At 40.6% G+C, this 132,974-nt stretch overlaps 1 protein-coding gene across 2 annotated transcripts; it reads left to right on the top strand.

The window, feature by feature from the left end:
- The first annotated feature begins 15,998 nt into the window (after positions 1-15,998).
- Positions 15,999-128,014, top strand: LOC137284152 (dual 3',5'-cyclic-AMP and -GMP phosphodiesterase 11-like). Of its 2 annotated transcripts, XM_067815841.1 has the most exons (20): positions 15,999-17,335; positions 75,601-75,762; positions 78,370-78,459; positions 79,546-79,683; positions 80,903-80,938; positions 88,833-88,903; positions 89,602-89,665; positions 94,097-94,144; positions 95,085-95,228; positions 95,740-95,883; positions 96,213-96,359; positions 96,911-97,018; positions 97,124-97,233; positions 98,035-98,122; positions 109,302-109,402; positions 110,140-110,217; positions 112,222-112,285; positions 112,751-112,825; positions 126,750-126,833; positions 127,800-128,014. In XM_067815841.1, exons 1-20 carry the CDS (start codon positions 16,613-16,615, stop codon positions 127,965-127,967), a joined length of 2,643 nt encoding a protein of 880 aa, XP_067671942.1. In that variant the 5' UTR covers positions 15,999-16,612; the 3' UTR covers positions 127,968-128,014. The 2 variants fall into 2 exon arrangements, with proteins under 2 accessions (XP_067671942.1, XP_067671944.1); XM_067815843.1 differs by lacking the exon at positions 80,903-80,938 and having other exon boundaries at positions 16,053-17,335.
- Positions 128,015-132,974: the final 4,960 nt, after the last annotated feature.

The following is a 132,974-nucleotide window of genomic DNA, read 5'->3' as shown; positions in this document are numbered from 1 at the left end:
ATGTAATATGTGCATGTAAGTGATGCCGGAGGGTTTATCAGCTGAGTTACAAAAAAAAAACATTGATCAAAGGATTAACCGATAACTGATTGATTAATTACTTTTATCTTCTACAGCGGATTTGTCAAAAGGCAGAGTGTGTAGATGTACTAATCTATACTGACTACACCCTGTCGTACAGTGTGAGTGTAAAAAACAACATCCTCCCTTCAAAGAATTAACCACGTTGATTGATTGCTCATTATTGCTTAACTAAATTACTTAGAATGGTGGACATTCAGGTTTGCTATCTTGGGTGACCAGTGAGAGGTTTATCAGGTTTTCACCTTTGTGAAAGACCTGAAACGATGTGTTTCTTTATCGCAAATTAGACTGTTGTAAGATGCACGCCACAGAGCAGGATTATTTACCAGCTGCAGATGAATGGAATATTGTTCTTTTATATGGATATTGACGGATACAATCCTGAACAAGGTAGTAGCCTGGCATTGTTGCTATAACATTAGTCTGTTTTAAATTCATTATTTGCATTTTGTTTTAATTTATTTGTTGTAGCATTCAGCAGAATCTATATGACAGAAAACACACACTAGATCGTGCATAGGGCGTTACAGTTACAGTCATGTTAGAAATTTACAGTAAGTATAAGCAGACTGTGTGTTCTTTTATTAATTTTCAAAAACATACAAATATTACTATCAACTTATTAGGGTTATGAGACAAAACATAAAGACATACATTGGCTTCGTTATTTTTCCATCCTAATAGTTTTTCACCATTTCTACCACAGGCAGATGATTAACCTTCAAAGTGTTTCATTTGTTTTCATAGTACATTTGTAATGAAGTAAAAATAACTTCACCTTAGTTGATCTGTATATAATTAAACTCTCAATTGTGCATACAGACTGCACAGCAGAGGTCACGAACCAGTCACAAATTCTGGGATATCATCGCATCAGTGCCCCTTTAACAACTTCATCCATAACATGTGACTGGAACCATTCTGTTTTATTATGAATCAGTAACATGTTTGCATTCAAGTTTCATGAAAACAATACCTCTATTACATCAGTGCCAGAGATCTTATAACACATTACATGTTAAAATCTAAAACAAAAACAACTATGAGACTGGACAAAGGAGATGTAAGGACACTGTGTGGGACTGGTGGTGGGAGGAGAGATATGAGGACATTGTGTGGGACTGGTGGTGGGAGGAAAGATGTCAGGACACTGTGTGGGACTGGTGGTGGGAGGAGAGATGTCAGGACACTGTGTGGGACTGGTGGCGAGAGGAGAGATGTGAGGACATTGTCGGGGACTGGTGGTGAGAGGAGAGATGAAAGGGCATTGTGGGGGACTGGTGGTGGGAGGAGAGATGTCAGGACACTGTGTGGGACTGGTGGCGAGAGGAGAGATGTGAGGACATTGTCGGGGACTGGTGGTGAGAGGAGAGATGTGAGGACGTTGTGGGGGACTGGTGGTGGGAGGAGAGATGTGAGGACACTGTGTGGGACTGGTGGTGGGAGGAGAGATGTAAGGACACTGTGTAGGACTGGTGGTGAGAGGAGAGATGTGAGGACACTGTGTGGGACTGGTGGTGGGAGGAGAGATGTAAGGACACTGTGTGGGACTGGTGGTGAGAGGAAAGATATGAGGACATTGTGTGGGACTGGTGGTGGGAGGAGAGATGTCAGGACACTGTGTGGGACTGGTGGTGGGAGGAAAGATGTCAGGACACTGTGTGGGACTGGTGGTGGGAGGAGAGATGTCAGGACACTGTGTGGGACTGGTGGCGAGAGGAGAGATGTGAGGACATTGTCGGGGACTGGTGGTGAGAGGAGAGATGAAAGGGCATTGTGGGGGACTGGTGGTGGGAGGAGAGATGTGAGGACACTGTGTGGGACTGGTGGCGAGAGGAGAGATGTGAGGACACTGTGTGGGACTGGTGGTGGGAGGAGAGATGTAAGGACACTGTGTGGGACTGGTGGTGAGAGGAAAGATATGAGGACATTGTGTGGGACTGGTGGTGGGAGGAGAGATGTCAGGACACTGTGTGGGACTGGTGGTGGGAGGAAAGATGTCAGGACACTGTGTGGGACTGGTGGCGAGAGGAGAGATGTCAGGACACTGTGTGGGACTGGTGGTGGGAGGAGAGATGTCAGGACACTGTGTGGGACTGGTGGCGAGAGGAGAGATGTGAGGACATTGTCGGGGACTGGTGGTGAGAGGAGAGATGAAAGGGCATTGTGGGGGACTGGTGGTGGGAGGAGAGATGTGAGGACACTGTGTGGGACTGGTGGCGAGAGGAGAGATGTGAGGACACTGTGTGGGACTGGTGGTGGGAGGAGAGATGTAAGGACACTGTGTGGGACTGGTGGTGAGAGGAAAGATATGAGGACATTGTGTGGGACTGGTGGTGGGAGGAGAGATGTCAGGACACTGTGTGGGACTGGTGGTGAGAGGAGAGATGTGAGGACATTGTCGGGGACTGGTGGTGAGAGGAAAGATGAAAAGGCATTGTGTGGGACTGGTGGTGGGAGGAGAGATGTGAGGACATTGTGGGGGACTGGTGGTGGGAGGAGAGATGTCAGGACACTGTGTGGGACTGGTGGCGAGAGGAGAGATGTGAGGACATTGTCAGGGACTGGTGGTGAGAGGAGAGATGTGAGGACATTGTCGGGGACTGGTGGTGAGAGGAGAGATGAAAGGGCATTGTGGGGGACTGGTGGTGGGAGGAGAGATGTCAGGACACTGTGTGGGACTGGTGGCGAGAGGAGAGATGTGAGGACATTGTCGGGGACTGGTGGTGAGAGGAGAGATGTGAGGACGTTGTGGGGGACTGGTGGTGGGAGGAGAGATGTGAGGACACTGTGTGGGACTGGTGGTGGGAGGAGAGATGTAAGGACACTGTGTAGGACTGGTGGTGAGAGGAGAGATGTGAGGACATTGTGTGGGACTGGTGGTGGGAGGAGAGATGTCAGGACACTGTGTGGGACTGGTGGTGGGAGGAAAGATGTCAGGACACTGTGTGGGACTGGTGGTGGGAGGAGAGATGTCAGGACACTGTGTGGGACTGGTGGCGAGAGGAGAGATGTGAGGACACTGTGTGGGACTGGTGGTGGGAGGAGAGATGTAAGGACACTGTGTGGGACTGGTGGTGAGAGGAAAGATATGAGGACATTGTGTGGGACTGGTGGTGGGAGGAGAGATGTCAGGACACTGTGTGGGACTGGTGGTGAGAGGAGAGATGTGAGGACATTGTCGGGGACTGGTGGTGAGAGGAAAGATGAAAGGGCATTGTGTGGGACTGGTGGTGGGAGGAGAGATGTGAGGACATTGTGGGGGACTGGTGGTGGGAGGAGAGATGTCAGGACACTGTGTGGGACTGGTGGTGGGAGGAGAGATGTCAGGACACTGTGTGGGACTGGTGGCGAGAGGAGAGATGTGAGGACATTGTTGGGGACTGGTGGTGGGAGGAGAGATGTCAGGACACTGTGGGACTGGTGGTGGGAGGAGAGATGTCAGGACACTGTGTGGGACTGGTGGTGGGAGGAGAGATGTCAGGACACTGTGTGGGACTGGTGGCGAGAGGAGAGATGTGAGGACATTGTTGGGGACTGGTGGTGGGAGGAGAGATGTCAGGACACTGTGTGGGACTGGTGGTGGGAGAAGAGATGTCAGGACAATGTGTGGGACTGGTGGTGGGAGGAGAGATGTGAGGACACTGTGTGGGACTGGTGGTGGGAGGAGAGATGTCAGGACATTGTGTGGGACTGGTGGTGGGAGGAGAGATGTCAGGACAATGTGTGGGACTGGTGGTGGGAGGAGAGATGTGAGGACATTGTGTGGGACTGGTGGTGGGAGGAGAGATGTGAGGACATTGTGTGGGACTGGTGGTGGGAGGAGAGATGTCAGGACAATGTGTGAGACTGGTGGTGGAAGGAGAGATGTCAGGACATTGTGGGGGACTGGTGGTGGGAGGAGAGATGTCAGGACACTGTGTGGGACTGGTGGTGGGAGGAGAGATGTCAGGACACTGTGTGGGACTGGTGGTGGGAGGAGAGATGTCAGGACACTGTGTGGGACTGGTGGCGAGAGGAGAGATGTGAGGACATTGTCGGGGACTGGTGGTGAGAGGAGAGATGAAAGGGCATTGTGGGGGACTGGTGGTGGGAGGAGAGATGTCAGGACACTGTGTGGGACTGGTGGCGAGAGGAGAGATGTGAGGACATTGTCGGGGACTGGTGGTGAGAGGAGAGATGTGAGGACGTTGTGGGGGACTGGTGGTGGGAGGAGAGATGTGAGGACACTGTGTGGGACTGGTGGTGGGAGGAGAGATGTAAGGACACTGTGTAGGACTGGTGGTGAGAGGAGAGATGTGAGGACACTGTGTGGGACTGGTGGTGGGAGGAGAGATGTAAGGACACTGTGTGGGACTGGTGGTGAGAGGAAAGATATGAGGACATTGTGTGGGACTGGTGGTGGGAGGAGAGATGTCAGGACACTGTGTGGGACTGGTGGTGGGAGGAAAGATGTCAGGACACTGTGTGGGACTGGTGGTGGGAGGAGAGATGTCAGGACACTGTGTGGGACTGGTGGCGAGAGGAGAGATGTGAGGACATTGTCGGGGACTGGTGGTGAGAGGAGAGATGAAAGGGCATTGTGGGGGACTGGTGGTGGGAGGAGAGATGTGAGGACACTGTGTGGGACTGGTGGCGAGAGGAGAGATGTGAGGACACTGTGTGGGACTGGTGGTGGGAGGAGAGATGTAAGGACACTGTGTGGGACTGGTGGTGAGAGGAAAGATATGAGGACATTGTGTGGGACTGGTGGTGGGAGGAGAGATGTCAGGACACTGTGTGGGACTGGTGGTGGGAGGAAAGATGTCAGGACACTGTGTGGGACTGGTGGCGAGAGGAGAGATGTCAGGACACTGTGTGGGACTGGTGGTGGGAGGAGAGATGTCAGGACACTGTGTGGGACTGGTGGCGAGAGGAGAGATGTGAGGACATTGTCGGGGACTGGTGGTGAGAGGAGAGATGAAAGGGCATTGTGGGGGACTGGTGGTGGGAGGAGAGATGTGAGGACACTGTGTGGGACTGGTGGCGAGAGGAGAGATGTGAGGACACTGTGTGGGACTGGTGGTGGGAGGAGAGATGTAAGGACACTGTGTGGGACTGGTGGTGAGAGGAAAGATATGAGGACATTGTGTGGGACTGGTGGTGGGAGGAGAGATGTCAGGACACTGTGTGGGACTGGTGGTGAGAGGAGAGATGTGAGGACATTGTCGGGGACTGGTGGTGAGAGGAAAGATGAAAAGGCATTGTGTGGGACTGGTGGTGGGAGGAGAGATGTGAGGACATTGTGGGGGACTGGTGGTGGGAGGAGAGATGTCAGGACACTGTGTGGGACTGGTGGCGAGAGGAGAGATGTGAGGACATTGTCAGGGACTGGTGGTGAGAGGAGAGATGTGAGGACATTGTCGGGGACTGGTGGTGAGAGGAGAGATGAAAGGGCATTGTGGGGGACTGGTGGTGGGAGGAGAGATGTCAGGACACTGTGTGGGACTGGTGGCGAGAGGAGAGATGTGAGGACATTGTCGGGGACTGGTGGTGAGAGGAGAGATGTGAGGACGTTGTGGGGGACTGGTGGTGGGAGGAGAGATGTGAGGACACTGTGTGGGACTGGTGGTGGGAGGAGAGATGTAAGGACACTGTGTAGGACTGGTGGTGAGAGGAGAGATGTGAGGACATTGTGTGGGACTGGTGGTGGGAGGAGAGATGTCAGGACACTGTGTGGGACTGGTGGTGGGAGGAAAGATGTCAGGACACTGTGTGGGACTGGTGGTGGGAGGAGAGATGTCAGGACACTGTGTGGGACTGGTGGCGAGAGGAGAGATGTGAGGACACTGTGTGGGACTGGTGGTGGGAGGAGAGATGTAAGGACACTGTGTGGGACTGGTGGTGAGAGGAAAGATATGAGGACATTGTGTGGGACTGGTGGTGGGAGGAGAGATGTCAGGACACTGTGTGGGACTGGTGGTGAGAGGAGAGATGTGAGGACATTGTCGGGGACTGGTGGTGAGAGGAAAGATGAAAGGGCATTGTGTGGGACTGGTGGTGGGAGGAGAGATGTGAGGACATTGTGGGGGACTGGTGGTGGGAGGAGAGATGTCAGGACACTGTGTGGGACTGGTGGTGGGAGGAGAGATGTCAGGACACTGTGTGGGACTGGTGGCGAGAGGAGAGATGTGAGGACATTGTTGGGGACTGGTGGTGGGAGGAGAGATGTCAGGACACTGTGGGACTGGTGGTGGGAGGAGAGATGTCAGGACACTGTGTGGGACTGGTGGTGGGAGGAGAGATGTCAGGACACTGTGTGGGACTGGTGGCGAGAGGAGAGATGTGAGGACATTGTTGGGGACTGGTGGTGGGAGGAGAGATGTCAGGACACTGTGTGGGACTGGTGGTGGGAGAAGAGATGTCAGGACAATGTGTGGGACTGGTGGTGGGAGGAGAGATGTGAGGACACTGTGTGGGACTGGTGGTGGGAGGAGAGATGTCAGGACATTGTGTGGGACTGGTGGTGGGAGGAGAGATGTCAGGACAATGTGTGGGACTGGTGGTGGGAGGAGAGATGTGAGGACATTGTGTGGGACTGGTGGTGGGAGGAGAGATGTGAGGACATTGTGTGGGACTGGTGGTGGGAGGAGAGATGTCAGGACAATGTGTGAGACTGGTGGTGGAAGGAGAGATGTCAGGACATTGTGGGGGACTGGTGGTGGGAGGAGAGATGTCAGGACACTGTGTGGGACTGGTGGTGGGAGGAGAGATGTCAGGACACTGTGTGGGACTGGTGGTGGGAGGAGAGATGTCAGGACAATGTGTGGGACTGGTGGTGGGAGGAGAGATGTCAGGACATTGTGTGGGACTGGTGGTGGGAGGAGAGATGTAAGGACACTGTGTGGGACTGGTGGTCGGAGGAGAGATGTAAGGACACTGTATGGGACTGGTGGTGGGAGGAGAGATGTCAGGACACTGTGTGGGACTGGTGGTGGAAGTAGAGATATGAGGACACTGTGTGGGACTGGTGGTGGGAGGAGAGATGTGAGGACACTGTGTGGGACTGGTGGTGGGAGGAGAGATGTCAGGACAATGTGTGGGACTGGTGGTGGGAGGAGAGATGTCAGGACACTGTGTGGGACTGGTGGTGGGAGGAGAGATGTCAGGACACTGTGTGGGACTGGTGGTTGAAGGGGGATGTGAGGATACTGTATGTGACTGGTGGTAGAAGTATATAAGTGACTTGTGATTTCAGCAACCCTCTCCAATTTGGCAGCGGTCATCAATCCACTTTCATCCATCCGCTTGTAGTCGAGAATGGTCTTTTTTGTGACCTCCTTAGTCCCTTGTCTCGTTCATCAGACTGATCTTAGTACTAGGGTGATCGTCACACCCATAAGTAAATACATGTTTAGGATGGTAGCAGTGCAAAGATCCCTCATTATGGATCTGGTGTCTATGGTTACTGCTGGTTACACTGGCCAATATTGAAGTATTCATGATTGTTTTATCGTTCAAGTTGACAAGGAGACTTCATCCTGCCTTGGGTGGCACCCCATTATTTCACTAAAATGTATTGTCTCTGTCTGCAAGCAAAATTCTCTCTCTTACTTTCTCCCGAAGCCATTACCAGACAATAACACCCATTCATTTAGTGTGATTTAAAAATTGATTGTAAAACTTTCAGGCCATGCATCACTGTCGTATCTCAATCACTTAAGCACGGTTGGGACAGGAAATGCGGAATCGATAATGCCCATCTCCTGAATATAATACTGTTATTGCCTTCTTGACGCGATGTGTGTATATCATAAACTAGATACGTATTTTCTTAAATGTACAGACGGTAAGCGTATGTGGAAATATCCGTCGATTGCATGCATGGCTTTGACTGGTTGGCTAATGTGGCCTATGATTTAATTACATGAAGCAGTCGGGGGGAACACCAAACAAGACGTGCCTGAAGCCAGTTTAGCAAGAAAAGTGAGGGTATTAGTAACATAACATCTATTTTTACCTGTTCTTATTGTCTACGCTTTTATTTTTGTTTCCATATGAACATTTATTTCTTCATTCATTCGTGTGCAGAGCTATACGGGTATTCTGGTGCCTTAGTGTCTTAATCCAAACAGTTAGGATAGATCGTTTCACGTACCGTGACAGCAGAAATTCCCTTTATTGGAGGCAGCGATAATGACATCGCCTCATCTAGCATATTGTCCGCGAGCTCAACCCGGGAATTCATAATGGTATTAGCAGCAATCAATCACTCATCAATTACAATAGCCACTGTGCCTTATACAGACATGCCCCTATCGAGCAGCCAAAGCTGGTTTTCACCTCAGAGGTTTGTCCCTGTCCACGTTGTATACTACGTTGACCGCAAAATATTGTTGTGAATTCTTATATTTCTGTTGTTTGCCATAGACCAAACGTAAATGACGGAGACAAGAGCTAAAAGTTGAACATGGTGATCTATCACTTCCGTCACAACATTGTCTAATCCACTTCACCCTCGACCAATCATCTGAACAGTGTCTATTTTTTATTAATACACGTACACCACAGACAAAACATAACGCTGTGCGGGCGAATCCAGGAGGAGTGGGGGTGTTTAGGACACCCCTTTTGAAATAAACTTAAGACCACATTGGAGAATTGTTTGGGGCGTTAGCGGGGCCACGCGCCCCCTTTTAAGAAATTCTGGATTCGCTCATGACAACAGATACACGTGCATTACGTGCATCAGGGAATGATGAAATGCTGATGACGATATAATGACGGCAAAAGACTCCATCTGTTGGTCGTCTGTCTACCATGTTGGATGATACATGCACGGCACCTTCAAACAGTTTGTAAGTTAACGTAGAACTCGGTATATCCTGCCATGCTACCTGAATAACTGGGTCACGTTCAAGGGTGATAGGTCTCCGGTGAAAACTGCGCCATGGAAACGTCTCCCTGGAAACATCCCACAGACATTCTTCACGTCGGAGATAATCAGTGACGACCCGAACAGAACTGCTGCTAATTCGCTTGTTTCTTCCTTCCTCTGATCGGTGGGAAGCTTGATATCCCTGGTGCCAAGGCCACCCCAGTCTTTTGTGAGGTGTTATGTCATACCCTTTACAGAACATCGTGCACTCATTATGCCGTTATTTTAACGCTATGCCTATGATGTTTCGTTAATAGATCAAAGGTACCGAGCACTTGTAGAATCCCCTGCATAATTTAGTAACATGGTTTGCGTGACACACCAATACACTGTTAAAAACGACACTCCTAAAAGTAACTTGTTGCTTCACATCACTCATGAGTATCAGAATTCATTTATTTCTGAGCGAGAGCAAGTTTTGTGAAGTCCGTATGATACACATACGGGTATAATGTTTCCTTATAGTAGCCCCATAGGGAAGTGCATCAATAGTCACACGTGCAACGTGGTGGGGCCTTGTACTGCAGGAAAAAGATGAGGTTGGGGAATTTCATCTCGGTTACGTAATGTTTGTGAGTGGAATTGCAAATGCTCCATACTGATTTTGCGGAAGTTGGATATGACCGCCTTCGTCACGACTCTTCAACAACCGATTCGATTTCGATGGAAGTACGATCATCATGGAGTAGTCAGTCAGGCATGGAAATCACGCATATGTTTGATGCCCATTTTCTCGCATGGGTTTCCCAACCACGGCTGTGTAAGAAAATGCTTACGATCGCCGTATAAGAAATGACGTCAATAATCTTCAGCGTTCATGCAGTACGTTGTCTGACGTAAGTCCGATCTTACTTCGACCAGGCGCTACTTCCGGTACTAACCTGGCCCCCGGCTACCTTTGCACGCGCCAACTTGCGATATGCGAGACGGGGCCCAGTTCCAAGGTTGCTACTCCCGAAACGTTCGCAGTCATACGAACTTCTTAAGCCCATTTTTAACGCAATGACTACAAATTCTTCGAGCTACGAACGTTTCGAGAATAAGGGCCCAGGTGTGCAACCATGTATGGCTGTCACAGCTGACATTCGTAATAGTTGGCTTTTGGGGTGGTTAGAAAACTAACAACCATGAGACGATTTGGAAAGGTATGAATCGTTGTTTGTCACCGGATGTACTGGGGTCTTGCGAAGTGCTTTGACGTACTTACGGGTCCTATACACGAGTGCCCATGAATATTAGTAGGCACTGTAGTCGGGGCTACATACATACAATGTACAATACTGTACCAGTGTATGTGATCCCACGCCTCATGGCTCTACCAGTATAAATGACCCCATGCCTGATGGCTCTACCAGTGCATCTGATAACATGCCTGACGGCTCTACCAGTGTATATGATCCCATGCCTGATGGCTCTACCAGTGTATATGATCCCATGCCTGATGGCTCTACCAGTGTATATGATCCCACGCCTCATGGCTCTACCAGTGCATATGATCCCACGCCTCATGGCTCTACCAGTGTATATGACCCCATGCTCGTAGCTCTACCAGTGCATCTGATCCCATACAACAGTACTGCAATACCGCCTTTGGACTCGCAGTTCCAATTTAGGAAGACGACTGTGCATGATAATCATTCATTCTCCATTCTCCTCTACTCTAACAGGCTTCAATCCACTTTTGTTAACTTTCAAAAACGAACTTACGTTTTCCTTTCATGCAATGTATTACATTACAATTGGGTAGTGGCCACGTATGATGTTAATTCGGCTTTCCGTCAGCATTCGTATATATCTGAAACATAGACCAAAGAATTTGTCAGATTTTGACAGACGTTAGATTGCCAGTTTGGGGTCATGTGTTTAGGTTATTTCAGTTGTGAATGTATTCATTTTAAAGCTTGCGTGTCAATGTTCTTAGGAAAAGAAACGTGCATTAACTGTATGTTTTGGGTTTTTTTCCACTTTAGCATTACAAAATATCCCATTTACACATTTCCTTATATTAGTATATTAAATGCCTTTCCATCCAAACGCATATGAGCTAGATTTTAAGTGTATTTGTTATTCTAGAGAAAGCTGAATTCTACATTCTCAAACTTTATGAGGCACAATTATGAAAATGTGCTGCCAGTGAGGCAAGAATTGTGTTTCTTTGATCTTTGCAGAAAGTATCGCATCTGTCAAATTTTCAAAGCACGATAAAAACAGTCTGTATTTTTAAGAAAACAAAGTAATATTTTCCACGATGTGTCAAGAAATGTTCTCAGTTGATACAGCAGTCAATGGTTCTTGACATAACACACCAAAATCTCACCAGGTTCACCAGGCCATTTGAATTGTGTCTGACCTTTCGTTGGTGGACTGACAATGAAGGAATCTAACCCTAAATCCCCTTCACTTCTCCAGCGTAACACTAGTCATTAACACTAGGCACTACAGTAATAAATGACTTTACATCTGATACCTGTCTGGGATTTCAAAGAACTGCCACACCCAGTCATGGCTGTAGGAGCTGGAGGATTCTCATTTACAGAGAATGATCAGAGAACATTTGTTCATTTCTGTTTAATCTGTAAACACCCATGCTTAATTACAAGTGGAAAAGCAGCCAGTGAGCCAGAAAGGAACCGTGAAGACCATCCTATGTTGTGATTTACCTATTTCATCAGAGTTCACAAACTAATATCTTGATAAGCTTTTAAGAGGATGGAAACCGTAATGTGTCCGCATACCGCACATAATAAACACAATTTACTTTTAAGAGAAAAGTTTTTGACATACTGGTATTACTTTTTACAGACGGTCCAACAAGGGGGCGCCACTTGTCAAACACAAACCGTGGTGACTTGATGTTTTTATTACATAATGAACACATGTTTTCTACAAAATGATACGAAATTTAATAGTTTCTTGACATTTTTCATATTCTGTATCCAACCTCGTTAAAAATCTTCTTGCTGTGTACTTTTAGCTGGTAACCGACTGTGCAAATAACGTGTGATTTAACTATAATTTCTCCGGTAAATTTAAAATTTGTACATACGTAGATAATGAGCAATACACCCGATGGTAACTTATTCGTTTGGCAAAAGCCCTTCTGGGTTTGTTTTAGACATGTGTAAACTATAATCAGCAGTTTTCTGACTTTACAAACGAAGTAAGGTGAGGGTATTACGTGTGTGTATGTTATACGGCAGTGACGAAGCTACGTTTCAGTTAACTCTTGGTTCCCAGGAAACATATCTGTTCGAAATCTTGTGTACTTGTCGCATTTCAACTTAAAATATAAAACTTATTTTGGGCTGTTACGTTTTACACAGAGGTAGTCGGCAGCATGTAAGACAATAAACTGGCTCATGTGGATACTGATGCGATTTTAGAGCGACTATATCTACCAACGGGGTGCTCTGGCGACAACTTTATTTGATACATATGGCCTACTGTAGACAACTACAAAATAGAAAAACCGTGGAAAAACTGACGTTTTATTAGCAGATGTGATACAATGAAACAGTCACACTGAAGGTGGTGTCTGGCGCTGTAACATCCCGATGACGGAAGACATGTTTGAACCTCTTCTGAATAGCAATTGTGATTCTTGTCTGCCAGAGCTCGTGGAACCATATCATGGTTGCCTATACCAAACGTGAAATTGTAATGTGGCGGATGTTGAAAACGTACAAACAAATACCGAGACAATACAGCATCCATATGGACGACGGCGCTGTATCGGGTTGCACGGCCTAGTCGCGGCAAATCAGAACTCGTTTCGACACTTGCTTTCGCTCGAACGATAGGTTTCAAAACAGAGTTTGATATGCCCCGACCAGACTATCCGCCACTGAATAGAGAAGTCATATGTCATAGACAGTTATATTGATTAGGATCTCGTCAACAACGGGGAACAGCGCACGTGTAATGAATATCTATATGACAGAAAACACAGTACACACGCATGATCGCACGCACACACACCATAAAAGTAAGATATTCAATATACAATTTTTTCATCAGTACAAGTTCACCAACGTCTTCTTTTGATCATGTGTCAACATTCCCGTGATGTAACTATTCTGGAATCTAGTTTCACTAGTGGCGAAATAGTGGTACACAAAGAAAACCAGGTAGAAGAAAGCATAAGGGTATATCTTAGATACTTTGGTGCTCTGCTTTTGCGACTCGTTTTTTTTCAACATATCTGCTTTATGTGGATGTTCCTAACAACGCGGTGTCGTTGAACCAAAATTGACAGGATAGAACAACATATAGATCGTCGTTTATGGCGTCCGGTCTCGCAGGACCCGTGAAGGTCCCGGGGTAGATTAGGCCTTCAGGAACCCATGCTTGCCATAAAAGGTGACTCAGCTTGTCGTAAGAGGCGACTAACGGGATCGGGTGGTCAGGCTCGCCGACTTGGTTGACACATGTCATCGGTTCCCAATTGCGCAGATCGATGCTCATGTTGTTGATCACTGGATTGTCTGGTCCAGACTCGATTATTTACAGACCGCCGCCATATAGCTGGAATATTGTTGAGTGCGGCGTAAAACTAAACTCACTCACTCACCGGTCTCGCAGACACCGTGTGTTCAAACTGAAGCAGGTAGCCTGTCGCACAGACTCAGAAACAAACCTACATACAATCAGGGAGACTACGTAGAGTACCCCTGATACAATACGCCCCCTGCAGGTATAAAATAGATAGAACTTCTAGATGGTTGCAGTTTCAGGGGAGAAAATGAAGAGTGAACGAAGTCTTTGGGCTACGTTTTATAATCATTATCTATCATCAAATATAATTTCAGGAGCGACGGTCCGAATCACGCGGACTGTGCAGCCGTCTGATACACCGAGGTTGGTCTACAAGGATGCAGCCTTGGACGGTAGTATAGAGACTTGCGTATATGTGCGACTAACACTACTGTGCATATTTCAGCTACATTTCTTGTTCTGTCAATCTGATGCAGGTCAGTCGACTTGGAAGTGGCAACACATGCAGCCCATTTTAAGATGGACGAATAGATTGTTTTGTGTAATATATTTTGTGTACATGTAATTTAATTTTTCCCCTGGTTATACGGAGGATGAATGCAACGAATTTACATGACATGTAATGATAATTCAGTAATTTACATACGAGTACTTATAACATGTACGATATGGGTGAGCGTATGTGTTACAGGAGGTGATAAACAGTGTAAGTTCATTTCTCCTAATGATGAAATGAAACATGTCAGGGAAAGTTTTCATTATTTTGTTTTAGCTTTTATGAATACGGGACTGAACACTGTAATTGTCAGTGGCCTAACGTTTCTGAAATACACCATCACACAAGGGATTTGGGTTTAGCAACATATGCGAATAAACGAACCGGCTGGTCAGTCTCAGTGACTTTTTGGTGGACCGTGCTTCACCGTATCTCATTTGTCTGGTTAAGACGCGACTGCACACGTGCGGCATAAAACAAGAAACATTCTTCAGATATACATTCTGTTATGTTTAAATCTAACGCCACCATGCAGTTGAAGTGACAGCATTCACAATTCTTCCATTAGTGGTGCGGTTTACAGAGGGTCGTGCAAAATAGATACTTAGAAATAGAAGATCGGTCAATGTGTACTTCCCATATATTATCGTGAACCACTGTCATGTGTCATATCGTTTCTCTAGGAAGCACTGTTTCTGTATTTCTTTGTCTGTGACGTCATTAAACAATTAAACGTGACGTCAGTTAAGACGGCTGCCACACTTGTTTTCCATGCTTTGTTACACAAATGTAAAACGGACAATATAGAAATTGTTACACTAGAGCAAGTGTGTCATACGAAACTCGCTCAAAATTATGTATATTGATACTGGCAAACAGAAGATAAGTTTGGTGCAGGCATTTTCTGTAATTGTAAAGTTTGTAATGGCACCAGGTAGCGATTCAGGTGTTAGTAAGGTACTGTCATGTTAATCTAGACTAACAACTAGTCTCTGAAATAAACACATTTCAAATGGAGCCCTGAGACTTTCCATATTTTCGAAGCTAGGGGAATCTAGACTTGCCACATTTTCTAGACTTGCATGGGCTTTTCTGGATACCTTTGCTTCAGGGTCTGTACGACAGGCTAACGTTAAACGTGTTAAACGGTTTGCCTTACGTGAATGGGGTATAAATACACGTGGAAGATGCTGCCCATGCTTCGAGCCATGTAACAACCAGTCGTGGAAAACATAATGTGTATGACTCACAGAGCATACAGAATACAGAACACTATAGCACAATAGTACATAAGTTGTATTACCTCCAATTCGACGTGTGACATGTTTTTTTATGTGTTCTCTCTATGCACTGCAGTCATCAAGTGATATGATTTCTTCTTCTACTTTAAATTTTTTTTTCTATCAAATTAAGGTTGAAAGTATTTGATAAACGTGAAGCCATACAGCGTGACCACGGGAGACAACTCGTATTGAACTCGTAACTGTCAATATCGCCGGTGATAATGCAATGTTGAATAAATGATCATCTTTGTTATTGTTCCTTTTTTCACAAACACATCCAATATAGGATCGAAAGTATGGTAACGGCTATAAATGTTTATATTATTCATTTTAAATGTCAATACAATATTAAGTCCGAGACAATTTATTGTCTGATTATGCCTAATATTGAGTTATAGCGTCCACCGCGTTGTCAAATCTATGTCTGCTGGATTTCACACCTGTTATATTGACACCTGTGGTTGAAGGGTATAGGTATACCTTCCAAAGGAATACTATCAAATTGGATCTAAAATAAGATGATTTCATACTATGCAGCGTGGCGGTGGTGAACCCCAGCTCGTTAAGCCACTCCGTGATTCCATACAGCCTGTCAGCTAAGGCGAGCGATCACCATGTGAAACCAACATGAGCTTCCTTGCAACCAGTGTTTGTACCATGTGACTGCGTCTTTTCCAATGGCGTTATTCGTTACGAATCTCGGCGAAGTAGGCCAACCAACCGCAATTGTCGTATCAAGGCAAAATGTGTAAGTTTTGCTAACGCTGGCCTCCACGCCAGAACTGACAAAAAGTTTACCTTGTTCGCGAGAGATGATAACGTGGGCTGGGGCACCACTGGTGTGCTAGTGCTTATTAAGTTGGATTTACCTTATTAGCGCGCCCACAAGCCATTCAGAGGGTGGCGTTTGGCTCACAATGAGAGATGGATTGTTATTACGGTGAAGTGCCGTTGGTTATCGGCTAAGAAACAGCGCTTAGTTGACGAGGGGTGAAAGGAGTTCCCTTTCCCAGTTATGCGCGTTGGGGGTGTGAAGCGGCTAGTTACCATTCCTTGCAAGCAACTCTCCATAGCTTGCTTCTTCCGCCTGCAGATCGAAGGCGGTAGGTAATGTCGACTGACGTGCATGTAAGCAACAACAAACATTTGTAATTGACGATCGATTGAAAGCGACTGCTTCATTACCTATTCAAATATACACATCACTGTAGCAGCTAAGCTGTCACTCGCAAGAAAGCCAAACTGGATTCAAACCGTGAAAACTCCCAATCAGCCAGCCGTGTGTACCCTACCCGTTCTGCAGTATGGACCAAGCGGGGGGCGAGTAGAGGTAGTAGCATGGCCACTACAGGGGAGGGGGAGGCAGAGGTGGGGCTGTCTCCCGAAAACAGGGAGGAATACGAACGTATGGAAAAGTGGATGGACGAACACACCGAGTTTGTACATGACTATTTTGCACGGAAAGCGAAGCGCAGCATGGTTGACGGGTGGCTAATTGCCCATTCCTTCAGTCATAGCGGACTCCACCTGCAGTCGGACAGTCTTAGTTCGTCCAGTGGATCCAACTCCAAACCAAGTTCAGGTGCTAATACCCCAGTGAGAAAAATCTCAGCTCAGGAATTTGACAAGGGGGGCATCCTGAAGCCGATCATATCGACTGTCGATGGGACTCCTACTTTCCTTGGCCCGTCATCATCAACGGGGTCATGGCAGGGGAAAACCCGGAAATCTATGAGTGAACTGAAAGCTCTTGACGAAAAGGAGCTCATGTATGAGTTGGTCATTGACATTTGTAATGATTTAGACGTTACAAGTTTGTGCTATAAGATTCTTCTTAACGTCTGCATTTTGTTAAATGCTGACAGGTGCTCACTGTTTCTGGTTCAGGGAAAGGGCACCAACGAAAAGTGGTTGGTATCAAAACTATTTGATGTGAGTAGCGACTCCACGTACGAGGAAATATGTGAGAGACAGGAAGAGATTCGCATCCCGTGGGGTACGGGTGTCGTCGGCTATGTGGGTTTGACCGGCGAGGTTGTCAACATCCCTGACGCGTATGAGGTAGGTAGCCACAGATTTAATTAGAACGTTATCTAAAACAAACGCAGCGGGAGGAAGCCTGCTAACGTGACATCAATATGAGGCAGTAATCTTGCTAATTATAGTTTAAGCGATCTGTGATACGCTGGCCACTCGTCCATGGTCAGTGTGGCGTCCAGTTAATACTGCCAGGACGTGTGTGTGTGAAACAGCGTGATTGTGTTAGCTTTCACCTGGAACGCTCTACATATTCATTTGTTAGTGACTGCAGCTATCGTTTATTTGTGCTCTTTCATGTCATGTAAAAATGTGCATTTAGCACATGTTGGTTATGTTTGTATCAATTAGCAAAATGACATCTGACAAGAGACATGACTAACTGTCATGACTTAAGCATTACTGAACAGGGCTTTTCCAGCTAGACAGCATGAAAAGGCAATTTATTTGTCTACAGATGATGTCTATATCTGCCTACACTTTTTTCCAGGTTCATGAGCGAAATATTATTTGTAATTCAGCAATTTGCTAGTTCAGCTTGCTTACCACTAGATCACAGTTGTGTTGATGGGTACATGAGAAAGTTTTTCTTCTGTTCCAGCACACTTTTCCGAAGCCAACCCAGTGTTTTGGTCAACCAATCTAGAAAAGATAGTGACAAGCTCTCATCAGGTTTCCATATGAGCCCACTCTTTGTTAAAGCTTACATGCAACCAAAAAATCCAACATAATTAAAACATAGTTATCACTTATACATGATATATAACATACAATGGTGATTAAGAAAAAACAAATAAACAAAATTATAAGTGTATAATCGCAAATCAAAAGTGCAATATTTTGTGCTTGGGTTTATGAAGTGACTGTGATACCGAACCCAGTCAGTGCCAGTGAGCAGGCACTCAAGTGTAACACAGCTTTTTCATTGGCCACTGGTTCATTTTGCCGATAGTGCTTAGCCGGCTCATTGTTTATGGCGTATAAGCTTGATAGCTGTTAATTGCATGTGGTCAGTGATTGAAGTTGTGCATTGCATATTGTCATTAGCAGCCAGACAGGAAGGCATATATGTGTCAATAAACCAGACATTGAATCTGCTTATCACAATCAACATGTATTTTTTTTTCCCTTGATGTAATGAGTAGATTATTTACTTGTTTGTGTACACAACCAATATTAACCTACTGCTCACGACCTCATACTCCGGGAAAGCATACTGTTTCAAGCTCTGCGAACCTATTCACTGTGCATACGTTATGAGCGCAGTGCAGCATAGCTGTTGAAACCACTTTTCCCCCAACGCAAGGGGAAAATTTATGAATCGTTTGAACTCTGATTTTGCGGGCTTTTTTTCATCAACTTTAGGTTGAATTGGCATTTTTGATGATTTGTTTCGGTAAGTGCATAGCGAAAGGTATGAGAATCTGCAGAGTTGTGTTTAACGTTGCATACGACCTATAAGTTGTGATTGTTCATGCTTGTGGAAATGACAAACCATACAGCTCTCACTGTGGTACTACACATGCAAGTAGAATTTTGTACTTTACTGATTTAACTACAGATACAATAAATGAACTTAAATGAACTTGTTGCTTTGCACAACTGAACCTGTGTGTAGTAAAATGTATGTGTGCCTTCATTACGGAGAGTAATACTATCACTTTGAATCTACCTACTGGTAAAAGAAACAAAACTCTTTTTGTTTTGTCAAGTTCTCAAATAGATGACATAAACATGATTGCTTATTTTATGAGATTTCATTTTGTTTGAAACTTGGGTTTCTTTTGCTATTCAGTATATATTGTTCTTGTTAAAATGTTATATGCCTATGGCAGTTAGGCCAGATAATCGAATGTCAAAGGGGTTCCAGTGTTCCCATGACACTGTTGTTCAAATGCTTACACATATTATGAGCGCCAGAGATCTGCCAAGTCCAGAAGTGAAACTGAGCAGTTCACTTAAGTTACTAGACTGTCAGACCCTGAAGTAAATATAGCCAAGAGAGCCCATGCAAGACTAGATTTCTACAGCTGTATTAAGATACAGTAAGTTTCCACTTTTGCAGTAACAGTGAATTTGTTCACTGTACAGTCAAAGATGATGATAGGCGTGGGAATATCTAGTACTGACAGGACATGACCCACAATCAGAAAACGAAATGGGGATAGTGTTTATAACATTTGAGCATTCAGTTCTTTATGGATAATGAAGATAAAAAGATTCAAATTTAACAGATCTAAAACAATTCAGCTGTTGATTGCCATGGTGAAATGAATGACATGTCCTCATTAAGACCCTCCATATAGAATGAAGACTTCTCTAGTTAGGTGGGCACAAACACATTAGCTTGTATGTATTGATGAGTAACATGACAAACAGCTGCCTGCAGGAATCATGAAATGCCATCTTTTATTCATGTTTTTATTGTGGACCATCTGCCACACACAACAAGCATGAGCACTCGTATGAGTTTTGCTATGGTATATGCAGGACACTGCATTCATTCCCTATGTCTTGCAGAGCCAGTCTCTGTGTCAGCACCAGCTGGAATAGACGGGATCAGTTTCCTGGGGATATGTACAAATGATTGACAAGGATGTAATTTATCTGGCGTTTGATCACAGACATTCACAAAGACACAAGTGTCATGATACTAAATGTTGACTGTGATGTGTTTACATTCAGAGTGTTTGTCACATTTCACTTTCACATGTGTTGTGTGATATGACAATCCCACCTAGTCTGAATACACAGTATATTTATGACATACCCTAGTTCATTCAAGTAGAACTCATTGGCCCACTATGTCATCAGTAATTCTCTGGCACACTATTCCAGTATTGGCTATGGCTGTTTGTACACACATCAGACTAGGGGGCTGCATGAAGTAATTACAGTCCTACCTAGTTCAAAGCTTGAATTGTTCCTGTAACTCTTTCTCCTTGCTCTTGTTCAGATAGTATTTAAAGGAGATACTTTTGTAAAGGGAAACCCACCTAGCAGTGACTAGTGACAGTTTTTGTATTTGCACCCTGAATACAACTGTTTAATAGTATTCTAATTCATCTTAATATGCATGCAACACAAGTTCTGAGTGGTAAGTGCTATAAATTTCTGATCGCATATTCAACATGCATACTCGCAATTTGAAAACCGATTCACCAAAACCCTTGAATGTATTCCTACACTATATTGTAGCGCTGTTTTCAGGGCATTATTATGTGCGGAAGCCCTAGGTCAATTAACTCCCTTATCCCACTAAAACTGATGAATTTTTTTTAAAAAAAAAGACAAAACAGCATCATAAATTTAATTGTAAGTTTGATTTAAACAACTCACAATGTACTGTTGAACCAATGCTGTTAGATCATGAACAAGATTTATGATGTCATTTTTGAACATGATATCACCTGCTGTGACGCCATTTGACAACAGAACTGATAATGACCCTTCATTAAGGAATCAGCAGGTTACTGTCATTTGCAGTGGCACATGCATTTCTGATAACTAGAGGGCGTTTGCATGATAAACATGTTGGAAAAGGGAACTACTTTTTGTGGTGATGGTGTAAGTTTGCCAAACTTCGACCTGGTTAAAATAATGAATCTCTTTCAGGAAAAAACCCAGTGAAATTGAGTTGAAATTGAATGGGGATAACTGTACTGTGTTTGATGAATTACTAGGGACATGTGCCGGTGGTTATATAGCAACAAAATTAATGTTGTATCATTTGCTGATATAACTAAATTTGCAGCTATATAACTACTGGCTAACGACCAGTTATCGCTGCATACCAATTATCGCCAACACCTGGCTGTAGCGCTTGCGCAGACAGCTTTCCTTGTACTTCCATAGTATTCCACATATTGACACATCCAAAAAACAACAGGTTACAAGAGTTAAAATTACTTTGAGTATTTTACATTGTAGACATTACAAATATGAATCCCCCGGAAGACGAGACCCAAACACATCGCGGAGAGCGGGGGCTGTCACGTGACCATTAATGTTTTGACATGACATTTCATAAATGCTGAGAATTGAATGAAAATCATTCTGGCTGTGTTGTGAATCTATAATCTCCGACTTGACAATTCAGTCCACAAAAAGTGCAGATTTTAATGTGTCTGAACATACCCATAATGCTAATAGTCAGTCACTTAACTTTGAATTGACCCGAATTTCCATCTCCGTTTTATGGCCTCGACAGATACCACACAGACAATACTGACAAATTATAACTGTAAATTTTCACCTTTATCTTTACGTTTTCCCCCCCCGAGAAAACATACATTGCCAAAACTGCAAACAAACACTCAAAATGTCAAGTTTGGTAACTTAAACCCCGCGGTGACATCTCCATAGTCCCATCAGTTTATATCAGCATCCATCAACATTCACAATATGAAAGCAAGTTTAGTTCTTTTAAACTTCTTTTTTTGAAACAAATTCCAATTATGAAATTTCTTCAATATGTCAAGGTTTGAAACACAATAGTTATATTACCAAGTTCATGTCAAATTAGATGAATAACATAAACACTTCAGAAATGGCGATAATTGGTCTTGTTAGTTGCAAGGAAAGCACAATCTATTTTATTTCATTCTGTGAAGAAAGAATGGAGCAAATTGTTAAAAACCGCTTAAAAATGGCGATAACTGGTCCCTAGCCAGTAGCAGTATACCTTCCCAATTCTTCAAACACAGTACAGTTATCCTGTAATTATTTGGCAATCTGCATGTATGTCTGTATGTCAGACAGGAAGAAATAACACTCCAAATTCCCAACCATGTTCATATACACACATTGACGGAGACCCAGATATTTAATTTTTTTGTCCTTATTATTGATGTCCGTATGCATGTTATTTGGGAATTCTCTTCAAATGTGTTGTGAGTGTTAGCACAGAAGAAAGGAACTTTTGACATAGGAAGAACACAGTGAACCATGCCTGTACATAATGAACACTTTGGCATTGAGTTTTGCTGTGATATATATATAGCCTGTTGTGAAGGCTGAAAACAAAATACAAATCCACACAGCTCTGAAAGGATGTCAACATGTGCCAGCTTGTGTGCATTAGCATAATAATAGAAATAGAAGAATTATGGCTAAGGTCACTGAAATAGAATTTCCATGTGGAAGGTGGCTTTAAGAATCATGTTACCACACATGGCTTGTCAGTTGGATTCCCATTAGCTTGTGCCATACCTTTGAAATATTAGCTATGAGCAGATCTTGGTTTCTATCTGGTTCACACAGCGGTATCAGGGCATGTCAGTTGACTGAGTGCATGAGCAGCACCAAGACATGTCAGTAGCACCAAGGCATGTCAGTTGTATCAGGATCACCTTGGCACTTCAGTTGACTTAGTCACAAGTTAGTGTTCAGCTGCACCAAGACATGTCAGTTGAGTGAGTGTATCAGCAGCACCAGGACAGTCAGTCTGAGTCTGGGAAAGTCTGGTCACCAGCAGCATCAGGGCATGCAAGTAGTACCTGCTCTGACACTGCTGGTACAAATGAATTGCCCTTACCCTGCAGGTACACCCAACTTGCCCTGACCCTGCTGGTACAACTGAATTGCCCTGACCCTGCTGGTACAACTGACTTGCCCTGACCCTGCTGGTACAACTGAATTGCCCTGACCCTGCTGGTACACCCAACTTGCCTTGACCCTGCTGGTACAACTGAATTGCCCTGACCCTGCTGGTACAACTGACTTGCCCTGACCCTGCTGGTACAACTGAATTGCCCTGACCCTGCTGGTACAACTGACTTGATAGTTATGAACCAACAAGGAACACAGTACACCCTGCAGTCGAGTATTACCTTAGATGTAATGGCTGCCAATGATCTTGTAGATTAGATTATGACAGGAAATTTAAAAATTCGCAGCTTTGGTTCAGCAACATGTAATAACACCAAGATTTGTAAAACATCAATTAGTACTGGCAAATAAGGATTGGTTGGACAGCACAGAAAATGCGTTTAAGAGAAGTAGGTGATGCATGGTAATGCTGAAACTCATTTAGTTTGTGACAGGTAGAGCAGATGGAGGCAAGTGGACATACAATAATTTATGATGAAATGTGTGCATGCATTTGCACAAGCCTTGCTCATAAGTGAGTGTGAGTGAGTGAGTTTAGTTTTATGCCACACTCAGCAATATTCCAGCTCTATGGCGGTGGTCTGTAAATAATCGAGTCTGGACCAGACAATCCAACAATCAACCACATGAGCATTGGTCGGAGCAATTGGGAACCGATGACATGTGTCAACCAAGTTAGCGAACCTGACCACCCGATCCCATTAGTCACCTCTTATAACGAGCATAGTTGCCATTTATGGCAAACATAGGGTGCTGAAGGCCTATTCTACCCCAGATCGTCATGGGTCCCTTGCTGATTAGAGTCTCACATAATCGGTGTTGAACCTGATCGTGTAAAACATGGGGCTCACAATGGCAAGTGCAAGTGACCAGCACTCATACATGCTAATACAGATCAGTTGTCAGGTCTGTGTTCATTTTATCCTTGTTTGCCAGTATCTTTTAGTTTCCAAATGGTACTGTAGATCATGAAATTAATGCGTCATGAATTTAATGCAAGTCCAAAGGTCTTGTCTAAAATGCGTCATGAAATTAATGCGAGCTCAGGAAGCTGTGTTGATCAGAAAATGCGACACCCTGATTCTTTGTTGTTCATTTTCTTTTCATTTACCACACACTAGTTACCTGAATTGAACTTGTTAAGCATTGAATGGAATGGAGCTGACGATGTTTTGATTACACTGCCATGTTTGATCACGTGATTGCTTGCTACTACTTGTCTTATGACAACAATTGATGGTGAATTCAAGGTGGCCATGAAGAACCAATTTATTAATTGGTATGCCAACAAAGTGTCAGACAATTTCACTGGTTCCAAAAAGGACTTGTGGATTTACGAATACATGCCAAATGGATGGAGGCCGCGAGTGCAAAAGTGAGCAAAGATCGCTAAACGATCCTGCGTGGCTGGAGAATGTCCGGTCTGGCTGATGTGCCTCAATGACTTTGAACAATGGACAGTGATTATTGTAACCAGTGATAACTGACCTGCGATACCCGTAATGAGGAAGTGACCTGTGTTGTCTGGTGTAGTGTCAACACTTCTGCTTAGTGACAAAATTTGCCAATGAATAATTTCAATAGGTATTAAGTAGTGTCAATGAAAGGAAGAGATTTCCGTTTATTCAAAAGTACACCCCCAGACTGAAATGCGTCATTTTAACAATGCGACACATGTACAGACGCATTTTTCGCATTAATAAAATGTTCGCATTAATTTCATGATTTACAGTAACTTGAAGGAGTCCATCACACTCCCTTGCTACATCTACTCCAGGATGGCCAGCATGGTTGGTGGCTTATAAAGTGTATCTACATATCCTGGACATACTCAGTGAAGGAAAGATTATGTGTCACTGCTTGCCTTGGCATGGATGTTGTTGTGTTGATATAGACCACTGATAATTTGTTGTTCCACATGCTGAATACACAAGAATGAATGTCACAATGTTGTTCCCTATCCAGTATAGAGATGGGTTTGCTCTGCCGTCTTGATGCTGCCACCCATCACCATTACAGATTCACCAGAAAATCTGTGAAGAGGTTGACACTCTGGCTTATGTTGACGGCCAGGCATGACTATACCCTTGAAGAAAGTGCAGAGTGAATGTAGAATCATTTATAAGCATGACACATGACAAGCAACAATAACCCCAGATTCATTGTCGTGTAAACCAGTAACATCTGATAGCACACTGAAAACCGACACAACATCCTTGTTCATGGAACTGACAAAATTCTGTAGCTGTTTGAATACATTTTATATGAGCCTTGTTTTCAATCAGTGGACCTGTTCATTTCTTATTGAGATAGGATGCATGGAACAGGACCTCCTGTTCTGTAATGGTCCACAGAGATTAATCAGCCTTCATTGAATGTGTCACAATTCTATTTGACTCAATAGCGGACCAACGAATTGCAATCTATCTTGAAAATTAATAAACATAAAATACTCCATGAAACGCTGATAATAATGAAAACATTAGACCAGCTCTGTGAAGTTTTTGCAGAATTTATGCCCTAGAATTAAAAGTTGTTTAGCAAACTGTGATCAAAATGTTACCACCATTCTCTATTTGTTATGAGGGAGGGGTGCAGAGAAGCACCTGTGTGGTGCTGTTTCCATCCTTTCTTCAACACACTGTTGTCTCTTTCTTTGAACTCTTCTCAGACATTAGTGTTCCTTCAAAGGTTGGTGGACGTCAACATGCACGTTTTCTTTCTAATTCTTAGTGTTAAAAACCATATTTCATAATCTTGATATTATATCCTTTGCATGAAAGGAGTTAAGATTGTTTATACAATGTAGTTGTATTGATCACTTTTTTATCCCCCATCCTGGATCCCAAGATGAGATATCTGTGAGTTGTGTGCAACTTATGTTGTAGTGAGGTGGACAGAAGTGACAAGGCATAGGTTTGCGTTGGTAGTGGTACTGAAGAATGGATGAATGTACCATAGGAATACAGTCATGCTCAGAGCTATACTACTGTACGCCATAAGGCATATTTTATAGTGTCAGGTGGACATAATATGTGTAACACATTCATAACACACTAGCCCTGCAAAACAAAGTTTTATCATGGTTCAGCCTTTCAGTTCTTCTTTATCCATGCTGAAATTCTGTGACAGTGTACATTGGTGTTGGTATTGGATTGTTTTTAGCTCAAGTACCTGCATTCACTCACAGATGGGACTTCCTTCTTCCAGAATGTGATTTAAGGTAAACACTTCAGCCACAGTGTGATTCCATTTGGCTTGAGACTTCTCTAACATATGCCTGTCTTGTGTATGGGAGTTATCTGTACAGGCTATCTGCACCTCTCTCAACTTCTAGAGAAACTGCTATTGAATAAACACTGACTGTACCACCATTATACCATGCCAGGTAGTTGTGCAAAATGAAGCTTTCCATGTGTGAGTTATCTTATTTCTTCTCCTTCAGTGTAGAACATCAGAGTGATATTGATGCATAACATTCCCTGTACTGATAGAGGTCTGGTTAGGGCTGTTCACATCTCTCTGGACTAGACATAGCTACTATGTACTGATGGAGGATTGGCTGGGGCTGTCCACATCTCCCTAGGGTAGACATAGTTAGTATGTACTGATAGAGGCCTAGCTGGGGCTGTCCACATCTCCCTGGAGTAGACATAGTTAGTATGTACTGATAGAGGCCTAGCTGAGGCTGTCCACATCTCCCTGGGGTAGACATAGTTAGTATGTACTGGTAGAGGCCTGGCTGGGGCTGTCCACATCTCCCTGGAGTAGACATAGTTAGTATGTACTGATAGAGGCCTAGCTGGGGCTGTCCACATCTCCCTGGAGTAGACATAGTTAGTATGTACTGATAGAGGCCTAGCTGAGGCTGTCCACATCTCCCTGGGGTAGACATAGTTAGTATGTACTGGTAGAGGCCTGGCTGGGGCTGTCCACATCTCCCTGGAGTAGACATAGTTAGTATGTACTGATAGAGGCCTAGCTGGGGCTGTCCACATCTCCCTGGAGTAGACATAGTTAGTATGTACTGATAGAGGCCTAGCTGGGGCTGTCCACATCTCCCTGGGGTAGACATAGTTAGTATGTACTGATAGAGGCCTAGCTGAGGCTGTCCACATCTCCCTGGAGTAGACATAGTATGTACTGATAGAGGCCTGGCTGGGGCTGTCCACATCTCCCTGGGGTAGACATAGTTAGTATGTACTGGTAGAGGCCTGGCTGGGGCTGTCCACATCTCCCTGGAGTAGACATAGTTAGTATGTACTGATAGAGGCCTAGCTGAGGCTGTCCGCATCTCCCTGGGGTAGACATAGTTAGTATGTACTGGTAGAGGCCTGGCTGGGGCTGTCCACATCTCCCTGGAGTAGACATAGTTAGTATGTACTGATAGAGGCCTAGCTGGGGCTGTCCACATCTCCCTGGAGTAGACATAGTTAGTATGTACTGATAGAGGCCTAGCTGGGGCTGTCCACATCTCCCTGGGGTAGACATAGTTAGTATGTACTGATAGAGGCCTAGCTGAGGCTGTCCACATCTCCCTGGAGTAGACATAGTATGTACTGATAGAGGCCTGGCTGGGGCTGTTCACATCTCCCTGGAGTAGACATAGTTAGTATGTACTGATAGAGGCCTAGCTGGGGCTGTCCACATCTCCCTGGGGTAGACATAGTTAGTATGTACTGATAGAGGCCTAGCTGAGGCTGTCCACATCTCCCTGGGGTAGACATAGTTAGTATGTACTGGTAGAGGCCTGGCTGGGGCTGTCCACATCTCCCTGGAGTAGACATAGTTAGTATGTACTGATAGAGGCCTAGCTGGGGCTGTCCACATCTCCCTGGAGTAGACATAGTTAGTATGTACTGATAGAGGCCTAGCTGGGGCTGTCCACATCTCCCTGGGGTAGACATAGTTAGTATGTACTGATAGAGGCCTGGCTGGGGCTGTCCACATCTCCCTGAACTAGACTTAGCTAGTATGTATTGATAGAGGACCAGCTGGGGCTGTTCACATCTTCCTGAACTAGACATAGCTAGTATGTATTGTTTGAGGACCAGCTGGGGCTGTTCACATCTTCCTGAACTAGACATAGCTAGTATGTATTGATAGAGGACCAGCTGGGGCTGTTCACATCTTCCTGAACTAGACATAGCTAGTATGTAGTGATAGGGGCCTATTTAGGGTCGACCATATCTCATTGCACTTCACGTTATGCTAAACTAATAGTTGTCCCCTGCTGCAATGCAATGGAATTATGTGTTCAGCATTGTCATTATGTCCTGATTCTTGTTAAGGTGGTATTTCATGAACTGTTAATTTACTCAGTGTCCTCAGATTTGGTTACATCCTCTGTGGGGAGTTACAGTCAGTTTGTGTGACTTTGACCTTATTTTCAAGGTCGCCATAACACTTTGACCACTTTTCAAACTTAATGCACACTAATAGTCAGCCAGACATGCAAATCGCAATTAGTGATTAGAATGCCATCAGTAATCATAAACTGACATTAGTGTGACAGTGAAGGGCAGAAGGAGACAGTATAGGTATGTTGTTCATTGTACACACTATGTAGGGCAGGGATGAGTAACCTGAGTACCCATGACGGATAGGTACGGAGTTTGACCTGGCTATCTGTCTCAGGACCCAGACCTGTTATGATCATTGGACTAATAGATCACACAGAGTAATATGTTATTGTTTCAAGATTAAAATGTTGTATTTTCTTTCAAGATTTAGACATAATTTATAGCCACCTGTTTTGAATATAACTCATGGTTAAAATTTTGAAAAACTTGAAATCTTAGCCTCTGAACTGAAGAATATCTTACCATTTCTTACAAATTTGATGTGAGGAATTAACATGACAGGTATCAGGGTAGGATAGGGTAATGGACCCATCCCAACCGTAATACACACTGACTGTTGACCGTGGATATGTACATTAGCATCTTTACATTCAAATCTACTTTATTCCTGAAATATCTTCAGAGTTAGAAGAATGTTCTGAAAAGAGACCATTACTAAAAACTACATGACATGACATGTAATCTTTTGCATAACCAAAAGATACTAACAGTAAGTATGTGATATATATTTGCGACGGGGGGGACCATGTTAGTGGCAAACACTTGTTATTTAAGTTGTTGGTTCTGGCTTTGTTTTTCAGATTTTGATGACAATGACTATAATTTATATAAACTGAGACTATGAACTCTTTGGCTAGAACCATATTCTGAAATTAGTATATTGTTTCTTTCTCCTACAGAGTGCCCTGAGGCGCCACAGTTTGTATTACAGTGGTTGTCTTGGTCTAGTGGGGCCTGTGAAGGTCCCAGGGTAGAATAGGCCTTCAGCAACCTATGTTTGCCATAAAAGGCGACTATGCTTGTCATAAGAAGCGACTAACAGGATCGGGTGGTCAGGCTCGCGGACTTGGTTGACAAATGTCATCGGTTCCCAATTGTGCAGATTGATGCTCATGTTGTTGATCACTGGATTGTCTGGTCCAGACACGATTATTTACAGACTGCCGCTATATAGCTTGAATATTGCTGAGTGCGGCGTAAAACTAAACTCACTCCCTCACTTGGTCTAGTGGGTTCAAACCCTGGGTCAAGCAGATGATGTTTCTAGGTTTGTCAGCACTGTGATGATAGGTTTCACCAAAAGCATCAGAGTTATTAATTGTCAGCAGTCACACCATAAAATGATTTGTAAACTGTTTAAAGTGGTACTGCATACACTCACTCATAAGCTCTCACATTCAAACCAGTGAGAATATAGCCAGGTGAAGACTGAGATGTGACATCAGTGTACTGATTCAATAGGCCACTGACATGCCGTGACCTTGTTGTTTGACTTGTCATTGTTGATAATGCTCACATTCCACTTGTTCTTCAAGAAGATATGCTGGTGATGGAGGGAAACCACTCCACAGAAGTCATTACATGACTGCAGACCCTTCTATACCACAGCTGATAACAGCTCAACAAGCTCTTGTTGCAGTAGTGCTTGGCATTGTCAGCATCTCTTAATGCCCCACTCTTGATATGATTGATGAGCTTATTTCTGAAACATGTGCTGAATTTGGTGCTTCCTATCACTTACTCAGCTGACGTTACAGAAGACAAGTTATGAATTCGTCACTGAGATACTTTCCAGCTGCATTGTAACTATGCCGACCAAAAATTTTCACATTTTCATGACCAGTGAAATGTTATTTTGGGTGACAGGTATGAGTGTGGGAGAAAGCAAAAAGTGAAACAGAACTTAACCCATATTTAGAGGGCAGTAAAAAAAGTAAAAATATATGCCTGTTTTTCCTTCCGTAATCTCCTCGTTCAACTACAACACATGAAATATAATTCATATATATGGCCACATATGGTTATCTGGTACTCAAAGACCGATGTGTACTGAAAGCCATTAAAGCCATCTTCTGTTGAAGATTTTTTACTTCTGATAGAGAGGATGTAGGGATAAAAGGCTGATATTCTTGCCCATTTCGAGTTTGAGTCACAGAAACTACCTCTTATATAAATTTCAATGCTTAAACCTGAAACTTTGAGATTTCTCGTAAACACAATCACATTCATGAAAAATGTTGTGGACGAATGTGTTTGATGTCATTCTTGTGTCACTGACATTGTTGTTGATTGAACATTATATGATTAAGTTATCCACAGATGTTTATTTAAAACATATCTGCAAGTTACATCTGTATATGTTGACATTTGTGTAAGTTAAGAAAGTATGAATGTCAATTCGTGTTTTTAGTATATTTCAGTATATTTAACTGTACTTGCTTTTGTAAATGTCAAACATATCACTAATATATAGTTGAATACTCGTCAGTAAACATGGATGTACAGTTGAATGCTTGGTGAAATACTCGTCAGTAAACATGGATGTACGATTGAATGCTTGGTGAAGTACTCTTCAGTTAACAGGGATGTATGGTGTACAGTTGAATGCTTGGTGAAATACTCTTCAGTAAACATGGATGTACAGTTGAATGCCTTGTCGAAATACTCTTCAGTAAACATGGATGTACGGTATACAGTTGAATGCTTGGTGAAATACTCTTCAGTAAACAGGGATGTACAGTTGAATGCTTGGTGAAATACTCTTCAGTAAACAGGGATGTACGGTGTACAGTTGAATGCTTGGTGAAATACTCTTCAGTAAACATGGATGTATGGTGTACAGTTGAATGCTTGGTGAAATACTCTTCAGTAAACATAGATGTACAGTTGAATGCTTGGTGAAATACTCTTCAGTAAACATGGATGTACAGTTGAATGCTTGGTGAAATACTCTTCAATAAACGTGGATGTATGATTGAATGCTTGGTGAAACACTCTTCAATAAACATGGATGTATGGTTGAATGCTCGGCAAAATACTCTTCAGTAAACAGGGATGTACAGTTGAATGCTCGGTGAAATACTCTTCAATAAACATGGATGTACGATTGAATGCTTGGTGAAATACTCTTCAGTAAGCAAGGATGTGCGGTTGAATGCTTGGTGAAACACTCTTCAGTAAACAGGGATGTACGGTGTACAGTTGAATGCTTGGTCAAATACTCTTCAATAAACATGGATGTACAGTTGAATGCTTGGCAAAATACTCTTCAGTAAACATGGATGTACAGTTGAATGCTTGGTGAAATACTCAGTAAACAGGGATGTGCGGTTGAATGCTTGGTGAAATACACTTCAGTAAACAGGGATGTACAGTTGAATGCTCGGTGAAATACTCTTCAGTAAACATGGATGCACAGTTGAATGCTTGGTGAAATACTCTTCAGTAAACATGGATGTACAGTTTAGTACATTGTAAATTACAGTGGTTAACATGGAAAATGGTAAAAACAAGGAAAGGAGAGGCAGACAGGAAAGTGATATCTTGGTCACAATTATGAAGGTTGTTTGGATTTGGAGTTTAACTTTACACCATAAATATCAGTAGGAGTATTATGTGGTGGATTGAGGCAGTGATGTACTGCAGGTTAACACATGCAACATGAAGACAAAAAACACAGTGATAGAGAATAATTCTGATATTAACTTGATGTATATTCATGTATGTTGCTTGGTATTGAAAGGAGAATTGTATCACTTCAGGGGGCCTTTATTGACACTGGTCACTTGCACAATGGCACCAGCATGGCTTTAGGATTGCAGTAAGTTTAAAAGTCTAGCTGCACACTGTTGTATGAGGGAAATTGTTCATTATATACCCAGGCAAGTATAAGGTACAGTTTCTGTCATGAGGAAGACAAGTTACTTCAGTCTGTGGTCTAAGGGTCCTGTGTGCTGAATATGGAGGGGTTGTGGTCACCTCTCTGCTCTGCAGGTGGTCAGTGCTGTGTACTGACTTTGGAGGGCCTGTGGCCATGTCTCTCCTCTGCAGGTGATTGGTGCTGTGTGCTGACTATGGAGGGCTTGTAGCCACCTCTCTGCTCTGCAGGTGGTCAGTGCTGTGTGCTGACTATAGAGGACTTGTGGCCATGTTTCTGCTCTGCAGGTGGTCAGTGCTGTGTGCTAACTATAGAGGACATGTGGCCACGTCCCTGCTCTGCAGGTGGTTGGTGCTGTGTGCTGACATAGAGGACGTGTAGCCATGTCTCTGCTCTGCAGCCACCTCTCTGCTGTGCAGGTGGTTGGTGCTATGTGCTGACTATGGAGGTCTTGTGGCCACCTCTTTGCTCTGCAGGTGGTCAGTGCCGTGTGCTGACTATAGAGGACTTGTGGCCACGTCCCTGATCCTCAGGTGGTTGGTGCTGTGTAATGACTATAGACTTGTGGCCACAACTCTGCTCTGCAGGTGGTCAGTGCTGTGTGCTGACTATAGAGGACTTGTGGCCACGTCCCTGATCCTCAGGTGGTTGGTGCTGTGTAATGACTATAGACTTGTGGCCACATCTCTGCTCTGCAGGTGGTCAGTGCTGTGTGCTGACTATAGAGGACTTGTGGCCACGTCCCTGATCCTCAGGTGGTTGGTGCTGTGTAAGGACTATAGACTTGTGGCCACATCTCTGCTCTGCAGGTGGTCGGTCATTGATTTCACTGTAATCCAGCAGGAGCCATGATTAGTAACCTGAGATGGACAGATGTTCCTTTGATGGATATTTTGAGCACTGACATGGAATCCTTTACAGAAGCAATGAAATGAAATTGTGACTCAGAGGATTGATCTGATCAGTAATACAGAAGTTTAGTATGGAGCTTTGCCTGTAGGTACTGTATGAGTATGTATTGTCACCTACTTGGCTTACCATGATTGGTTCTGTAATGGAGACTTGGTGTAATAATTGTATTCTGAAGATCGCAAGATACATGAACAATCTCATCTTGAGCTGTGAGATATTAAATATGTTGGTTTCAAATGAAGTATAGCTTTGGAAATTATTTTCATGTATTTGAACTATGGCATCCAAGTCTGCTCACATGAATAAGATAGAAGACATCATGAAGTCAGAATGTAATGGAAACTCTCATAAAAAGGTTACATTTGTTCCAGATTAAAAACTCAAATGCTGTCCTTCATGATGACATACTATTTTTGTGTGTTTATCTTAATGCCATTTATATTGAGGCCCACACAGACGATATAACACACTGACATCTAAACCTTAATTCTGTGTGCTGTATACAAGTGTTGTATAGTCAACATGTTTATCAAGTAAAGCCTGTAGTGTATTGCTCAACCTACGTTTGCTCAGGGCCATATTTCCATAACACTAGTGTGCAGGGGAACTGTGCCAACTTGTAGGTGCCGTACTGTGAGTTGGAAGTTATGTGTTTATACACTTAACCTGTCCGAAGTTGTTCTGCTGTTTACTTCCCTACTTCACCTGCCTTTTAAACAAAACTGTTCTATCTCGTGGTCAGGATTTAAACCTTGGCCAGTAAACACATGAAATGCCTATATTTGATCTGCTATTTGTTAACATTCACATCTGAACAATTTTATTGAATCTGAAACAAGACTTCACATTTCTGTGATTATTTGATTACTTTTTAAGTCAGTTCTGAGAACATTCTGTTTGTTGAATATGTTTCTTCGACTTGCTGTCATAACACTCATGTTTCACACAAAACATTCTTTACTTACTCAACTGTGCATGTTGGATGTATGTAAACAAACTTGCCTGAGTTTAAGCTACCCGAGTTAACCATGTATTGTGTTTCTTGATCTTCAACTTCAAGTTACTATTGACATAGAGTTGTTGTGAGGAAGACTGCACTTGTGAGGAGGATGGCACCTGGTCACTGCCCTTGTCTGCATGCCTCACACGAGGTTGTAAAAGTGATACTCTCACCTGATTAGTCACTGATATGATGATCTGTGTGGAAGTTGTGTGTATGTTGTCCATGGTTTTGCCAGCTAAATGTGTGGAATACTGCTTGAAATGGCCATGCTGTACCACTGACAATGTAGCTGATGTGCATTGTGCCAGATACCTATGCTTTCATATTTACTTTATAGTAACCACCTACTGAGAATATGCTCCTGATGAAATCGTGACTGGATTTGCATGTAATTCAACAACAAAGTCATCACCATGTAGGTGAGTTGCTGCGTCCTGTGGCAAAAGGATGGCGTAGTGACAGGAAGCTGATACCATGACTGGTCTTATCACTGACACATACTTCATGTATGTGCTTCCATCAGTGGCAGTGCTCAGTGCAAGTCATCTTGCTTAATCCCACTCATTCCTCACTATTTCTGTTGTAGAGTCATCCATCATTGATTAGGATATATGCTGAACTTGATAAATATATGGTTTCAATAACAGTATTTTTGTCAGAATGGTTTGTTACTCGCATAACAACAGGAATATGTCGAAGTCTGCTGAAGACTAGGACTGAAGATTGTCTCATGGCTGTTATATTTACTGATTGTTATGTGGTATCATCATATTTTATCTCTACAGATACAGCAGATGAAAACTGGGGTATTTATTCACTGGATCCACCAAAGTATTCAAACAGGCATTTAATCAACCCCCTTAATCCTGGCTTATAATTGTAGCCAGTATTGATCAGCTGTAGTGGAACATGAACTGAGCTACAGTCCATCCTTGGTTATCGGGACACTTTCACATTTCATTTACACACAAACACATTGGTGGATATCGGAATACTTCATTACTTATCTCCCTAAACCATATTTATATGATGGCCAAAAATTAGAATAACTGATATTATTTAGCGCTTTATACTTTCAACTATTTTTGTGATATGACATGATATGGAAAGAAGACTATTTGTCTTGTTCTTCTGGAAATTGTTTTAAATGAATTGATAAAAATTACTGTGAGTAATCTCTTTCAAACATGACCGGAAGTAGCTGTAAACACATATTCTCACAATCTGCTAGTGAATGAATTAAGATATACTGATATATAACTCCTGTGTTTGGAACAAGTTTTAACTGAAACAACCATGATATCAGAAACAATGTATTCTAAGATCATGTAATATTAATTGCCATGTTTATTATATATCTATAAAGTAATTATGACTTTGGAACAGTTGTGGCAAATTGCTGTATGGAACAATTTTAAGAGTTACTGCAGGTTCCTGAACCAAAACCATTATGTTGGCATGGTCTACAAATATGGCACTTGACGAGACATAGCACAGCATTTATGAAATATTATTTCATTCTCTGTCAACTAGCAGTAGTTTCAAGGCCTCGATAGCAGTAATCTGATTATGGGTAGTGTAACTAACAATGACTTCTTGTACTCACACTTCATTTTGACAAAATTGATGTAAACGGTTTTCAATGAAAGTTTGAATTTCGATGTTATACCCGTCCCTCTGATGTTGGAAACAGATTGATGAATTACAAAAAACATAATGTACACAATACTGTGTCCTTGGCACTTTTGATAATAGATATTTAGTGCTTGCATCTGGAAGCTGTATTTCTGTGGGAATTCATGCAGTATATATAAATGTTTGTGTAAGTGGGTTTTTCCTGCCCATGAAAGTTCATAATGTTATATTTTAGCTTGATTCTCTTACAGAGACCATTTTGAAACACTTTTCACTGTATGGAGTATGATGTTTATGGGCTACCACAGATTTCATGTCAAAAAAGCACTTGTTCCATTGATTGAATCAGTCAGTAATATTGCACAAATCATCATTATTTTTCTTAGTTTGTCTTAATTGGTCTTTAAGCCTGTCCACTGTATTTGTATTTTACTTTTTGATAAATGATTCAAACGGAATTGCAACTTTTAAGGTGAACAAGTTTAATGCTTTAAACAGATTGTGTCTTTAATCAGAGCTACATGTTATGTAAGTAGGCTGAGGCTTTTATCAGTGCTTCATGGAATGTGTTATTATCCCCCCGGCATGTAATGAGAGAGGATATGGTCGACACCTCGTCCATCCGTCCGTAATAATTTTGTTTCTGGAGCAGAACTCAGAAACCATTCAATATTTTTAGACCAAACTTGATAGATATAGTAATCTCAGCCTATGGTTGTGCCTTTTGCTATTTACAGATTTTTGGCATTTATATTATTTTTGTTTTTCCATGGAACATTTTGGTGTTAGTCTTATGGTGGGTGGGCTTCATTTCTGGAGCAGAACTAAAAAACTGTTCAATATTTTTCTGCAAAACTTGGTAGATATATCAGTCAGAAGTTGAAGTGGTACCTTTTGCTATGTACAGGTTTTTGTGATGTATTATTTTCTCGGTTTCCACGGAAATGTTTTGGACTTTGTCTCAAAATGGAGTTATGGGCTTTGTTTCCAGAGCAAAACTAAAAAACCATTCCATATTTTTCTGCAATACTTGTTAGATATATGAGTCTGAACCTATAGTGGTGCCTATTGGTATTTACAGGTTTTGGTGATTTATCATTTTCATTTTCTCAGTTTCCATGGAAATGTTTTTGACTTACTCTCAAAAGTGAGAGGTGTGTTTCGTTTTTGGAGCAGAACTCAAAAACTTCTTACTATCTGTCAGTAAAACTTGACAGATGTGTGTTGAAGACCCCAAAGTGGTGCCTTTTGGTTTTTAAAGGTTTTTGTGATCTATTATTTTCTTGGTTTTAAAAAAATGAACCTATTTGATTTGTAATTGTACTATTTTACCAGAATGGTACAGTTAACTGACATATTTATTAACAGTAGTATTAGACATACTGTGACATACAGTTCCAATGATGTTTTACAAGCTAATATTTTCTTTCACAAATGTAGGCTTCATTAATCATGGCAGTGTCTCTGGGAACTAGAAGTGAAAACTTCCGGTTCACTGGTGTTGACAGAGTTAATATTGTGAACATAATATGCATCCTGATAAAGGAAACCAATATTTCATTGTGTGCATAAAGTTGTATATGTAAGTAGGTCACAAACCATGGGAAGTTGTGCAGTTTTCATCATGGAGAGTAGATTGGTTGGTTTCACGGGCTGGGTCCTGCTTCTTTCATCTGTCATCACTTTTGTCCAATACTGCACCCTTGCACTTTCAGAATTATTCTCTTGATTGTGGACCGACTTTCTTGGAACACGATACATCAATAGTCCAGTGTCAGAACTTTTTATCTGATGCCGCGCGTTTAGAGGGGGATATAGTATCAGGCTCCATCTGTCCATCCATATGAAATGGAATAAGTAAACAACAGTGGCCTACATTCTTCTCATGTTTGGTACCTAGGTTCATCACAGTATCAGTAAGGTGCTGGTCAGGTTTGGTGACCTTGACCTACATTTCAAGGTCACAAGGGGATATTAACGTTTTACCCTTGTCAACAAGCTACATTGCTGTGTCAAAAGAGATTCATGAAAATCCAAGAGGGTGGATGTAAATATACACTCGACTTGCATTTTCAAAAGAGATTTCATAACAGAAAATGTTAAAAATTTTACCTTAATACTTGGTAAGTTGTGCCATGCTTTGTATGCAAGCCATGATATGTCTCGGGAGGGTAGTATGTAAGCTTGTGATATATTCCAACGAGAAATCAGTCCAAATAGCCTGAATTCCTTGGGGAAGTGGGGCGGGGAAGAGGGGGGGCTGATGTTCTGAGCATGATTTTTCGAAGAATTCTTGATTTTAAACCACACATTCTCAATGATGTTAAGGTCAGGTGACAGGGCTGGCCATGCCATACCATCCCATTTTGTACTATTCTGTCACACGATCCCGATGCATTGTCGTCTCGAAACCTGTATGGTTTCTCAGTGAAATGTCTGGCTAAAACAGGTCATAGATGGTCATCAAGTATGTGAATGTATTTGACAGCTGTTATGTTACCTTCCACCATGCATAAGGAACCCACACCGTACCAGGTGACGCAAACCCAGAACATAAGAGACACCCTACGTTCACCCGGCACACACATACACTCAGGGTGGTACGATTCATCAATCGATCTCCACACAAAAACACGGTTGTTTTTTCCAATAAGCACCTGTCATTCATCACTAAAAATCACTTTCTTCCAGTTGTGGTCAACTGTCCATCTTCTCTCAAGACACCATGACAGACATTTTCATCTGTTGACTTCTTCACACACATCCTTTTCCAAACAACACTACGGTAAATTTTATTCCTGCGAAGAATTCACTGGACAGTAACAGGATGAACAGTTTGGTCCTTTCCCTCATTATATATGGTAGTTATATCCCTTAAAACTCACCCTTGTTCTTCTTGGCTGTCTGCAATAAACTCTGACTGATCTTCGGAGGTCGTCCCCATCTGTGAGCATTTTCTATACTTCCAGTGTCACGAAATTTCTTGTAAATAGAACGAATTGTAGATTCAGGCAGTTTGAAGATTTCCAAATCAAATCCAAATCAAATTTTCAAACAATCAGTCTTTTAGTAGTACTATCAATCTCCACTGATCGTCAACCCATGTTTGTTGACGTTTGTCTGCACAGATTCACTTAAGCAGATGACAATTTTGTGACATCATACAGGAAGTAGAGTAGCACACGCTGATGTGTGCTGATTTTCACGGATGTTTATTGATGTTAAAGTAATTTAATTTTTGTTTAAATTTCATCATACATTTTTGAATTCACAAAGTTACAGAAAATCACGAATACTTTTGACACAGTGCATTATCTCAAGAACTGGTCGCTGGATTATTTTCATATTTGACACCAAGCTTTATCTAGGGATGGCATGGGGCCCAGTTGATTTGGGTGACCTTTACGTCATTTTCAAGGTCACACCGACACTTTGAATGTTCAGCATGTTCATCTACATGTTTAGTTTCTCAGTGAGATATCTGAGGAACCAGTCTCTGTATTATTCTTTATATTTGACACCGACCCGTGAAGGTCCCGGGGTAGAATAGGCCTTCAGCACCCCATGTTTGCCATAAAAGGTGACTATGCTTGTCGTAAGAGGCAACTAACGGGATCGGGTGGTCAGACTAGCTGACTTGGTTGACACATGTCATCGGTTCCCCATTGCGCAGATCGATGCTCATGTTGTTGATCACTGGATTGTCTGGTCCAGACTCGATTATTTACAAACTGTCGCCATATAGCTGGAATATTGCTAAGTGCGATGTAAAACTAAACTCACTTACTCACTCCTATATTTGACACCAAGCTTTATCTACTGATGGTGTAGGGCCCAGTCAGTTTTAGTGACATTCACGTCATTTTCAAGGTCACTGTGACACTTTGAAAGTTTTAGCATGAAGTTTGATTTGATAATTTGCGACGGGGGATTATGTCACCTTAGTGACAGTGCTTGTTTTGTTCAAAGTCAACATCCATGTTCTAACACACAGCCAATGCTAGGGCTAGAACAATCACTGGTCACATTTGTGCTGAGATTATTTGAACAAACAGGTGAACACAAATATTTACAAGGTCATTTTCAAGTTTCCAATCAGCTCACTGAAGTATTGTTATGTATTTGTTTGCAAATGGCTGAATATTTGTTGCAGTGAGTGAGATGCAGTTCTAGTTAGATGACCAGTACTGAGTGTTTCGTGTTTCACCCTAATGATGTGCAGTGCTACTTGATACTGTAGCTCAGGAGCCTCTGTTACTGCTAGAATGAATTGTGGCAGTAATCAGTATCTTCACTGTGTCACCCTGTCATTTTGTCAGTCTGTCACAGGAGGAAATGTAAAGCAGGCAACTTTATTTTGTATAACTAGAATTTAGGTTAGACTTCAAGATGTCAGTAGTAATTTGTCCCTCAGTACAGTCAACGTTGGAAGACTACATCATCATGTCTTCTGTTGGTGGATGACAGAAGACGAAATTTGTAAAGCCAGTAAAAAAGGTGTGTGTTAGCAAGGAATGATGGAAACTGTTTCATCCCACATAAATACATACAAACTTGTGAATACATGACAAGGCATTTCTAAAAGTTGAACTGGCATTTTCAGATGAGGTTTATGAATAGGTCAGTAGAAAGAACAACTCTGATATTCTGTCTTTAATGGCTTACGTGACTTCTAGCTCATTAGTATTGTTTTCAACAGAAATTACTTGATTTGAGATAATTTTAACTTGAAATCATCTGCTTTGGACACTTGCAAAGACAAGTGAAACATCAACTCTGACATGTTGTCAGGCTGTCCAGGGAAAGACCCAGACCCCCAGGTGGGCACAACCCATAGGATTTCTGAAAGGTTCAGTAAATATGATAACTTAGTAATTTGATCTTTATTTACTTAGCTGAGTATTTACATTAGCCTCCCTCATGTGTAAACAAGCAGGGACTGCCTCATTTCAAGTCCACATTACAAATCAATCGTCAGTTGTCATAATTGCTCAGTCTTAATTGGGGCCCTGTCCAAGCACTGTTTGTTGTATTGACTGGTTGTAGTCAGTGAAATTGATCAAGTTACTATCTGCTTGTTTAGTGTCAACAACAGTTACAGCTCTTAGCTTGACAGTCCTTTCCAGCTGGGGTTGCTAGACCCCTTTTATTACTAGTAGTATTGTTAACAATGCAGAAAGTTGGGTTAGGCAACAAGAAAAGTATAATACCACAAATAGTTTTTGGAACCATTGGTATGGCGTGGCGTGGCGTGGCGTGGCATGGCATGGGTTGGGGAGGCATGGCATTTGTTGTATGACATGGTGTGGTATAATATGGTGTATTAAGATGCAGTTTGGTGTGACATGGTGTTTTAAGCTATGACGTGGTGTTGTAAGCTATGACATGGTAAGGTACTATATGGTGTGATAAGATGGGTGTGGTGTGACATGGTCTTGTAAGATGGTGTGACAAGGTGAGGTATTACATGGTGTGGTAAGGTGGGTGTGGTCTGACATGGTGTGGTATATGGTGGACTAAGATGGGTTTGGTGTGACAAGGTGAGGTATATGGTGGGCTAAGATGGGTGTGGTGTGACAAGGTGAGGTATTACGTGGTGTTTTAAGATGGGTGTGGTGTGACATGGTATGGTATATGGTGGGCTAAGATGGGTGTGGTGTGACGCAGTCAGTAACATAAATGAAAAGTTACCTTGAAAACATGTTTCAGTTGGAAGTATAGTGATTATTTAGCTGTTCAACTTACATTGTGCTGAACATTGTATCTGATCACACATATTAAAAGAAAAACCTCTAATGTATAGACACTATTTGTTAGATATGAAAATATTTGGATTAACAGTGATGAAAGTGAAAAACATCATTCTTTAACTAATAAAATGTACACACACTATATGAAGAACATGCACACTATGTGTGTTGTTACGTGTAATGAGCGAGGACAAATTCTCATGGGTTGTGGATGAGCTACTATGCTTGTACAGATTCCTCCTGACACTGTCATCATCTCCCGGGGTACTGCACTGCCAGCACCTCCACAGCCAACAAGCTCCACAGACACCAGACAAACTCAGACAGATCTTTTGTGTCCTTGCATTAGGCCACTTTGGAGATTATCTGATGTTTGTAGCTGTCTGTAGAGTGGTCATTGTTTGGCTATAATGAGCATATGTAGGACATAATAGTTCATGCCAAAATGTTAATGAGATCTATAATACAATAGCATTCAGTACCAAGTATGTTTAACACAGTAATATATACTGAGGGAAAAAATAAGAGATCACATGAAATGACAAAGTGTTCCTTTATTTTTCCCAGGTTTCTTCACAAACTTTTTATCGCATAGCTTATGAAGCAACCTGAAAAAATATGAGGGAACACTTGCTGAGATGTACAACATTGTAATGGGTGACAGTAAGGTTACATTTGTCATCATAAGTAGAAACAATAGTGATGAACATGTATGCATCATAGTTTCAGTGCACAAATACATACTGAGTTACATTGAGAAGGTTACAAAATTATACTTTCTAGTTGAGCTCAAGTTTAAGCAACCTTGTGAATATATGTTATTTTTCCATCTTTAATCGTTTATCATTGTGAAACAACTGATAAAACAGAAAAATATTAAACTGGTCATTCCTGCATTCATCTTTGTGTTTGCTTTCATTACATACAATCACACATAAGGATCTGTACACTGAGTCAGTTCATGAGTTGAATTCCAGGCTTTCCAATATAATGGTCACCACATAATACACATGTGAAAAAATACGTAACATTTTTACTGCAGGAGTTCATGTTGGTTTTGATAGTAAATATTTTGTCTTCACAAAATGTAAAATTGCTGTCTACGGTTGTGATGATAAATTTCACATCGAGATGTGGGTTTGTTACACTGACAGTGTTTGTATCTTGTGAATATTTAGGTGGACAAGGATTTTTTTTAGATTTTTAACCCGCGGAGTGCTACGTACAAATTTTGTCTTGGATAAACCTTTTCTCATAGCATAAACTTGAATTCCCTTTGTGCTCACCTGTATCATCTTTCACAGGACTTCTGGTGACATTCATGCATATTCTAGATGATCATCCTTGATGGACGTAGGCAGAGAGGAAAGGAAAAACACATTCTCGACTTATTCAGTACCTGAAGGCTCACCAGGCCTTTCTTCCCTCATGCTTGGGTTACAAAATCCTCAGCTTTCATCTTGCATTGTCTACCCAGTCTCAGGGTTTAACTTTGACTGTTGCTCACCATGTCATTTGAAACAGGTCTGGTTCTTTATGATCTGACTATCGTTGTTCCTCTTGTCTCTTGCCTTGATTCACACATCTTATGAACTTTGTTTTGATTCTCTGTTGACAGGAAACTGAATATACTGGTGTTTCAAATTACATGCACGAATAAAAAAAGTCACCTGATTCAAATCATGTCTTAATCTCTTTTCTGTCTGCTGTCATTTTGTATCATTGTGTGTGGTTAATATGTTGTAGACACTGCATGTTTTCACATTAAATTTTAAGGATTGACTGGGATCTGATGTGTATACTCTTACAATTTTCACATAGGATTTTAAAATTCAGATGTCACTGAGTAAAAATGCAGTAAGTCCTTCAGTGAACGACTCCTTTTGACATACTTTCATTTTTCACATAATTGTATTTCACATAACTGAAATTATATGGATAATTCCTAAACTTGAATAAATGGAAACATTGTTTTGGATCAGTCAGATCCTATAACCTTTAACTGAGTGTAGCATGGCAGTGATCAAAGACCCTCCTTTTCAGCGTGTCATATATATAACTGAAATTATATGGATAATTCCTAAACTTGAATAAATAGAAACATTGTTTTGGATCAGTCAGATCCTAAAACCTTTAACTGAGTGTAGCATGGCAGTGATCAAAGACCCTCCTTTTCAGCGTGTCATATATATAACTGAAATTATATGGATAATTCCTAAACTTGAATAAATAGAAACATTGTTTTGGATCATTCAGATCCTATAACCTTTAACTGAGTGTAGCATGGCAGTGATCAAAGACCCTCCTTTTCAGCGTGTCATATATATAACTGAAATTATATGGATGATTCCTAAACATGAATAAATAGAAACATTGTTTTGGATCAGTCAGATCCTATAACCTTTAACTGAGTGTAGCATGGCAGTGATCAAAGACCCTCCTTTTCAGCGTGTCATATATAGGACAAGTCGTGCATCACCTCATTGGTTACCACATATCAGAAACTAAATTGAATCGTTATACCATGAAATTGATAAATAATTTATTATCGATAATAGGTGGGTAGATGGGTGATATGGCAGATGAAAGTGAAAGATGATAGATTATAGTTACTGTGGAATATGTCTTTCATGATGAAAGTAGACTTAGGTTGCAGGTAATGACATTAGGGAAACCTCCAGATGATTTGGAGACAAACCTAGTATCAAGTCATTTAGTCTTGAGCACCAAATGTTATGTAATTATATGACCCCATCAGGCAAGGAAATGAAACTATCATGTTATGTGAATGAGATTGCTGTTATGGTGGCACTGAGGGATGGCTGAATGTTAGCTTGATCCCTGCCGAGTGACTCCTGTACTGCAACCACTGCCAAACAAGCAATGTTGTTTACCAATGCAGTTCGTTCATTGTTAACAGCTGTTGTTGTCAAAGAACTGATGTTGCTATTAAACAAGTGTTACGAGGAAAGTGCCATTTCTAAAACTTGAACCAGGGCAACAATTTTGCAAAGTTGACTCTAAAACAGAATGTAAAATGGGAAGGATAAAATGGACTCCTGCTGTACAGAGGGTGACTATATACTACATAACGTATACCAGGCAAGCAGTACCACTGCACCAACAGGAAGGTACTACTACACACCTTTCCCACCCATTGTGAAAACACTATCCAAACACTATCCATGTTATCCTAAATGGAACTCTACTCATTCTCAAACAAGGAGCTGAGAATGTAAAAGATGTCTGAAGGTATTCAGTCAGAAGGCACCAAGTGGGCACAGTTACAACTGTTGGTTTTGTCAGTTGGTGAGGCTGGAAACCTGTGTGGACCTATCCTGTGGACAATGTTCGCCATCTATTCCATCTATAAGGGCAGGCTTCTGCATCACAGGTAGGACCTGAACCACATTATTTTCCAGACTTCCAAGCCCTCTCTGCAGTGCTAAAATCTCAAATGAAGCAAGTCCAGATTTCCTAAGGTTCAGGGTCTGTTGACATCCGCAAGAAAACTAACTCACTTTGGGGGTCGGGCTACAAAGTCAACATATCTAACTCACCACAGGTCTGGAATCTTGCCTCACATATTCATCTGTCAACTCTTAGTTAACAAGCACATGGGGTGACACAAGCTGTGTTGGAGGCCATGTGAACAGTTTCTGGTCTTGAAGAGACAAAAGAAGCAAATTGTTGGTGAAATTTTCCTCCTGAATGTTATGTTTTTGTTGTTAATGTGATTAAGGTTTTAATAGTAGTTGCAACAAGGATTCTTCTTCTACTTCTTGTGTAGCATTATTGTGTGAAACTAAAATGTGTTTTGATTATCCCACTTTCACTGATTGCTCAACAGTAAAAGTCATGTCAACATAAGGCAAGGACCTCCTTGTGCTCTCAAGGCATTACTATTGACACTTTTTTCATATGCCAGGATTTGTGTTAGAAAAATCTTTTGTTGTTTTGTCTGAGCAAATCAAACACAGTTAATATATATTGGTATGGTGTCTTACCTGGAGGAAAATGACATGCTTCACCATTTGTATATTAAGAACTTCGCAAAACAAACAAAGCAACATTAGGTGTTGTGTTCCAACTTGCAGCACTCATGAAGAATGAGTGAGTTAGTTTGGTCTTATGCCGCACTCACCAATACTTCACCAATATGTTGATGATCTGTAAATAATTCAGCCTGTGCCAAACAATCCAGTGTTTAAATGCATGAGCATATATCTCTTTGCATATCATATAAGTGGAAACTTTTGAATTTGGAGACAACTTCCCATTCCAAAATAATTTTGATGGTGTTCAAGACAGATCTTTGGCCATCTAGTCTTCAAGCGATATTCTGGGCTGCAAGTTTCCAAACTGTAAACTGTTAGGCAGTAGGGGAACTTCACTGGGCCACATGAGGTGATGACAGCATGGAGAAAGGGCAGGGCTTAACATGAGGCCCAGTAAATATGCCTGTCACTTTTACGCTTATCTGATGGTTGTATATGTGACCTCTAATTGTGACCCCAGCACATGTAGCCCCAATGCAGATGTTCTTGTCGTAAGAGGCGACTAATGGGATCGGGTGGTCAGGCTCGCTGACTTGGTTGACACATGTCATCGGTTCCCAATTGCGCAGATCGATGCTCGTGTTGTTGATCACTGGATTGTCTGGTCCAGACTCGATTATTTACAGACCGCCGCCGTATAGCTGTAATATTCCTGAGTGCGGCGTAAACTAAACTCACTCACTCACTCTTAGTCAAGGCAGTACAAGTCAATCCTGTCCTTGTTTCTTGAAAGTTAGGTAAAACATTGTGATCAATGGTATCAAATGTGACAGATACATCGAGTGAAACTGGAACCAGTCTTCCAACTTGATGGTGTGGATGGAGGTAGAAACTTGGTGTTTTCTTCACAGGCTTGACTTGTGCTTTATAAACTTTCCCTACCCAATGCCACACCTCGCCAGCTAGTTGTACTTGTGAGGAACACAGGTTGTCATCCTGTAAATGCAGCAGCATTTCTTACCTGAGGTTGTGGACCTTTACAGCCATACTGTAAAACATGACATTGAACACAAGAGAATTGTTGGAGGTGTTTATAGTATTTGTATCAGTCTGCCTCTAACCTAAGGGCTGCATCAGATCTGAACACTTCAGCAATGAGAATGTGAGGAGTGTTCCTGTGTTCCTGTGTAGGTGCCTTAGTGCCTTGTCCCCATTTCAACACAGCCAGGAATTCACAGCTGAAAGTTTCTGCAAAGCAGCCAGACTTTTATGATATGGAGTAGTCAGTGTCAGACAGTTTCTTTCACAGTTACCAAGTGATCTGAGTCTGTATTCCTGAACTTGGTGGAGTCATGTCTAGTATCAACATTGCTGAACTGACTAGTCGTTACCCTATACTATATACACCTGTAGCTGACTGTTACCCTATACTATATACACCTGTAGCTGACTGTTACCCTATACTATATGCACCTGTAGCTGACTGTTACCCTATACTATATACACCTGTAGCTGACTGTTACCCTATACTATATGCACCTGTAGCTGACTGTTACCCTATACTATATGCACCTGTAGCTGACTGTTACCCTATACTATATGCACCTGTAGCTGACTGTTACCCTATACTATATACACCTGTAGCTGACTGTTACCCTGTACTATATACACCTGTAGCTGACTGTTACCCTATACTATATACACCTGTAGCTGACTGTTACCCTATACTATATACACCTGTAGCTGACTGTTACCCTATACTATATGCACCTGAAGCTGACTCTCACCCTATACTATATGCACCTGTAGCTGACTGTTACCCTATACTATATACACCTGTAGCTGACTGTTACCCTATACTATATGCACCTGAAGCTGACTGTTACCCTATACTATATGCACCTGAAGCTGACTCTCACCCTATACTATATGCACCTGTAGCTGACTGTTACCCTATACTATATGCACCTGTAGCTGACTGTTACCCTATACTATATGCACCTGTAGCTGACTGTTACCCTATACTATATACACCTGTAGCTGACTGTTACCCTATACTATATACACCTGTAGCTGACTGTTACCCTATACTATATACACCTGTAGCTGACTGTTACCCTATACTATATACACCTGTAGCTGACTGTTACCCTATACTATATACACCTGTAGCTGACTGTTACCCTATACTATATGCACCTGAAGCTGACTGTTACCCTATACTATATACACCTGAAGCTGACTCTCACCCTATACTATATGCACCTGAAGCTGACTGTTACCCTATACTATATGCACCTGAAGCTGACTCTCACCCTATACTATATGCACCTGAAGCTGACTGTTACCCTATACTATATGCACCTGAAGCTGACTCTCACCCTATACTATATGCACCTGAAGCTGACTGTAACCCTATACTATATGCACCTGTAGCTGACTGTTACCCTATACTATATGCACCTGTAGCTGACTGTTACCCTATACTATATGCACCTGAAGCTGACTGTCACCCTATACTATATACACCTGAAGCTGACTCTCACCCTATACTATATGCACCTGAAGCTGACTGTTACCCTATACTATATGCACCTGAAGCTGACTCTCACCCTATACTATATGCACCTGAAGCTGACTGTAACCCTATACTATATGCACCTGAAGCTGACTGTTACCCTATACTATATGCACCTGAAGCTGACTCTCACCCTATACTATATGCACCTGAAGCTGACTCTCACCCTATACTATATGCACCTGTAGCTGACTGTTACCCTATACTATATGCACCTGAAGCTGACTGTAACCCTATACTATATGCACCTGAAGCTGACTCTCACCCTATACTATATGCACCTGAAGCTGACTCTCACCCTATACTATATGCACCTGAAGCTGACTCTCACCCTATACTATATGCACCTGTAGCTGACTGTTACCCTATACTATATGCACCTGAAGCTGACTCTCACCCTATACTATATGCACCTGTAGCTGACTCTCACCCTGTACTATATACACCTGAAGCTGACTCTCACCCTATACTATATGCACCTGAAGCTGACTCTCACCCTATACTATATACACCTGTAGCTGACTGTTACCCTATACTATATGCACCTGTAGCTGACTGTTACCCTATACTATATACACCTGTAGCTGACTCTCACCCTATACTATATGCACCTGTAGCTGACTGTTACCCTATACTATATGCACCTGTAGCTGACTGTTACCCTATACTATATACACCTGAAGCTGACTCTCACCCTATACTATATGCACCTGAAGCTGACTCTCACCCTATACTATATACACCTGTAGCTGACTGTTACCCTATACTATATGCACCTGTAGCTGACTGTTACCCTATACTATATACACCTGTAGCTGACTCTCACCCTATACTATATGCACCTGTAGCTGACTGTTACCCTATACTATATGCACCTGTAGCTGACTGTTATCCTATACTATATGCACCTGTAGCTGACTGTTACCCTATACTATATGCACCTGAAGCTGACTGTCACCCTATACTATATACACCTGTAGCTGACTCTCACCCTATACTATATGCACCTGTAGCTGACTGTTACCCTATACTATATGCACCTGTAGCTGACTGTTATCCTATACTATATGCACCTGTAGCTGACTGTTACCCTATACTATATGCACCTGAAGCTGACTGTCACCCTATACTATATGCACCTGTAGCTGACTGTTACCCTATACTATATGCACCTGTAACTGACTGTTACCCTATACTATATGCACCTGTAGCTGACTGTTATCCTATACTATATGCACCTGTAGCTGACTGTAACCCTATACTATATGCACCTGTAGCTGACTGTTACCCTATACTATATGCACCTGTAGTTGACTGTTACCCTTTACTATATGCACCTGTAGCTGACTGTTATCCTATACTATATACACCTGTAGCTGACTGTCACCCTATACTATATGCACCTGTAGCTGACTGTTACCCTATACTATATGCACCTGTAGCTGACTGTTATCCTATACTATCTGCACCTGTAGCTGACTGTTACCCTATACTATGTGCCCCTGTAGCTGACTGTTACCCTATACTATGTGCCCCTGTAGCTGACTGTTACCCTGTACTATATACACCTGTAGCTGACTGTTACCCTATACTATATACACCTATAGCTGACTGTTACCCTATACTATATACACCTGTAGCTGACTGTTACCATATACTATATACACCTGTAGCTGTTACCCTATATGCACCTGTAGCTGACTGTTACCCTATACTATGTGCCCCTGTAGCTGACTGTTACCCTGTACTATATACACCTGTAGCTGACTCTTACTCTATACTATATGCACCTGTAGCTGACTGTCACCCTATACTATATACACCTGTATCTGTTACCCTATACTATATACACCTGTAGCTGACTGTTACCCTATATGCCCCTGAAGCTGACTGTTTTTCTATACTATATGCACCTGTAACTGACTGTTACCCTATACTATATGCACCTGTAGCTGACTGTTTTTCTATACTATGTGCACCTGTAGCTGACTGTTTTTCTGTACTATGTGCACCTGTAGCTGACTGTTTTTCTATACTATGTGCACCTGTAGCTGACTGTTTTTCTATACTATATAGATGCACCTGTAGCTGACTTGTTTTTCTATACTATATAGATGCACCTGTAGCTGACTGTTTTTCTATACTATGTGCACCTGTAGCTGACTGTTTTTCTATACTATATAGATGCACCTGTAGCTGACTGTTTTTCTATACTATATAGATGCACCTGTAGCTGACTGTTTTTGTATACTAGATGCACCTGTAGCTGACTGTTTTTCTATACTATATGCCCCTGTAGCTGACTGTTTTTCTATATCATATGCACCTGTAGTTGACTGTTATGTTTTGCAACATAAATGCTGATGTGAATGTGAAAAGCCGATATCATTTCTCTTATTCTAAACATTTGCCTTCTTAGCCGTTTGAAACTGCAGATTACCTGATGAATTCATTTATCCTAAATTATGCATAATCATCATGCTACTGTGTATTTGGTGATGGTGAAAACAATTCCATGAAACTCACCTCTTGATACTTTGCCTCAACACTTGCCTTACTTGATCACTGATCACATGAGGTTGGATGTTAATGGAATCCCTTTGGCCCTGATTTGTTCACCTTGGATCTGTCAGCATCTTCTTGGAGAAATCTCCACCTCACATGAATCAAGTTTTGAAAAAATCATGTGATGATACTTTGCTACCATTTATGTATTCCCCATGATTAACTGGACTTAACCAGGGAGTTGTGCAGCTTGAGGATTTTGCTGAGTGGACTGTATCGTATGAGCTACTCCAATTGTATTGATTTCCTTTGAAGTTAGCACATTATTAGTATCAGTTGCTTCAAGTAACAAACAAGTGGATAGTTGTTTGGCCGTTTAATTACAATTGAGTTGATCTAAATGACGTAACAGTTGCTGCTCTCCCTGGCCTGATCGTGGACACCATTCTTGGGTGTCGTGCCTGAGGATTTGATGGGTCAACGAGTGCTGCACACTATGTTGATTTGACGTCAAAAGATGATGTTGCAACTGTCATATAACAACCAGATGGATTTAAGCTGGGTATGATGAAATTGTGTAGCTATTGTGATGCATGTAAGAAGGTATTTAGCTGTAATGATCAATAACGGTGATTACATGCTAGATATAAAAACAGTCTGTTGTGAGCACTAAATGTTAGAATTTGATTCATCTGATTTGCAGTTGAATTTTGATTCAACAGTATTTCACTGCAAGTCACTGTCGGGAGGCAGTGTGAAATAATGGTGTTGTAGTGGATTAAAAGTCACTGTCGATAGGCAGTGTGAAATAATGGTGTTGTAGTGGATTAAAAGTCACTGTCGATAGGCAGTGTGAAATAATGGTGTTGTAGTGGATTAAAAGTCACTGTCGATAGGCAGTGTGAAATAATGGTGTTGTAGTGGATTAAAAGTCACTGTCGATAGGCAGTGTGAAATAATGGTGTTGTAGTGGATTAAATGTCACTGTCGATAGGCAGTGTGAAATAATGGTGTTGTAGTAGATTACAAGTCACTGTTGATAGGCAGTGTGAAATAATGGTGTTGAGAGGCAGTGTGAAATAATGGTGTTGAGAGGCAGTGTGAAATAATGGTGTTGAGAGGCAGTGTGAAATAATGATGTTACTGTGGATTACAAGTCACTGTTGAGAGGCAGTGTGAAATAATGGTGTTGAGAGGCAGTGTGAAATAATGGTGTTGAGATGCAGTGTGAAATAATGATGTTACTGTGGATTACAAGTCACTGTTGAGAGGCAGTGTGAAATAATGGTGTTGAGAGGCAGTGTGAAATAATGGTGTTGAGAGGCAGTGTGAAATAATTGTGTTGAGAGGCAGTGTGAAATAATGATGTTACTGTGGATTACAAGTCACTGTTGAGAGGCAGTGTGAAATAATGGTGTTGAGAGGCAGTGTGAAATAATGGTGTTGAGAGGCAGTGTGAAATAATGATGTTGCAGTGGATTACATGTCACTTTTGAGAGGCAGTGTGAAATAATGGTGTTGAGAGGCAGTGTGAAATAATGGTGTTGAGAGGCAGTGTGAAATAATGATGTTGCAGTGGGTTACATGTCACTGTTGAGAGGTAGTGTGAAATAATGGTGTTGAGAGGCAGTGTGAAATAATGGTGTTGAGAGGCAGTGTGAAATAATGATGTTACTGTGGATTACAAGTCACTTTTGAGAGGCAGTGTGAAATAATGGTGTTGAGAGGCAGTGTGAAATAATGGTGTCGAGAGGCAGTGTAAAATAATGATGTTACTGTGGATTACATGTCACTTTTGAGAGGCAGTGTGAAATAATGGTGTTGAGAGGCAGTGTGAAATAATGATGTTGCAGTGGGTTACATGTCACTGTTGAGAGGTAGTGTGAAATAATGGTGTTGAGAGGCAGTGTAAAATAATGGTGTTGAGAGGCAGTGTGAAATAATGATGTTGCAGTGGGTTACATGTCACTGTTGAGAGGTAGTGTGAAATAATGGTGTTGAGAGGCAGTGTGAAATAATGGTGTTGAGAGGCAGTGTGAAATAATGATGTTGCAGTGGGTTACATGTCACTGTTGAGAGGTAACTTGCATATGAAGCAGTCATGTTTTATTGTCATTGTCATTCACAAAGACCACATTGCAAAATGAAATATACAAAAATAAAATGATTATAATGAATGATGTCTTCCTGGTGATGATTTCTTACTAATTTATTTTCATGAACTGCATCCTTATTTGGAAATAGTTCTCATGCATTTTAATTACAATGGGTGTGTGTTATCTCATTTTCTGCAATTCTGATTGGTTCTTGTGAATGCTATTTTTCAGTAACTGTTGGAAATTGAGTTACTTTTCAAAAGGGTATTTCCTGGTGACAAATGCATTCAATGTAATATTATTGTGACAATACATTTGTGTTTCATTTTGCATTTCCCACTTACAAAAGATAAACGCTTACCTGAATGAGACTGTGCCAAAAGTAAATTTTGCCATCAACTTAATGTGAATAGAGTTGAATTTTGTCACATATGTTAGGGCAAGAAATGTCACAATACAGAACAAAAATATGTGTACAGGTAGGGATATTCGGCGCTGAAGCTCCTTTGGAAAAAAAGAATATCTTAAATGGAGGAAAAATGTGGTTTGGCTGAATTGCATAAAAAAATGACAACATCGACATCACTATACAAATGTGTTTTTATACAGGCCAAAATAACACACCTCAGATGGTGTGTCTGCGTGTAAATCCATCAGCAAACTCATGTTTTTAGATTTAAAAAATGTCAAGGTACAGCATTTTGCCCACTGTTTATGGGCAACGTCTATGCAATTCTTATTAATGCAGGGGTTAAGCCACCCCATATCTTATAAATGACAGTGCATATACTAGTTAGGTTTCTGCCAGGCATTACAGCGGCAGAGATTGTTCCACAAATCAGAAACACTGTCTCAGTGACACCTCAGCTGCACATCAAAACCCTTTCCTGGTTCCCTGTGATAACATCCCCCTTCTCTGGGTATTGCATTAAGCACTTCCCTCTCTACATTCAAACTCACACAACTTGGAATAAACTTTCTGCACTGCACTAGCCTTGTTACTTGCTCAAATGTGAATGCAATACCAAATATGAAAGTTATCTGATATGATACAAAATAGTTTCAAACATAAATGTTATGTGATATGTGAACTTCTTTGACGTATGTGGATTCTGGAGTGTCAGTTCGAGACACTTGCTAATTGCTAAATAAATATGTGTTTGACATTTGTACACATCAGGTGGAGCTACATCATGGTAAATAGGCAAAAGCAGAGATGTTCATGCACATGTAAATTTAGTAATGTTTGAAAACTGAACCAAACCAGGAATAGCATTCAGTACTTTCTAATTATATGGATTGCCTGGATTATGGATTCCGTGCTTTTCTCGAAGAATAGTACTCACAGCCATGAGATTTTTATACCAAATGGGACACAGTACTTGTACTGCTGTTAATCACTCTTCAGTGTGCCTCGCCAGGTCGCCCTCGAGGACCAAAAATGCCATGACTGTAGTTTCAGTTGGTGCACATGTGATTAGATGTCACATGACAGTAAATTAGTGACATCTGCATGTCAGTATTACATTTATGTGAATGATATAAACCATTCGTCAATATCATACAGTTATTTTTATCATGCACATATCAGAAGAATTTTAGGCTCAAAGCCTTTTTATAGTCCCTCATATCTTGTCAGGACAAGATAATGTCTAGGAAATGGATGCTTTAACCGGACACCTTCCAACCAATACTTTGGTCAACAATCCAAAACAATCAGACAATCAAAGTTAGACAGATTGGATCACAGCTCCTCTTACACACATGAAAACTATCCTGCGACACTTCAAGTCAGCAGGATTCTCAAAAGGAGTTTCTTCAGCTGTTAAGCAGTCAGTGCTTCAGCATCTTCCTTAAATGAATTTAAGTGGTACCAGTTCCTGGAGATCCATATCGTCTGATTGTCTCAAATTTTATATTAAGGATGATATCCATTCTTTGCATTTCACCTGAGAAGGGTACTGCTTGGTTTGGGCATCTGTCCCACTTAGGAAGGAATTCATATTTGGAAGGATCCATTTCTTATCAAATTGTTACAATATGGACCATCATAGGCTTCACTACCAAGGCTCTCTGCTTGTTACCCTGTCTGTTTCAGCATAGCCTCTCTCTGGGGGAGAAAAATTGCCTCATGCCATGATATGACAGCCTTTAATATTGAACATGAAGTGTCACACAGAGATCTGACAACTAACTACTGGGGAAACTCACAACTCACTGGGTGAGCTTTCTATTTTACTCCAACATGACATTGATCATTGTGAACCTGGAACCAGTTCTTGCTGCTTTTGAAACTATGATTGGAAGCAGGTAACATTCAGTTGGGGATATCACTGTCTTCACATGTAATTGGACGGGATATAAACCTAAAATGACATCGTCATGAAGTATAACTGGAAGTGATGTCATAGTCTAAGCTATTTGTTTATTCAGCAACTCTTATTAGAATTATGTGTTTTATGATGGTCTTCCACACTTAGTTTAGTTTGGACACCCCTTGATTGCCATTTTCCTTAAACTTGTTTCTGAATTAAACTTCAATAAAAGTATTTGTGGGAGTTATCTTCCCAAACATAAAACATGGGAAGGCATGTTGGAATATCTGGGATAAGTATGGGTGGGCATCTCAAGTTAGAGGAATTCATAAGAACTGCTATGATTTTATGTTCCAGTTTTATGTGGACATGGAGACACTTGCTTCTATTGATGTGTAAATCTGAGCAACCACATCTGCTTAAACAACATTTCCTAGTATTTATCTAAGACCAGAGAATCTATACTACGCCAGATGGTTGCAAAAATTTCAAACCATCACCGAAATAAACAAAATGGAATAGTAGTTTGAAGGGAATTATCAAGCACACTAATGAAATGGGAACACACCTTGTTGTGCAAGGCTATTGTTTGAGAAGGTGCTTTAGGTGTGACTGGCCTTGGTTGATTCTGTTGATGGATCATCATCTGGTAACAACCATAGATCATCTGGTAACAACAGTTTCTCTTACATGTATAATGGACATGACAGAGCATGGTTTCAGATTTTATTGGTAGGGTATATTACTAGTAGGTATTAATAAACTGGGAGTGATGTTGAGGGCAAATTATGTTTTTATCGGCCCGGCATGTAATGCTGGGGGATATAGTCGACGCCTAATCTGTCCGTCCGTCCGTAATCATTTTGTTTCCGGAGCTTAACTCAGAAACTGTTCAATACATTTAGACCAAACTTGACAGATATAGTAATCTCAACCTTTTGCTATTTACAGAGTTTGGGCATTTTTATTGTTTTTGCTTTTCGATGGGACATTTTGGTGTTAGTCTAATGGTTGGGTGGGTTTCATATCTGGAGCAGAACTCAAAAACCATTCAACATTTTTCTGCATTCATATTTTTCATGAATTGCATGGAACCAATTCAAATTTGGTCTAAAACAACATTAAGTAAGTGTCAGATGATTTGTCCTTTCAAATATGTGGGCGCAGGGGAGATATGTCATCGTCTGATGACTCTTGTTACTATATGAAAATGTTGCATCTGAGGTACAAACATGGACTGATATTAGGTGTTGAGACCTTTGGACAATTCATCAAGATTGACTTTGACAGATAAAGATAGTTTGTAACTGATATTTCACACCTACTGCCCATGTTTGAATCTATTTGAAAACTGAAAACCAATTTAAGCATGCATATGTGCACTGATTTGCTCTCTCACTCACAGTGGACTCTTGAACTCACAAGAAATGAATGATATTGTGTCTGCATTTTTCAAGCTAAGAAATAGTAAGATAAACAACTATGGTGAGAGGACCAAACTTTGTATGAACGCCAGAGCAAGTCTTCCATTGTTTTAGTATGGTCCTTAATAAGTGAATGTACTCTAGCAAAGTGAAACTCAATTTTTTAAGTTATTTATTATTAAAATGATATTGCTAGGATTTGTGATGTTAACAGGGTTAGAACTGTGTGTGATTGCATCAGTGGAGCAGACTCTTATGGTGTCTGTGACTTGCAGCAGTTCACCAGATATCATGACAGCATAGACTCAAACACTTAGCATAGCACAGCATAGACTCAGTGTGGTGATGAGTGGATCCTCATAATGTAAGGGAACGCATGATGCTTAGGGCAATTCAAAATTTCTGTTTTCTAACTTCAGCGCCGTGTATTATCGTTTTAGTGAAGAGCAGTTCACTCAATCTCACCATAATGCTGTCTATGCACATGCACTACATGCTCCTAAAGCTACATGCACTTAGATTTACACGTGACATGTATGTGCACTGTCAAACACAACAGTTAGAAACATTGTGAAAATGGCGAGACAGTACTTAACTCTGGCACAGAAATTGGAGGCAGTTGGCATGATTAATGGTGGAAGCTCATTACAACAGGTTGCAACAACTTTTCACAAGTCTGTTAGCGTGATATCCAGACTTTGGAATCTCTGTAGAGCGACTGGTGACGTCAAAATGAGGCATGGTCGTGTACAGAAAAAGAAAACCACCCCACGCGATGACCAGACCCTACGCGTTACTGCTCTGCGAGACAGGTTCAAATCTTCCTCCAAAATCAATACGGAATTCAGGCGAAGAACAAACGTCAGAATTTTTTCATGTACAGTGCGTAATTATCTTAAATCGGCTGGTCTAAAAAGCCGCCGTCCTTTGGTTGGAATCAACATGACTGAGCAACACAAGCGCTTGAGACTGCAGTGGGCACAGAACCATGGAGGAAGAACCGTACGTCAATGGAGAAACACCATGTTTAGTGATGAAAGGAGGTACACACTAGACCATAATGACAGTCAAATTCGAGTTTGGAGACACGTTGGGGAACGTCACAGTGCCTGCACCATCAAACAGCATGATCGTTATGGAGGGGGCTCTGTTATGGTGTGGGGCGGGTTTACCTTTAACCACAAAACAGATCTTGTGAATGTTGATGGCAGGATAGCAGGTGTACGATATCGTGATGGGATCTTGAACCCGATTGTGATCCCCTTTGCGCATACAGCAGGTCGAATGTTCGAGTTCCAGCATGACAATGCTCGCCCTCACATTGCTCATGTTTGTTGGGACGGACTGAGGGCTGCAGGTGTACGGGTGTTGCAATGGCCGGCTAAAAGTCCTGACCTTAACCCCATCGAACATCTTTTGGATGTTCTTGGCCGCTATGTTCAGGACAGACCTGTTCAACCCAACAATTTGGATGAACTTTTCATGGCTCTCCAGGAAGAATGGCGTAGAATTCTGATTGGTACCATCCGTACACTCATTCGCAGCATGCCACGACGATGCCAAGCAGTTTTCCAGAGACAAGGGGGACACACCCGATATTGATTTTCATCACTTGACATAAACCTTTTCATCTGTATGAACTTTTCTCTCACTGATTCAAAGATTTAAAGTCAAAGATATTTCATGCGTTCCCTGAAATTTTTCCATGAGTATATAAATAAGCTCAAGCTGGTTTATGGATCAGTTGTGTATTGACTCATAGTACATAACCCATATATCTCAGTGCTGAGGAGTTCTGTTTTTAGTCAGGTTCTGTATGCTAACAACAGCAAGGAGACATCAAACACTGTTCTATCAATGTTTGTATCATCCACATCTTAGTGATAAACACATTTGCAGCTTCTAGCACACAAACTGAAGGCCTGTTGTCATGTCCAATGCACTAGTTGTGCGGCTGTTGTCATGTTCAATGCACTAGTTGTAGTGCTGTTGTCACGTCCAGTACACTAATTGTAGAGCTGTTGTCATGTCCAATGCACAAGTTGTAGTGCTGTTGTCACGTCCAGTGCACTAATTGTAGCGCCGTTGTCATGTCCAATGCACTAGTTGTATGGCTGTTGTCACATCAAATACACTAGTTGTATGGCTGTTGTCATGTCCAATACACTAGTTGTACAGTTGTTGTCATGTCCAGTACACTAGTTGTATGGCTGTTGTCATGTCCAGTCCACTAGTTGTACGGCTGTTGTCACATCTAATACACTAGTTGTATGGCTGTTGTCACATCTAATATACTGGTATTACATTCAGCTGAATATTTTGTTTAACTGACTTGTTTTGCACCCAAGCACACCTCTTCAGGACCCTCAGCACGAATTTGTATTGCACTGGAGAACATAACAATGTTAAGGCTGTATTGGGGCATTCATAAAATTGTTGTGATGGGGAAGCTTCTGTCTTTGCAGCTAGAACCTATTTAGCTCACACATAGATACACAGCAACACAATGATAGATTATGTCCATAAAACCTTAATATATAGCTGAGAAAAGTATCAATATATATATGAGATAGCAGACAATGTGACATCAGGGACAATATGACCAATGTTAAGAAGTGGACCCGTACAAGGTGTTAGTCAGTCAAAAGTCAGGTGGCACTTATCCCAGCCACCAGTCATGCTATGGCTTGTTCTGGCTGATTAGTGTCATTCCCTTTCCAGCCTGCATACTTGTAACCACCAGACAGACGACTTCACAGGTTAATATTTCAATATTGCTGACCAGCATTTGTTTACCAAGGCTTTGGTATACCACTTGATCTCCTGTTGACATCCATGCATCCATACAAAAGCTTGGCAAATAAATATCCGGCACAGCTTTGTGTATTTTGATGACTCTTGGATTTATTGGAATATTAATGATCTATCAATCTTGTATAATCTGTCAGATGTAGTTGATGGAGTCCAGTGTGTTGAAGCGCTGTTGTAAATACTATGCTGACACTGTGTCTGTATACCAAGTCCTTTCTGTTAACATGGTGATTTTCCGACCAATAACAGCTTGTGTTATATTTGTGTGACACTGATACATGTAATAGTCAGATTAAAGGGCAAGTTCATACAGCATTTTCTCAAACTGAATGAAATCATTTAAGATATTTTGAATTTTGAATTTAGTAAAACTCATACATTTAGCTCATATCTTAATGTTTGTAACCAAGAAAATGAATTACTTCACACGTGTGTTAGGTTGGTCACTGGGGATCCAGAAGTAGTGGAAAGAAGGTTACCAGGGTCACTGGTGGAGCCTGTTGGTGGTGTAAAGAAGGTTACCTGGGTCAGTGATGGAGTCAGTAGTGGTGTAGAGAAGGCTACCAGGGTCACTGGTGGAGCCAGTAGTGGTGTAAAGAAGGCTACCAGGGTCACTGGTGGAGCCAGTCGGTGGTGTAAAGAAGGTTACCAGCGTCAGTGGTGGAGCCAGTAGTGGTGTAAAGAAGGTTACCAGGGTCACTGGTGGAGCAAGTAGGTGGTGTAAAGATGGTTACCTGGGTCACTGGTGGAGTCAGTAGTGGTGTAAAGAAGGCTACCTGGGTCACTGGTGGAGCGAGTCAGTGGTGTAAAGAAGGCTACCTGGGTCACTGGTGGAGCTAGTCTGTGGTGTAAAGAAGGCTACCTGGGTCACTGGTGGAGCCAGTAGGTGGTGTAAAGAAGGCTACCTGGGTCACTGGTGGAGCCAGTAGGTGGTGCAAAGAAGGTTACCAGGGTCACTGGTGGAGCCAGTCGGTGGTGTAAAGAAGGTTACCAGGGTCACTGGTGGAGCCAGTCTGTGGTGTAAAGAAGGTTACCAGGGTCAGTGGTGGAGCCAGTCTGTGGTGTAAAGAAGGTTACCAGGGTCAGTGGTGGAGCCAGTAGTGGTGTAGAGAAGGTTACCAGGGTCACTGGTGGAGCCAGTCGGTGGTGTAAAGAGGGCTGCCAGGGTCACTGGTGGAGCCAGTCGGTGGTGTAAAGAAGGTTACTAGGGTCACTGGTGGAGCCAGTCTGTGGTGTAAAGAAGGCTACCTGGGTCACTGGTGGAGCCAGTCGGTGGTGTAAAGAAAGTTACCAGCGTCAGTGGTGGAGCCAGTCGGTGGTGTAAAGAAGGTTACTAGGGTCAGTGGTGGAGCCAGTCAGTGGTGTAAAGAAAGTTACCAGCGTCAGTGGTGGAGCCAGTCGGTGGTGTAAAGAAGGTTACTAGGGTCACTGGTGGAGCCAGTAGGTGGTGTAAAGAAGGCTACCTGGGTCACTGGTGGAGCCAGTCGGTGGTGTAAAGAAAGTTACCAGCGTCAGTGGTGGAGCCAGTCGGTGGTGTAAAGAAGGTTACTAGGGTCAGTGGTGGAGCCAGTCAGTGGTGTAAAGAAAGTTACCAGCGTCAGTGGTGGAGCCAGTCGGTGGTGTAAAGAAGGTTACTAGGGTCACTGGTGGAGCCAGTAGGTGGTCTAAAGAAGGCTACCTGGGTCACTGGTGGAGCCAGTCGGTGGTGTAAAGAAAGTTACCAGCGTCAGTGGTGGAGCCAGTCGGTGGTGTAAAGAAGGTTACTAGGGTCAGTGGTGGAGCCAGTCAGTGGTGTAAAGAAGGCTACCTGGGTCACTGGTGGAGCAAGTAGGTGATGTAAAGAGGGCTACCAGGGTCACTGGTGGAGCCAGTCGGTGGTGTAAAGAGGGCTACCAGGGTTAGTGGTAGAGCCAGTAGTGGTGTAAAGAGGATTACCTGTGTCATGAGTTTTCATAGAAAAAAAGTGAGAACAGATTATATGTTTCCTCTTAGCCAGTGGAGAAACCAATCTAAGTCTTCCGTTTATATTCTTCTTCAGAAATGAGGGTTTAAGATATTCAACCTCTATCAAAGACACAAAACTTGAAAAAGATGATCGATTCATACATACCAAGTGACATTTGCAAACAACAGATAAGGGATCAAAATAGTTAAAGGTCACATGCAAACAAAAAAACAAACATAATTAAAACACAATTATCACTTATTCATGACATATAAATTCATGCTTGTAAAAATTAATATAAACAAAATAATAAGTGTACAATGGCGATTCAAAAGTTCAATAGTTTGTACTTGGTCTTACTGCCCTCGAAATGAATGTGGGCACTCAAGTGTAAAGACGGCCTCCGATTGGCTGTTTCATTTGCTGATATGCTGAGGGCTCATTGTGTGTACAGAAAGATGACCTGTTTGATGGGCATTTTAGAAGTATGGCGAGCCACAAGAAAGTAAGATTCTTTACGGGTAACAATTTCTTTCATTGTACTTAAAGCGTTGTTTCAGTATGGATTGTCAAACTGTATACTGTTGTCAAACAAAATCATATACGCTAGAAGTTGATATCCATAAAGAATGAATATATAGACATGTTGGGTTTTGCAAATACATGTTCTCTGAATTAACATTCAATCCAATCAAAACTCATCTCAGTAGAGATGGTGAACTAATGTGTGGCTGGAAACTGTCATTCGTCCAAGTACAAAGCAGGACTTGAAACTGACAAGTGTTTGCAGTTTCCGTCAGATCCAGTCATCCGAGAAAAATGGATGTAGTTTGTTGGCAACCCACGGACAAAAAGGCATGTTATGTGTACAAGTATCACACCTGCCTAATTACATAATATAGCAGAGACAATTTATTTTGTTTATGGCGTATAGCCTGATAAGTGTTAAGTTCAAATTGCATGTGGTCAATGATTGAAGCTGTGTATTGCATATTGTCTTTAGCAGCAGGCAGGCAGACATATAGGTGTCAATAAACCAGACATTGTACTTTCTCTATGACAGAGGCTGCTTGCCACAATCAACATGGTTTTTTTTATGTAATGAGCAGATTATTTACTTGTTTGTGTACACAACCAAGATTAGACTACTGCTCACGACCTCATACTCTGGGCAGGCATACTGTTTCAAGGTCCATGAACTCATTCACTGCACATGTGTTATGGGCGCAGTGCAGCACAGCTGTTGAAACCACATTTTCCCCCAGTGCTGGTGGAAATTTAGTGAATCGTTTTTTTTTCATCAATGTTTTTTCAACTTTATAGGTTGAATTGGCATTTTTGATGATTTGTTTCCGTAAGTGCATACCGAAAGGTATGAGAATCTGAAAAGTTATGTTTTACATTGCACGTGACCTTTAAACAATAACATCTCCAAAGTTATGTTTTACGTTGCACGTGACCTTTAAAGAATAACACCTAAGTTATTCTCAGTAATCCTTCTTGAAAAACTGCTTGTAAATCTTCATAAAAATTTTTGACAGTTATGCAAAACAGAATGTAGCACAGATATTTAAATACAAAATACTTTACCTAATGTCCAAGTTAGAAATAGATATTTAAAATGCACTCTCTGGAAGCAGAGGTTAGGTTTGTCAACAGCATTCTGAAAAACTCAATGTTTTGAGTTCAGATTCAGTCATTGAACACCATTAACTATGAACCAATATTCACCACATTTTAATGGTTTGATGATAACAACATTGTATCATTATAACAAACAGAAATCCTTTCAAAAAGAAAAATATGCAAAGTTTTCTCTCTCTGCAGTTTGCCATTGCTTGAACATTGTCACAGTGTCCATTTTCACAAATGATGTAGGGACCGAGTTCATCCTAAAGAACCTCATGGTCAACTCCATGTTGTGGACCATTTTAGAACAAGGATCTGACTTCACCTTATCAGAATGCTTTGTGGTTGCAAGTTGTTGACTAGTTGACATCATTGCTGAAACTAGACAGCTTCTTTTAAACAGCAACTTGTCTTTTATAACAGGTTTGTTCCATGTGGGGAAGTCTAGAGATCTAGAGAAACACCCAAGAGAATGTTATGTGGATACATATTATCAAGTGATAAAAGGAATGCACTTATGTATTTTGCTGGTCTAGCTGTGAGGGTGCTTGAGTGGTTCTGACACATACTGAAGGAGGAGTTCCATGTGTGTATGTAATGTACCAACCAGCCTTTCCAGGTTTGTAACAGATAGACCAGTACCAACCAGCCTTCCCAGGTGTGTAACAGACAGACCAGTACCAGCCAGCCTTCCCAAGTGTGTAACATGCAGACCAGTACCAACCAGCCTTCTCAGATGTGTAACAGACAGATCTGTATTAACCAGCCTTCCCAGATGTGTAACAGAGAGACCTGAGCCAACCAGCTTTCCCAGGTGTGTAACAGACAGATCTGTATGAACTAGCCTTCCTAGATGTGTAACAGACAGACCAGTACCAACCAGGCTTCCCAGGTTTGTAACAGAGATCTGTATGAACCAGCCTTCCCTGGTGTGTAACAGAGAGACAGAGATCTCTTATCAACCAACTGCCAAAGTGTGTAACAGACAGACCTGTATCAACCAGATTTCCCATGTGTGTAACAGACAGGCTGGTATCAACCAACCTTCCCAGGTGTGAAATGGTAAGAAACCATTAAGAAATCTAACTGAGTAGTGTATAAATGTAAACAAGCCACATCCACTCACCCTTGGCAGTTGTGAGAGTGTAATCTCACAGTCATGCACTGTCATGTCCACTCACCCTTGTTACATGTGGCAAGTCTAATCTCACTGACATACACTGTCAGGTCTATTCACCATCTCCAGCCGTGAGAGTTTAACCTCATAGACCTGTGCTGTCCAATCCACTCACTCTCGTCAGATATGAGAACCTAGCATCTCTGACATGCTCAGTCACGTCCAGTCACCTTTGTCAGATGTGAGAGTCTAAGCTCTCTGACATGCTCTGTCACATCCACTTGCCCTCGTCAGATGTCATCAAGAAAGTCTAACAACTGATCTTATCCCCGCAGCGTGTTTAGTGGGAAGTGGGAGATACAGTATTATGCTCTGTCCGCCCGTACATATGTACGGATTGGAATATCTTAAGAAACATTTACTAGATTCTTTTCATGTTTGGTATCTTATCGTCTTATAAACCAATATCATCTTATTGGTTTAGTCTATTATACAGATGGTACCGCAGAGATGCACCAGGGCCTAGGAGCCCCTGAACTGCCACCTCAGCTTCCACAGCCACGAAAAAGAGTAAAATTTTGTGCAAATGTAGTCCTGGAAGACTAAGAGTGTCTCTACAAATTCCGCTGTTGAAAGTGCACTCAGTAAGAGATATTGCGGGTGCATGGATATAGAATTATGCCAGGAACCAAGCTATCGCACAAAGATCTGATCGGGTCGAAGAGGAAATACCACATATCGCAAGCCAGATGTACAAGAATCCAAGGTAGTGCAGACCCCAAGCCACAAACAAGGACAACTTCCGACACGACCGAAGTCTTCGAGACCCTGCTGGAGAAGTGTTCCTGCATCTTGTTCTCCAACCGAGAGACACAAATCCTGGAGCAATCGAGAGTGAATTAGTCTCAGTCAAATTTAGAGAAGTTGCAGGTAGTAAAACATTATAAATATTGCATGGAAATCAGGCAAGGATGTAAATATACTCTGCTCCCATGTAAATATATTCTGTTCACAGGAAAAACAGCTTTTTCAAGGTTATTGTCATGGTACCAGTTTCATCAGAATGTATGGTGAAGATGACCATTGAAAATGTGTATCCTACGCTGCTGACTGTAGCTGTATCTTCTGACTGTGTCTCCTCTGTGTTGTCCATATCATCTGCACTGCTGACCATATCTCCTGCACTGTTGATGGTATCTCCTGCACTTCTAACTGTATCTGCAGACTGTATCTCCTGCACTTCTGACTGTATCTGCAGACTGACTGTATCTCCTGCACTGCTGACTGTATCCCCTGCACTGTTGATGGCATCTTCTGCACTGTTGATTGCATCTAAGAACACACACATGAGTACACAGGCAAATGACCATGTGCATTGTATGGACTTTGTCAGTCCCTAGACAGGAGTCGGTGTGTGTTGAATTGAGTGAATTGAGTCATATTCCCCATCTATGTTGCAAGTTCTTTGGCATGAGTCATCTGATTACATCATGCCAGGTGAATTAGGACTCAGCCATCACAGTCATTGATCCAAGTCTTGGATGATCCTGTACTTCACAAATGGTCACATGCTTTGTTACAAGTTGACTATGAGGTTGATCTTCAAGTTAGTACTCGTGTTGTGACGGATATCCCTGTGTCATGCATTTCAATGACTTTATTTCTCTGAAATTGCTGCCATGTCAAGAAAAGTTAGGTTTTAGTCCTGCTGTTGTTCATATCATTTCAGAAAAATATAGTGTAAATACTCCAGTTATGCCCCAAGGTGCTTGGTCCATAGCCATTAAGATATTGCAAGTGCACTCCAGTATACTAGGCTATGATTAACTGTTTGAACCAACAAAATATAATTACCCATGGATCAATTAATTAATGCTCATGACTGTGTTTGCCATCAATACTAAATAACTGTAGCAACATGTTACCATTCAGTAACAGCATGCCTGTACTGGTGGAGTGGACCTGTACCACAAATGCAAGGATAGGCTGCTGAAGGCTGCTTGAGGAGTAGAAGCCCTAGTTTCATTATGGAGTTAAGAGGTCTTTGATCTGGGTGGATTGTCTTTGTGATATCTTTGTAGACTTAGTTACAGCATCAATGTTCATTCACCGCAGACTGAAAGCGGAATCAAAGGTACTAGCAGGCTAAACGCTGGAAGTTTGATGTTGCAGGGCTGGCACTGGCTAACATAAGGTTGGGTACCTAACAAATTACCAATGGCCACTAAATACATGGCTATATGATACATGACACATGGCCACTTACTGCACAGATGATACATGACTATATGATACAAGACACATGGCCACTTACTGCACAGATGATACATGGTTGGGTGATACAAGACACATGGCCACTTACTGCACAGATGATACATGGTTAGGTGATACAAGACACATGGCCACTTACTGCACAGATGATACATGGTTGGGTGATACATGACACATGGCCACTTACTGCACAGATGATACATGGTTGGGTGACACATGACACATGGCCACTTACTGCACAGATGATACATGGTTGGGTGACACATGGCCACTTACTGCACAGATGATACATGGTTGGGTGATACATGACACATGGCCACTTACTGCACAGATGATACATGGTTGGGTGATACAAGACACATGACCACTTACTGCACAGATGATACATGGTTGGGTGATACATGACACATGGCCACTTACTGCACAGATGATACATGGTTGGGTGACACATGACCACTTACTGCACAGATGATACATGGTTGGGTGATACATGACACATGGCCACTTACTGCACAGATGATACATGGTTGGGTGACACATGACCACTTACTGCACAGATGATACATGGTTAGGTGATACATGACACATGGCCACTTACTGCACAGATGATACATGGTTGGGTGATACAAGACACATGACCACTTACTGCACAGATGATACATGGTTGGGTGATACAAGACACATGGCCACTTACTGCACAGATGATACATGGTTGGGTGACACATGACCACTTACTGCACAGATGATATATGGTTGGGTGATACATGACACATGGCCACTTACTGCACAGATGATACATGGTTGGATGACACATGACATGGTCACTTACTGCACAGATGATACATGGTTAGGTGATACAGGACACATGGCCACTTACTGCACAGATGATACATGGTTGGGTGATACAGGACACATGGCCACTTACTGCACAGATGATACATGGTTAGGTGATACAGGACACATGGCCACTTACTGCACAGATGATACATGGTTGGGTGATACAAGACACATGGCCACTTACTGCACAGATGATACATGACTATATGATACAAGACACATGGCCACTTACTGCACAGATGATACATGGTTGGGTGATACATGACACTATACATGTAACTATTCCTCTCCAGCTGAAACTACACAGTTAAGTTTGGACCAAAAATAGCAGTTGTGTTATATTCCAAGACAACACATCAAGTAGCTTTAATTATGCATAATTAGGAAGAACCCAAATGTCAAAGATTCTTTTTCCAATAATTCAGATTGCTAATTTTGTCGTGATTTTGAGTTTTTTATATTGAATAAACACTTTTCCTTGAGAGATACTGATAATTACAGCTAAAATCTATTTGTTTTAGGGTTTTTTGTAAAGCAACTTTTACTGCATTATAAAATTTGTACTAGTTTTTTGTTTGTAATTTTTCCTAAGTTTTACTTTACAAACTTTCATCTATTCACAAGAAATAATAGGCCATAACAATCGACCATTATTTTCATTTTTATACCCCCAGCCTGTAAAGCAATGGGGATATAGTTAATGCCTTGTCCGTCCATCCATCCGTCCACTCATCCGTAAACATTTTCTTTCCGGAGTTTAACTCAGAAACTGTTCAATATTTTTAGAACAGATAATCTGAACCTATGTTTGTGCCTTTCGCTATTTACAGATTATTGGCATTTTTATTGTTTTAGTTTTTCCATGGAATGTTTTAGTCTTAGTCTAATGGTGGGGTGGGCTTCGTTTCCGGAGCAGAACTCAAAAACTGTTTAATAAGTTTCAGCAAAACTGCCTTTTGCAGGTTTTTGTGATTTATTATATTCTCAGTTTCCATGGAAGCTTGTTGGACTTAGTCTCAAAATGGAGGGATGGGCTTTGTTTCCGGAAAAGAACTCAGAAACCATTCAATATTTTTCTTCAAAACTTGGTAGATATATCAGTCAGAACCTAAAGTGGTGCCTTGTGCTATTTACAGGTTTTTGTGAAACGTTTCGTACTTAGTCTCAAAATGGACGGCTGGGCTTTGTTTCCGGAGCAGAACAGTCTCAAAATGGACGACTTATCTTCGTTTCTGGAGCAGAACTCAAAAACTTCTTAATATCTTTCAGCAAAACTATGTGTTGCAGACCCCAAAGTGGTGCCTGTTGCTGTTTACAAATATATGACATGTATATTTTTCATGAATTCCATGGAAGCAGTTCAAACATAGTCTAAAAAGACATTAAGTAACTGTCCTTAATGTCATATGGCATCTTCTGATGACTCTTGTTCCAACTTGTTTTACAATAGAAAAAGCACCTGTTTTAAATATAGGCAGTCATCCTAATCAAAGTGCATCTAAATTTCAGTGTTTCAGTGATGTTTTCATTTCTGAAATGTCAAATGTTTGTTCTATTATATGAAGAAGGGTTTGTTTTCGAAAGAGATTAATATTTCATATCAGACAAAATTAATTGGTAAAAATACAGGGTGGGGCTTATTTCATGCACAGATTTATAATTTCTTTAAAATTACTAGAACCAAAATCAGATTTATTTTTGTGGATAATCTGGAAATTGGACATTTTGTAAGATGTGCTTGCTAACCCTCGTACCAGTGCTTAGTACTTGTTCTCTGATTGACATGAAAAGCATACATATCTATTGTTGACATTTCAGTCTACCAAATTAGACTTGAAAACAATGTTTAACATCTTCTTTTATGCATCTATTGAAACTTCTTGTGACAATCAATATGACACTTGCATGACGACATTACATTAATGTCTGTGAAATAGTTTGTCACAGTTATGGTCAGTCATTTTGTTCAGTCGTTTATGTTTTGAATAAACTGGGTATGGTTTAGTGAGAAGATGTGAAATCCACCAACATACCCACAATACTCTGTACATGTGACGTGATGTTATAGCAATGTGTTATTTTCAGTCACGTCCTTGAAGACATTTTGGCTTGTATTCAAGTGGGTTTTATTAACTGTTTTATTTTGAGAGGATTCGTGTATTAGTGATGTTCTTCTTCAAACCATCATTATTGATTTTATATCCTTTCATAGGAGAGAGATGTTGAAGGATGGTTTGAGTTGTCCAGCATTGTCAGCCAGAAAATATGCATGTTCTCGAGAACGTCATGTGTTTGTATTGATTGTTTGTAGAACCAGATATAATCTGAAGAGGTAACCTTGATGTGTTAAGTCTTGCATGTTAACACTTGACAACATAAGATATAGGCATGCTTGACAGAATGTAACTATTCCTGTTTTGGATTCAATATGTTTAGGAGACAATGGCAGCCAACACCATGCACCAGAGCAGGGGACTTTATCTTGGCTACTGAGTCAAGATGATGTCACGCTTCAGTTTCCAAGCTGAAACTATGATTCAAGTCAAAATCTGTATACAAAGCAGTTTGATGTGAAACAATCAAGCAGCAAAGAAGTGTGTATTTAACAATTTATCTTAAGTTAACTAATTGTACAAAAAGTAGAAATCCTGCCAAGAAAGAGTGAGAGTGGCAGTACAGTACAATGGTATTTATAAATTACTTATAGCAATACAGACAGTGTTGCTAACATTACCTCGGTTGCAGCAGTAGTCAACCTGCCACAATACGCCAAGGCTGGGAATCCTAGGTAGCCAGTCATCTTCACACATTGGCTGATCTTCATGAGGTGTCAGATGTAATGTGAAATGACTGAGACAAAAGTACTGGAATATCCTGAATGCTCAAGGAGCTTTACTCTTATATTACTATATATTACTATAGATAAAGCAATCTTGTAGATGAGTCGAGGTCTTGACTGTTCTAATCAGAGTGAGAATGTTACATTATGTATGTAAGTTTAACGACCAACCTCAGTTCATCCCCTTGATATCCCCCCGGCATGTATATCCCCGGGGATATAGTTGACACCTCGTCTGTGTGCCCGTCCGTCCGTCATACCGTAATCATTTTTTTTTTTGTAGCATAACTCAGGAAACGTCCAATATTTTTAAAGCAAACTTGATAGATATAATAGTCTCAATCTATAGTTGTGCCTTTTGCTATTTACAGAGTTTTGGCATTTTTATTTTTTTTTGTTTTTCCATGGAACATTTTGGTGTTGGTCTAATGGTGGGGTGGGCTTCGTTTCCGGAGCAGAGCACAAAACTGTTCTATATTTTTCTGCAAAACTTGGTAGATATATCAATCAGAACCTGAAGTTGTGCTTTTTGCTATTTGCGTATTTTTGTGATTTATTATTTTCTCGGTTTCCATGGAAACGTTTCCGACTTTGTCTCAAAATGGGCTTTGTTTCCAGAGGAGAACTCAAAAACCATTCAATATTTTTCTGCAAAACTTGTTACATACATCAGTGACAAGTACATGTATGTAGCTTAAAAGTCTCAAAAGTGAGGGGTCCGTTTCGTTTCCGGAGCACGCCTCAAAAACTTTGTAATATTGGTCAGCAAAAATTGTTAGATATGTGTGGCAGATCCCAAAGTGGTGCGTTTCCAATTTACAGGTTTTTGTGATTTATTATTTTTTCCGTTTCCATGGAAATGTTTTGGACTTAGTCTCAATATGGACAAATGGGCTTCATTTTTGGAGCAGAACTCAAAAACCATTCAAAATTTTTCTGCAAAACTTGGCAGATAAGTGTGGCAGACCCCAAAGTGGTGCCTTTTGCTATTTACAGGTTCTTGTGATTTCTTATTTTTCCGGTTTCAATGGAAATGTTTTGGAGCAGAACTCAAAAACCATTCAATATTTTTCTGCAAAACTTGTTACATATATCAGTCAGAACCTAAAGTGGTGCCTTTTGGTACTTACAGGTTTTTGCGATGTATCATTTTCTCTGTTTCCATGGAAATGTTTCGTACTTAGTCTCAAAATGGATGGATGGGATTCGTTTCTGGAGCAGAACACAAAATCTGGTCTTTATTTTTCTGCAAAACTTGGTAGATATACCAATCAGAAGCTAAAATGGTGCTTTTTGCTATTTACTGTTTTTTGTGATTTCTTATTATCTTGGTTTCCATGGAAACAATTTAGACTTTGTCTCAAAAGTCCAGAGCACATCTCAAAAAGTTCCTAATATCTGTCAGCAAAACTTGGTAGATATATGTGGCACACTCCAAAGTGGTGCCTTTTGCTATTTACAGGTTTTTGTGATCTATAATTTTCTGGGTTTCCATGGAAACGTTTCGGACTTAGTCTTAGAATGGAGGGATGGGTTTCATTTCTGGAGCACAGCTCAAAAACTTCTAAATATCTTTGTGCAATACTTGGCAGATATGTAGGGGAGACCCTAAAGCGGTACCTTTTGCTATTTGCAGATTTTTGTCATTTATCATTTTCCCAGTTTCAATGGAAACGTTTAGGACTTAGTCTCAAAATGGAGGGATGGGCTTCGTTTTCTGAGCACAACTCAGTGGCTCACAGGCAGCTAGGGTTTTCCAGGGTAATTATGTCTCATTGCATTGAGCATGCTAAAGTACTAGGATACAAGCATTTTGTAAATGTCCAATATTGTATATGTATTTATTGAAACTCTTTAAAACCCTTAATGGTAATAATGCTAAAATAATGTGCAAATATGGTATTGTTGGAGCATTGCTATAAGCACAGGCTTGTTTAACAGTAAAGGTTATGGATCTTGATTATTTTGCTATCAGTTTGTTTGAACCTCACAGTAACCTCTCCAAGGACACTTGTTATGTTAACTACTACATCAAATGACAGATAAACACACATATGTCAAAAGTGGTTGTGTCATTCATTAAATAAGAATAAAAAATGAACTCTGCAAGTTGTAGAGCATTGATGAACAGTTGTTCAAAATACCTTGACAGAAAAACTACTGGCATTCATCTTTTATGGTATTTTCATCAAAATGAACTCGATGACTCACTAATATAACGCCATATTTTTCCCAGTGTGTATCTGAAGCAAACTGTTCAGTTAGGGTAATGTTATGACTCCAGTAGTGGAGTCAGACACACAGTCACATATGTTTACCGGACTAAAGTAGGCCAACAACACATGCCTGCAGCTTCCTAATGGAAATTTGTTCTTTCTCAACAAATATGGCTGATTCTGGTTTTTTTTATAGGGCAGTTAAAGTAATTGAAGAGCCAGATTTCTTACACATCATGTGCATTGGAATGAGATTTGTAATGAAGACAGCTGTAGAATGTTATCTCTTCACAAACAAGGCAGGTGTGTGCCTCCAAGTGCAATTATAGGCTGCCAAGAGTCAGTCTTAACACGACCTGATCATGCACATTGAGAGCTAGTCACAGCACCTGTGTGGAGAATTTAAACCAGCTGCTCTGCACTTAAGGCGCTGTAGAATTCATCACAACAGTGGGTATTAAAGGTTAAGGTAATACACAGCACAATGTGAAAGCTGTTTTATTTAGCCGTTATTGGTGGATATGTTTGATTAAAGTCTTGAGAGTCATTGACAACATGTATGTCATTTGCACAAGATACATGCGATCTAAAAATTGTCATTTAAGAGAATAAATAAATAATATCTTGAATCTTAAATTAATTTTGGAAATTCTTCAAATTTGCAAGATATATGAACAGTTAAAGAACTAAGTCTGCTATGAAGAAGTCATTTTAAATCATTTGCAAAATCGATTTTCTTATTTTCTTCTCTCCAGATTGAATGTAATCAGAGCTTTGACCATGATACATTATACAGTGATTGTTCATTTGCTTGTCGATTCTGAAAGTGAATCATTTTGATTCAACTCAAAACTTCCTAAAGAACTAGTAGAATTCCTCATGCATGCCCTCACCAAAGGCGATGTCGTCCAGTGTTTTAGAGGGGTGGCCTTGTGGCCTTGTAATTAGAATAACTGGGTTCACACGCACAGAGAGAGAGAAAGAGAGACAGACAGAGCTGTATAAGGGCAATAATGTTCAAGGTGATGGTAAATAAATTTTATCTTACTATCATTCAATAATGGCAATTCTTTAGGGTTTTGATTGAATTTGACTCTTGCTGCCACACTTTGTTTTGGAAACATTTCATGATAATTGTTTTTGAGAATAACACAGCATGCATGGCTCCTTCATAGCTTTAGAAAATTGTGCGGACACTTTGTCATGAGACAGGTCATCAAATGTCTGGTATTTAGTGACAAAGATGGATTTGCTGTAGCTTATTGGTACTTGTTATCCTCAGGCAGGGTTGAAATTAAAAATATTTTATCCATGTAAACTCAGGTCAAAGTGAAGGTCATTTGTACTGTACATTTTCTCATTTAAGTCAAATGTAATAACTTGTTTTGGTAACTGAAGCAAGGGAGACTACAACCCTTAACATTTGGCTCTTTTTTTGATAGATGTCCCAAATAGCACATGACTCCATGACCTCCACAGACCTTTGCACTTTAATGTAGTTTTAAGTATGCTTTTCTGATTAAGACTGACTAATCAAAAGATGTTAAAATCTCATGGAATGTGTGTTACTAAATTCTGGATAAAATATCCAGAAACAACAGTGGGAAGAATGTTGATGAGATTGAACACATAGTATCTGAAACTGTTATTTTTTCATGAATAATGTGTTCTTAAATTGCATTATTTTATTGTGGTTTTATCTATATTTCAGATAATAATAACCAAAGGCATATAGCAATTTAGTAAGTTACCAGATACTTGCCACACACTGAAAAGTCATGGCTGATTCTTGCTGTGGTCTTGCTGTTTCTATCACAACACAGTTTGGCATGAAAGTCAGGCTTTGAAATTAACGCTTTGAGGTAGCAAATGTGCTATTTAAAATCCTATTTTCCTACCTGATAGTAAAACACGGTGGCAAGAACTTGCTACCTGGTATTTTTTAGTGAAACAGCTTACGTTCATCAATTAGACGTCATTTTCCAAGGATAAATCTCCACTTGACTGTAAATGTAGACTGCCGATAGATACCCTTAAGCATGAACTTGGAATGCTTCAAGTTTGAGGATCACATCAGGATGTTGATAGGTACTTCAACTGTCATCAATAAAACATTTCAATAACATCTTTTAATAACCCAAGTTCTGAAAGTCATACAGACTGCTGCAAGGACCATTGGATACAGTTTGATTCATGTAAAATCTAAGTGATGTGAATACCTGTTAAGTGTTTTGCAGAGGCATGTTGCTGTTACATATGCTGTATGTGGTGTAGCACTGTCATGTTGAAAGAGGCTGTTTATATACCATATCAGCTCAACAGAGTGCAGCTTTAAGATTTTAACATGCAGCCATGAAACTGCCTTGGATGTGCACCAGGTGTATTTTGCTAGTGTGGTAGATTACTACTCGCATCTTTACCCTGCCAGCACTAAATCAGATGATATCCCATGTGTGACAAAACATTTGAGGAGGTGAACATGCGTGACACCACTTGTATCAGTTTTAAACCAATGCCTGTGGCTGTCTGGTCAGATACCCTTCACGTTCCTGGAACTGATGCTACTGTTGTGGTGGATCAGATTTTCCAACAGGGACAGACAATCTTGACAATTTTCATAGAAGCAATGGTGAGTCTGAGGTGGTATTAAATAGCTCACAGTGATTCATCTGCTTCCGGTTGTCCACCAGCATCCAACTCTTTCAGTTCTTCTTGCCATAACTTTGCAGTTGAACAATTAATAAGATATGTGTTTTGGTAGCCAGAGCCTGAAAGTTTTATGGCTTATTAATGCCAAGCTGCTCACATGATGTTGGTGTTTTTGTCATTCCTGCATGTTGGTATCACCCACAGTGACAGTTTCATACAAAGTGACTTACAGTTGGACACTGTTATGAGAACAAACTCATCCCTGTCTCCCCTTGTATCCCAGTATGTCCTTTGTTTAGTCATCATGTTGCAGATGTGGCAAACTTATTGACACCTGGGAAGTACTCACTGAGACCCCTTCACCTTCCTCACAGACGAACTTTTTCAGTGTAATTGTAATGCAACATATGTCATATTTGGGATTTCACTTCCTCAGTAAAGTGAAATCCCAAATACGACATATGTTACATTTGACCACTTCCTAAATGGCATCGTGTAATCATAGCTTTCAGCCGTGGGAGCCATGCCAATTCACACTTGTCAGAGGGGTACACAAAGTACGCAGTCTAGACTACCAGTTGTCCGACTTTCATTTTTGTGGAAGTCGCATTGGCTGAGCGGGTAAGGCGGCTGACTTTGTGTGCTGGGGATTAGGTGCCTGACTCTGAGGGTGCGGGTTCGAATCTCGGATGGGACTCAACCAAAAAAGCACTAGAATTTGTGCTTTACTGAGGAAGTGAAATCCCAAATATGACATATGTTGCATTTGACCACTTCCTAAATGGCATCGTGTAATTGTAATGCTTAACATGTCACTTATTGATAAGTATCCTCTTTATATGAAGATCATTATCACCGATGCATATTTCATTTTAAGAAGCATATTTGGGATTGTGTGTTATATTTCAGGATCCTCGTTTCAACAGTGATATTGATGTCCAGATGGCGTACAAGACCAGAAGTATCCTGTGTATGGCCATCAAGGATAGCGACGGAGAGGTCATTGGGGTAGCACAGGCCATTAACAAAATCAGTGTCCGAGATGAACCTTTTGATGAACATGATGAGAAGGTGAGATGATGTAAAGTTTTGTTTGGTATTTTAATGCTTGGGTAAAATTGTGACGAGACATAATTCAGCACCAAACATTATCAGTATAGCTTTTGTAGACGTGTACAGTCATATCATAGGTGGCATCTAGGACACTTATTTTTAAATTTTTAATTTTGTTGTTGTTGTATTCAAAGAAAAGAGTAGTATGTAATTGAATAGCAGTTGCAACATAGATTCATACTTCCTATTGATCTACTGTAGCCTAAGGTCAGTTTGATAGTGTTTAGATGCCATTGTGAATGTGTGTTGGGGGGGGGGGATGCTGCATTGATAAATAATGAAATCAATATGAAAAATATGCATATTAGTTAAAGAAGAGAAATGTATTTGTCTAGACAGTTTCGAGATGTTTCTTACCTGTCTAGTCATTCAGCTGTCAGATGTTCATGGAGCAGTTATGACGTTTACTGAGTGTAGCAGCATCTTTGCTTAGGATAACCCTGTAACACAAGCTTTTAATTATCAGTTGCCTAACAACCAGTTACAGTGGTTCTGAAATTTATGTGACCTTTTGCTTACCAACATATCTTTCTTAGAAAGGTTGGAAGATGTTTGTGACATATTCTGAAATATCTTGCCTCAATTACTCATCTCTGATTTTAAGTACAAATGCACAAGGTAATCATTGAAAAAAAAATTAATATATATAAGATACACTTTTGATATTTGTGTAATGGAGGTGTTGAAGAATGGTGGCTGTTTGGAGAAAGTTCATGGGATTTACCATATGTATCTAAAGAAGGCATATGAAGATCCCAGCACAGCAGAAATTGTGATGGTATTATAGAACATAACATAGTGTTGGTAAGTTACCAATATGCAGGTGTAGCTATAACCTGTAAATCAGACATAGATGTATTGCTGACAGGTGTAGCTATAACCTATAAAGTACACATAGATGTATTGCTGACAGGTGTAGCTATAACCTGTAAATCAGACATAGATGTATTGCTGACAGGTGTAGCTATAACCTATAAAGTACACATAGATGTATTGCTGACAGGTGTAGCTATAACCTGTAAATCAGACATAGATGTATTGCTGACAGGTGTAGCTATAACCTATAAAGTACACATAGATGTATTGCTGACAGGTGTAGCTATAACCTATAAAGTACACATAGATGTATTGCTGACAGGTGTAGCTTTAACCTGTAAAGTACATGTAGATGTATTGCTGACATGTGTAGCTCTGACCTGTAAAGTAGAGAAGAGTGTGTAACTGACAGATATAGCTTTAACCTGTAAATTAGACATAGATGTATTGCTGTAACCTGTAAATTAGAGATGAATGTATGTATAACTGGCAGGTTTAGCTGTAACCTGAAAATTAGAAAAGAATGTATTGCTGTTAGGTGTAGCTGTAACCTGCAAATTAGACATATATGTATTGCTGATAGTTTCAGCTATGTCTTTCAAACTGTACAAATTACTTTGGAAGCACTGTTTAACAATAAGTTAAACGGCTTAACACTTGGACCTATACAGTTGCGCTTTGCGCTTAGTAGCAGATTTGAAAGTACAATTCTGTCAGGGTAATAATGTCACGCCAGAGAGCAAGATCATGCTGAATTAAAAAATATTATTAGGGCTCCTTGCTGCTAAGCAGGAGACCTATTGTAATTGTTCATGTTTTTATTATTATTGTTATTATTCATTATTCCACCAGATTTGTACCAGAGCTACAAAGAGCACCAGTGGACAGAATCACTGGGAAAAAATCAGGCAGATGCCCATCGAGGTGTAGATATTCCCCATTAAAATCTCAAGGCAAAGGGGAGACAAATCAAAATTAGTTAAATTTTTTCAATTTCAACTTCAAATATCTCCAAAACTACTGATCCTACGAGTTCCAGATTTCTTGAGCAAATGTGTAATCAAAATGTTAAAGCTGTTAACTAAATTATATACCCAATTTAATGTTAATTAGAGAATACATTTTGTATCATCTGATTCATTTACATGTCGAAATTATTTTGAGTTTCCATGCTGTGCATCATTGCTAGAGTTATCAAGAGAATTTCTCTAAGTGACTGACTGACTGACTGACTGACTGACTGACTGACTGACTGACTGACTGACTGATGACTGATTATAGATGACATCAAGCTGTCTCCAGTTCTGGACTGTTTATAGATGACATCAAGCTGTCTCCACTTCTGGACTGTTTATAGATGACATCAAGCTGTCTCCACTTCTGGACTGTTTATAGATGACATCAAGCTGTCTCCAGTTCTGGACTGTTTATAGATGACATCAAGCTGTCTCCACTTCTGGACTGTTTATAGATGACATCAAGCTGTCTCCAGTTCTGGACTGTTTATAGATGACATTAATGCAGCTGGCTCCAGATTTGGACTGTTTATAGATGACATCAAGATAGCTGTCTCCAGTTCTGGACTGTTTATAGATGACATCAAGCTGGCTCCAGTTCTGGACTGTTTATAGATGACATCAAGATAGCTGTCTCCAGTTCTGGACTGTTTATAGACAACATTTACAGTTGCCCATCTACTGGATTGCTAATTGATGAAATGTTTTATTGTCCTTACAATCTTTGTTGCAGGTCTTTGCCTCATATCTTGCATTCTGTGGTATTGGTGTGAAAAATGCTCAACTATATGAAAGGTCTCAACTTGAAAACAGAAGGAACCAGGTACTGTTTGTAACAAACTATGGCATTTCTGTGTACAGTAACTTCATCACTGGTGTTCAGCTGCATAACCCATGTTACAGGTCTGTGTTGCCACCTGTCTTGTTGGTGTTCAGCTACATAACCCATGTTACAGGCCTGTGTTGCCACCTGTCCTGTTGGTGTTAGCTACATAACCCATGTTACAGGTCTGTGTTGCCACCTGTCTTGTTGGTGTTCAGCTACATAACCCATGTTACAGGTCTGTATTGCCACCTGTCCTGTTGGTGTTCAGCTACATAACCCATGTTACAGGTCTGTGTTGCCACCTGTCTTGTTGGTGTTCAGCTACATAACCCATGTTACAGGCCTGTGTTGCCACCTGTCCTGTTGGTGTTCAGCTACATAACCCATGTTACAGGTCTGTGTTGCCACCTGTTATGTTGGTGTTCAGCTACATAACCCATGTTACAGGCCTGTGTTGCCACCTGTCTTGTTGGTGTTCAGCTACATAACCCATGTTACAGGTCTGTGTTGTTGGTGTTCAGCTACATAACCCATGTTACAGGCCTGTGTTGCCACCTGTCCTGTTGGTGTTCAGCTACATAACCCATGTTACAGGCCTGTGTTGCCACCTGTCCTGTTGGTGTTCAGCTACATAACCCATGTTACAGGCCTGTGTTGCCACCTGTCCTGTTGGTCTTGAGTTATGTAACCCATGTTACAGGGCTGTGTTGCCATCTGTCCTGTTGGTGTTGATTTATGTAACCCATGTTACAGGGCTGTGCTGCCACCTGTCCTGTTGGTGTTGAGTTATATAACCCATGTTACAGGACTGTGCTGCCACCTGTGTTGTTGGTGTTGAGTTATATAACCCATGTTACAGGACTGTGCTGCCACCTGTGTTGTTGGTGTTGAGTTATATAACCCATGTTACAGGTCTTTGTTGCCATTTGATTTGTTGGTGTTGAGTTATATAACCCATGTTACAGGACTGTGCTGCCACCTGTGTTGTTGGTGTTGAGTTATATAACCCATGTTACAGGACTGTGTTGCCACCTCTGTTGTTGGTGTGGAGCTATATAACACAGAAAGATATTCTTATTCCAGGTGCTACTGGATCTCGCCCGTGTGATATTTGAAGAACAGAGTAATGTTGCTAACCTGATCCACAAGATCATGATGCACACACAGTGCCTGCTGCAGTGTGAGAGATGTCAGGTGCTCCTTGTGGACGATCACTCGAAGGTGGGCCAGTTGATCCACATAGTGCATGTGTACACTGGTAGTATAGACACGGCACACTACCATAGACACATGTACACACTGGTAGTATTTACACTAGCACACTACCATAGACACATGTACACACTGGAGGTATAGGCACCCGCACACTGCCATAGACACATGTACACACTTTCTTATGTACACAGTGTTCTTTGTACCAGTTCATGAATTTTCAGTGATGGAACCCAACTTTATAGTTATCGTAGTAAATGGATGTTATCAAAACTAAAACATATACATGTAGGACCTTGGTATGTAGGATATGGGATCTGTATGTACAGTCAGTGTGGGAAAGTCAAGTATGCCCAGATTATGTCCTTTTTGTTTGGTGTCCCTCTCCGAAACCATTTGATGAATGAACGGAAACCTTCACATGAGTGTTCAGTAATGTCACCTCTTTTAGTGTAGAGGTCCAAATCTGATTGTTGTCAGGTCACCATGACATCTAAACTTAATTACCTGTTCATGGTTATTATTATATTTTAAATGGAAGTAACCACATTTAAATATTGATGTGCATGCTCCAGGGTATTCACACAGTATTATGACTTTTTCTTAATAATTAATAAAAAATAATGAAGACATTTTATGAAGAATAGATATACAATGTCTTAATTGTCTACAATGAATTTGTTCAGCCAAGTGTTATACGTGATACATTCACAAAGCAGAGAGAGAGAAAGAGAAAACTTACATCCTTGACAGTTCCTTGACAAGCTGTCCATGATAAGTAACTACTATTTTATTTTATATATTCATAAGTTCTGCTGGGTAAGTTCAATAATGTATTCATTGGGATTAGCTGAAGCTTCAGTTGTGTAATGATTATGTGAAAGATTATATCTGATATATGTGGTGTGACTGATGGGACAGTCATATTGACAGCTTTGATCCTCAACTCGGACGTTAATTTATATGTTGTCTAATACTTTCAAATACCATGAAAATGTTTACTTATAAAGTATGTTCAAGACAGTTGAAGAGAATCTGCATTACTTTTGAACACTTAAATCTGATGCATTTGTGACTGAGGCACATTGTTTTACAGTTTCGTACGTGGTCAGACAAGTTATTGAAAGTGTGTAGAGCTCACCTCACCCTAAATTGACAACATGTGACATTGATGGCCTTGTCCCAGCACCAGTAGCATCCCCATACACTGACTTTTGCTTTCTTCCAGGACAAAAACAAGCAGCCTTGGTTATCCTTAGAAGCGGTGAATATTTTCTGCACCATTCTTTTGCATGAGCCCTTTCTTTTCCCTGTGATTAAGCTCCTTACTTTCTCTTGGGAGAGAGAAGACTGGACAGATTGAGTTGATTTCTTGTTTGGGTATCAAGTTGTTAAACAATCAAAAATAAACAAATTGCTGAACATTCCACTTTTGAAATTATTTCAGTGATGTCATGGACTGATGAGTTTCCTCAAGACAAAGCAGTCCATGTTTTTTCGTTCTCTGTCACTAACAATTTTTCCAGACTCTGCTCGCTTCTAGAACAAGGCTCCTGGCAGCTTTGAGTTTCTCATTTAACTACCTCTATTAGGACGAGAGTATGTAGCATGTAGGAACAGGTGGAGGTGCTTAAAGTCACAGAAACTCATTACTTGGACAAGGTTAGTCAACTGTGTTGATACAGTAGGTCATCACACTAGTAACCCAGTCAGTCTAATACCTAGAACCAGTTTGGTCTGGAAAAGTAAAATACTTTATGGATAACAACTTCTTTATTTCTATGATGTGACGTTTCGGTATAGCTTCTTATACTATTTTCAAGCAGCGGTATAAGAAGCTATATTGAAGAGTCACATAATAAAAATATAGAAGTTGTTATCCATGGAGTATTACACTTCTCTATTGTCCATCAACTTCTAAAATGCCAATCAAACAGATCAAGTTTGGTCTGATCAGTTGAAAGTGCTTGAGTTCATTTCTGCCATCTTCTGTCAGGAGAATCAATGCAAAAATGTGGACTGAAGATGTCGACATTAGATGAAGCCCCAGCATTTATGACCACTTACCCTTGATGTGATCAGTGGTGAAATGGGAGAGAAGAACACATCACAGTCTACTATCAATGTATTGACATGACAAAGGGATATATCTAGGAAATATAAAATGATGTCTAGTCTGACTAGGTTATCTGACAAAACAGATTACACTAGATGTAAAAATCAAAATAGTGGATGAATGAAGACAAGTAATGACACCTGGGGCAGAAGGGTTAATGGAGACAAACTGACTAACCAAGCATATGGTAAATGGTCAAATGAAGTAAGCTTATGTACTTGAAAGAAAAATTGTGTTTGAACATATTTTTTATTTCGAAATGTGCTGAAATCTGGATAGGCGAACAAGCCAAGAAGCTTATATTAACAGTACTCCAGGACATTAAAGTGTTCTAATAGGTGGACATATAGTTGAAGTAGTTCGACGACAAAGGTCAGTAGTAGGACCAAATGACATACAACTGTTGGTAGGTGTTGATTATAACTAGTAACCAAGTAAATTGCTGCAGAAGATCATCTTACATCTAGCTTCTCTCACATTCAATATATATGCATAGATCATAATCACTGAAAACGGTTACTTTTTGAAATGAAGTGGTGGAATGAGTTGAGAATATCACTATTTATTACATTATTCAATGCACCATTGCCATATAAAGTTGTTTTAACATCATATCCTTGAGTGTAAAAATACATAGTTGACTTTTGATTTGTATAGGTCTGACAATTAAGAAATAGTGGAGAACGTCGTCGTTATCATGAAAAATCAAGAAAAATTGTGACATTTGAGTTCCCGACAAACCACACAAACATGACTACATAAATGCAAGAGCAAATGATGAGGTGACAAGTAAGTTTGAAGGGAGAAATTTGGCAAACATTACTTCCCAATGGGAAGGCCTCTGTTGATGATTACACACACTAACTTAACTTCTCAACAATATGTTCGAAGTACATGGGTGTCTGGGAAGTTTGAGTCTTAAAACCTTATTTGAGCCCAGTATTTGTAAGCCCTAAAATTAATTCATTTCTCATTCAAATATTATTGTGTAAATAACAAACACAGTCAGACCTTGTATATCCGAACTTCAGACATCCAAATGATTCATATATCCTAAGAATTCAATACAAAACCAAGGTCTCCATATAAACAAGGTCTGACTGTACTGACAACCACATACTGTAAATCATTAAGTTAATGTGAGTATTTTATTAATGTGAAAAATGCGTCTGTACTCTTTTGTCATTATTATAATGATGCATTTCAGTCTGACCATGTCACTTTTGACAACTGAAGGCCAAAAACTAACTTCTTGTCATCTTTCTTTGTCTTCAGGTTAGCATTCATCATAAGAATACCGAATATGACAATAATTTAGACATCTCTCATAAAATCAATTGACAGATAAGTACTAATTTCCATGAAACTTAATGATATCCATTGAACATAGTCATTGGGAAATTAGTAGTACATAACAACAACAGAAGTGTTGACACTACCCCTTACACCTGTACAGGTCACTTCCTCATTACTGGTATCTCAGGTCACATGCAGTTAGCACTGGTTACAATCACTGGTCATTGTTTAAAGTCACTCAAACACATCAGTCAGACCCAGACATTCTCCAACTACAAAGGATCATTTTGCTATCTTTGCTCAGCTTTAAAGTGTTTCAAGTCAGATTATGTTTAAAATGTTGTCATAAGACAAGTAGTAGAAAGCAATCATGGGATTAAACATGGCAGCATACTCAAAACATCGTCATCTTATTTCTTTGCATTGTTCAACAAGTGCAGTTCAGGTTATTTGGTAAATAATAAGTGTGAAAATGAAATTTAAAGATCCAAGGTGCCACATTTTATCATCAACACAGATTTCTGAGCTTGCATTAATATTGTGACACATTTTAGACTAAGCTTTCTCACTCGCAATAAATTCATGAAGCATTAATTTCATGATTTACATTATATAACATACTATCTATCACAGTTACAGTTCGCAAAAATCATGTTGATACAGATGTGTTAAACATTTGTGATAATATGTTAAAATAATTTATTGTTCAAGTTTTTGCCTTGCTAACTACTTTCTATGGACAAATATCAAAGGGGATAATGGTGTTTGTTGGGTTTACTGGAAAACATTAATACTGTTTTAGGTTATGGGCCATACAGGATTTGAAGTCCCACACAGTGAAGCACCTAGTAGCTAGCTCACCAAAGTTAGCCACTGAGAGTGAGGGACCTAGTAGCTAGCTCACCAAAGTTAGCCACTGAGAGTGAGGGACCTAGTAGCTAGCTCACCAAAGTTAGCCACTGAGAGTGAGGGACCTAGTAGCTAGCTCACCAAAGTTAGCCACTGAGAGTGAGGGACCTAGTAGCTAGCTCACCAAAGTTAGCCACTGAGAGTGAGGGACCTAGTAGCTAGCTCACCAAAGTTAGCCACTGAGAGTGAGGGACCTAGTAGCTAGCTCACCAAAGTTAGCCACTGAGAGTGAAGCACCTAGTAGCTAGCTCACCAAAGTTAGCCACTGAGAGTGAGGGACCTAGTAGCTAGCTCACCAAAGTTAGCCACTGAGAGTGAAGCACCTAGTAGCTAGCTCACCAAAGTTAGCCACTGAGAGTGAGGGACCTAGTAGCTAGCTCACCAAAGTTAGCCACTGAGAGTGAGGGACCTAGTAGCTAGCTCACCAAAGTTAGCCACTGAGAGTGAGGGACCTAGTAGCTAGCTCACCAAAGTTAGCCACTGAGAGTGAGGCACCTAGTAGCTTGCTTACCAAAGTTAGCCACTGAGAGTGAGGCACCTAGTAGCTAGCTCACCAAAGTTAGCCACTGAGAGTGAGGCACCTAGTAGCTAGCTCACCAAAGTAAGCCACTGAGAGTGAGGCACCTAGTAGCTAGCTCAACAAAGTAAGCCACTGAGAATGAGGCACCTAGTAGCTAGCTCACCAAAGTTAGCCATCTAAACTGTTCAGCCTACATAACTTCAGGAAGATGGAAGTGGGACATTTGGTAGTCTAGACCATGGACCTTGTATGCTGGCGATTGGATGCTTGACTGTGAGAGATTTAGGATTCAATTCCCAGATGGGACTCAACGCAACAAAACTACTAGAATCTGTACTTTACTAAGAATGTGTTATCCTAGATATGGCATGTTACATTTCGTAAATGGCATTGTATATTCATAAATACACCTGTGAAAAGACTCACCATTGTTTCGTGAGAGACTATTTCTATCAGAAGTAAGTAAATAAATGTGTAACATTGAGCCTAAATACAGTTTTTTCAAATGAAAATGAGTCTTATTTGTTTCCTTAGTGACATCTAATTGATTGCCTTCACCTGATAGATCTACTTATGCTTTCTCTCCTGCTGTCAAAACATATTTACTACTAATATTATATGGACAAATGTGTATCTTCATTGAATGAAAATTCAATATTTTTGACTTTAGTTATTGTCCATTGATGCCTTGGCAAATGCTAGTTATCTACCAAACACAGGACATGAGCAGTGAGTCAACTGCCCATTATGATGTCAGGTCACGTGACGCCAAACCCTACTCATTAACCCTCGGTAGTTTCCAAGACATGAATTGTGTTTAAATGATTTTGAGTACAAATGTTGACATTCAAGAAAATTCCTTCTTCAATATATTTCTCTTTATGTGCTTTATAAATGATTTGACTTGAGATTTGTATTGTATGTGTTGGATGAGTAGCTCCTGACTCACTGCTGTACTTGACTGGCACACACAATGTATTGTGCTTGTTGTGGGTCACATTGGAGCAGAGCAGCATCAGCAGCACCAGCAGCATCCTCACTGTTGAGGAGTAAATTATATATCATATACTGAGATGACACAATTGAGGCCTCACACTGTGTATGTGACCCGCAAAGATCTGGGGTAGAATAGATCTTCAGCAGCCCATGCTTGCCTCAAAATCCAACTCTGCTTGTCATAAGAGGCGATTAACAGGATCAGGTGGTCAGACTTGCTTACTTGGTTGACACATATGATCGGTTCCCATTTGCACAGGTTGATGTTTATGCTGTGGATGACTAGATTGTCTGGTCCAAACTCGATTATTAACAGACTTCGCCCATATGGCTAGAATATTGCTGAGTGCTGCATAAAACTAAACTGACTCGCTGACTGTATGTGCCTGGTGCCCACATGATGGTAGCCCATGAGAATGCTGAGAGCTATGCTGTATTGGTGTTGAGTGTATTTAGTCAGTTGTTGGCTCTCTCTGATTAGCATTTTTAACAGCACTGTTTAAGTATCAGGTTGGATGCTGTGTCACCAAAGAGCAGAAATAATGTGAACATTAAGTCATGGCATCGTTTGGGAGACTGTTAGTTTCTGGTATGCTGACAGGTCTTCTAGTTCAAGCTTCAGACAAGGTTGTCCTGGAGACGACACCATTCTAGCCCTGACCACTGCTTATTTTTATCCCCCCCGGCATGTAATATGTGTGTGTGTGTGTGTGTGTGTGTGTGTGTGTGTGTGTGTGTGTGTGTGTGTGTGTGTGTGTGTGTGTGTGTGTGTGTGTGTGTGTGTGTGTGTGTGTGTGTGTGTGTGTGTGTGTGTGTGTGTGTGTGTGTGTGTGTGTGTGTGTGTGTGAGAGAGAGAGAGAGATATAGTTGACTTCATCTGTCCGTCCGTCTGTAATCGTTTTGTTTCTGGAGCATAACTCAGAAACTGTTCAATATTTATAGAACAAACTTGATAGATATAATAATCTCAACCTATAGTTGTGCCTTTTGCTATTAACGCAGTTTTGGCATTTTTATCTTTTTTGTTTTTCCATTTTCTGATTTATTATTTTCTCGGTTTCCATGGAAACGTTTTGGACCTAGTCTCAAAATGGAGGGATTGGCTTCGTTTCCAGAGCAAAACTCATAAACCGTTCAATATTTTTCTGCAACACTTGTTACCTACATCAGTCAGAACCTAAAGTGGTGCCTTTTGGTACTTACAGGGTTTGTGATATATTATTTTCTCGGTTTCAGTGGAAACATTGTGGTACCTTTTTGCTGTTTACAATGTTTGGCATTTTTATTATTCCTGGTTTCCATTGAAACAATTCTGACTTACTCTCAACATGGAGGGATAGGCTTCGTTTCCAGAGCACAACTGGAAAACCATTTGATATCTTTCAACAGATCTTGGCAGATATATGAGACAGATCTTGAAGTGGTGCCTTTTGCTGTTTACAGATATATGCATTTGTATTTGTCATGACTTCCATGGAAATGTTTCATACTTAATCTAAGAAAACATCAAGTAACTGTCAGATGATTTGTCCTTTCAAATATGTGTTGGCCGTGGGGACATGTCATCTTCTGATGACTCTTGTTCTGACTAGTCATATTGAGACGATGTCCTCAGCAGCATATTTCAGTATGACACAATTCTTAACTATGTCAGGCACAGAATGTCCGTCAGCCCCTGGAGAAGGTATAAGATCAGCCGTTCTGACAGTATTTAGCACTAACTGTCTATTTAGTGTTGTTATTTGTCCCAAATATACACATGTTGAAATGAACAGTCTATTCCTCATTCCTTAATTAGGAGATAAACATACTGTGTTGGAAAATTTAGAGCTATTATAATTTTGTTATATACCTCTGATTTGCCATCACATTACGTTTATCTCTATTCTACCATAACCATATTATTCAGAATTTAAACAAATACATATTGTGTTGGAAAATCAGAGATATATAACATGATTAATATACCTCTGAATGACTTTTATTAACCAATCGCAATCCAGTGTTTACTGAAGTCATGGTAGAATAATGGATATCTTCTCTAGTGGTGATATTGTATATTGCATTTTGTGATATTGCATTCTAGCAACCATTACTGATATAAAACTTGAAATATCTACAGTAAGTTTTTTCTAAAATAATGAGCTAAACTGGCTTTACAATGACCAAATCCTTTGGTACATACCTCTCTATCTTAGGATGTATGACGTGATGACTACCTACTCTCGACAGTTTGTTCCTATGTTGCATAGAGGTGCATTAAGATCTGTATGTGAGATCCAGTAGGCCAGTAAGGTCTGCCATGGTTTTGTTTCTTACAATAGAGAGAGGAAAGATTTTTTACCGTCTCCAGATGGCCTGTTAGTCCTTCCATGCAGTTTATGAAAGCAGGGACAAGTGAGGCAGAATTACTGATGCATCATCCATCTGGGCTCACAAGGACCTCACATGTGCTTTTCTACCCTTGCCCTGAGTACTGCCCAATGCACACAAGTGTGTCCTGTCTTGCTGCTAGAGAGGGCACGGAGTGCAGGGATACATTAGCTAATCATGAAGTGAGACCTAGACAGTGGAGTTGCACACCATTAGTGTAAACATTTTGCTCTTGTTTAGCTGTTGACTGTTGTATTGTTCCTACAGAACTTGCCGTCTGAAATATCTAATCTCTAGTCCAAGCATAGTAGTATGAAGAAGGTAATGAATGGAAATACCTTTCACATGGTCCCCTTACCATATTATCATCATCTAGTGCTCTGCAGAGGAAGACTCCAGGTGACTTGTTTGGGTCACATGAAACATGGTTGCACTCAAACAGCCACTCTTGTTTGTTCAAATATCCTCGGCATGGTATGTACTTTAAAAGATTTGGTTATTGTTAGGTGAGTTCAGATAAGGTAATGGATTATCTTACAGTTACAACACAAGAGGGAGTTGTGATTGATCATCAAGTTAAAATAATACTGAATGTGAAAGTGGATGGCTGCCATGTTTTCCTTATGCATGACAAGAGCACCATTGTTGTCACTCTGATGATCCAGTGCTTGTTACACACCTATACACACCTAACGCTTTCACCATAACTGTCATCACTGTCACACTTTGTATGACTAAAGTGGACATATATATATTGTCTGAGACATTAGATGTCAGCATGATGTCATCATATATAGTGTCCATGTACAGCTGCATTAGGGAACCTGCAGCTTCGGGGGTAGTTTCCAAAGATCATGAATGTAGGAGAGAGGCTGTTCCTACCATGTGAAGAGCAACAGCCCAGCCGTTTATATGGAGGATGATATGTTCATGTGCTTTCTGTTACAGGGGATATTTTCTCAAGTGTTTGATCTCCAAGCCAGTGACTTTGACAATGATGACACTTATAACAGAGAGGGGTGAGTGTAGACACAGTATACACTAGATCGTGTACGCAGTCAAAGGACAGGTATAGTCCATCTCAAAATGTCCAATAAATTCACTTCTGGTTGTAGTTTTATCTAATGAAATGTATTCATTAGCTTCATCGGTACTGGTGTCCCAGCACTGGACAGGGAAGGAAGAGCCTGCTTGATCTGACAAACATGCCCATCATGATAATAAAGTTACATACATGTACAGTGTTATGTGTCATGATAGTTGTTTCCAGAACATGCAGTCATTCAGATGTGATTAGTATTAACAAATACTAATGTAGTACTTTAAAATGCTAGCAAGAAACACACACAATTTTGTCACTTGCTTCTTGCTAAGTCACTTGAATTACAGTATATATAGTCAGTATGTTGACAGTCCATGTCTAAACGTCATCATTCATCTTGAGTTACTTGTTTCTGTCTTATGCTTCAGAAACTGTTCAAAATATTCTTTCATTTTGCACAACCAGTGTGTTATTTCATATCAAATATTTAAATACATTGAAATGCTCAATAGCATGTAACCCTGTAATTCATCCAAACATATTCCAGTCACATGTAGGTGACTAGCAGAACAAATGCATGCAATATGTATGCCATGGACAAAACAGCAAATTCTAATGATAAGACATACAAAAAGTCAAAGTAAACAGTGAGCTGACTGTTTGAAATTGTTTCAGTCCACAGGAGCCAAGATTTCCTATCAATATAGGAATCACTGGATATGTAGCAACAACTGGAGAGGTAGGTGGTTCTCATGTTGTCACATATGCTGTCATTATGGTTTGTGTGTCCCAGGAAAGATCTCACCAGGGTAATGTGTACATTCATAATGCAGGTTTGGAGGCTATATATGAATATATACAAATGGTAGGTGTGTTATAACATGGCAAGAATTCCACACGAGATGAGTGAACTTCTTACAAGGTCAAGGAGAATTTGTAAGTAAACTATCCATGAGGTATGTGTGTCCTACTCATGAAGTAATTGTGAACTTCTCAAAGTGGAAATGAGAACTACACATAGACTACATGTGACATGAGTCCATCTTGGTGTAAATGTGAATGTACACACTACGTAAGTTTGAGATCTATGTGTCACAGTCAGATTGTGAAATCTGCCATTTCTTGAAATGTCTAACCATTTTAGTCAGTCCGTGAAATGACTAAGAGTATCAGCCATCTCTCATCATTGAAAAAGCAATTAATTAACTTCAGTCGTTTCATGAAATTTCATTTCATCTGTATGTGGTGGGCAGGGGCCACAATAGATTTTGCTGTTAGCAATGATAAGGGAAGTTGAAATTGTGATCCACTTTTATGAATTAAGTTATTAGGTGAAAATTCATGAAATGACAGAAGTACATACATTGATATTTGTTACAAAAAATGACGCGAAATGGGTGACCCTCTTAGTCATTACATAAAATGACTGAAAGTGTTAGTCATATCTTTGCTAAGCTATTTGAAAAATGTAGAGTCAGTGCTTCGAAATCCGTACGGTGTCCTAAGTTCCGTACACTTCATATAAATAAATATACTGAATAAACAATTGCCTCGATGTTTTTGTTTCAAGCCGATTACTTTTCCAGGGATTCCTGGTGTTATTTATAGCACGCAATCGGTCAACTATCATGTGAACACACGAAAGATTTTTATTGGTTAATTTTACGGTCGCCTGTGCAGGCTCGTTCTTTTCGCTCGCACCCGAAATTACCAGAAGCCACGCCCTCGTAACCTTGGACACCTGTTGATTGATAACGGTATGTACATAAAGACACAGACACTTGAATACAAACTAAAATGGCCTGTTTGAATAGGATTAGATTATATTAACGGTTAAGGAACATTCATACAGATGAATGAAACATTTGTGAAAAAAAGAAGTGTACGGTTTTAGGCGGCCGGTTGTGGCGAAATAAAAATACCTTCTCCTAATATCGTACACTATTCTCTAGCTTTAATTATCATGCATTTGGTTATCTTATTGAAGAACGTAATGGTAATTAGTGTAAAATATGGTTGACAGATGCTCCATTAGAATCTGAAATTGAATACTAACAAATTTAAGGCATATTTATTATACATCAATGTTCTTTTAACAAAGACAATATATATGCTATATTGCAGATGGCAATGCCGATCAAAATTAGAGAGCAAGAACTGCATGGGAAAATCTTTACTGATGTTGATTTTGGAAAGATCGCTATCAAAAACATTCTAATTGACAATGTGTATTTCGTGTCAGAGGCTGAAATTATAAAGGAACTGCTTCTGCGCAGCATGGACAACATGTTTTATGGAAATGCTGTGGACCTTGTAATTTGCCATATACTAAAACACCAGCAGGAGATAGACGGTGAAATGTCTATGATGCGCCTTGCGCGTCAGGTCTTGTATTATATACAAAACCATTACAATCTCCAGCAGGATATGAAAACCATTATGGAAGTTTAACAACACTGTGGTTGTTACAGAAATAAATGAATATCTTGTTCAGTCATGAAGCTTTTGGTCTTTTTATTAGAATTAAGCTACTATTGTTACTTTTCTAGATGGGGAAGAAAAGAACATATACAAAAGAGGACCTTCAAATGGCAATTAACAATGTTCATATGGGCATGTCGTTCCGGAAGGCGGCCAAAAAGCACGGAGTGCCCGTCATGACCATATCAGACCGCGTCACAGGAAAATATGAAGGCGACTTGCATCGTCCACCAACCATCTCCGCAGACCTTGAAAATGACATTGCTAGAAAACTGAAATTAGCTGCGTTGCAGGGTTTCGGAATTACTTGACGTCAGTTAATTATAAAGGTGTCTCGAATTTGCAAACAGCTGGGTATTAAAAACCCATTTAAAGGGGGTATTCCTGGCAAGAAGTGGATAGCGGGTTTCCTAAAACGTCACCCTGACGTGAAGCTCAGAACTCCAGTGGCGTTATCCACCGTGAGAGCAAGGATGTTGAACCCCATCATCGTGGACAAGTATTTTGAAACTTTAGGTGGTATCATAGATACCCTAGGTTTAAGCCAGAAACCACAATTAATCTGGAACATAGATGAAACTGGGGTCCCTCTGACTCACCGGCCAGCGAAAGTTTTTGCTGAAACCGACATCAAAAACATTCCTGGCCGAGTCGGAAATGACCGAGACCGAGTTATGGTGCTGGCCTGTGTTAATGCCACAGGGAACACCATACCACCAATGGCCATTGTTAAAGGAAAAACCTAAAGAAGTTTGGGTGCCTATAACACAAAACTTGGTGTTCCAGGTACTGTGTATACATACCAGGAGAGAGCATGGATGGAGGATCAGCTGGGGGAGAGATGGTTTGAAGACCATTTTCTCAGGTATTGCGGCTCAGAGAGACCCCAGCTGATCATCCTTGACAGCCATTCATCTCACGAGACGCTGGGTTTTCTGGAGAAGGCACGCGAGAATAACATTACAGTTCTCGCGTTCCCTCCCCACACGACCCAGTGGCTCTGTCCGCTAGATAAAACTGTATTCAGTTCGTTTAGTAGGAAATGGAGCTTTGGGAGTTCGGAGTATATGAGCAGCAGCCCCAACGACATCGTTTGTAAGTGGGAGTGCCGAGGTTATTCCGAGCTGCTTATGACAAAGCATTCACCGCCAGCAACATTATCAATGGCTTCAAGAAATGCGGGATGTTTCCCTTAATCCCACAGCCATCCCCAGATCAGCCTTTGCATCATCTCAACCATTTCATAACGCTTCTACATCAAACTCCAAAGTAGCCACCCCTGAAACCCCTGAAGCTCCCAGCGATGCAGTTGCACTTAAAGTTGCAGCGACTCCCGATCAGACACCATCAACATCCGCTCCGCAGGAGCCTGACCTTCCTGAGGGAGCAGAGGTTTTGACAGCTGAGGAATTTATACTCTCTATTCTCAGTGGAGACGTCCCTTCATCATTTGATGAATCTGGCAGTATGATTGTAGAGATTGCAACTGATGAAGGGATGTTTCTTACACAACTGGAGGCAGTAAACAAGGAATTTTCTTTGCCTGAAACTAAAACGTCAGAAGGCAAAGTCAATCCCAGAAAGCTGACCTCACACAGAATATTGACAAGCGATCATATCACTGAAATGAAAAGAAAGAAAGTTGAGCAGAAACGGAAAAATGAAGCAGAAAAAAAGGCCAGAAAAGAGCAGAGAGAACTTAAACAAAAGCTTGAAAAAAAATGATAATTGATTCTCCCACAGTGACTCAAAGTGTGTGTAAAGTATGATGACGAGAACAAATTGCTCTGTTTTATCGTTTGGGATAAAAAATTATTATCATCATCATTCATGCCTCCACGGTTTCATTTTGTACATGTATTTCACTCGTTATTAAATAATGTATGATACGAATTTTGTTTGTGTGAACACAAAAGCTACCTATAGCGAATTATTTCAAGTTTCGCCATGTCATCATTGGCAACAACACTATTACAGCTCCTTGATTAGTGGGTGGGCATATTAACCTGTCAGTCAATGAAATATCTATGCACGCCCCCCAGAGAGACACTGTGTGCTTTATTCACAAATGCTTACAAAGTGCAGTACAAAACATTGTTTTTGTATAGAAATTCAATATTTGATAATATATAATTCACTACACTAGCTGTGTGTACGGTATTGAGCACCCTGTACGATATTGAGGGGTTAGGTGTACGGTATTACGGTGAATCCATACGGCATTTGGGGCCTGTATGTTTGTGTAGAAAATTTAACAGGGACGATAAACTGAAACCCGTATAATGAACCGGTTTCTATATTCAGACTCCCCATAGGATAAGCTTCATTCTGGTATATGACACTCCCAAACTGGTACTGCAAGTAAGCGGCGTATTCGTTTGACAACCTAGACCGTACGTACTTAGGAGCACTGACTCTACCTTTCTACATGGAAGTGGATGTTTCAAGAGTGTTCTAAGTGTTTGTTGTTGGAATGACTATGATGTTGCCTACTGTTGTGGTACTGGAGTCCTGGGGGTGTTCCTCTAGCAGCCTGCACCTTACAGTCACCACACATGACAGTAATTATTGAGACGTAAAGTGCTCAAAATCTTTTGTTTTTAGTTGAATTGAAAAAAGATAAACTATCAGACTAGTAGATCAGACATTAAGGAAATTAAAAATATGTCAGATTTTGTTTTCATTCCAGCCACTGAATATTCCAGATGCATACTCAGATGAGAAGTTTGATGTGTCAGTAAGTGGAAACCATTGTAATCAAGTAGACTGAAGCTCACTGGTTGTCTGATTTAAGACCGGTCCCACGACAACCAGCTATCCTACAGCCAGTTTGGAGTAATGTTACTCTTCTGACAAAACATGAGAAATAATGTTCTATAAAAATGTTGTAGAGGACATCATATAGTGACAAGTGTTGAATATGATATGTCAGGTAGAAGATATCTTATAGTGACCAGTGTTGAATATGATATGTCAGGTAGAAGATATCTTATAGTGACCAGTGTTGAATATGATATGTCAGGTAGAAGATATCTTATAGTGACCAGTGTTGAATATATGTCAGGTAGAAGATATACAGTGACAAGTGTTGAATATGATATGTCAGGTAGAAGATATCTTATAGTGACCAGTGTTGAATATATGTCAGGTAGAAGATATACAGTGACAAGTGTTGAATATGATATGTTAGGTAGACTATATCATAAAGTGAACAGTGTTGAATATATGCCACGTAGAAGATACCGTATAGTGACCAGTGTTGAATATATTATGTCAGTTTGAGGACATAATGACAAGTGTATGAGCCTTATACTGTCAGCTCTTACCCACAGACCAGGAATCAGATAACATATTTTACCCACAGATAAATGGACGAGATAGCATATTATGAGCTTATATTGTCTCCTGGTTTTGACAACCTATGTGGCTGATATATTGCTCATATATCTGGTTCAGTGATAACCTTTTACATCTCTTCATGTTCTTGGAGTTGGGTTTTGAATGACACTTTGCTGTTCCTTTAATGCTGTCAAGATATACAAGTCTTTGTAATATTTTCTGAGGATGAAACTTATGTTGGGATATGTATATAAAATGGATGTCTTAAGCTTGGTATATGATGCAGGAGAGGGCAACTCTCAGTTTTGATCAGGGTATGATATTGTGTTGTTTTGCAGGTGGATATTGACTCAGGTTTTCGGACACGATGTATATTATGTATGCCAATCAAAAATGCTTGTGGAAAAGTCATAGGTGTCAGTCAGCTCATCAACAAACTTGACCATACAACTTTCAACAAAAATGATGAAAACTTGTTTGAGGTAAGAGGTGTTGCATTGTTGTCACTGAATTTTGTTCAGATCCTACAACACACAACACCTATGTCACACTGACAAATCTCTTTCTACTACAACTGTGTCACACTGACACACCTGTTCCTACAACACTTATGTCACATTGACACACCTGTTCCTACAACTCACACCATATATGTCACACTGACTCATCTCTTTCTACAACAGTGTGATACTGACACATCTGTACCTACAACAAACGCCACATTTGTCACACTGACACATCTGTACCTACAACAAACGCCACATGTGTCACACTCACACATCTGTACCTACAACACACACCACATGTGTCATACTGACACATCTGTACCTACAATGCACACCACATGTGTCACACTGACACATCTGTACCTACAAACGCCACATGTGTCGCACTCACACATCTGTACCTACAACAAACGCCACTAGTGTCACACTGACAACCATGTGTTACAATAGCACAGTGATTTGCATGATGATGTGATGTCTGTTTCAGGCATTCTCTATCTTCTGTGGCATGGGTATCAACAATACACAGATGTATGAGACAGCACTTCGGGCTATGGCCAAACAAAGGGTAGCTTTGGAAGTGTTGTCCTACCATGCTATAGCACCCATTGAAGAAGCTCACAGACTCAGGGTAGTTATCAGTTATGTCAGGTAGCTTGAGTTTAACCAAATCCATACAGACAATGCTGCATGAGTACAAGTTAATAAGGCTTCCGAAAAGTCTTAGGGACATTAAGATGAGGTTTAATCATAAGATTAATGTGTACTTGTTAATGTTTTGTTCAGGTGACTAGCTTCAGTTACACTTGTTTCAAGTGTGGTCAGACAGCATATGGAATATCATTGTTCGTGTGGGGTATTAGCTTGTCATGAATACTAACTCATATGTAACTGTCGGCTGTCTGTGACTTGAGCTTGTTAAGATTATAGCAATATTTCAGTTACATGCTGTAATTTCAGAAACTGTCCATTCCATCTTCAACACATTATAACTTGCTGGACTTTAAGTTCAATGACTTCCTGCTTGATGATGATGACACGCTCAAAGCGACCATTAGAATGTTCACAGACCTGAATCTCCTGGAAGCCTTCAGCATTAATTATGAGGTGAACACTTCTGTATAAAGGGATATAAATTGTTGTTTTTACTGGCAATATACTTTTTGGCTGCACATAGCTGCTGAAATATTCGGTTGAAACATTTATCTGCTGTTCTATGCTGACCACTGAAGCACTCTTAGAAGATCAATTTATATTTCTAGTCTCTTCCCAATGTATTCACTTTAGTTAACCTTAGGTCTTTGATCAAGTATATTGTCTACAGAAACCGTCATGATAATGTATGCATCTACATACCTGTATATATATATACCTCAACGATGTGACTTGTATTGCCATATATACCATATGTAATGTATCTGGATATTGAAATGGAATAAGAAAAAATATTAAGAGGTGAGATGTCTCCACCAGGCAGAAATAAGAAATTAAATACATTTGTTCTTCTAACCAGAAGTAGCAAAACAATTACTGATAGTTTTTTTCATGAAAGTTCAGCTTTAAGTTTGTGTTGAGTATATTTGTCATTTAACAAATGCAAGGTTAGATGTTGAAACTGCTGGCATGCATTATCATCATTCACCTTTTTGTCCCCCCAGATACTCTGTCGATGGCTTCTGAGTGTGAAGAAAAACTATAGAAATGTTACATATCACAACTGGCGGCATGCATTCAACGTAGCTCAAACTATGTTCAGCATGCTGAAGGTGAGTTATCATCAATCGTGTCACACTGCAGTGATTGTGCTAGCTTCACACTGTCTGTGTTCTGCTGGCATATTTATGACTTGTTACCTGTGGTCTTTGTTGCAGCTTGGTGGAATGAACAATGTATTGACAGAGTCAGAACACTTGGCGTTGATGGTTGGATGTCTCTGTCATGACCTTGACCATCGAGGGACAAACAATCAATTCCAGCTCAAGTAGGCTTTTGTGTCCACCTAGTTGTATACCCCCTTCATATAGTTCTGGTATCGGTATGTTGTATGTGTCTTTAACTACACCATAGACACATAACATTCAGGGTAATGATTGGTCTTCAGAAACCCATGCTGGTCATGAATTGCAATTGGATGGTCAGGTATACACAACTGCTTGACACATGTTATCATATCCCAGTTGTGTAAACTTATGCTCATGATGTTTATTGGACTTGATTATATACACATTGCCTTCATATAGCTGGGAAATAAGTGGTAAGTGTCACTTCAAACAACAAGCACAGCTCATAACAGCACATGGCACTTTACACCCTAGACCTTACACTCACACTTTATACCACACCCCATCACACTATACACCCTAAACTTTAAACCACACCACATCAAACCATACACCTGAAACCACACCACATCAAGCCATGCACGCTAAGCCTTAAAACACACATCACACCATACACCCAAGACCTAAACCACACCACATCACACTCACTATATACACTTAACCTTAAGATACACCATACCACACTCACCATACACACTAGAGCTTAGATCACATCACACCGCACTCACCATACACTTCACCTAGATCAAATCACACCATACTCACCATACACAGTCAACCTTAAACCACACCACACCTTGCCATACCTTGCCATATGACATCACACCACACACATTACCCAACACCACAGCACAGCACGCACCATCCACCTCAACCCATACCCTCAACCATCTAGGGACTGCCTGACAATAAATATGTATATTTGTGTGTATGTGTTTCAGAGTGAACACTCCGCTGGCAGAACTGTACACTACCTCAACCCTGGAGCACCATCATTTTGATCAGTGCATCATGATTCTTACAACAAAGGTAACACATTAAAAAAGTTTTTACATGGATACCTACTACATATTGTTCAGTATAAATAGTTAACATCTTATTTGGACCTGCTTTTGTTCTCTGATTTGGGGCAGCTGGGACTATGCGAACAGTTACTTTGGAGTGGTATGAATTATTAGGAGAGTGTCAAAGGTTGTTGGCATAGATTTGCCTGATATGTGTAACAGCATCTGTATGACTCCATCATCCCCTTCTATGACTCACCCTGTTATGTCATAGGAACATACTAACACTCAAGGTGGTAAGAGTGACTTCACCTGAAATGCACAAGTTATCCAACTGCCATTGAGGACTTGAGTTGTGTGTTGAATTCTGTGAGGAATTTTCTCCAAGTTTCTACAAACTGGTGATGAAGATTGGATGGTACGGCATTGATAGGATGCCTGGATGTTCTCTCACCCAAAAAAGAAACCTTTGAGTGGTACACTGAGAATTTTTACCATGCTTTTTAAGTGAATTCCCCATTAACCTAAACCACAAGAGAGCAATGTTTCTCAGTCTTGCAGGAGCCAAGGTGTATGGTTTTAAGAAACCTCTTGTCTGAAAAATCGCCAACAAAGATGTATGCACAACTAGTTTCAATATTGAAAAACTGTTACTGCCCGAAACCACTGACAGTTGCAGAAAGATATCACTTTTTGAAACGAGATCAAGAGGTGGGTGAATTTGTGGCAACCTATGTTCTTGAGTTGCGGAAGCTAGCTAGCACATATGATTTCGGTGCTATTCTAAATGAACCACTTAGTGACAGACTTGTTTGTGGTGTCAGAAATGACACATGTAGATGTAGGCTGTTGTGTGAAGGCACGCTTACCTTAAAGAATGCTATTGACATGGCACAGGCGATAGAGCTTGTTGAGAAAAATAACCTAGAGTTAGGATGTCATGCTAGCTTACCTGCTTGTGAGTCAGTGAACAGACTGACAAGTCTTCATGGTCATAGTCAGAAATTCAGTGGAACAAAATCAAAACAAATACATTGTGAGAAAAGAAGGGAAATACGACCATGCTGTAGATGTGCTGGTCAACTTGATCAGAATACTTGTAAACTCAGGGCTTACACTTGTGACAACTGTTTGAAAGTATGTCATCTTGCTAAGAGATGCCTTGGTTAACCTGATTCCATGGCTGTGTGCACTTTGTGGATGAACAAGATGGCGGTGTGGATCAGCTTGGTGACCCTGACTTAGAGCCGGAATGATATGATCTTGACCTCTTCAGTGTGTATTCAGCTGCAAGTGCAGGGTGCAAAGTATGTCAAGCTACATTTCTTCTGGAAAACCACTCACTCAAAATCAGCATAGACACAGGGGCTGTCGTTTTGATTGCCCCATAAGGAACATATGAGTCATTTACCACTGCACAGTTTTGAGAGGACATTGCGTTCATACTCTGGTGACAGGATTGATGTAATGGGCCAGGTGAATGTGGATATGACATATGGTTCACAGAGGCAAGAACTACTTTGTGTGATTGTTTGAGGAGACACGCTGCTCTTGTTAGGTCGGAACTGGAGGAAAGAGTGTCATCTTGATTGGTCAAGTATCATCAACACTATTGCAGTGAGTGGAGAAACTCTTAGAAAACAAAAGGATGATAGTGTTATGAGTATGTAGTGAGAATAGCTTATATGATATACTATACATATATCTGTAAATATGTTTATAAAATCTGAAGTTAATCTAAAATACTTTAACTACCTGTTCAACATGAAGCAAAGAAGCTCTGCTTACCACTGACCACTCTCCATTGTATGTACCGGTAATTAAGCTGGGGTAAGGAAAATACAATAAGATTACATAACTACAGCTTGGGTTTGACTTGGTTAAGCAGGGTAACACAAAGAAAGGTGATCAGTTCCCAGGTCGGAATTGAAGAGGTTGGCCAGGTCGGCTGTCTTCATTTTGTCAACTTGAGAGTGCCATGTCGGCATAGTTTATGACAATTATTTGGATATATGTGATCACATTCAGAGGAAGGAGATGGAACAGGAGCAATTGGAACTGTTTTGTGATTAACAAAGTAAGCTTTTTAACCATACACTGTGATACTTGTTTTGCCGGCATTAAAACTATTGTTAAAATTGTTGTGTGATCTCTCCACTCGTAACAAATTGGGGGCTCATCCGGGATCTGTTCATTTAACGTTGATGGTTTTCTAAGCAGGGATAAAATGGCAATCAGTGCAAATAAAGCACTTATATTCACTACTCGCATATCAATTCCAAATTCAAATTGTTCATTGTTTTATTGTTCAGTGTAAACAGGGAAAGCACAACAATTAACTGCCATGGAATTCAAAGTGAAGGATTTTGTACAGACAATTAGTGTTGAAGGTATCCTTGCATTGAAGAAATCTGAAGTAATACAGGTAGCAAAGTATTTTCAGGTTGACATTGATCCATTGTCTCGGAAATCCCATATTCAGAACCTTGTGATAGAATACCTGGTGGATGAAAATATTTTAGATGACAGCCTTGAACCTAAATCAGAAGTCAAAAGTGAAAAAAATATTTTTGTGGAGTTAGTGGTCCAGAAAGAGAAAGAGCAGACAGAAAGGGAATTGAGATCAAGACAGTTAGATATTCAGAAACTAGAGTTAGAGCTGAAGATAAAACAACAGAAACTAGGTGATGAGAAGAATAAGGGATTTGATGTGGCCAAATTTGTGAAACTTGTTCCCCCGTTTCAAGAAAATGAGGTTGATAAGTTCTTTTTGCATTTTGAAAAGTTAACAACAAATCTGAAGTGGCCTGAAGAATCATGGACTACACTTGTTCAGAGTGTTCTCGCAGTTTATGCTGCTTTGTCCATTGATCAGAGCTCTGATTATCAAATGGTTAAGAGTGTCATACTGACAGCTTATGAGTTAGTTCCCGAGGCTTATCGACAAAGGTTTAGAAACTGCAGAAAGCATGAAGGACAGACATACGTTGAGTTTGCTAGAAGCAAAGATATGATGTTTGATGGGTGGTGTACATCCAAAGAGATAAACAAAGACTGAGAAATTGAAACAGTTTGTGCTGGTTTAGGAGTTCAAAAGGTGTATTCCATGTGACATTAAAACTTACTTGGATGAACAAAACCCTGAGACATTAGAACATGCATCCACTCTTGCAGATGACTATGCACTAACACATAAGGCTTCATTGCGAAATGCAGAATATCATAGTAGAGGGAAGTTAAGTTCTTCTAGTCAGTCAAAGGCTTCAGGGAGTAGTTTACCAAGGTCAAATGGTACATGTGGTTATGCTACAGGTCATGGGTTGTCTCAGTCTTCATTTAGAGGTTCTAACAATAATGAGATGGCAGGTAGAACGCTTAGTTCAGCACAGGGAAATTCTTCAGCAGGAATGATGAGTTCAGGGCCAGTTTGTTCTTACTGTAAGAAAAAGGGTCATTTGTTAAGTGCGTGTTGGAAATTGAAGAACAAATCTCAGAGTGAACAGTTGCCCCATGCCCTTGCCTCAGTAATATCACACCAGGTGAAGGTTGAAGATGTACCGATAGACAAGTTCGCCTTTGAAAAGGGTTATTCTTCTTTTATGTCTAAAGGAATGGTGTCCTTAGTTAGTGATAGGTCAGTCTCAAAACCTGTAGATATCTTGAGAGATACTGGAGCCCTCCAGAATCTTAGGCTAGAAGATGATTTACCATTTACTGAGAATACCTACACGGGAACCAGTGTCCTCATGCGGGGAATTGATGGTTACATTAAGGTACCTCTTCATGAAGTCCATTTGAAATCAGATTTGGTGACAGGAACTATTAGGGTTGGAATCATGTCAACATTGCCAGTGCCAGGTGTATCACTTATCGTGGGCAATGATATTGCAGAAGATAAGGTTGTAGTTGATCTGCCTAAGATGAGTGAGATACTGTGTGAAAAGCAGGAGGAGAGAGACGAGTTAAGTGTATACCCTTCTTGTGCAGTTACTAGGGCTATGACACAGCAGAAAGCAAAGTGCCAAGGGAAGACTGACATTCCCAGATCCAGGGAAATTGATTTATCTCAGACTTTTATCAGTCAGCTTGATGAAACTGAGGGAGTGACAACTTTCAGTCATAGTATTGGGGATGAAACTGATAAAGAGGACAGATTTGTTTCTAACGGGAATAGACCTACTGTTAAGTTCACTTTTTCTGAGGAACCAATTAGTGATGCTACCAGCGAGAAACTTATTGAAGAACAGAAGATGGATCCAGAACTTAAGTTACTTAGACACAAAGCTGTTTCTGAGAAAGATAGTCATAGGGAGGCAGTGTGTTATTACCTCAAATGAGATGTTTTGATGAGGAATTGGAGACCGCCAGATAGTCCAGCAGATGAGGAATGGAAAATGTAGCACCAGATTGTTATTCCACCAATGTATAAACATGAGATTCTTAGTTTAGGGCATGATACTCTACGGACAGGGCATTTAGGGGTGAAAAAGGTCTATCAAAAGATCTTAAAACATTTCTATTGGCCAGGAATTCAGAAAGATGTCAAACAATTCTGTAGAACATGTCACACCTGTCAAATGGTCGGTAAACCGAACCAGAAGATAGCAAAATATCCTTTGCAACTGCAGAACCATTCAGCAGGGTTATAATAGATTGTGTTGGACCCCTCCCTCGCACAAGGACAGGAAATGTCTATTTGTTGACAATAATGTGTGCATCTACACGCTTTCCCGAAGCTATTCCCTTGAGGAACGTTAGGACTCCTGTTGTTGTCAAGGCACTGATTAAGTTCTTCACTCTGGTAGGGGTGCCAAAGTCAATCCAGTCAGATCAGGGATCTAACTTTATGTCTGGGATATTTCAGCAGGTTATGAATGAGTTAGGTATCACTCAGTACAGTTCAAGTGCATATCATCCTGAGTCGCAGGATGCTCTTGAGCGGTTCCATCAAACCCTAAAGAATATGCTTAAGGCTTATTTTGAGGACAGTCAGAAAGATTGGGACAAGGGGATTCCATACGTGTTGTTTGCAGCTAGGGAATCAGTGCAAGAATCACTAGGTTTCAGTCCGTTTGAATTAGTGTTTGGGCGGACAGTTCGGGGAGAATTAAAGTTCCTGAAGGAAAAGTGGCTAGATGAGGATACCGAAATTAATCTGCTTGATTACGTTTCAAACTTCAAAGAGAGGTTTACTAAGGCTTATAGCATAGCTAAACAGAACTTGCAGGGTAGCCAGGAAAGGATGAAAACCTGGTATGATACCAAAGCACGAAATAGAGTGTTTGCAGCAGGTGACAAGGTACTCATCCTTCTACCAATACCAGGACATCCGTGTAGTGCTAGGTTGTATGGCCCATATCTTGTGCGCAAGAAAGTGAGTGACACAGATTATGAAATAGAAACTCCAGATCGAAGGAAGTCCAAGAGAGTTTGTCATATCAATATGATAAAACCATACTATGATAGGCATGCTGAAAATGTACCACAGACTGTGGCTGTTAAGACAATAAACACAGTAGAAATAACTGAGAATGATACATTGGCTGGAGACTCTGGTACCAACAGCAAAGAACCTGATTTGAAGCTTAGTAACTCAGATGTCTTAAACAATCTAGATGCTAAGTTATCACATTTGAATCGTGAACAGAAGATAGAACTGGAGGCATTAATTCATGAGTACTCACATTTATTTATCAGATATACCCTCTAGGACAGACTGTATCTATCATGACAGATGTAGGGGAGGCAATGCCTGTCAAGCAACATGCCTATCGCATGAATCCAATCAAATTAGGTCAGCTTAGAACAGAGATACAGTACATGCTGGACATGTTTCCAGAACCTACAAACAGGAAAGAATTGATGAGAATCTTGGGGATGGCGGGATATTGTCGCCGTTTTTGCCAGAACTTTTCCCAAGTAGCAGCACCATTGACCAATCAACTCAAGAAAGACTGCAAATTCATCTGGCAAGAAGATCAACAACAGGCATTTGAGAAGACCAAAGCTATTTTGACTAATGCACCTGTGCTACTTGTGCCTGACTTCAGCAAACCCTTCAAGCTCTATGTTGTTGCATGTGACATAGGAGCAGGAGCGGTGTTACAGCAAGATGACACTTTAGGGATAGATCATCCTATCTGCTACTTCAGCAAGAAATCTGACAGTCATCAAAGACACTACTCTACAATAGAGAAGGAGACACTGGCACTGATACTAGCTCTTCAACATTTCGAAGTGTATCTGAGCACAACCGTGACGCCAATTCTAGTGTACACAGACCATAATCCACTTGTGTTTGTGAAAAAACTCAGGACCAAAAACCAGCAATTAATGCGTTGGAGCTTACAACTGGAAGATCTCGACCTTGACATTCGTCATATCAAGGGAAAAGACATTGTATTGACTGACGCTCTCTCGCGAGCAATGTAGCTTGGGTCATTAACTACCTGGACTGTATGAACTGTAGACCAAAGCTCAAGAGACAGTTGACAACTTGAATGTGTTTATGACAAATATTGTATATCGTTTTACACTGAAGTTTTTCAACATGCAAAACTGTAGCGCTAAACAAGACACATGGATGGCAAAGCAACAAGGTAGACATATGTGAGAATTTCAGGTTAATCAGTTTGTACAAGTTTGTTGTGTAACATGTGAAACCTAGATATATGTACATGTTGATCATCTTTGTCAAGGGACAAGTTGACCTGAAAGAGTGTGTTATATCCATCCATTTGTGTTTTCCAGAGCAGAAATTAAAAAAAGACATTAAATATTTCTTCACCAAGCTGGTGCTTTTTGGTAGAGTTGGATTTCTGAATAAAATCTTTTTTGCGTTTCCATGGCAACAAGTTTGACTACAAATGAAATTAGTGGTAGTGCTCTTTTCAAGAGCAGAACATAAAAACCTTCGAATACACTAATTCCATTTCATAACTAGTTGACATATTAAGGGTATTTTATCATTGAGGGGAATATTGATGACTATGGTTTTTTATCCCTGACGGCATTTAATGCGGGGGGATATAGTTGTCCGTAATCATTTTGTTTCCGGAGCATAACTCAGAAACCGTTTAATATTTTTAGACCAAACTTGATAGATATAATGTCTCAACCTATCATTGTGCCTTTTGCTATTTACAGAGTTTTGGCATTTTTATTTTTTTTGTTTTTCCATGGAACATTTTGGTGTTAGTCTAATGGTGTGTTGGGCTTCATTTCTGGAGCAGAACTAAAAACCGTTGAATGTTTTTCTGCAAAACTTGGTGGTGCCTTTTGCTATTCACAGGTTTGTTGGATTTATTATTTTCCTGATTTCCATGTAATCGTTTCGGACTTTGTCTCAAAAGTGAGAGGTGTCTTTCGTTTCCGGAGCAGAACTCAAAAAGCTTTGTATATTTTTCTGCACAACTTGGTAGATATATCAATCAGAATCTGAAGTGGTGCCTTTTGGTACCTACAGGTGTTTGTGATTTATTATTTTCTCGGTTTCCAGGTAAATGTTTCGGACATAGTCACAAAAATGAGAGGTGTGTTTCGTTTCCGGAAGAGAACTCAAAAACTTTGTAATATCTGTCAGCAAAAGTTGGTAAATATTTGTGGCAGATCCCAAAGTGGTGCCTTTTGCTACTTACAGGTTTTTGTGATTTGTTATTTTCTCTGTTTCCATGGAAATGTTTCAGACTTAGTCTCAAAATGGAGGGATGGGCTTTGTTTCCGGAGCAGAACTAAAAACCGTTCAATATTTTTCTGCAAAACTTGGTAGATATATCAATCAGAACCTAAAGTGGTGCCTTTTGCTATGTTCAGGTTATTGTGATTTAGTATTTTCTCGGTTTCCATGGAAACATTTTCGACCTAGTCTCAAAAGTGAGAGGTGTGTTTCATTTCTGGATAACTCAAAAACTTCTTAATGCCTGTCTACAAAACTTGGCACATATTTGAGGCAGACCCTAAAGTGGTGCCTTTTGCTATTTACTGATTTTTGTAATTTATCATTTTCCCATTTTCCATGGAAGGGATTCAGACCTAGATACAGAGGAATTGGCTTTGTTTCTGGAGCACAACTCGAAAACTTCTCATTATCTTTCAGCAAAACTTTGCAGATAACTGAGGCAGAACTTAAAGTGGTTCCTTTTGCTATTTGGAGATCTTTGTGATTTATCATTTTTCCAGTTTCTGCAGAAATGATTCTGACTTAATCTCAAAAAGGAGGGATGGGTTTGTTTCTGGAGCTCGAAAACATTAAGCTTGGCCGATATGTGAGGCAACCACAAAGTGGTGCCTTAAGCTATTTACAAAGTTTTGGCATTTCTGTTTGTCATGGTTTCCATGGAAACAATTTGGACTAAGTCTCAAAAGGGAGGGATTGGCTTCATTTCCAGAGCACAACTCGAAAATCGTTTCATATCTTGAACAGATCTTGGCAGATATATGAGACAGATCTTGAAGTGGTGCCTTTTGCTGTTTACAGATACATGGCATTTATATTTTTCATGATTTCCATGGAAATGATTCAGACTTTGTCTAAAAAAACATCAAGTAACTGTCAGATGATTTGTCCTATCAAATATGTGGAGACCGGGGGGGATATGTCGTCTTCTGATGACTCTTGTTATATTTTACAATGGTGAGTTGTATAGAACTTGAGCACATGGTGCCATTTTGTGTGTTGACACAAAATTTGTGCTAGTGAAAAATCTGTAGCTCTGAAGTGATTTAGGTGAAGAGGGTGTATTTCTTGTAATTTTATTGTGAATTATCTCAGTTGGATTTTAGTTTGCATAGTTTTGTATAACTATGAGTGTGTTTATTCAAGAGTCTTCGATACACTTTCCCAACACTTGCTGATGGACGAAGAAAGAAGGGCAACTAATAGGGACATTTCAAGTTAATGTATATTCATTAAGTTCATGAAAATGTTGTTCATTACTGGTGACAGGTTTTGTTGCTTCCCATTGTTTTCAATGCAGCAATATGATCAGATACCTATATATGGAAATGCAGTTATGATGTACATGAAATCTGTTTGTACATGTCACTGACAAGCAACATCAGTGGACATGGGTTACTGGTTCATATCACATGTATTAAAAAAGTGTGAGATCCCATGCACCCTGTATAAAGCAACCACTAACTTCAAACTCCACTCCTTCTTGGAATGAAAAACTGCCTTATATGCAGCAATATACAGTGTGTTTAGTTTGTAAAAGGAATCAACACAAATGTTACATATATGCTAGACATAAAATGGAAATTTTACATTTTGGAGAAATGAATTATACTGAAAAAGTTTAGTCCAGGCCAGCCAATGTGAGTGAATGCTGTAATAGCCAGGTCTAGGCTGATGCATGCATGAAGATGCAACCCTGCACTTACTGTAATGGTACAGTAGTGGTTGAATGTGCCCTGTTAAGAACAGTTGTAGTGGAATGTGCAGCATAGCAATGTTTTATGAATGAAATCCTATGTTGAAAGTGGAATAAACCACAGACTTGTAGTTGACCTGTACACTAGGGCTGGGTATTGCTCCTCATTTCCATAGTGAGATATATTGCGATACAGACAGGCGTATTGCGATACGTATTGCGATATATTGCCGATTTCAAACATGGCTATTTTGCAAGCAAAGCCTGGCAAACATCAGCTATTATGCCTATTAATAAATGATAGTGACACATGATAATGAAACAGAGTTTCAATTTAATGGTTTATTAACAAGAAATAACAAATGTAAAAAGAACAGCACCTGGCATAAAAAAATAAATGAGGTTTTAGGAGGTAACATGGTTCATCTTCATCATCAGAAGTTTGGACTTTGGACAGTCAGGTAAATATCATCACCACCTCTTTCAAAATTCTTGTACATACTATTTAATACTAAAACTATTACCAGATTTGGTATAACTCTAAACTCTATATTTTTGTTATAAGATATTGGTTGTCAACTTGTTATGTAAAGTTAATGTCAAATAAATACATTTTGGTTGTTCAAAGTTAGTTGTTATGAAAATTTTGTGAAAGCTAAATAAAAGTCAAAGTGTTTTACTAATAGCAAAGTTTTACTAAAAACACTTATTCAATATTCAACCAACTAACTGTTGGGGAAAGTGAAGCTCCCTAAGTAATCATTGTTTCATTTAAATCAAAAGATACCATAACTTTTGAAACAGCTGCATTTTTCAAAATGCAGTCACTGACAGTCTGACACTGGATGACATCAATATCAGTTAAAAATTCACTTTGTCACTTTACTTTAAGAAAACGGAAATCAGACATGTGTCTATGATGTAAGAAGCACAGTTCAACACACTATCACAGCTTTGGTTGCAACATAGAAAACAGTTTCAACTTTCAACCAACAAATGAGATATCTGTTATGTAACTTCAACTGTCACTCTCAAAACACTTAAACAACTTGCCGGTTGCCATAACTGTGGATAAGTTGATGTCAACTGTCATGCATGAAGCATCTCTAATGCAAGGGAACCAAGAAAGGCATTTTCCTTGAAAAGAAATAAATAACAGTTTCAACTAACTCTGAAGTCCTGAACGCTCGAAACACCAACGGTGGCTACAGGCAGCTTTCTCGTTTTCGTTGCTATCGCCATGGGGTGATGTCGACGAAGATGTGTGGTTAAATTTGTCGTACCTCCACTTGTTTTCACAATAGATTTACATTCATAACAAACGGCATAGCTGGAATCAACCTTTCCGTCGACAGCTTTTAGACCAAAATATTTCCAAACACTTGATTTACCATGCCGATTCGGCACAGCAACCCACTGTTTATCCACCATTTTGGAAAGGGAGGTAAGTTACTTTGACTGGTTCCGAGGCTGTTCACGTTTGCGCTACTTTCCCTTTAGGACTTCCTGGTTTATTTACACTTTTCACGTAGTTTTTGCTGGTGTTTTTAGTCTGAAATTGTTACAGTAAAAACGTCCAATATATTGGAAAATTACACAAGTATGTACTGGTACGTATTGTGTTGTTTCTGTATTGCAACATGCTGATATACCGATAATACCACCCACCCTTATTGTACACACTGACCTATGAATATTATATATGGCATTTGTGAAGAAGCATGTGAGATTGTTGTATGTGTTTGTCATAAGTTAATGATAAATAGTAAATGTGTTAGTAGCTCCGATGCATGCTGTAATATGTTACCTGACTTCTGTGTCTCACTGTTTCAGGGGAATGACATTCTGTGTAATGTATCACAGAGTGAGTATGAAACAATCCTTCAAATGCTGGAGAGTGCTATCCTGTCAACAGATCTTGCTCTTTACTTCAGGTAAGCAACATTCCTCGAGGTCTCATGTAATTAACTCTTATTTTTGTAAGTGCATAATTACCAGTGACATATTCCTACCCGAAAGTATGCTCAGGTGCTACACAGTTGGACCTCATCAGTAGATTCCTTGGTATAATTATGACCTGATAGTGGTCACATCAATACGTGCATACGCCTAGTTGCTGGTACAGCAACTTCGACAAAGTACTGTGACTATGTGTCCCAGTCCACCCAGCTGTGAATTGAATACCTCATTAGGATGAGAGAGCCACAATAAACGTGATGCACCTAGTGACAGCAAGAGTTGCATGATCCTCAGGGAGTTGAGATTGATAATATGATGTGACGCTGAGATGGGCATCCAATGATCGAGGGAAACAAATGCCAGCGTCTTGAGCAAGCAGTAGTTGCATGGATGGATAGTTGCATGGATGTGTGTGCTATATACATATCTTGTAATAATAGATTCACATTCTCAGCTTCCTGATGAGTGTCCAGCTGAAGCTGCCTTTTATGGGACTTAAAGATTAGCATTCCCCATTCACTGCAGGCTAAACAAGGTGTAACAAATCACTATGTCTGGGAACTGTTACTTCAGTGTTCCAAATGGCTGAAGTCCCAGATCTCTTCACTAGCTTGGGAGTCCAGGCACACTCATCTACAGGTGTATGCCCATGTAATGCCATATAATACTTTGCAATTTGTGTAAATATTGCCCTGTATCTATCACCCTTCAGGTATCGGGGGAAATTCTTTGAGTTGGTGAAAGCTGACAAAGCTGATTGGAACAATGATGACCATCGAGATTTACTGAGGTATGTTCTGCTTACAGTGACAAGACTCGTACATAAATATCATTCTGAACTGCATAGCAAGTTTATTTTGGCATGTCAGATGATGACAAAACTGTATTAGTGCTACCTCCACTTGCTATAGAGAACTCACTCTTACTCTGCACATCACTTTCTGCCTGTTTCAATGATAGCTTGAAGCCTTCAAATCTGTATAATGAGAAAAACTGAAGCACTTGGTAAAATTGATTGTGATTGGTCAGTTTGTTTCAGTGAGCCACTCATGTTGCATGTTTCACATATAAGCTGAAATAGGGGCACACCGGAATGGAAATGCAGATGTTGGTCTAAAGTCTTTTAGAGAACCTCCTATTGTTGCTACATTATTACCACCATACCTTGTTGTTAATCCTCTTGAGTCAGACCTACATGTACCTCACTCTTGCCTTGCTTGACAATGGCATAAAAGTACATACAGAAACATAGCATCACACATAATAAAAGAAGTTGTTATCCTGAAAGAATCTTACTTTCATATTTTTTCATCTTTTGAAATTCATTTTTGAATTGCTGTGAACTATTTTAGAAAGAGGGGTTGAGCAGATCTTGATTTGGTTTCTCTTTGCCAAATTGTTGACCTTCCTCGTACTGAAAGTATAAAAATGTAAGTTAACATATACCAGTAATTAATGAGTTTTGATTGGCAGTTCCACATCTTTATCCCCCCGGCTTGTAAGGCAGGGGGATATAGTCAACGCCTAGTCTGTCCGTCATCATTTTGTTTCCAGAGCATAACGCAGAAACATTTCAATATTTTTAGACCAAACTTGATAGATATAATAATCTCAACCTATAGTTGTGCCTTTCGCTATTTACAGAGTTTTAGCATTTTTATTTTTTTTTTGCTTTTCCATGGAACATTTTGGTGTTAGTCTAATATTGGGGTGTGTTTCATTTCTGGAGCAGAACTCATTATTTTTCTGCAAAACTTGGCAGATATATCACTCAGAACCTAAAGTGGTGCCTTTTGCTATTTCCAGGTTTTTGTGATTTATTATTTTCTCAGTTTCCATGGAAACGTTTTTGACTTACTCTCAAAAGTGAGAGGTGTGTTTTGTTTCTGGAGCAGAACTAAAAAACTTCTTAATATCTGTCAGTAAAACTTGGCAGATATGTGTGGCAGACCACAAAGTGGTGCCTTTTGATTTTTAAAGGTTTTTGTGATGTATTATTTTCTTGGTTTCCATGGAAGCATTTTGGTCTCAAAATGGAGATATGGGCTTTGTTCCCCGGGCACAACTCGAAAACAGTTTCATATCTTTCAACAGATCTTGGCAGATATATGAGACAGATCTTGAAATTGTGACTTTGCTGATTACAGATATATGGCATTTATAATTTTCATGAACTCCATGGAGTAAAACAATGAGTAACTGTCAATGATTTGTCCTTTCAAACATGTGGGGCCTGGGGGGATATGTCATCTTCTGATGACTCTTGCTGTGATTTATAATTTTCCCAGTTTCAAAGGAAACGACTCTGACTTAGTGTCAAAATGGAGGGATGGGCTTCGTTTCTACTATCTTACAGCAAAACTTGGTAGATATCTGAGGTAGACCACTAAGTGGTGCCTTTTTCTATTTACAATGTTTTGGCATTTATGTTTTTCCTGGTTTCCATTGAAACAGGTCTCAAAATGGAGGGATAGGCTTTATTTCCAGAGCACAGCTCAAAAACCATTTGATATCTTTTAACAGATCTTGGCAGATATATGAGACAGATCTTGAAGTGGTGCCTTTTTCTTTTTACAGATATATGGCATATATATTTGTCATGACCTCCATGGAAACGATTCAAACTTAATCTAAGAAAACATCAAATAACTGTCAGATGATTTGTCCTATCAAATATGTGTTGGCCAGTGGGATATGTCATCTTCTGATGATTCTTGTTAGAAAGGTTAGAATGACCGATAGCATATATGAAACCACAGTACTGAGGTTATAGTTCAGGTATTGTGTGCCTCAGGTCAATGATGATGACTGCCTCAGATGTTGCAGCCATTGCCAAACCATGGGAGGTGCAGAGAAAGGTAAGATTTTTTCAGTCAATTTACTCCCCTGTTCAGCAACCCATGCTTGTTGAAAGAGGCAACTACAGGGATTGGGTTGTCAGACTCACTAACTGCTCCTGATTGCATAGATCAATGCCCTTGATGTCTGGTCCAGGCTTGAATATTTACAGACCACTGGCATATGACAGTGATAAAGCTGAGTATGGCATTAAACAACAAACCAACATCTCCACCCCAAATCCCCATGTGTCATGACAACACATCTTGGTCACATCATCCCCATGTTTGGTATCATGACAATACATCTCAGTTCCATCTGTGTCATCAGGGTGTGTCTGTTGGATGGCTTCATATCATGAGAGTGTAGCATAATCAGTTTTATGTGGTGCAACTGGAGCTCCACATTTTGTCCATGCTCATTACTATGCTTCAAATATGTTTGTGTTCATGCTGATTGAAGGCTTTACCTCTATGTTTGAACAGGTTGCTGAACTAGTTGCTAGTGAATTCTTTGAACAAGGAGATATTGAGAGATCAGAGCTGAAGATAGAACCTATGGTAATGTATACAGAGCAGATCTTCCCAGTTGAATTTTCACTCACATGCTTATGTTTATTGACAGAAATCACCTTGTATGCACAACTTGGATGTACAACTTCTTTATTATAGTGAGAGATGATGTTTCCCACATTTTATACTGAATCAAAAACAACCTCCTTTATATGCTGTCTTTTCTTTTCATCTAAAAGTGTAAATTCCATTATAAGATTGATTTAATTGAGGCTTAGGGTTTAAATATAGACATACCGTTCCACAGTCCCCCAGCGCCTGCTGAGCCCTCCATGTGTTGTGGAGTTACGTTGGTTTTGTGGAGTCCTCCATGTGTTGTGGAGTTATGTAGCGTTTGCTGAGTCCTCCATGTGTTGTGGAGTTGCATAGCGTTTGCTGAGCCCTCCATGTGTTATGGAGTTACGTAGTGTCTGCTGAGCCCTCCATGTGTTGTGGAGTTATGTAGAGTTTGCTGTGCCCTCCATGTGTTGTGGAGTTAAGTTGGTTTTGTGGAGTCCTCCATGTGTTGTGGAGTTATGTAGCGTTTGCTGAGCCCTCCATGTGTTTTGGAGTTGTGTAGGTTTTGTTGAGCCCTCCATGTGTTGTGGAGTTGCGTAGCGTTTGCTGTGCCCTCCATGTGTTATGGAGTTACGTAGTGTCTGCTGAGCCCTCCATGTGTTGTGGAGTTGCGTAGCGTTTGCTGTGCCCTCCATGTGTTATGGAGTTACGTAGTGTCTGCTGAGCCCTCCATGTGTTGTGGAGTTATGTAGAGTTTGCTGTGCCCTCCATGTGTTGTGGAGTTACGTTGGTTTTGTGGAGTCCTCCATGTGTTGTGGAGTTATGTAGCGTTTGCTGAGCCCTCCATGTGTTGTGGAGTTACGTTGGTTTTGTGGAGTCCTCCATGTGTTGTGGAGTTATGTAGCGTTTGCTGAGCCCTCCATGTGTTGTGGAGTTACGTAGTGTCTGCTGAGCCCTCCATGTGTTATGGAGTTATGTAGAGTTTGCTGTGCCCTTCATGTGTTGTGGAGTTACGTAGTGTCTGCTGAGCCCTCCATGTGTTGTGGAGTTACGTAGTGTCTGCTGTGCCCTCCATGTGTTGTGGAGTTACGTAGTGTCTGCTGTGCCCTCCATGTGTTATGGAGTTATGTAGAGTTTGCTGTGCCCTCCATGTGTTGTGGAGTTACGTTGGTTTTGTGGAGTCCTCCATGTGTTGTGGAGTTATGTAGCGTTTGCTGAGCCCTCCATGTGTTGTGGAGTTATGTAGCGTTTGCTGTGCCCTCCATGTGTTATGGAGTTACGTAGTGTCTGCTGAGCCCTCCATGTGTTATGGAGTTATGTAGAGTTTGCTGTGCCCTTCATGTGTTGTGGAGTTACATAGTGTCTGCTGAGCCCTCCATGTGTTGTGGAGTTGCGTAGTGTCTGCTGTGCCCTCCATGTGTTATGGAGTTACGTAGTGTCTGCTGTGCCCTCCATGTGTTATGGAGTTACGTAGTGTCTGCTGTGCCCTCCATGTCTTATGGAGTTACGTAGTGTCTGCTGTGCCCTCCATGTGTTATGGAGTTATGTAGAGTTTGCTGTGCCCTCCATGTGTTGTGGAGTTACGTAGTGTCTGCTGAGCCCTCCATGTGTTGTGGACTTACGTAGTGTCTGCTGAGCCCTCCATGTGTTGTGGAGTTATGTAGAGTTTGCTGTGCCCTTCATGTGTTATGGAGTTACGTAGTGTCTGCTGTGCCCTCCATGTGTTATGGAGTTACGTAGTGTCTGCTGTGCCCTCCATGTGTTGTGGAGTTACGTAGTGTCTGCTGTGCCCTCCATGTGTTATGGAGTTACGTAGTGTCTGCTGTGCCCTCCATGTCTTATGGAGTTACGTAGTGTCTGCTGTGCCCTCCATGTATTGTGGAGTTACGTAGTGTCTGCTGTGCCCTCCATGTGTTGTGGAGTTACGTAGTGTCTGCTGAGCCCTCCATGTGTTATGGAGTTACGTAGTGTCTGCTGTGCCCTCCATGTGTTATGGAGTTACGTAGTGTCTGCTGAGCCCTCCATGTGTTGTGGACTTACGTAGTGTCTGCTGAGCCCTCCATGTGTTGTGGAGTTATGTAGAGTTTGCTGTGCCCTCCATGTGTTGTGGAGTTAAGTAGTGTCTGCTGTGTCCTTCATGTGTTGTGGAGTTGCGTAGTGTCTGCTGAGCCCTCCATGTGTTGTGGAGTTATGTAGAGTTTGCTGTGCCCTCCATGTGTTATGGAGTTACGTAGTGTCTGCTGAGCCCTCCATGTGTTATGGAGTTACGTAGTGTCTGCTGAGCCCTCCATGTGTTGTGCACTTACGTAGTGTCTGCTGAGCCCTCCATGTGTTGTGGAGTTATGTAGAGTTTGCTGTGCCCTTCATGTGTTATGGAGTTACGTAGTGTCTGCTGTGTCCTTCATGTGTTGTGGAATTACGTAGTGTCTGCTGAGCCCTCCATGTGTTGTGGAGTTATGTAGAGTTTGCTGTGCCCTTCATGTGTTGTGGAGTTACGTAGTGTCTGCTGAGCCCTTCATGTGTTATGGAGTTGCGTAGTGTCTGCTGAGCCCTCCATGTGTTATGGAGTTATGTAGAGTTTGCTGTGCCCTTCATGTGTTGTGGAGTTACGTAGTGTCTGCTGAGCCCTCCATGTGTTATGGAGTTATGTAGAGTTTGCTGTGCCCTTCATGTGTTGTGGAGTTACGTAGTGTCTGCTGAGCCCTCCATGTGTTATGGAGTTACGTAGTGTCTGCTGTGCCCTTCATGTGTTATGGAGTTATGTAGAGTTTGCTGTGCCCTCCATGTGTTGTGGAATTGCGTAGCGTTTGCTGTGCCCTCCATGTGTTATGGAGTTACGTAGTGTCTGCTGTGCCCTCCATGTGTTATGGAGTTACGTAGTGTCTGCTGAGCCCTCCATGTGTTATGGAGTTATGTAGAGTTTGCTGTGCCCTTCATGTGTTGTGGAGTTACGTAGTGTCTGCTGAGCCCTCCATGTGTTATGGAGTTACGTAGTGTCTGCTGTGCCCTCCATGTGTTGTGGAGTTACGTAGTGTCTGCTGTGCCCTCCATGTGTTGTGGAGTTACGTAGTGTCTGCTGAGCCCTCCATGTGTTGTGGAGTTACGTAGTGTCTGCTGTGCCCTCCATGTGTTGTGGAGTTACGTAGTGTCTGCTGTGCCCTCCATGTGTTATGGAGTTACGTAGTGTCTGCTGTGCCCTCCATGTGTTATGGAGTTACGTAGTGTCTGCTGTGCCCTCCATGTGTTGTGGACTTACGTAGTGTCTGCTGAGCCCTCCATGTGTTGTGGAGTTATGTAGAGTTTGCTGTGCCCTCCATGTGTTATGGAGTTACGTAGTGTCTGCTGTGTCCTTCATGTGTTGTGGAGTTACGTAGTGTCTGCTGAGCCCTCCATGTGTTATGGAGTTATGTAGAGTTTGCTGAGCCCTCCATGTGTTATGGAGTTACGTAGTGTCTGCTGAGCCCTCCATGTGTTGTGGAGTTACGTAGTGTCTGCTGAGCCCTCCATGTGTTGTGGAGTTATGTAGAGTTTGCTGTGCCCTTCATGTGTTATGGAGTTACGTTGGTTTTGTGGAGCCCTCCATGTGTTATGGAGTTGCATAGCGTTTGCTGAGCCCTCTCTGCTGAACACTATTTTACACAAGATATCAAAGTCAATGTCAGCAACACATTCTGGAAAGCCACCAAGTAGAAATGTAATCATAATGTCATCATCGATTGCCCACAAATTGACGAAGCAATCTACATTGAGTATATCAGTGACACTTTCATACAGTTCATTTCTTTCTTTCATATTCATACGAATACATGCTTAATGATGTCATAAGCAACAGTACCACAGCGCATTCTTTTGACTGAAGCCTTTTTATCCCAGACGGCATGTAATGCGGGGGGATATAGTCGACGCCTCGTCTGTCCGTTGTAATTATTTTGTTTCCGGAGCATAACGCAGAAACCGTTCAATAATTTTAGACCAAACTTGATAGATATAATAATCTCAACCTATAGTTGTGCCTTTTGCTATTTACAGAGTTTTGGCATATTTTTCTGCAAAACTTGGTAGACATATGTGGCAGACCCCAAAGTGATACCGGTGATTTTGCTATTCACAGGTTTTTGTGATTTATCATTTTCTGGGTTTCCATGGAAATGATTCAGACTTTGTCTCAAAAAGGAGGGATGGGCTTCGTTTCCGGTGCAGAACTAAAAAACGTTCAATATTTTTCTGCAAAACGAGGTAGATTTGTGTGGCAGACCCCAAAGTGGTGCCTTTTGGTATTTACAGGTTTTTGTGATATATTATTTTCTTGGTTTCCATGGAAACGTTTCGGACTTAGTCTCAAAATGGACAAATGGGCTTCGTTTCTGGACCAGAAATAAAAACCGTTCAATATTTTTCTGTAAAACTTGGTAGATATGTGTGGCAGGCCCTAAAGTGGTGCCTTTTGGTATTTACAGGTTTTTGTGATTTATTATTTTCTGGGTTCCATGAACACGTTGCGGACTTTGTTTCTGGAGCACAACTTGAAAAGCATTTCATATCTTTCAAAAGATCTTGGTAGATATAGGAGACAGATCTTGAAATGGTGACGTTTTCTGATTACAGATATATGACATTTATATTTTTCATGAATTCTCATGGAAACAATTCAGACTTGGTCTAAAAACACAGTAAATAACTGTCAGATGATTTGTCCTTTCAAATATGTGGGGGTCGGGGCACCCGTGGCGAGCCACCTCCTCGCGGTGGGTGCTGGGTAACGCCAAGAGCTCGCCGACATCCCCGTAGTGGACCCGGGGGGATATTTGGTGCACCAACCCGTTTGCCGTGGGTTGCAGCCCTGTGTTGGCGGAGGAGGGGATCCTGGTGGTTGAGAGCAATAGGAGCTTGCAACCGTGTTCCTGTTGCTCAATACACCACTTCGGCCCTGACTTCGCCTAGACGGGTGGTCGAATAGGCCCGGTTCGACCAATCGGCTGGTCATGCCAAGCCCTGTGCATGGGGCATTATTATATTTATCAATGCACATATATCATTTGGAATCGTTGTAAATTTGGACTTGGCTTTATAATCTAAAACATTTTGAATTTGAAGTATGTTGTTCTGTAATTTGCCTAGAGTCCTATGCCAGAAGGCGGTGGCTCATGGGCCAATCTGGTAGAATTATTAATCTCTTAATTCTTCTGCTGGAGTATATCATCCGGGTATCCTTGGTGCTGCAAGCTGGAGGCCCGCTTGCTTTAGCATTGTCCTTGTGATACTCCGTGGTGGGTGGGGAGCTCGGATGATGAACCATATGACACCAATCATGGCTTATGAAATACCCCCCAAAAAAACCAAACGTCCACTTGAAATTGATCCCGTTGATACTTCTCATAGACCGTCTCTATCGATTGAGTATTGGCCACGTTTCCTCGTTATTGAGACTCCGGACAAGACACCATTGAAGTTGAACCCTTTCGCAGTATCTAAGGGCATTCAAGGTATTGCTGGGGATGTCAAGAACATTAGACGCTTTCGTTCGGGTGCATTGCTAATAGAGTGTGGCAAGAAACAGCAGACAACCAATCTGATGAACATTGAATCTTTTGTGGGCATTCCGGTCACGGTCTCTGCTCACAGGACCTTGAACACAAGTAAAGGTATCGTCAGAGATCGTGATCGGTTGTTTGCTGACATGTCCGAGCTTGATATAGCATGCGAAATGAAGGATCAAGGTGTGCTGTATGTGAAGCGCTTTTCCACCCGAAAAAACAATGAAACAATCCAAACAAATACCTATCTGTTTTCTTTTTCATTGCCGAATGCTCCCAAATCAGTAAAGGCGGGTTACTGCAATATCCAAGTTGAAACCTACATCCCCAACCCGCTCAGGTGTTTTAAATGTCAGAAATATGGACACGGTGTATCTACCTGCACATTGTCTGTTGTGTGTGCTCACTGTGGTGAGAAGACACACACAACAGAAGATTGTGACAGTGACTTTAAAAAATGCACTAACTGCTCTGGCGACCATTCATCTTCGTCAAAACAGTGTCCAATATGGAAAGAGCAAATGGCGATTAACAAAATAAAGTTCACCCAAAATATCTCTTTTTCTGAGGCAAAGAAACTGGTGAAGAGATCTGACCTTCTAGAAAGTTATGCTACAGTAGCAAAATCATCATCTGAATCCAGCTCTAAAATAACAAAATCATCCACAGGATGCCAAACTACCTTGACTTGGGTCAGTTCCGACTCCCCACAGGTTTTAAACCCTGCTATATCATCCCAGACTGAGGAATCACTTCCTACTACATCAAAGTCCTCTGATCATAAGTCATCTTCACAGTCACGCTCTGAGTCTCATTCAACAGCTGATAGACAACAAATTGTTAAAACTAAACCCAAACCTAAGTCTGATGCTTCAAAACAACAAAGTGGCAGAGCTCCTAAGGGGTCACAAAATAAAATTCAATTGTTTAATAAATATGGGTCTCTTGAAGATATGGACGTTTCTGAAAACGTCCATTCTAGGGCACATAGCTTGCCGCCCTCCAAAAGAGTGCGGGGTAGATCCCCCAAAAATCCCCCCAAAAGATAGTTTATTCCAATAATATTGTACAATGGAACTGCAGAGGTTTGAGGACTAATTTACATGAATTACAGCTATTAGTCCAAGATTTCACACCTTCAGCGTTATGTCTCCAAGAGACATATTTAAAACAAACAGATGCATTTGACCTTCGTCATTTTAATGCATATCATTGTTTTTCACCTCTGGGTGATAGGGCCACTGGCGGATCATCCATTCTAGTCAAACAAGACGTTATTCAAAGCCCTGTTTCACTTAATACTAATATGCAGGCTGTTGCAGTGAGAATTATTTTACATGTAGCGTTTACGCTATGCTCTCTTTATATTTCACCATCTTCGGCTTTTGCCAAAACCGATCTTTAAGCTCTATATGATCAGCTCCCAAAGCCCTGTATTATAATGGGAGATTTAAATGGCCACAACCCACCCTGGGGTAGTGTAAATACAAACACTAGAGGTAAATTGTTGGAGGACTTTTGTTCTGACAATGATTTATGTATTTATAATGATGGTTCCAACACATATTTACACCCTGGCACAGGGACTTATGCTACTCTCGACTTTTCACTTACAAATTCAGAACTATTAAATAAATTCGAATGGTCAGTCCACGATGACCTCTGTGGAAGTGACCATTTTCCTACTATATTAAAAGCTGAAACTCCATCTGATGTTCCTCCATCATCAAGGCGGAATTTTACAAAGGCTAACTGGACTTTATATGAAACACTGTGTGCTGAAAAACTTAAACCCGAACTTTTTATTGACGTTCCTGATGCTATTAAATGTTTTACTGATGAACTGAATTCCATAGCTGATGAGTGTATACCAAATTCCTCTGTAGTTCCACACATAAGAAAACCATGGTTCAACGATGAGTGCAAACAAGCTAGGAAGGCAAGGAAATAGGCAGAACATTATTTCCGTCGCCATCCTATGGTACATAATTTAAATAAATTTAAAATTTTAAATGCTAAAGCGCGGCGTACTTTTTAAACAAAACAAACGCCAATCTTGGCAAAATTATGTGTCCAAAATAAATTCTCAGACACCCATGTCCAAGGTATGGAACATGGTCCAGAAAATCAAAGGTAAAGGTACTAAATCTACTGTCCATCATCTCAAACATGGAGATCAATTGCTTACTGATAAATCAGATATTGCTAATAAACTAGGTGAAACCCTTGCTAAACACTCTTCCTCTTCAAATTATGTACCAAAATTCCAGCAATATCAAAAACAACAAGAAAAGAAAACTATTAATTTCAATTCTGATAATGGGGAAGATTATAATGAAACGTTTTCTATTCATGAACTCCATACTGCTCTTGATCAAGCTCATGACACTGCTACTGGAGCTGATAACATACATTATCAACTCCTGAAGCAATTACCAGAATCCTGCCTAGAAACTCTTCTCAATATTTTTGATGATATTTGGACATCGGGTAACTTTCCTCCCTCATGGCGTGGCGCCATAGTAGTACCCATACCTAAACCTGGACGTGATCATACGGATCCATCCAATTATCGTCCGATTTCATTAACTAGCTGTGTTTGCAAGACCATGGAACGCATGATAAACAATCGACTAGTTTGGTACTTGGAAACAAATAACCTTATAACTGATATACAGTGTGGTTTCCATAAAAACAGAAGTACTGTCGATCACTTAGTGCGTTTAGAATCATTTGTTAAAAATGCACTAATTAATAAACAACATGCTGTGTCTATCTTTTTTGATCTAGAAAAAGCATATGACACAACCTGGAAATATGGTATTTTAAGAGACCTACATGACTACGGCTTGCGAGGTCGTTTACCTCAATTTATAGCAAATTTTTTAAAGGACAGACAGTTTCAAGTTCGAGTGGGTTCTACCCTGTCTGATCATTACAATCAGGATCAGGGTGTTCCACAAGGCAGTATTTTGTCTGTCACACTTTTTAGCATAAAGATAAACAGTTTATCAAAAGTTTTAAACGATTCAATTGATGGATCGTTATTTGTGGATGATTTTAATATTTCTTGTCGTGGGAAAAATATGCATACTATTGAACGACAACTGCAGTTGTGTTTAAACAAAATAAATAAATGGTGTCTTGAAAACGGCTTTAAATTTTCTAAATCCAAAACTAACTGTATACATTTTGCAGAAAATATAAACCACATAAGGACCCTGAACTATCTCTAGATGGCACTCCCATCAAAGTTGTAAAGGAGGCCAAGTTCTTGGGCCTAATCTTTGACTCCCATTTAACATTTCTGCCTCATATCAAGTCCCTTAAAACTAAAAGCTTGAAGGCTCTTGACTTGTTGAAAGTTGTTTCCAACTCAAAGTGGGGAGGGGATCAAGCAACCCTCTTACACCTGTACCGATCACTCATACGTTCGAAACTCGATTATGGTTCCATCGTATATGGTGGAGCCTGCAACAGCAACCTTAAACTTCTTGATTCTGTCCACCATCAAGGCTTAAGACTTTGCCTTGGGTCTTTTAGAACTTCACCTATTAATAGTCTCTACGTTGAGGCCGATGAACCATCTCTTACTCAACGTCGTATAAAATTGTCTTTACAATACATTACTAAATTATATTCTAATGAATCTAACCCTGCCTATAACTGTGTGTTCAATCCCCTTTTTGAGGATTTGTATAACAAAAAGTCTTCTCTTGTTCCACCTCTTGGGCACAGAATTAAACCATTTATTTCTTCTGCCGGTATTGAGCTGGAAAGTATATCGCCTTCCCGTCTTCTTTCTTCTCCTCCTTGGCAGTTGGTTAGGCCACAAGTTGACCTAACATTAACATTTTTTAAAAAATCAGAAACAAATGACTTACAATATAAACAAGAATATCATCAATTAAAGCATAAATATAGCAATTACAAACCCTTATTTACAGATGGGTCCAAGGACGGTGGCGCAGTGGCTTGTGCCAAATATATTCAAAGACACCCGAAACGTAAACAATATATAATCTATTCTGATTCTCTTTCTTGCCTTCAGGCTATTAAAAATATTTCTTGCAAACATCCACTTTTAATAGAAATTATTGAATTGTATAATGATCTTGCTACTGGCCAATACGACATCGTCTTTAGTTGGTTACCCAGCCATGTAGGCATTTCTGGTAACACACTGGCTGACCTTGCTGCTAAAGCAGCACTCAACAAATCTGTGACACCACTTCTTATTCCTTATAGTGATTACAAAGCCACCATTAGATCTTATATCCGTGATCTGATGCAAAAGAAGTGGGACACCCAAGTGGGTATCAATAAATTACATGAGACAAAACCTTACATTGGTTATACCCACTTGGGTTGTCAGTCCAGATTTGAAGAGGTTATTTTGCGACGATGTCGTGTTGGCCACACTAGATACACTCATGCGTACCTGTTAGAAGGTGAAGATCCTCCATTTTGTATCCCTTGTGATGAGAGAGTCACGGTCAAGCATATTCTGCTTGACTGTGTTGAATTCTCCATCACAAGGGATAAGTATTTTACAGTTAAAACAATTAAGGATCTTTTTACCAGCGTTAATTCTCATTTAATTATAGGTTTTTTAAAAGAAATTGATTTTTTGGTTGAATTTTAAATAATATGTTTCTGTAAATAGATGTATTTTAATGACTGGTAGTTTGAATTAGTAACTTGAATTGTTGGTGGCTGTACCCTCAAAGGGGGTTGAAGTATTGTAAAATTATTGTCCTCCTGAGAGGGTACGTAAGTCCACAAACATACAAAGTAAATTCTAAATTTCCACGTTTTTAATGGTAGTATAAGTGTATTTTTATTGTATGGCTAGATTTCCGAAATTGCTGACGGCTGAGGGGATGATGTAAATCCAGCTAGGGTCCATGCAGGTAGCAAAAGTACTGTAAGTCCCCATGGTCCCTAGTATGGTGATCTACCTTCAGTTGTTGGCAATCTATAGCCTGGTTTTATATTGTATTGTCCTCTATAGATAAATTGTTTTAGGCATAGCTACTAGTTTTACATTCATTTCTGTGATGTTCTAGTTGTTTTACTGTCCTTCGTCGACTGATTGTTATAATACTCATATATTCCATTTTAATGTTCCGTTCCCGTCACGATATGGCTGAAATATTGCCGATGTGACATTAAATTTTAACTCACTCACTCACTGTGGGGGTCGGGGGGATATGTCATCTTCTGATGACTCTTGTTGATGCAAGTTAGACAATACGAGACAGCTGCTTAAATTTATGTGGATAAAGTTAACATAACAGCCACGGTTATAATGTTCAGGAGATCTGATAGAGACATATCTTGATCGGTCCATTGGCCTCATCATACGGCTGGTAAGGAGGGACATATCCATGCAGTGCACTTTCTCCACCACAGTGCCAGGTAACTTAGATTTACTGAATATATTGCCATTAACAACATATTCAGAAAAGTCACTGGAGAGATTGTACTTTTCAACCAGTCTGACCATATTAAAGCATGGTGAATAGAAACATCTTTTAGCACTCGCAGGCTCACATTTAAATTGAGCAAGTCTGCCGATAAGTACACATATAGATTAGTAGCAGTAACTTGCTCTACAGAGTTTGCCAATAAGAAGTAGAGATTGAGAGTCAATATGGGATTGTAAACCTTTGTTAAGGTTTAGGCTGTCTAGCTCAACTTCATTTGGGGTTTTCTTGGGTAGACCTTTTTACTGAAATATCTTTGGGGTATTTCCAGCATTTTGTACTCCTTTGGTGATAGTTGACCCCAGGTGTTGCAGCCATATAGTGCAGAGGACAATATTGCGCGTCAAAATACACGTACAGCAGAGAGTGGATTTAGGCCTCCAAAGTAAAGTCCATGATTATGGTTTACGTTGATGAGTTTCTTGAGCTTCTCACAAACAAGATGGGTCTGCTCCATGGATTTACCACTACAAGAGCAGAGCACACCCGCATAGATAACCAATGTTTTGTGAGGTAGTTTTTTATTTATTAATGTCCAGTTCTGCAGATTTTAATATTTCCTTGAATTTCAGACGTTGTTTTGAGCATTGATGCTGCTTCAGGAATTCTTGTTTTGCGTCCTTGTACTTGATGTAGGATGCATCTTCTCTGCTGTGGCGTTTACCAGTCTCTCACCATTGTAGCCGGCAAGATATCATTTCTTTATGATACGACTTTAGATTATCTCTTGTCCAGTATGGCTTGAGATAGGGACGAAAATGCGAGCAGGGGATACTGAGGTTAGTTGATTCATGGAGGCTGTTCACTATCATGTCGTTAAAGGTGTTGATGTACTCTGTTGGTGAGGAGTAGGAAGACATGACAACAGTTGTTTCCCAGAGATGTTCCTCGGTTTCATAGTGGTACAACATCAGGTCAATGTCATTTGCCTTTCTCCAATTAAGCATTTGTCTGCCATACATTTTATAGCTGCCTTGTATATACATGAACATCTTGAGAGGAAGGTGGTCTGACACTGAGTAGGTTACGTTAGTGTCAATCAGGTATCCTGTTACACAGTGGAGGTCATCTTTGGTGACAAACACATAGTCAATCAGAGTGCTTGTTAATCCATCCTTTGTACAGAATGTGTATTTTGTTGCATCATCGACGGGGACAATAGAATATAGCTGTCTCTCTGTCAGGGTTCTGCGTAGACTTGCAGCTCGCTTCTTCATGGGTGCAGTGTGCGTTCTCAAGTCAGAGTTGAAGTCTCTCATTGGCATAGTTTGACCGACTTGAGGGCAGTGCTTCAACATATGTTTAGTCTAAAACATTTGATGAAGGTAGATGAGCACCAATTATATATACTTCGCTGTCACATGATTTTAGCCTAACACAAAGTGAACGTTCATATCCACCTATGTCAGTTACTGACATCTTATAGTTCATGTGTTTTCTGTCAAGCATTAGAATTCCTCCAGACCCCCTGTGACGTGTTGATACCCTGGTAGAGTTTTTGTTGATATACCCAAAGCATTCATCAATTTGGGACAATTTACTTTCACTACACTCGTCAAGCCAAGTTTAACAGCTGAACATGACATCATAATGGCCAAGCTTCTGGTTCAAAGTTACCAAGACCATGTATGTTCCGTGTACCAAAGGTTGTGAGATTATTAAGACCACTAGGAGTAGAGCCGTTAGTGATGCGGCTTGGTTATTCTCTAACAGGACTTTTCTTTAGCATTTCGTGAGATGACATCTTGTGAGTACCAGTATTGTTTCGGCACCCATTCGCGACAAAGTACATCCTCAGGCCAGAAAGTCTCTTCATTGAGTATTACTTTTAGCACATTGTCATGACATGTTGATGCTGATTGTGTACGTTGGGTGATGTCTTTGCCAGTCTAAGTAAACATATCCTCAGTACTTTTCGTTACACTCCACTACTGAGTCTAACAAAACCTTATGGGAGGTCGCGTCAGGTAACCTTTGAGACTGACCAATCAGAACACAGCTTACCAAATCGCGAAAGTGGCCATTCGCACATACCTTTTGAACTTTTTATCTCCAAAAGGTTCTAAATAGTGTTTTGGGCAATATTCAAGGATGTCATCTGGCAGAAATATTAGTTAATGGTAACCATGTCAACAGAAACCCCAAAGCATATATATTACAGGTCAAATAACTGTGTTATATGCATATTTTGAATATTTTGAAAGTCCATCCGATCCATAAATAGTAGCCGTTGTCTGATTGGTTAAATCTATTTAACCGTCTCGCGTTTGATTGGACGGCCATTTGTCGCTCAAAGGTTACCTGACGCGACCTTCTACTAGGTTTTGTTAGACTCAGAGGTGGAGTGTAACAAAATACACTTGAGTCTAAGTTTACTTAGACTGTATCAGTGTTTAAGAAGTGATGTCTACTCCTTTTGTTTTAGCAAAGTAAAAAATTGCATCCTTAACAACCTCAAAAGAGTCCCTCCATGTGTTGTGGTGTTAAGTAGCATCTGCTGAGCTCTCCATGTGATGTGGAGCTACATTGAATTCAGGACAAAAACAGAACTAAGATGATATATCAGTTTGATGGACAAATCATAGCAGGCAAATATTGTGTTTTGTGACATTAATGGTTATATGTGGTTAATTTAGTCCTATTTGGAATGGGTATATTTGTGTTTCAGTCAGTTTGTTAATTTTATAAGTTATATGCATATGTGATCTCATGTGTTTTCATTTGAAATTTCATAGGTGAACTTGAAATTATAGCTTTTGGTTGGCTTGGCTTGGCTATTGCAGCCCAGATTTAGGTGTCATGTGAGAGATGAATTGTGCCACACTGACCCTTAGTTTGAATGGATGTTGCTATGCGAACACCTTCTTGATTGATGTGGTTGTATTTTCACAGGCCATGATGGATCGGACGCAGAAGGACAAGCTGCCAGCCATGCAAGTGGGCTTCATAGACAACATCTGTATGCCAGTGTATGAGGTTTGTGACACTGCATAGAAGAGTGGGACCATGGGACACTGCATGGAGAAGGGCTCAGTGTAACAGAGCAGCCTTCTATCATACCTTTACTTATTGAAAGACTTATAGAGGGATTCAGGATTCTCTCTGGATGATAAGTAAATAGTTAAAGGGAATATGTATAGTTAAGCAGTGGTGATTATTATTGCATGCTATTAGTTTGCAGGGTTAATATACAACAAAACCTTAGCATGGCATGAAGTCAATTTATACTGAGCTCACAAATAACAAGTGACAGTTAGGTATATGGTACTGAGTGATTTTGTATATTGAGGAAACTAGATGACCTTTAAATAGTGTAATACATTTTTATTAAACGAGTTAAAGATTTGGTATGAAATGAGCAAAAACAAGTTTAATTAAAATGGTTGTTTTGTGGAAGCAAGATTAGTATTCTATTTACTACAAAATAAATTGACAGAGACTACAGTGTAAGGACTCTCAGCATTCTGTGTGTCAAGCAAGGTCTAATACCACTGTGACAGAGGTGTTAGCATAGGGACATCATAACTGTATATCATTATGACATCATATGTCTAGCGGTATTACACTAGTGAAATATTGTGGTGAAAATATTACCCTGTAGTTTCTTTCATGAGCAAGTAATAAAACCCTATATTCTCTCCTTAATAGCAATATTGTGTATCATGGCAGAGCTCCTTCTTACACTTATGTACCCTGAAGGGTGTGTGAGTAAGATGAATGAGGAAAATCCTTCCAAATTGATGCTGTAAGATCATTCCAAAATTACATTCATTGTAGGAATACAAAGTGGAGATCATTAGTTTATGATGTACACTGCAGGGTTATAACGTATAAGATACTACAACTATTACTTAAGATACTACAGGTATTACTAAAGATACTACAAGTAATACTAAACGCATGTAAGGAGTGAGATTGACTAATGTTTTGATGTTCTCGCAGGCATTCAGTCATGTATCAGGAAATATGGACCCTCTGCTGAGTGGCTGCCAAGAGAACAGGGAGCACTGGCAGCAGCTAGCAGAAGAACAAAGCAAGAAACAGATCTCCGAGAGTTCTCCAGAAAACACAGAGAAAGACAAAGATGAAGATGAAGATAGATCGTCCTGACAGTTACTGAGGTGCTGCACTTCATGAAGCAAGCCATCAGCACAACCTCAACTACATGTTCCAGTAGCTGTGTCCCAGCTGGGCTGGGAAAGGCACTTCTCACATGGGTGCCACAGTGAACAAACTCTACCAAGGGTGTTGGGACTAACTATCCTGTCTAAACACTAGAGGGGATTGGTGATGCCTGCATCATATAGGCTTATAGGTCAGATGTTTACATTTGGCACAATTACGGGTAGGACTTGGCCTTGTCAACTAATTGTGGCCTACATTACTTATTTTTCAAAAGGACTTTGCGTAGCAAGGAGACTGTGGCCTACATTAACATATTTTTCATAAGAATTTGGCCATGTCAAGTGATTGTGACCCAAAATGATTATGTGTAGGACTTGGCCTTGTGAACAGATTTTTGCCTCCATTGACTTTGATTGTGTGTAGGACTTGGCCTTGAACAAACATATATGCCAATATCCTTTGCTTTTATTTTGAAATATGAGTATAAATACTCCAACCAGGAGATGTCTGAACATGTATGATGTGAACATTGATGAATGATCTGAACACAGTAAACACCTATATAAGCCTGTAGTACAGTGAAGTATTGCAGTGATTACTTTCTTACTTACCTAAATGGTACAGGTTTCCATTTCTGAAATCCATCTCACACAATGCCACATTTGAAACTGATGACATTTTTATATCAACCTTTTTATTGTTTTGGAATATTAATACACAGAGATTACTTTAATGTTGTCACTCCACTTTCGCACAGGTTATCACTAGAGGGGGATATGTTTTCATGTGCACTTGACATAATATGGGAATATCCCATCGAACAGTGGAGTTCCAGATGTCACTCATGTACACCAGTCAAGCTGTGTGACTATAGCAGACTGAGGTCACTGTAAAAACAACACTAATATATCAAACGGTTTGATACCTGTGTGTCATTGTCTGAGATATATGTCTGATGTCTTCATGTACGACTGTGTGAGAAAGACTATATGATATCTCTCTTTGGTTAAGTGTGAAATATCTCACACTATAAGATGCATGATATCTTCTTCTGATACTGTGAGATGTATATCAGACATAGGGGATACTTAACTACCTTCCGTGTAATACCATTTTTATTAAACGAGTTAATGATCAAATGGTATCAAATGAGTGAAAGCAAGTTTGATCCTAAATCTTTAATGAGTTTAATAAAAATGGTATTCCAAGGAAGTGAGTTTAGCATTCTGTTTATTACTAGCCAATTACATAAATTGACAGAAACTGCAGCGAAATTCCCTACAGTGTAGGACTCGCAGCTTTCCATGGGTCAAGCAAGGTCTAGTAAAATTGCGACAGCGATGTTAGCATTGTGACGCCACAAATTTGAACCATTTTTGACGTCATACGTATTACACTGGTGTAATATTGCCAGAATAATATTACATCTCAGTATTTTCAACGGACGAGTAATAATGTGTGATATCTCCTTGTGACTGTGTGTCAGATACATATATCAGACTGTGTTATACTTCCTTGCGACACTGTGTGAGATGCATATCAGACTGTGTTATATCCTTGTAACACTGTAAGAGATGTACATCAGACTGTTATACCTCCTTATGACACTGTGAGATGTATATCAGACTGTGTTATGCCTCATTGCAACACTAAGTGAGATGTATATCAGACTGTTATGCCTCCTTGCGACACTATGAGATGTATATCAGACTGTGTTGTACCTCCTTGCGACACTAAGTGAGATGTATATCAGACTGTTATGCCTCCTTGTGACACAATGAGATGTATGTCAGACTGTGTTATACTTCCTTGCGACACTAAGTGAGATGTATATCAGACTGTTATGCCTCCTTGCGACACTATGAGATGTATATCAGACTGTGTTATACTTCCTTGCGACACTGTGTGAGATGCATATCAGACTGTGTTATACCTCCTTATGACACTGTGAGATGTATATCAGACTGTGTTATACTTCCTTGCGACACTGTGTGAGATGCATATCAGACTTTGTTATATCCTTGTAACACTAAGAGATGTACATCAGACTGTGCCTCCTTGTGACACTATGAGATGTATATCAGTTTGTGTTATACCTCCTTATGACACTGTGAGATGTATATCAGACTGTTATGCCTCCTTGCGACACTATGAGATGTATATCAGACTGTGTTATACCTCCTTGCGACACTAAGTGAGATGTATATCAGACTGTTATGCCTCCTTGTGACACAATGAGATGTATGTCAGACTGTGTTATACCTCCTTGCGACACTAAGTGAGATGTATATCAGACTGTTATGCCTCCTTGCGACACTATGAGATGTATATCAGACTGTGTTATACTTCCTTGCGACACTGTGTGAGATGCATATCAGACTGTGTTATACCTCCTTGCGACACTAAGTGAGATGTATATCAGACTGTTATGCCTCCTTGCGACACTGTGAGATGTATATCAGACTGTGTTATACTTCCTTGCGACACTGTGTGAGATGCATATCAGACTGTGTTATATCCTTGTAACACTAAGAGATGTACATCAGACTGTGCCTCCTTGTGACACTATGAGATGTATATCAGTTTGTGTTATACCTCCTTATGACACTGTGAGATGTATATCAGACTGTTATGCCTCCTTGCGACACTATGAGATGTATATCAGACTGTGTTATACCTCCTTGCGACACTAAGTGAGATGTATATCAGACTGTTATGCCTCCTTGTGACACAATGAGATGTATGTCAGACTGTGTTATACCTCCTTGCGACACTAAGTGAGATGTATATCAGACTGTTATGCCTCCTTGCGACACTATGAGATGTATATCAGACTGTGTTATACTTCCTTGCGACACTGTGTGAGATGCATATCAGACTGTGTTATACCTCCTTATGACACTGTGAGATGTATATCAGACTGTGTTATACTTCCTTGCGACACTGTGTGAGATGCATATCAGACTGTGTTATATCCTTGTAACACTAAGAGATGTACATCAGACTGTGCCTCCTTGTGACACTATGAGATGTATATCAGTTTGTGTTATACCTCCTTATGACACTGTGAGATGTATATCAGACTGTTATGCCTCCTTGCGACACTAAGAGATGTATATCAGACTGTGTTATACCTCCATGCGACACTAAGTGAGATGTATATCAGACTGTTATGCCTCCTTGTGACACTATGAGATGTATATCAGACTGTGTTATAACCTCCTTCTGACACTAAGTGAGATGTATATCAGAATGTTATGCCTCCTTGCGACACTGTATGAAATGTATATCGGACTGTGTTATTCCTCCTTTTGACACTGTCAGATATGTATATCAGACTGTGTTATACCTCCTTGCGACATTGTATGGGATGTATATCAGACTGGGTTATACCTCCTTGTGACACTGAGTGAGCCGTGTGTCAGACTGTGTGATATCTCCTTCTGACACTGCCTGAGATGTATATCAGACTGTTATACCTCCTTGTGACACTGAGTGAGCTGTATATCAGACTGTTATACCTCCTTTTGACACTGTCAGATATGTATATCAGACTGTTATACCCCCTTGTGACACTGATTGAGCTGTATATCAGACTGTTATATCTCCTTCTGACAGACTTACATTGGACAAATATTCATCTCTTGAGTTGGAACAACCTTGTAGGAATCTCAAAGTAAATTAATTGTTTGTTCTAAAACTCATTTCAAAACCAACTTTGATTGCCTTATATCTTGTTAAATGATCATTGTACTGTCATGGGCGACCAACTTTATTTCAAACAATGTATATTTGTCTGTTGACGATACTGTTAAATGTTGTGGTTATATTGAGCTTGAAACAAACTCAACACATTTACACACCTGTACAATTTTGTTGACATTAAATATGAATGACCTTATTAACCTGTCTGCATGATATGGCAAGGTGGACAGGACACACCAATCATGTAGATCCTTCAATAATCCTAAAGCCTGCGTACAGCTGGAGGTGGCCTGGAAAACAGTAGTGAGCTATCATCACTACCCTGGAATCTCTGCCGCAAGTTTCCTAGTGACGAAGACAAGATTAAATTTGGTGTATAATATGAGAAGTCATCTGCTTCCTGCAGAACCATGTTCTGCCAATTATTCAGGTTCTAATATGACATAATATGAAATCCACAGGTTGTAACAAAAGTTAAGCGTTGGGCAGAGATTCAACCTTGAAAGTTGCGAGTAACAAAGGTGTTATTTCTAATGGTGCATTTATTTTAGCCTTGTGCTTATTTGTTATATTTTATTGTTTCTTTTTTATAGTTTACTCATTAGTGAGTAAATACTTGTATGTAGATGTTTATACTGCTTAACATATCCATTTTTGGACTTGGCCTTGTGAACCAGCACATACAGGCAGCCAGGTGTTGATGGGATACTGGTGTTTGAACATGTGTGATGGGCTGGCCATGTGTGTGAACACATATGTGATGGGCTGGCCATGTGTGTGAACACATGTGTGATGGGCTGATGGGCTGAACCTCTGTGCAGAGATGTAAAGTGTAAATGGCTGAAACAGTGTGTAAAGATGTTGAGTGTGATTGGCTGAATCTGTGTACAAAGATGAAGCATGATTGGCTGAAACTGTGTGTAAAGATGCAGAATGTTATTAGCTGACACTGTATGTAAAGATGTTACGTGATTGGCTGATACTGTGTGCAGAAATGTTGAGTGATTGGCAGAAACTGTGTGAATAGATGCCTGTACATTATGTGAGAGAGGTGAGTATATGCTTGCAAAGGTTGTACATCCATCTGTATATTGTGAAGACAACAGTAAGTTATTACATCCTGTGTATTTTCTGTTTGTTACTGTATACATTATTTGGTATTATATTGAGTTATCCCTATACTAGGAGGCTTAAGGCCCCTCCACTTGTCAGATTTGACCACATATCTACTACTAATATACTTTAATAGTGTCACTCTTTTGTAGCAATATTTATGCAGAAAGATGA

Source organism: Haliotis asinina, chromosome 5, assembly GCF_037392515.1.
Source record: "Haliotis asinina isolate JCU_RB_2024 chromosome 5, JCU_Hal_asi_v2, whole genome shotgun sequence".
NCBI classification, from domain to species: Eukaryota; Metazoa; Mollusca; class Gastropoda; order Lepetellida; family Haliotidae; genus Haliotis; species Haliotis asinina.
Note: the sequence above shows the minus strand (reverse complement) of the source record. Positions and strands in the feature narration are given on the sequence as shown.

Coding starts and splice junctions, on each gene's coding strand:
- LOC137284152 (XM_067815841.1), top strand. CDS start 16,613: ATGGCCACTACAGGGGAGGGGGAGGCAGAGGTGGGGCTGTCTCCCGAA. Junction 79,684..80,902: donor TTGTGGACGATCACTCGAAG/GTGGGCCAGTTG, acceptor GCTTTCTTCCAG/GACAAAAACAAGCAGCCTTG. Junction 94,145..95,084: donor ATGAGAAGTTTGATGTGTCA/GTAAGTGGAAAC, acceptor GTTGTTTTGCAG/GTGGATATTGACTCAGGTTT.